The 115,351-nt window shown below is 37.5% G+C and overlaps 6 protein-coding genes across 6 annotated transcripts in view; 2 read left to right on the top strand and 4 right to left on the bottom strand.

The window, feature by feature from the left end:
- Nucleotides 1-26,757: 26,757 nt before the first annotated feature.
- Nucleotides 26,758-28,093, bottom strand: her11 (hairy-related 11). The gene is made up of 5 exons (XM_053505195.1): nucleotides 28,055-28,093; nucleotides 27,818-27,913; nucleotides 27,480-27,564; nucleotides 27,305-27,388; nucleotides 26,758-26,876 (listed from the first exon to the last, which is right to left on the bottom strand). The coding sequence occupies exons 1-5, from the start codon at nucleotides 28,079-28,081 to the stop codon at nucleotides 26,758-26,760; spliced, it is 411 nt and encodes a 136-aa protein (XP_053361170.1). The 5' UTR covers nucleotides 28,082-28,093.
- A 2,298-nt stretch (nucleotides 28,094-30,391) lies between these two features.
- On the top strand, nucleotides 30,392-31,518 carry her5 (hairy-related 5). The gene is made up of 3 exons (XM_053506592.1): nucleotides 30,392-30,466; nucleotides 30,685-30,780; nucleotides 30,898-31,518. Exons 1-3 carry the CDS (start codon nucleotides 30,416-30,418, stop codon nucleotides 31,396-31,398), a joined length of 648 nt encoding a protein of 215 aa, XP_053362567.1. The 5' UTR covers nucleotides 30,392-30,415; the 3' UTR covers nucleotides 31,399-31,518.
- A 3,773-nt stretch (nucleotides 31,519-35,291) lies between these two features.
- pfdn6 (prefoldin subunit 6) lies at nucleotides 35,292-37,096 on the bottom strand. Its single transcript, XM_053506260.1, has 4 exons — nucleotides 36,903-37,096; nucleotides 36,285-36,355; nucleotides 35,638-35,762; nucleotides 35,292-35,453 (listed from the first exon to the last, which is right to left on the bottom strand). The coding sequence occupies exons 1-4, from the start codon at nucleotides 36,964-36,966 to the stop codon at nucleotides 35,333-35,335; spliced, it is 381 nt and encodes a 126-aa protein (XP_053362235.1). The 5' UTR covers nucleotides 36,967-37,096; the 3' UTR covers nucleotides 35,292-35,332.
- An 875-nt stretch (nucleotides 37,097-37,971) lies between these two features.
- Nucleotides 37,972-97,583, top strand: mrpl11 (mitochondrial ribosomal protein L11). The gene is made up of 6 exons (XM_053505090.1): nucleotides 37,972-38,069; nucleotides 68,241-68,394; nucleotides 85,384-85,479; nucleotides 95,817-95,910; nucleotides 96,447-96,606; nucleotides 97,354-97,583. The coding sequence occupies exons 2-6, from the start codon at nucleotides 68,272-68,274 to the stop codon at nucleotides 97,454-97,456; spliced, it is 576 nt and encodes a 191-aa protein (XP_053361065.1). The 5' UTR covers nucleotides 37,972-38,069; nucleotides 68,241-68,271; the 3' UTR covers nucleotides 97,457-97,583.
- On the bottom strand, nucleotides 71,252-76,121 carry tmem265 (transmembrane protein 265). The gene is made up of 2 exons (XM_053505089.1): nucleotides 75,629-76,121; nucleotides 71,252-72,986 (listed from the first exon to the last, which is right to left on the bottom strand). Exon 2 carries the CDS (start codon nucleotides 72,982-72,984, stop codon nucleotides 71,968-71,970), a length of 1,017 nt encoding a protein of 338 aa, XP_053361064.1. The 5' UTR covers nucleotides 72,985-72,986; nucleotides 75,629-76,121; the 3' UTR covers nucleotides 71,252-71,967.
- Nucleotides 97,584-111,310: 13,727 nt separating the features above from the next.
- Nucleotides 111,311-115,351, bottom strand: part of npas4a (neuronal PAS domain protein 4a) — a 5,884-nt gene continuing 1,843 nt past the window's right edge. Inside the window, exons 5-8 of the mRNA XM_053506142.1 lie at nucleotides 115,301-115,351; nucleotides 114,947-115,082; nucleotides 113,082-114,844; nucleotides 111,311-112,974 (exon numbers count right to left, since the gene is read on the bottom strand). The exon at nucleotides 115,301-115,351 is cut by the window's right edge and continues 59 nt beyond it. Coding sequence (XP_053362117.1) covers nucleotides 112,946-112,974; nucleotides 113,082-114,844; nucleotides 114,947-115,082; nucleotides 115,301-115,351 — 1,979 coding nt within the window. The 3' untranslated portion in view covers nucleotides 111,311-112,945. The remainder of the gene's footprint in view (nucleotides 112,975-113,081; nucleotides 114,845-114,946; nucleotides 115,083-115,300) is intronic.

Raw genomic sequence — 115,351 nt, 5'->3', positions numbered from 1 at the left:
AATAACTGGTGTTTTACTGAAATATTAATCATGGAAGGTTGTTATTTAATTGGTCTTTTTTCATTATATCTATTTTTTTCTTACATTTTTTTTTAATTTAGATGTTATTGTCTAAAAGTGAGCTTAATTGTCTGTACCAGCATTTGCGATTAAACCAACTGTCACTTAAACAATATGAGATTTAGATACCTCAGGCTCACCTTTTTCTTTCTGACTGTGTTTGAATGGCTCAATGAGCAATTTCCACAACAACGAGCAAAAAAGCATATCAAGCTACAGTTTCCGTAATGCTTGGATGAATATTTGTGTCGAAGCATGAAAGCTGTGCTGTGTGATCTCAGCATCTCTGTGATGGTGAGCCAGAGGCTGTCATGACAGGGGAGTCGACATGGTGCCAACCTTTATGTGATACTGTGGGATTTTCCCATCTAAAAAACTTATAACAGAGAGCAGTGTATGGAGGCAAGTAAGAGACAGAATAGAAACAAAGAGGGGTTCAAACTATAGGGCCCTAAATGGGCAAACATTTCTTACATGTTTTACAGGTATTTAGAAAGACTTTACTGTAGCTACTGTCATGCTTTATAACTATTTTTGACAGCATCTTGAATTCGGATCCATAGGATAAACATGCATTTTGCACTATGCATGTTAATATTTAAAAGAGATAAATGGAAAAAGATTATCTTTTATTTTTTTTAAAACATTACCTGTACATAATGTAGCAATTTGGTGGTTTGTGTGTGTGTGTAACAGATAATATCACATTAAAAATTCAAATGCTGAGGTATTCGATTCCATTCGGCTTGTCAGATGGTAACTTTGCTCTAAATGTCCAGTAAAAGGTCCAGCTAGGCAAGAGCACAGCTAAAGCTGCGAGTAAATTTAACATGTTTGATACCTGATGCTATGAAATACTTTTTGGCACTTGTTAAACCGGTGTTTTGGAGTCTGTCTGGGATGAAAATGATGCCTTTGTCCCTGTAGCAGGTGGTCCAAGGCACTTTACAGCCAACACTTAAATCCTTCATCCATGCCCTCACTTAAGCCTACATCATGCACTTAATGGATGCACCCTTATTTTCATCACTTCAGATGTGGTCCAGAAGAGGTCTGAAGGAAATACAATCAGAGGTGTGTGTGCCTGCCTGTGTGTATGTGTTTGGGTATTTGTGTGTATGTGTGGGTGTTTGTAACCAAAAATCCCCTCACAGTTCTGGCTTAGTGAGGACATCCTGTTAAAACCTATTAAAGAATCTGCATTGTTCGTTTGTTTGTTTGCTTTTAAAACAGAAATTATTATTATTATTATTATTATTATTATTATCTATTTATAAAAAAAAAACAATCAAGGTTAAGACTGGTTTAAATTTAGGTTATTTAGGTTTTTACTTTGTGGAGACATGTCGCTGGTCAAAGTTGCTTGTTTTTAAGGATTTTGTTTTATTATGAACATCTAACTTTTTATTTAAAAAAAATTAAAACAAAGTAAAAGATTTATTTTGGATATGGAGGTTAAATTTATGTGTAGACATGGTCTCTCTCTCTCTCTCTCTCTTTCTCTCCCTCTCTCTCTCTCTCTCTCTCTCGTGCACGCTCTCTCGCTCTCTTGCTCTGTCTCTATCTCCCAGTTTTCTCTGTCTCAGCAGTTCAGTCACGGTGCAGGTGTTCCCTTAGCAGCTGTCAACGTCTCCTGTGTTCGTCAGCTGTGAATATGAGCAGGGTGTGCACGCAGCCAAATATAAATAACACATGGCTTAGTTGTCTGTCCGGATTATTATAAAGTATAATTCATATTTTTGCAGACTGACCAGGGAAGAGCCTAGAGATGGGACTAAGGCTCACCTGCTGATTTAAGCAGTAGATTCTACTAAGGATAGGGATCTGTTTGCCTAAGGGTGGTGTCTGACAATACGCACAGCAAGTATTTATTTAGAGCCCTTTAAGAGTAAGTTACCTCCTTAAAGCCAAAGTACAATGCAATTCTGTTTACATGGCTTAGCACTGAACAGTGTTGGTGTACTGATTTGGATAGAAAATTCACAACATATATTTAAAACAGTATCGGGCTTAATTAAATACAAAAATGATGATTCATCATCACGCTGAGGACATTAAATGTCAGATCTGTTTTTGATGTGTCATCCTTGCACTCCTCAGCTCCGTATGTATTTATGTATTTAAGCTTAGTATAAATATATATTTTTTTACTTTAAAGATGTCATCTGCAATGTTTCATATGTTATTTAGTTTGCTTTGGGGATTTCGGACGGATGTATAACATCTACTAATGGTTGCATGATTTGGAAATTCCTCAGGTCAGAATTGTCTTAAAATAATGAAGCCCTTGTTTCTTTGTTTAAAGTACATGTTTATCATTAAAATCACAGCATTAACACTGATTATCAATTATATACCAATGAACAGGATAATGGGCACACAATGCTTATTCATGCCCGTGGAAACCAAAGGTTAACTTGTCTGGTTCGATCCCACAGGGAAATTCATTTAGAACAAATTGCTAAAAAAAGTTGATGCTAAGTATGAAAATTCCAGATTCCCCAGATCTCTATAATCAATGCCTGCATTCGAAAAACACACAAGGGGAACCTACACAATATTGTTCATAATGTTAAAGGTTTCAATGTTATGACTGATCTGTGTATAAGTACATACACGTACATACAACTTGGAACCTCTAAAGTCTAACTAGGAACCGTGAAGGCTAGTGGTGACCGTTGTATTTATTCCCATTTTGTACAACTGTAGTAGGACTTTCAGTCAACATTCACATCCACATTCACAGGCTACGGGCAATTTGGGAACGCCATTTAGCCTAATCTGCATGTCTTTGGACTGTGGGAGGAAACCAGAGAAACGGGAAGAAACCCACCAAGCCCGGGGAGAACATGCAAACTCCATGCACACTGACTGACACGTGAATGGAACCCAGAACCTGGAGGTTCAAGGCGACAGTGCTAACCACTAAGCCACCAGGCCACCACATACATACATAACAACAAAACATTATTAATGACAGCCCTTCCTTTAACCTTTCTAAAATTGTTTAAAATTGCCCTGTCCTGGCTTTCTTAAACACAAAAAACTTTAGGCAGCTTGATTAATTTTTTAAAATTCATTACTTCACACAGACCACCCCACATCTGCTGAGCACCCCTCCCCCCACCCACCCCTTAATCTCACATTAGTCCAGCTCAAAGCATTTAGCTCATGCGTCCAAGGTGTAAAGCCACAAATTAGGTCTTGACATTTGGGCACAAATAATTGTGCCTAAAAGCATGAGGCATCAATTAGACTCTCAGCACCATGACAGGTTACCCCTACAGGACACAGTGATAAGAGCTAAAAATACATAAATCTGCCAAACATTGTTGTTTTTGTAATGGTTTATTATTTTTTCAGACCCTTTGCATAAGAATGTTTTGTGGTCATCATTTCAGATTTTTTTTGGTCAGTATTATAACCTTTTTGTATGCTTTTTTTATTTATTCATAGATTTGTATAATGTAGTGTCATTTTTCACATGTGGGAATTTTAGGTGAGATCGCCTGCAGGTCTGTGGACTCAAGGTTCTCTTTGATTTTTGCATTAGAGTGACTTTTCCCACAGGGTTCTCCTATTGAAGGGGTCAGAACAGAGGTCAATTGGGTAATTTCCATAGTTTTCACCTAAAACATTCTTCAGGCACTTGGGAGTAATTCAATCAGCAGCCAAAACATGGAATAACATCCCTGAACCACAAAAGAAATCATTAAAAAGTGATTGTACACCACAACAGAAAAATGACCTTTGGTAAGCCTATTCAAATAAGTCCATCCATGTCCAAGAACGTAGGCTGCTATGTTAAACTGCTATGTTTCTCATATTTCTGATGCATGAGTATTATTTATGGCTTTAATGATTGCATATATAAGTCACAGCTGACATTGATCAAAATGCCAGATATGATCACAATTGATTTAAAAGTTTAGTCCAGTTTGTTGGCATAGACCCTGCTGAACTGTTTGCCGAACCTGAGAAAGGTATGCACATGATACACTCACTGCTTCCAAGTGAAAGTGGAAATGTGCATTGTTGCCCATAAGTGAGGCGGAAAATTGCTAACCCATTTGTCATTGTGCATGTAGAGGTCAATCAATGGATTCTTTCATGACAAGCTTACAGAATAGAATGTTCTTCCACAGCCTCACCCCTTTCACACCTGGACTGTCAGGTAAAATAACAAAACAAGAGGTGAGGAAAAGAAAAGGGGGTTTAGTAGAGTTTGGCTTTACACAGGGAAAACCGATAGGTTAAAAGAATGTTCTGAGTAACTTAGCACTTTAACTGCCTCAGTTCAATTCAGAATACAAATTGGGTCCAGTCAGGGTTTATTTTTTCATGCAACTCAGTAACCTCATAAGCTTTGTGAGAGACACACATGGGCATCGCTTCTTGTGTGCTTAAAGTAGGAAGAAGATTAATGCATGAGCACATCTTGTATATATACAATGTATACAATGTTAAAATTGGGTAAAGAACTGTAAAACATTATTAAAACCTGGCAGGATAGTTGTGAAACACCATTGTGTGAAAGAACCATGGTTGAAAAACACATCTTGAATAACCGTGATGGGGAGATCACTTAAACACTTGGTGACATTAAATCATGAAAAAGTCGAATGCTATGTATAATAGCGAAAGCAGGAGCATTCCACATGCACAATGTGTAGAGAACTCAAAGGATCGGGGCTAAACAGCTGTGTAGCTGTAAGTCTACATTAATTGAAAATGGGTCATTTTCATTATTTTTTTTCTTCCCTGACAGCACAGATGACGTAGCCAAAATTCATCAGACTTAAATTGTGAAAGAGTGGTTCAGGGAGCATGAGACATCATTTTTACACATGAATTAGGCGTCAGTCTAAATGTAGTAAATCTTGTGACAAGTTTGTAAAAAAAAAAAAAATGCTTCATCAAAGCAAATTAATTATTTATCAAACTGGAATTAGATATAAAGATCCCAATTTCATTCAAAAAAGCTTTTCATTGGTATAACGGATTGTGTGTTGTCTAAATGCAAATATCTTCAATTGTTTTAAAATAACCTTTTTTAAAAGATTAAATAAGCTATTGATGTCTTAATGATAATGAAAACAGTTTTCACTGTCACCTCCACAGTATTTGCATCTTTTTGTCCTCCTGTATTACTGTAAAAAAAAAAAAAGTGCTAGTACTATTTGTTCAGAGGACATTAAACTAAGCTCCAGTCTTACAGTACATGCAGTGGACCTTTAGCCTTACAAATACATGCAAATGTACTGTTGTTTTTAAATGAATATATTTTTTATATATATTTTTAAGTTACATATATTCTGTATATATTTGTGCTCATGTCCACACAATAAATATCTTTCACCTACAGTATGTGTATTTTTACAATGTAGTCTTCAAATAGTGTGGGTCCATGTGATGGTTTTGATATGCATGAATATCAAACAGAGAGCCACCTGTCAGTACGTGCAGCAGTAACTATGGCTCTCATATTGTCCCTTTACAAGAAACAGCACTGAAGACCCAGTAGCAAGGAGAACTAATAGAGATTGAAGTGAACAAATTACACATAATTTACTAAATATGTTCTAGATAACAGAACACCTTGGTGATTTACAAGCCAGAAAAAAACAGTCATTTATTAGCATATAAATGTGACATAAAATTGTTTTGAAAATAAAGGAATCAGGTCAATAGATTTCAGTACTCAGTATTATTGATCAATGTATACAATATGGACAAAAGTTTGTGGAGACTTAACCATCACACTATTATATGGTCCTTCAGCAAATTGTGTGGAAAGTCATTGCTTGCTATAGCATTACAATTCCCATTCATTGGAACTAAAGTGGTCCAAACCTCTTCCAGTATGGCAATACCCCTGTGCACAAAATAAGGTCCTTATTGACTTGGTTTGTCATGGTTGCAGTAGAAGACTGTGAGTGTCCTGCACAGAGCTGTGACATCCACCCCACTGAACACTTTCGGGAGGACACTTTTTGTACATTCCTTTTTTTAAATAATAATAAAAAAAGTATGTACAAAACAACATATGTGAGTATAGTTTGGTGTCCACAAACTTTTGTTTCCCCATGTTTTTAAATCAGCTTTTTTTTTGCATGCAAGACTTACGCAAGACAATTTCAGAGATTGGGTTGGGTGTGGAATTTCATTGCTCACCTTTTTTGTATCAGATGTGTCCACCTGGAGTGAAAACCACACTTGAAGAGACCAACATCAGAAACGCACTTCAGCACAACACTAAACCACCTCTATAGCAATTTGGAAAGCTTCTGAGGAAAGGAAATCCCCGGGCAGAGACTTGATCAAGTGGCAATAAAAAGCTTGATGACATTACAAGGAAAAAAGCACCTGACATAGATATTAGTTTTTAAATCAGGATCAACAGTACTTTATTTCACTTTTGAATAAAAGTATTCTTATGGATGTTGCACGCAAAGAGGTTTAATAGTCAATAGATATTATTAAGAAAAAGAAGTAGCTGCATGTGTATGGTGTAGAAGCACACTTTACAAAACCAAAATGTCAGGAAATCACAAATTAAACTTGGTATGATATTACTTACACTTTTATAAACGTGGACTTAGGCCAATACACCACTACGAAAATTTAAGTCTGACAAATTTAAATAGCTTATGTGTACCAACACTTTATCAAAGGGGATCTTTTTATAAGTACTTGGTATGTTTTGCATGTATGTTCAAAAAAAGTAGTCTAGCCACAATGACAACTAAATGCTGGTATTATGTACGTTGTTTGCAAGTAATTAGACAGGGATTTGGCACTGTACTCAAGCAAACTGCGGTTAAATAACACCTTTAAATCATGCTATGCAGAAATCACAGTCTTTTTAACATACATCAGCTATTCAAGTCAAACCTGGACTTGTGATGTAATTTTTATTGAAAGAAGGCATGAAACAGATTTACAAAACTGAGCACAGTTTTACAAAATATGACTCCAAGCACAATGCAGTGATGATAATCAAAGTCACAGTAAAACAATTAAATGGTGCAAACATTTTAAAGAATATATCTGTGAATGACAATCCTGGGCAGGGAGCCCATTGCAGTCACTCCTGTTAACATTTAGGAATTGGAACACTGACGATTCAAAAACTAGCTTGATAACTAGACAGATAACTTGTGGCCAACTTGCAGAAAGACACATCTGTCCGAGAAACTCAATCATTCACGAACACCACTTGCACATTAGAGGAACTCAGCTGGGAGTTTTTGCCACATTCCTTGTAATGAGCTCACACCAAGTGATTTCCGCATGTTTGGCTCATTAAAGAATTTCCTCTGAGGTCAGCATTTCAGATGTAAAGCAAGCAGTTTGATCATAGCTCCAGTATACTGAGAAAGCTTTCTACTCCTTGAAGCACTAATGGAACGCTGGGATAAGTGCTTTAGTCTAGCAGGGAATATATATAGAGAAATAAAGATTTTTTTTTTCAATCATAACTGTGCTCTGTTATTCTGCACAATCACAAGTCCTGGTTTGACTTGATCGCCCCTTAGTTAATTAATTCCTCAATTCTTCAAAAACATATGAAAGTAGTTTTAGTTTCTTGTTGCTTAAACAGTCAGTTGTGTTTTATACTTAATGTTACATGGGACGGATGCATCTGGAATCTGCAGCTCTTTTCAATAGGCTGTATTTATGCGTAAGAATCTGAATAAATCAGTCAGCATCAGACACAAAAATAAAAGGCATGCAAAACAAGCAGCAAAAAGTGCAACTCATATAATAAATAAAGTCCTCAGAGGGTTCATCTCAAGATGCAAGCCAAGGATAAGAATAAACAGAAAGTCCATGTATCATATTGACAAAACATTTATGAAAAGCCTATACATTTGCCCAGGGAAATATTAACTAGAAGTAACAGGCAGTATAGTAGCCATTAGGTGTGGAGAATGTTTGCTATATCTTTAATATTTTACTTCACTAGAATTAAGCAGCCTATGCCAAACAAATTTAAGTATTATAATGACCCTGCACGTTGAGCAAGTTCGAGAAGACATGGTTTTCCAAGGTTGGTTTGGAAGAACTCGAGTAGGCTACACTAGGCCATGACCTCAACTTCACTAAGCACCTTTGGGATGAAATGGAATGCTGACCATGCACCAGGCCTTCTTGCACAACATTTATGCCTGGATTCGCTAATGTATGTCGTTAAGCAAAAGTAAGACTGTCTTAACTCACTTAATCAATCTTCAGTGAAAACCAGGTGGGATTAAAAATGAATATATTATAGCCCTCACACAGCATAATCATGAAAATGTCCATGTGTGACAGATTTCAGGCATCCAGAAGGTGTTAGAAATAGTAAGAACACTGATTTATTTCATATTATGTTACAGTTATAGGTCCCAAAAATAAAGAGTTATGCATAAATTATATGTTGTTCACTTGAAAGATATTAATACAGATAAATGGAAAAGTTAACATTTGGGCTTCACTATTCACATAGTAACTGCTTCATTCCAAGCTTGTTTAGAAGAACAGAACAATTTTCTAAAAAACTAAAAGTGCGTCATCATGATCATCATTTAATAACAGGAATGAACTGCTTAGCACTTTAGGTGTTTCATAAAATGCAACCTGTTCACTGTAAAAATAAAAACAAATCTTACAAATTTATGGTTGCATGTTGTATGAAGGAGGCTTTTTCATCTTATCAGACAGCTCATGTACAGAAGTTAATCAGTGGAGTACAAAGGGGCCTTTATTTAGGTGAAACCTCCATGCTCTCCAATATCAAAGGCAGCACAAGCTACCACAACAAGATGCTACACCAGGTGATAAGATATATGTCATGTGACATATGAAGGAATGTCTGCAGTGAGTAATGGTGAATTAGAAATTTGAGCTTAGTATCAGTTATTAAAGTCTTCAGATTTGTTTTTAATCTTCATGGTTATCAAAATAACTTGTTTTAACTTGAATTGAGAAAATAAACTCATATCAGATTTCAGATTTCTTCTTGGGTAAAACAGAATGACCTGAAGTGTATGAATTGTACTTGTCATCAGTCAATTTAAAGGTCTAGTCCTTGATTTTGAATTTGATTTTGCGATTTTAAAGTGATATCACTGTGACTATTGTAATAATTTGCGTTAATCATTGCCTGCACCAGTATTTTTACAAGTACAGACCATGACCTCAGCTAAATCAGATGAACAGGAGAACTGTACTAAAAACTCTTGCTTGTGAGTTTTTGAATAGTAGTGAAGAGACACAGGAATGTAGAAACTAGTGAAGAAAGTGAAAGATCTTTGAAGTGTTATTTCACCGAAATGTTAGTTTTGATACACTACGTAATATTGATAAAACTATGAAAATGATTCCTGAGTAATGTGTACATATCTCCACAGTGCCCTCTGTCTTAGATCCATTGCTGCACTTTCAATTCTGACATAATATGTACTTCAAATTATTCAGTAAAAGTGCTAGCTAATGGAAAGCACGGTGGCCTAATGATTAGCACTGTCGCCTGCAACCTCCAGGGTCTGGGTTCAATTACCAGCCAGGTTCAATTCCTGTCTCTGTATACATGTAGTTTGCATGTTCTCCCTGTGCTTAGTGTGTTCCCCCAGGGTAGGCCAATTGGCATTCCCGAATTGCGTGTGTGTGTGTGTGTGTGTGTGTGTGTGTGCCCTGCAATACATTTGCACCCTGTCCAGGGTGTACACTGCCCAGTGCCGTAAGTCTCCTGGGATAGGCTAAAGGCCCGTATGACCCTGAATACAAGATAAAAGGGTATAGACAGTGAGTGAGTGCTATTTGATGTCATTCAACATGTTCAAAAATATTTAAAGGTTTCAGATTCACCTAAACAAGAAACAGGTAATATTTTCATTAAATAATTAGGCAGCCTTCAAATGCCCTAATTTATTTGTCCAGAATTCATTGATTGCAAGGTGAGAGAATCATTACTTTGTACAGGAGGAAATTCTAGATCAGGGTTCCTTCAGAAAGTAAGGCTGCATTAAAATTACTCCTCTTGCAGGTGCTTGTTTAATTGCAGTCGTTCTAATCTAAGAGGGGTCAGAATGCCGCTGTCAGGCAGCCGGCCATCTTCCCACCACCTCGTCACAAGCTTGCAATAATAAAAATCTCATAACCCTGATGGACAGATTGGTTTTCGGTGGCAATAAGAAGAAAGGAAGAGATTGGATTTCCTAAAATGGATTCAAAGTGAGATTACCATCAAATATTTCAACAAAGTATTCAAGCACCAAAGAGCAGATTGGCATCTTGGCAGCTTTAGGTGGTCCAGGCTGACAGCTTCCTGGATATAAATAAAGTTACAGACAGATTTTATGTAAACAATAGTCTTGTGATCACACACTGAACTGCTCCATTTCATAACATAGAACTAAAAAATGGACCTGGTTTTGGAGTTGGATTTAATGTGATATGGCATTATAACAAGATTTACATCTGAAACCAATGTGAACAAAGGCATAAACTGTGACATAAGACTATTTTTCTGTCAGGTTTAATGAATCTTTATTACTTCTACCGAACAAAGGAATAGGAACAGAGTATTGCCACCTTTGTTTATTTCACAGTCCTCAAATTACAACATTCTAGCAACTGACACAGGCCCAAGCACAAAAAAAAAATCTATACTCACCTTTGTAAAGCTCATGGCAGATGTGTAAGACCAAGCAGATCAAAGTTGAGCTCAGAGCATATTAAGGGCCTTTTTTGAGGTTCTGAAGAGCTGAAGCCATGTTTATCCATGCATTCCCCCTGTCACTGTCAAACAAAAGCATTTCTCCTTTTTAAAATGCAGGGGGTACAAAATAATAACGATGAGCTTTACCTATGGTGATCGATCATAACAGTCAACAGAATTTGTAGCCTTCAGGCAAAAGAGTATGAGATGTATTTTGTCACATATTTGTGTTAAGATTCTAATAGAAAGTGATACTGAAAGAAAATACAAACAGGAAAAGAACACCCTTCACAAGTAGCTTCACTTGCAGCTTTATTCAAATTTATAGTGTTCTAAGCCATGTGGATAACATAATGTTTTGGGAAAGTCAACAAGGGATAAAAGATGTAGCAAGCACTTGCTTAGGAATCCTGCTCTGTCAACAGGAAACAGTTCTGCCATGTTCACGAGCACATATACTATTCCATCCTTTGCATACTTTGTGCACCTGAGAGCTTAACAATGTCTAAGTTACAACCAGAACAAAAGATTCCTTCATGGCAGCAGCACTCAGGGGGATGACAGCTATAATATTGGCTTCAGTACATATAGGTAACATACTAGGTAAGAGGAAATAACCTTTTAAGCTTGATGTTGATGTCCGCTGTCATTTCAAACTGATAACACAGGGTTAGTGTGTTTTTTCAAGACCAGGAGAGTATACAGGGTAACATTATAAGGTATTAGAGCTGTGTTATGCAGACAGTTAGGCAGGGTAGCCGTCTTATCTCACAAAATTCCCACGGAATATTTAACAGCTTTTAGACCTGGACTGATCATAATAAGTTATAAACTTAATATTTAACCATTTGTAAACTAAAAATGTCCAAATAAAAGACTCATAACATTTCTGCCCAGTAAAAGAGCTGAAGTGTGTAACTTTGTATGTTCGATTCAATTATGTGTTTTTGTTGTTGTCGTTGTTGTTGTTTTTTATCTACAAATATACTGTTTGATCCTCATACATAATAAAGTTTCTGGTAAAAAACAATTATTCTAAATTGTCTAAGTTGACAATTTCCTACATTGAAAGAAACAAGGATTTATGTGCTCTTCTACCTGGAGGTATACACTTATTGTAGAAAAATATTACAAAAAAGCAAATCAATGCTGGTATACTGAATATTCTCAAAGAAAAACTGTTAGCTTTTCTGTAGGTTTATTACCTTTTTTTTTTTTTAAATTATAGAATGCCATAAAATTCTTAAAATGATGTGTGCTTGTGAATATGAAATGTCTCTATAATACCCCTATCACATCCCACAAAAAAGATGAAACATTGTTTTAAATATATGATTTTATATACATGTTTAATATATATGTACTTGTAATGTACATGCATATACAGTACATGTAGTATAGACAGGTAATTTTGCATGACAATATTAACAAAATATTAATTGCACAGCAGTGTGGAAACTCATCAGTTTCACTTTTTACACTTGTGTCTCTGCCCTATAATTGGCAAAAACATGCCTGTCAAACAAACATGTCTATTTTTTCTGCAAACTCTTCAGTTCTTAACGTTCCTTTGTTAAGAGTATGGTGGTTGTGTGGGAAAAAAAAGGATATGAAAAAAAACATCAAGGATGAGGTTCTTTCATGATACTTATCACCATGTTCTATCACCCTATCTACCTGACACAAAGTGCCACAAGATCTTGGTTTGTCTCTTAGCTTTTGCCAAGGAAAGCTTGATCTTCTGTATCTTAACATAAAGAACTGGGCTCCTATCATTTTTGCCTGTATTCCTCTATGGCGACCTTTACTTGGTGGTCCACTCATTACGTCTGAATACTTCATGATGATCCTTGCCTTTATTCGTAGATAAAGAAGATCTTTCTGTTTTCACCTCAGTTAAAAAAGGAAGAACAAAGGGTTTGCCATAGATCATAAAAACCACACACACACACTGTCACGCTACCTTTAAAAGCCCCAAATATAAAAAATGGTTGCATTATTTTATTGACAGGATAGACAGAGTGGATGCCTGCTTTGCAGATAATTGATGATTTATCCTGTTGAAATATTTTGTCAAATCTATTTTAATTACAGGAGCTGTTTGTCTATTGCAATTTGTATATCTGTGTGCATGTGCTGGAAATGTAAAAAGAGACATCAATTCAGGTCAGCCACAAATGCATGGAAAGATTGTTACAAAGCTTTTCCTTCATTTGTTACTGCTTACTGTGTAACATCCAACTGAAACGACCATGTGAGTTAATAAAAAAAAGTTATGCCCACTTTTGCATTACGTTCAGTACAGCCCTTTAAAATAAATTAGTCTCACACATAAAATTAAAAGGCTTAAGTAAAAGAAAATACTTTAGACCTCTAAACTTCATAATCTAAAACATGTAATTCTAATGCAACTCACTTTGCACACTGCTAAAAAAAAATATTACAGTTTTTACACATAATTTAAATTAGAGCACATTACATATTACTACACAGTAATCATATGCTGCTTCCACAGAATTTAAGAAGTAAGTTGCAGCAAGGTGCTGCTAATCATCAACCCCTGATTAACTGATGATCAGCAGGTGTGCAGACCTCTATAAGAGCAGAAGTTTTGGCAGTTTGCTTGTCTGGAGCATTCAGGTGTGTGTTAACACATCGCCAATAGGAAAAGACATAAGAAATGGTGTTAGAGAAGCAATTTTGTTGCACAGCAATCTGGAAACTGTTATAAAACAATTTGCAAACAATTTGAAGTTCATTGTTCTAAAGTGAGAAAGGTTGTTCACAAGTCGAAAGCATTCAAGATAGTTGCCATTGGTAATGCTTCCCAGGAGTGGACGTCCCAGCGCATTTACCCCAAGATCAGACAGTCCACCCCTTCCGTTGGGACATGCAACAGGCAATGATTCGAAGTACATCAGAATGGCTTAAAAATTAAATAATTAAGATTTTTAAATGATCTAGTTGAAGTCCAGGCCTCAACCCAACTGAAATGCTATATTACGACCTCAAGAAAGTTGTGCAAAAGCCAATGTCCAACAATGATCAGAAGCAATGCTGTAAAGAAGAATGGGCCACAACTGCTCCACAATAATGTGAAAGACTCATAACGTCATAAGGGAAATGATTCATTCATGTTATTGCTCTTAAAGGTGTATCTCCAATCCATTGAATCATGGGGGTACTTAGTATTGCACACTTCTTATGGGCTTTATTTTTGTAAAATAAATAATGGCAAGGTAAAAAAATGTTGTTGTTTTCCGGAGGTTGTATTTGCCTAATACAGATTGACTCACTACAGGGGTAGGGGCAGGGGTACTAACTTTTGAACATGACTGTACAAGGGCATCGGAGCAATATAATATAAGTAATGTGTTTGGCTCATATACAACTAGCTCATTTAACACTTTTCTACTTTGCGAAACTCCTGTTTCATGTCAAGCCATGCACTTTACTTTCCTCCTCACTATCTAACTTTAGGTTTCAAATCAGAATCACTAGTTCATTCACTTCTTTTCTTTTCACTTCACTTAGAGTACAAACCATTTGGGTTAGTCCAGAATTCTTTATCAACGTACCACAAATTTCAGTACTTCCAGTAGAATCTTGAGTCATTTCCAAACCCTGCGATACTGTATGACCTTTCCAGTTGGCCCTGGGTCTATCCAGAAATCTCCTTATAAAGGAATTTGCCAGATACTTGAACTTGAAACTTCTCTCACCACTGGTGTCCACTATAGGACATACTATGTCAGTGATAGGTTTCTGGCCTTTTTGTTGTTCCTGCAAACACAGACACTGTATGACCCTGACCTTACTTGGTAAAGAGAAAAGTCCCTTTAGACTTAGAAGTTAAGTTAGTCTTGCACCAAAGCTTTTGGCAGATCCTCCCAAACAACACAGATGCTCTCCTGGGTTCATTAGGTAAATCTGGCCAGTGCCCTTTGGTACTTTAACTCACCACCAAAGTGATGATGAGTTAACAGCTCTGCCCAACCCTGCCATCACATTGGCATCACATCCCTTTCATGAATTTGTACCTTGTTGTGGTGATGGGGCTTGTGTAATCCTTTAAATTTCAGGGATTTGTTACTGGGAGTTTAATGCTACCTCTAGGTTACCAGGAGGGTTAACTGGGGTAATGTCTGCAGATATAAGTAAGAGGAGCATATCGTGACAGGGCCACCCACATAATCTGGTTGGGTTCAGCCCAAAATGGTGACACTGAGGCATATTGTCGTCTCACCTCCTGGGAACTTAGCAGTGAGTATCAGGTGTAATATTATTTATGTTTTAGAAAACACCAATCCTTTCAATATTGAACAGGGTAATATACAATAAATATACTTTCCACTGAACAAGTAAAAAGAAGCATAAAATGCACCCTCACACCCTCAAAAATAACTCCCCACCGGAAGAAATAACTGCTATCAGGTTTGTGTGTGTGTGTTTGTGTGTACGTGCGTGCGTGCGTGTGGAAATGTCAGCTTTTGACATGTTAAGTTTTTCCTGATCTTTGTGAAGGTTAGAGGAGGAGGGAGAGGGGTGTCACCTTCTAAGTGAAGCGAAGTGCATCCTGAAGGATTACAAGAGCGCGGTGCAGAGGTTTTTATGTAAGCATGGCTGCAGGCTAGCTGGGTCATAGCCCACCCATAGCAGGGGGAGCTGGGTCAGGCAAGGCAACAAGGTACCAATGATTCTAACCATGGGTGCTCATCTAACATGTAACCTTAAGGCATAACTTGTAAAATATATCTGAGAAAGTTTTTTGTTTAAGCCTAAGCATTAACACTCATTGGTCATTAACCAGATAATTCATATGCTGCCATTTAGTGAATTGTATGGTATACATATTCTCGATTCCCAAAGAAGAAAAATAAAAGCAGCGAATGTTATAAAAAGATTATTTCTGCACAACAATGAAATGTTTCATAACAATAGACTCTGAAAGTTAATATCACACAGTAGGCTATTGAAAGTTATGTTTCAACAGAATCAAAGTTCTAAAATAGTATCTTAATGCCACAATGCTGGCTCTTGAAAGCTATTGTTAAGTAATCTTTGTTATGACTATCAAGGACTAGAGGCAGATACAGTGTCTATTAACTATGGGTTATAGAACTGGGAGAGGACCCTGCATACATAATACTTAAATAACTTAAATAACTACTTTGACTATGAGCAGCTATTTTTGCATTTGCAAAGAGCTTTGATATAGCTAACATTCTCCTAAATGCCCTGACAGTAACCGTGCTATTTTAAAATGATTTTTTTTAAAGCTACATAGACTCCATGAAAAATGTAAGAAGACAATGAAGTAGGATTCATAAGCAAAAATGAAATATCAGTGAAGCCTTAGAAATGCTAAGATGCGTTTAAAAACTTTAGGTTAAAACAAGTATTCTTTTATATTATATTAAATGTGATTCGAGATTTGTAGACTAAAATGGGTATAATTTTTTGGCCTAGTCTCTGGTCAACTAGGCACCGCATTGTGGTGTGGTTACTTGTGTGGTAATACATGGACAGTGAAAATATGATCTGGGCCCACTAAGGCCCTCATGGCTCCCCAAATACAAGTCCAGTCATCCTGTCAGTCTGTCAGCACTACTGTCTCTTGTGGCCTGAGATTAAACGCTCCCAGCCGAGCTCCAAGGAAAAGTGGTTCCCCCGCCCCTCCAGACTTATGTAAAAAAAAAAAAAAATGCCCCAGACTCTGGGTAATTTTGCTTCAGTGCAGACTTCTGTGTTCACTTCAAAGCCCCCCTTTACAGCGAAAATAGAGAAATGAAAGAGGGGAAAATGGTGTTTAGTTGTGGGTAGTGATGGATCGACATTCTTGAATGTCTTCCTTCTCTCTGTCCATTTAGGCTGAATCCAAAAAAACATATCTTTGGTGAGTTATCTAGATACTAAAATATTGCATGGTGCTCTTAGTACCTTATATCATATTGCAGGGTTGGCAACAGTCTCAGTATTAGAAAAGATTAAGACTAGAGCTCTTTGTGGACGTTTTAGTTTTGTAAAAATCCAGATAGCTAACCACTTTTCTTCCTTAATATATTTAATAGGAATTATTGTACAGCTTACCTGTAGAATATTAGACATAGTTCTATTCTACTGTCTGAGGGTAGCACAACAAACACAAACATCATTACATGTATTACTGCAAGTTGAAATAAGTTGATTCAGCATCACCTAAGCTTAGTCTAACCACCCCTGTAATCTTGCAGCTCTTAATAATTAAATACTTTGAATCTGTAGAATGAGGAAATAAATATTACCACTTTTCTCTATTAACCTGGCTTACAAGGAAGTAAGAATCATTTATAACTAAAGGTCATACTTTACATTGCTGGGAAATAACATGTTTGAAAACTTCTTGTATTTATTAGACCAGACTGAAATTGCAGGTTAAAATATGCAAGGTTCTCAAATGTAAGTGCGTTCAGCCAACGACTCCTTAAATGCTATATCTCATTGCCTAAAGCATTTCCTGATTATTCTCAGGTAATCTGAAATTAATTATTATCTTGCAAAGAAATATGCACCACTGTACTGTACATTTCATTTTAAACCTTTATTTGGTTTTGATGTGGTCGCTGTTGTTAAAAGCATGATGGAGCTACAACCAATTTTGCCAACGTGTAGATTTAGAAAAAAAAATCCATCCAATGAAATGTTATTTGTGCATGCATTCAACATCCAACATGTACAAGTGTGTGCACGTGTGATGAAAATGTTTGACAGCAGCTCTGCCTCAACAAATTGCTTTCGAGATGTGCCAACACAATGTATTTAGCTCCAAGCTCAATAAACCGTGACAAAAAGCAATGGGCTGGTTCTCCAAAGTTGGTTCCTCCTTAATGTTTTCTTTATGTTACTCCCTGTTTGGCCCAAATCAGGAATGCATGGGCTACAGTCAGCATTAAAGTAGCTGTGACGAACAAGATTAGATGCAATCAGTGCATCCTGAGAAACCTGTGGGTATCTAAGCAATTGTTATGTACTTTTTTTTCTTAATGCAATTTCTATTTTTTAAACTCTCTTCATAATTATTATCATTGCAGAGGCATTCGTCTTCCCTGCCTGAGAGGATCTGTAATTTGTGCTGCCCTGCACTTGGAGTTGGCCATTGCAGTGATCACAACTATGAAAAGCAAACCTTGCCATGCTCTGCCTCCTTGCTAGCCTTACAATGAACAATAGCCACCTCAAAAGAAATGGCACTACTACAGAGAGACGCTTCTGAACATGAAGATGAGAGAAAAGGAGGTAGAAAGGCAGAAGAAAGAAATAACCATTATCCGAAGACATGTTCTATCATGTCATAGAGCCTGTTTTCTCCAGCTAAATCCCTTGGTGCCTTGTGCAGAAAATATTCAGACCTTGTAATAGAGATGTGAGCAGCAGATAAAGAACAGGGAGCACACTTATCCCCAGCTGAAAGAGTGCGAGAGAAATACTGTCATTAATAAAAGAGAGAAGTCTTGAGTCTTGGGCTTATTGCCAGAAGACCAGTCAGGACAGCAACAATGCTGAGCCATATGTTTTTGAGAGTACATTTCTCTGTGAAGTAATTCCCCTGCAGTCGGTTTAATTCATAGACTTTTTCTATGTGAGGTTGCCCTCTGCTGACCATAATGCCCTACTGGGCTAGTAGATAAAGGTTTTTTACAATACCATTCACAGATGATAGTGACATTTTTAGGATTGGAAAACTGATACAAGTATTACTAGTCAGCACAATACTGCTATATTAAAGAGTTCATTTATTATTTTAGGTTATGTTCCAGTCTTATCTATCCTTAAAATGGCTACAAACATGCATGTATTTTTTATTTGGTAATTATTGTAACTACTTATGAGATGTTTTAGTATATGCAGGCTCAAACTACTATATACAAATTACAATCTAATAAATTTTTCACACAAACTTATTAAACAATATTTTTTTTTCCTGACCACTAAATTTATTTTTTATTTTTTGGCCAAATCATCCTCTTGGATGTGGGTAAAACATACCGACAATTTAAAGCAAATTACTATAAACTGTATAGTGAAAAAATTAGCAAATTTTTTTGTTCACCCACCATTGATTCTTTTGATTGATTAATTGATTGATTGATTGATTGATTGATTGATTGTGAAATTTGTGTCCTGGAATATGACCATGCTGTCGGAGAAGAAAAAAAATCCATTAATGGCAAAACCTTTTTTTTTACTGCATTCAGATCATTGGCTGACTTTATTTTATTTCTACATAATGTTGCTGAGCCCAGAACTGGCCAACTAAACCAACCCCGAGTCATAACACTGCCTCTTGTGAGGCTTGTAGAGTTGGCATTGTGCATAACTTAATGCATTCCACATTAAATATGCCCATCGCTCTAGAACAGGTTAAATCTGTTCTCATCAGACCATGTGTCCTTTTTGTATTATTTTGGAATCAAATCATTATGCTCCATACCAAAGTACCCATTTCTCTGGTTAGCCTTACTAACAAGAGGTTTCTTATGACCACACAGCCAGCTAGTCATTGTGTAAAGATGCTAGTTTTTTTTTGTTTGTTTTTTGCTATTAACAGCTGTGATTTCTACTGTCAATTCTTTTATAGTGCAACTTTAGCAATATCTTCTTCTTTGTCTTTCGGCTGTTCCCTTTCAGGGGCCGCCACAGCGAATCATTTGCCTCCATCTAACCCTATCCTCTGCATGCTCTTCTCTCACACCAACTAACTTCATGTCCTCTCTCACTGCATCCATAAATCTCCTCTTTGGTCTTCCTCGAGACCTTCTGCCTGGCAGATCCAACCTCAGCATCTTCTACCGATATATTCACAATCTCTCCTCTGAACATGTCCAAACCACCTCAATCTGGCCTCTCTTATTTCATCTCCAAAACATCTAACGTGGGTTGTCCCTCTGATAAACTTATTCTTGATGCTATTTATCCTTGTCACACTCTCTGCAACTTTAGCAATATAAATGGTCCATTTATGTTTTTCCCAACTTTTCTTCCACAAAGTTGATGGTTCACCACTATCCTTCCAGTTTTAATCATGTTTTAAATTATTCTTTAAATTATTCCAGTATTTTCAATTTGTTCTGTTGTTTATTTGTTTGATGTAGGCCAATAATTTGACAAAAATAATTAATAATAATGAATAATTAATTTTATATCAATAATTACTAAGGGTTGTTTACATAAGTAAGGCCAAGCTGTTTACATAAGAGGGAAAGGGACATATAAAATTATACTGTATATTATACTGTATGGATTATACTGTATAATGCAAAAACAACAATCCAAGGAAATATGAAACTCAGAGTGTTCATGGGCTGTATGAGCTATAAGTTTAAACCCCACCATTAAGCTGTTTTAGATGCCAAAAAAATATATACATGTAACAGCAGTGAAAGTGTAAAGTAAGAGTTAAACTTAAATGTTGTAACTTTGGAGGAGAACGTGGCACTGTATATGGAGGATGTGAAGTAACAACAGAGCAGCAGAGGTTCAGACAATTAAAACCACCACCCCCACACCCCACCATGACCCTGTGTACAGGATAAGGCAGTACAGTATTGACGATAAGTGAGTGAGTGTGTGAGTTTGTAAGTGAGTATATTGTATGCAGCAGGAGGAAATGCACAGGGTAAAATCATATATTTATGGTGACCTCAATGCACGTAGCATATAGTGGGAAAGTAGCGTCACTGGTACAAATGGATTAGCTTGTGAGAACTTCATTGCTGATAAGGGTTTAGTCTGTATAAGTTATGGTAATAAAACTAAAAACAATACACAAACAGCGAGTACAATCGATCTTACTTTGGTTTCTAAAGTAATTGCTGCTATTTGCACTTGACATGTTAGAACCAGTCATTATTCTTTTATACCACAAAATGGTATGAGGATGCACCAGGAGGAGGAAAGTACAAAGGTGGATTTTAGAGAAAGAGGACTGAGAAAGGTTTAAAGCAACTTTTTTAATTATATGTGAGGCAGCATGGATTAAAAAAAAGTGTGTACCATGATGGAATCAAAACTGCACTGATACTATTAAAAATAGTAAAAATGTATATTTTTAAACAGCTTAAAGCACACTGTTCTTTAGAACAATTCAGCCAATATAAACGAGTTCAAGCAATCTCCTGGAACTTCCAGACATACATTCTGGACGCAGTACTGCAATACAATTGAAAGGGAAACACAGTTATCAAACATGTGGAGAATGTTTAGGAAGCTCAGTGGAATAAGAAGGAATTCAAATTCCTATACTGCACTAGGCAGATAGACGAAACCTTTATAATGATACATAGCTCAAACCATTTCCCAACAGCAGCCAGGCAGGATATGAGTAACAATTGTACAGCACACTCAAATACCAAGAAAACAAGCTACAACAAGGTGCTTTAGAGCTTTAATTTACATTATGCATATTAAGGAGCACTTTTGAAGGTACAACAAACATCAGGGAGAAATTGTGTTTGTTATAAAATGTTAGCATGTATGACAGAACGTCTCTTTGGGGAATTTTCTTTCTTTGTCATTAAACATGGATAACTGGCACCATTCCTGCAATGTGGAAACAAGCAACCATAGTACCAATATTTAAACTGGTAAAGATGCTTCTGACCCAGCGAGTTACAGATCAATTGCATTAACATCACAGCTAGGGAAGACTATTGAGCACATAGTGGTGAGAAGTTTTTTTTTAAGTCTAAGAACTGTTTAACTTCTTACCAAAAAAAGATTTCAAAAGGGAAGAAACACAATGGATGCAATTTTGTGTTTGGAATCAGAAATAATGAAATCTGACAAAATAGAACTTAGGGTTGGTGCAGAACATTCAAAGAAATAAGCAGCTGAAAATGGTACACCACAGAGTACTGTCTGCAGCCAGTTACTTTTTCATATTATTGTACATTATATCACTGAGTCAGTAGGAAAAAGCAGTGAGGAAATCACTGTATGCAGATGATAGAGCATTTTGGATTAAGAAAAGGAATATTGAGTATATAATGAATAAGACGCAGTGTGCAAAGGTTGAGAGTTGGCAAATAAATGAGAATTTTAATAATAGCAAAGACACAAATCATATGCTTTGCTAGATCTCACAAGAATGCATCCTTTAAGTTATATGGTTAAAAACTTAAACAAGTTAAATCAGATTCTAGATGTCTAATAAGAAGTTTACCTGGAAACAAAACACTGTAAAAACTAAAACCGAGTACAAAAAGCTTCACAATATGTATAGCAGGACAAGACGGGGCAAGTAGGGAGCACTCTAGACTATGGCCATATACTGTAGCTCACAGCTCTGCAGCAGAGTCAAGAATTAAACAGCTGAATATCCTATAAGCTCAAGCATCCCTGATTTCTTGTGAGGCTTTTAAAACCTCACTGGTCCCAGTTATTCAGGTTAAAGTGGAAGAAATACCACTAAGAATCAGTAGGTTCAAGGTAATATCATAATGAGTCATAATGAGTCACATTCAACAAAGGCCATCCTATATAAGTGTTGGGAGCACAATAAGCCTAACTTACAGCTTTTGATTGGTAGGGAATATCAAAGCAAAAAAAAACATGGACCTATGTAAACTACCCAACAGTCTCACAGATTCTAAACCTGCAATACTTTCTTGCCAGTTAATTTTGTCATTCAACCCTATGACAAAATTAAAGGCAATTATGCAGCATGGATGACAAAACCACATTAAAGAAATAGAAATGGGAAAACTAATCATATTTACAGACAGGGCATACATACAGCTCACAGCACAAGTTAGAACAACATATTAATTGTCTCTGTATATTCTGTTGAATTATTATACATATTATACAGTATGTTTAAAATATCATATACACTGGTAAAACTGTATAATAAGAACTGATTGTAAACCATTTCAGACCATGGCACACAGGATTAAATCAGAATCTTTAAGGATTAGGCAAACACCCAACCACCCACCCAATCACTTACTCACTCACTTATCATCTATACCGCTTTTCCTGTATACATGGTTGGTAGAAGCCTGGAGCCTATCCCAAGAGACTTAGGACTCCTGGCATCGCAGGGCACACACACTCTCTCGCTTATTCACACACTATGGGCAATATGAGAACACAATCAGCATGTCTTTGGACCGTGGGAGGAAACCGGAGCACCTGAAGGATATCAACCAAGCACAGTAAGCACATGCAAACTCTATGCACTCAGACTTAAGGCAGGACTTGACCCCGGACCCTTTTGGTGCAAGGCAACAGTGCTGACCATTATGGCAGTGTGCCGCCAACCCTGAAAAAGCTATTAAAAATGTATTAGGGAAAACAATTTGAATATTCTTTCCCCAATCAAACTACTAAAAAATTTAATAAAGGCGAAGAAAAAGAAAAAGAAGAAGAAGAAGAAGACGACGATTGATTAAAGAATTTGATTGAGTGTTTATGAGAGAAATGAAAGTTGTGTGATTGTAATGTACACAAGATGGCAGCAAAGGCAACGAAACCAATTTTAATATACTGTAATTATTTCATGTAATTGCTTGGTAGGAGGGGATTGGCAATCAAAAGGTTGTTCCTTTGGAAAGATTATCATAAGTTTGTAAGCATGCGCAATGGTTATAAGTTATAGGTAATTATAATGTTAAACCAGTCAGTTACCTGAGTGTCACATTTCCTATGAAGCAGTATGGACCAACCACTGTTTAAGCTCGAAGTTTGCTATAGGCTAACCCAGTTGCTAGTCACAGCTAGGTGGTTGTTAGGCTAACTGAGTTGGTTGCTGTGATATTCCAGTTGGTTGCTAGTATGTTGCTAGGTTGGTTGAGTCGGAGGAACAAAATGTTGATTTTATCAAACCAAAATAATTACCAGTTTACATTAACCTGTAAAAGCCAAATTGAACACTCTAAAGGTGTACTTCACAAAAGCAGAATATCTGTAGTATTCTTTGTACTATTACTGCAGTAAAATGTTGCAGTGTAACTACTATTAACTCTCTTGGTTGGAGATCTTATCACATGGATGCCCTAGGGTTAGTGTGTCTATATATGTGTGTCTCCTTGGGATGCGTCTGGGAATGGTTTCACTCAACCATGAAGACAGTTCCGGCCTTGACTGGTGTTGACAGCTGTTTCTCTGAGGACTTGACTTGGCTGCAGTTGCTCGATAGTTCAGGACTGGAATTTCCTACAAGTCTACCTGAGTCTCCAATAACTACCTGGACTCCATATTAACATCAATTAACATCAACTGTTATAGCTGAACTGGCTAACACACCTAACACTGTATAAATGCAGATCAATTCATGCTTTCTGTTTCACCCAAATAAGGATGGGTTTCCTGTTGAGTCTGGTTCCTCTCAAGGTTCCTTCCTTTTACCATCTCATGGAGTTTTCCCTTGCCACTGTCACCCTCGGCTTGCTCATTAGCGAAGCATCCGAAAGCAACAGTTTGCTTCAGATGGTAAAAAGTATGGAACTCCAAAGTGTTCAAAATTAAATAAATAAATAGGACATGATGAAATAAATCACTCTATGAATAAATAAGACACATATATGTAATATGAGAATGATATTGTGAAATAATGGAACATTTTTGAAAAAAAGCTTATTATTGTGAAATATATTGCACTCTGCAAATTATTTTTTCCCAATAACAGAGATTATTGCAGAGGCATTTTATTTAATTCATGCTGTTTTTATTTTTAAGAAACAGCACACATCTCACCATTAATTGTTCAAAGGAGATTTATGCATTTTTGGACGCCTTTAGCATTCCTTTACAATGTAGAAAGAAAGAAAAATCAGGAACGATCATGAAGTGAGAAAGTGACCCCAAACTTTTGAACAGTAGTGCATGTTCGGTGATACTTTAAATAATATACTTAAAAAGCATTTATTTCTGTATTGAGTTATATTTTTATTCTAGTAAGTTGTGTGCTAAGTCAAAGGCACGGAAGATGGCGGAGTTTATCTAGTTCTGCTAATTTTAGCAGATCAGATGGAGAGGGATAATTTACCAGTAGATACTGTACTGCCACCTACTGCATAGAATACGTATTGCACCATTAGACCTAAATCGATACTTTATTCCCTATTACTTACCTCTGAATAAAGAAGCAACCAATCACACCGCTGGCTCCGCCCTATTGCTTTTGATTGACAGACCGATTCATTCTGCTGAAAAGTCACATTATGAAATACATTTACATTTAGGTATTTGGCAGACTTTTTTTTTTTTTTTATCTCATTACACATCTGAGCAGTTGAGGGTTAAGGGCCTTGCTTCAGGGCCCAACAGTGGCAACTTGGTGGTTGTGGGGTTTGAACCTGGGATCTTCCGAACCATAGTCCAATGCCTTACCACTGAGCTACCCCTGAAAATAAATAGGCTTTCGTGAAAAACGGGATTTTGAAATAAAAACTGACATTGAAAAAATGAAATTTTAAAATAAAAACAGCATGAATTTAATAAAATGCCTCTGCAATAATCTCTGTTATTGGGGAAAATAATGACCATGAAATATTATTTAATAATAATAAGTAAATTTATATAGCAGAGTGCAAAATCTTTCACAATAATAAGCTTTTATTTAAAATATGTTCCATTATTTCACAATGTCATTCTCATAATACATCTCTGTGACTTATTTATTCATAGAGTGATTTATTTCATCATGTCCTATTTATTTATTTAATTTTTAACACTTTGGAGTTCCATAAAAAAGAGAATATTATCTCCAAACCGCAGGCATTGTTATTCTGGTCGCCATATTGGACATCTCACCGTTTTAAGTAAACAAGGCTCTATCTCATGAGAATTTATTGGAATATATACAGTATGTATAAACTATCAATTAATAACATCATTGAGGTTTACACTATAATGTTTAATGGCGAATAAAATATGTTTTGTTTATATTTTTACATGTATTCTGATATTAGAATCTCTAAGCCTTAGTTCCCAAACACTGAGCAGGAGATTTATTTGGTCGTCGTCGCGATTTATGTCTGCAGTTAAACTTTGAGTCACACGGGGGAGCCAGCCAGTAAGTTTTCTCCCACTGTTTGCGTGATAATTCCGCCTGCACTTTGAGAGTAGAGGAAATAAAGTCTTTGAATGCCTTAAAATACATTTATTTGGAATATTTTAAGTTAAAAGTGACATGATTTCAATAACACACGTATATGAAGTTGTTATTTATCATATGTAGCCTATCTCAGAAATAGGCTTTCAATAAAGTGTTGTGTAGACAGCAACAAAAATGATAAGTTCCGTTTATTTATGCACATATCACCATTTCTCATGATTTATATATAATCCATACTGTGAATGGGGTCATGATGTTTTGTCATTTAAAAAAAGAGTCCCAAAAAAAGGTGGGAAAATACTGATCTAAGTGAATTAGTAACGTTTTCACACAATATTTTTTTATAGCTGTTTTTTTTTTCCATGTGGAGCATAATGTAGCCATCTGACATGAAACTAGTTAATGCTCTTAGTATGACATTGGGCGGCTAATTTATTATTGTGACAGTGTAATATGTAATAATGTATTAATTTCCTGGAAATTAACCTGTTAACATTTGCATATGATTATAATTTTTGTATAGTTTTTTTTTTTGCCATGCCCAAACTAATTATTTATTAAATGTATAATGTTTGTTGCGTATGTTTCCATATACTGTACCTAAGCACTGTGTGATCAACAAGAAAATATATTACAGGAGACAGTATTAGAGTTATACATGTATTTGTCAAGTATTTTAATCATGAATAATCACTTGTGAGAATACAGTACATTGCTACTTACAATTTAAATATTTACAGTATACAAGTCGAATCAGTAAGGTGCCTAGAGGCATCCGCATTTGTCAATAAATAGATTATGTATGTACACTGTAATGTCTTTCAAAGGCTTTTGGACTTTATGTGTCAGTTGAATGAGCAAAAGTCTTCTCCCCTACAGATACTACTTGTGTCCACTAGATGTCTATAAGCGCCTTGTTTCCACTCGGTCTTGATACTTCCAGCACTTCGTACCATGTCAGCTCCAAGGTCTCCATGTTGTTTGGGCTGAAGGGAAGACTTCTCTTGTGTTCACCTTAAGAGATGGTGACGTAGGAAGAGCTCTGGACTCTGGATGCAGTTGTATTAGCTGAGGTAAACCTCCAGGACTGCACACAGGGAATGCTGTTGTAAAGTGTGGTGGGGAGGAGGAGGGAGAAGACACCAAGGAAGCAAAAGGTATGTAGAGAGGAGAGGGTGGAGGGGAGAGCTGTTCGGATGGGGTAAAAACAATAGGATTATGGTAGGCAGACTTTGAAGCAATTGTAGATGTCTCGTTGAAGATTAGATCTTGTGTATAAGAGTTAGACACTGGTGTAGATGAACAGAGTTTTGTAAGAAGACTGGATGATTTGGTGTCCGATTCTCTCCACGGTCCGGAAGAATGGCCCTGGTCGCAATCCAATCTGGAAAAATATTCCAGGCTAATTCTGGGATTTTCTCTTTCAAAGTGGTGCATCTGACCCATGAAGGAAGTAAAGTCTGGAACACATTGATGAGTGTGAGCAGCAGAAGCAGGTTTTGATGAGTTTGTTTGAGTGGGAGAGACTGTAAGGACAGGAGACAACGGTTAAAATTATGTTAAATGTGGTCACAACCAAATCATAAAATACCACATTGACTCATATAGCTTTCTTACCTGTTTTGTCACGTGTGTTCTTTCGAATATATTGAACAGTCAGGTCCAAAATTTCTGCTTTCTCTAGTTTGGGGTTTTGTAAACGCTGTGGAATGGAGGAGGGGGGAAAGCTAATTAATTCTCCTGTAGAAAAATAGATGCTACACGAGTAGAAAAACAAGGTAATTCAGGAATAATGATGCATAGTTACTAATGTTGCAGTAAAAAACAGGCTTTTATGATGTATGTATTGCAGACATTCTACCGACAAGAACTATACATGTATAATGATTATTATTATTATATAACAGCCTATAATAAAACAGTGAAATGAATTTCCTCAGGTTCAGTTCACTTACTGTATCTGCTGTGCTGTTGAAAAGCAGCGTTCTGAGCACAGCAAGGTTTTGATTGATTCGGTCTCTTCTTTTCTTTTCTATCACTGGCTTTAGTTTCTAAGATGAGACATTAAAACTTTATTTAACAGTTTGTATAAATGTACAGTTTAAAACAACACGAGATAAAATGCAAGTGGCTACATAATGAGTTCATTAGGCCTATTTGAATTAGGGCCTATTTGCAGAATTCATACTTACTCTTCTCATGCTTTCCGTTTTAGCCATGGCGGTAGAACGAAATAATCAATGTGTCTTTATGAAGTATGTCCAGGAAAGTTTTTTAGATCAATACTTGCGGCGAGCTGAGCCTGAAACTTATATGAAGCGCTACTCTCCGCTTTTTTGTGATTGGTGGATAGTATGCAATGACGTCAGTAACTCCACCCCATCCCAACCCCCTTCCCAAGCGCGGAAAATGTGAGGGAGCTAAATGTTTTCCCCCTATTTTAATTTGCTTGAAAATGTTTCGCCAAATTTACTGACTTTTTTTTTTTATTTGAAACCAAAACATATTAGTATGTGAGTTGGCTATCACGGAAAACAGCTTAATAACTATATAATACCACCACTGTAGAATACGCTTTGGGCATTGTCAGCCATAAGTTGTGAGGATGAAACATTCGCATATCTTAAAACTTTGGGACATGTAAACACTGCATGCTTATGCGTTTATAACGTATAATATAAGCCATTGTATTAGTGATCCGTGTTTATGTGGGATGGTGGTATAATGGCCAAACTTTTAGCACTATTCCGTTAAGTGTGCTTGTGTGTGAGTGAATTGCGTTAGGTGAGAAAGGCTTAGTGAGAGAGTCAACAGTTAACTTACTAACACACGTGACTTTTTTGAAAAGAAGTTCCATTTAACCATTTACTATTTTAATTATGATTATATTGGTGCGATCAATGATCGATTTAATATCGCCTGCTTCCATCAGTAAAATATTTTTGTCCCCCAAAAACGCAGAATCCAAGAATTTCGAGATAAATCTCGTCGTGAGAACCGAACAGAAGTGTCATATGAGGCACCAAGACCTTGTGCCCAACCATATCATGTCGGTTGTTAGGTGAGAATGTGGACTCTTGGTGAACTTATGGGACCAACTGCGCAGCAGTTTCAGAAGGTCAAAGGGTTACGGCGAAATAACAAACTTCAGACTATCCATATAGTGTTGTAGACCATGCATCATGCATCACCATGTAATGCATGAATGTTCCAGTGAACTCCAGTCTGACGGGGAATACGCGCTACAATCAAGAACTAACCCCAAGCTTTATAGGTTTTATGTGTATTCCTGACTCGTGACAGAAACGTTTGACTGGCAGTATTAATTGTGGCTTTTAACACGCCTGTGCAAGTCTTAGTTTCTTACAAATATTCCATAAAAATTACCACTTATACTACCACTCTTACACTTATACACTAAATTACAGGCTATTAAATACCTGTACATTTGCTTAAATGTTGTTTGCATTGTATGCTTTTATGTTAAAGTTTTTTTGTTAGACTATTGCATTCTTAAAGATCTGCTGTACATGCTTATTTTCAACACGGGCATTCATTTTACTGCGTATATTGTACAGCTGATTTTATTTTACATTTAATTATGCACGTGACTAAAAACCCTAAATGTGTGAGGTGAGAATTCCGCACGTGTCTGTGGAAGAGCGTGGGTCCGCAACAGAGTGTTGGTGTGTGGTTAAGTAGATGGGTATATGCCAGAGGTGTAATGGCCAAACGTTTAGCACCATTCCGTTAAGTGTGCATGAATGACCTAAGTGATAAATGTTGGAATTGGTGAGAAAAGTCAACAGTTAGCATGTAGATCCGCCCGAATCAGTGGTTGTAAACAAGTGATTTTTAAACTAAATCTACACTCTGTGAAATACAAATGAAATTACTGAGAATAATAAAAGGGTTCTATTACAGTTAAAATGCAGGGATTTAACAATAAAGTGAAACATTCTCATTCCAAACGCTTGTGTTCAGAAAATCTTGGCCCACGATTAAAGGTTATATAGAAATCTACAGTGTCTGGTAAACACAATAGGGTTCTACTGAGTTGTGGTGTAAAATTCAGTGCTAAATACAAAAAAAACTATCTTTCGAGTTTAAATATTTGTGTGATTTGCTTACAAATGTTATTCCGAGCTTTATTTGACGTTGTAAAATGTTCTAAAGTCTACATACTGAAGTTTCTCTTAATTATCCAATTAATTTTTTTGTGATCGGTTGGCAAAACCTTCATCTGAGCACTAAAAAACAAAACCGATTTTCCAGATGTTTGGTGGTTTTGCAGCTTAAAATTTTCTTTCCTTTTAACACCATGTCGTGTATTCTAATTGTTCTTATTCTAAACATTATTGTATTCAATTATTATAACAACTACTCTATAAATAATAAAGAAAGGGTGTGTTTTATGGGGACTCTGATCACTATTGGTCGGGTAAGCTCATGGGCGGGGATTGCATTTAGCGTTTAAGTATAACATGGGCCTAAACTCAAAATGGTCCCAGTATCTTATGTTGAAGTAAACTTGCCGACTGGAGGTACTAAATATGATGACAATGTCTAGTGATATACCAGACGAGAAAGATTTGGTAAAACGGGTAAGAAATTTTTATTGGTTATTGTAAACTGTGTTGTTTTTGTACACACTTCAATATCGTTTTATTATTTAATGCATATTAATAATTTTCTGTAAAAAAATAGTCTACGTCCTATCTTTGAACGAAGTATCAATCAAAAGAGAAGTTTCAAAGAACTGTTAACATTTTATTTACAAATTTTCTAGTAATTTGATGATGTACTATTCTTTACTTTTCAGGTTCCCAAACCCCTCATGGAGAAGAGGAGGAGAGACCGTATTAATCACAGTTTAGAAACATTAAGGCTTCTGTTGGTGGAGAACACATGTAATGAGGTAAGTTGTGAAATTTAATGCCAAATGCCTAAATAGTTTTTTTTGTCATGTTAAATGTCTTTGGCAAAACTTTGCAGTTGACTAAAAAACTTTTTTTTATCTGTTGTCCTTTTAAAGAAACTGAAGAATCCCAAAGTGGAAAAAGCAGAAATCCTGGAAAGCGTTGTAAATTTCCTGAAGGCAGAGCAGCAGCAATCCAGGCCTTACTCATATTCCATCAAAAGAGAAAAAAGAAAATATGAGGAAGAAGACGAGTACGGATCTCCTTGTAAACGTCAGCTAAACTACAATGATGGGATGAGAACATGTCTACGCAGAGTCAGCAATTTTATTGCAAGCAAGAGCCAAGAATTAGAGGGGAGTATGCCAGTGACCATGCAACAGGAACATTCCATTCAAGGACATCTCTCGCCAGCTCTGCACCTCAGATACCATGGCAGGTCCATACCAGGGCAGCAGGCATTTACTTATGTGGAGTCAACCAGCTCTTGCATGCCACTGGGTCATTCTTTGCTTTCTCACAGGACTGACATATATGAGCCTACAAAGAAGACAATGTCCAGCTCTAAACAGCCTTTGATGCCAAGTGATTCTGTGTGGAGGCCTTGGCCACAGTGACAACCCGACATAAAAAAAATCAAAAACTGACCAGAATCCTTAAAAGATTAAATTTATCAACAACTCATAATGCTTACAAATCATTTCTATGAAAAAGACTGAAATGTAAATGTACATCATGTGTAAATATGTGGAATTTGTACAGTAGATACTGAAATCTTTATTTTTATGATGTGCACAATGACAGTAAAGTGTGTGTCTTACATATATGTTTTGTACTTGATAGCATATATTTTTTGTATGAAAGAAGTGTTTCTAAGTTTTGGAGTTTGCAAACAATTTTGGAAAGAGTTTTCCACATCTTTTGTACTTCTATCTATGAATTGACACTTATACATGCATTGTCTGGAAACTTTTATTTTTTGTACAATTTTTTATTGTTACGTTTTTCTTGACGGCATTCAATTACACATGGTGTACAAGCGATTTGTGTATTAATGTGTTTATATTGAAAGAATAAATCTGTCGGGATATATTCTTCTACAAGCTTCTTTGATTATATTGTTCTGTTTTCTGCTATTTTCCATATATATCTCTTTTTATCAAATCACTACAAAAAAATCCCCTGAACGTTCAGCCTTATAAGCTGCAAACAGGCCAAACATTTCCAGACTTTCAGTTTTCCAATGTTCCACTTCAGTGCATTGTTATCTCTGTAATGTGTGCCTAAAGCTGCAATTGTCTGCCTAACCTAAGACATTCAGATGCAAATAACCGATTAGACTTCCTGCTCTCATCTTAACTGTTGTCTTTTGCACCCTTTTCCCCTACAATTTACAGTATATAGAACACTTTGGTTTTGGTCTTTTTCCATTAAAGACCAATCAGTTACACCTTTACACAGCCGAGCGGTAACTGTAGACAAATTGAATAGAAAACGATAAACGAACGATTGCATACTGTAATGCATAACAATTGATCACAAGGAATATTTCAAACTCTTATAAAGCTACGTGATCAACTACTGAACACCTTTTCACCAGCAGCCAAAAACATGAACTTAAATACATTTTCATGCTCTGATATATGCTTTGCAAATAGATTTTAATTGGCGTTTTTTCATTGATTTAGAAACGAACGTTTTTTTTTGCAATACTAAATTATCATACTATTATACCTTATATTATAGTATATATACTCTTTATTATATTGCAGTTGTGATGCAAACCGTATCGCTTTCATATACAGTAATAAAAAGAATAAAATAACAAATCATATTCATTTATCATTTTCTGTCATTGCACTACACTTAGCCTATAGTTTAAAAACATTTATTAATGGTAAATGCACAAACAGGAAATTCTACACTATGCACTTTATGTAATGATGTCAACGCCTTTTCGATGGTCAGTAAATTAACCTGAATGTAACAAAAAAACTAAGTTTTAAATCCAATGCGCCTATCTCGTTTTTTATTTCCTTTGGATCAAAGAAACTGGCTTAACCGAGCTAGGGAGAAGCATGAACAAACTCAGCTTTTCTGCGCTCCTCTGCTTCGCTTTGTTACGCTCTATAAACGAGTCTCAATGGGAATCACATCAGAGGATCAGCTTAGACGGTTTAGGTGGCCATTGGGCGATAATTCTTCCAAATGCAATTACTACTTTTGAGTGTAAATGAGATTAGATTTGCAGAGAAGCAGCGGATGTTTCTCCTTATGCTGCCAGTCCGAACAATAGTTATTTACTGACCGCTGCGACCAGCTTTATTAGTTGGAACCGAATTTATTGTTAAAATGAAGCTACATATCATAAAAAAACTAAGGAATCTAATAGTACTACTCTGTGTTGGCAATTCAATCATAAGTAATATTATCTGATTATATGCAATTAACCTTACATTCGTAAAACAAAAAATTACCCACAAAACAGACGAAAGTTAATGTCCAGAATATTAACCATTTATTTCAAATTGCGACGTACACAAAACTTTTCAAAAGAACATTGAAAATTGTTCTTGTGGAGGTGTAAATCCCTCACTCAGTTGCTGCGTTTGTGCCACGTGTTGCCGCGAGCTCTTAGGTGCGTTCAAAAAGACAGAGAGAGCACACTTGCCTTGTGCAACCTTGAAACTAAAAATAAGTGGTAACTTACTCCAAAATATTAATCACATTTTATCCGTTGTTTCCTAAAACAATATATGAGCCATTTCCCGATAATCTATATAATTATGGTGTGTCTATTGTTGAAATGCTAGCTGGGAGAACTGCCTACAATGCACAGAACAATAAACCTGAATGAGAAAGGCCTGCGCCTACCAACAAGTCCCCTGTCCATAAATAGTGATGGAGATATAAAGTGATTAAAAGATATTTTTTTGTATTGTAGAGTCTGATGTGCATTAATAAAATCATGTACAAAATGCTAAATCTGTAGCCTATTAGATTAGACAAAAACTTTCTAACCACATGGGCCAGGAGGTTGCACTAAAACCTTAAAACATTATGTGGCCATAATTTTATACAGAAATATTTATTCGAATGTAAGAATTGTATAATTGATCTTACAATTTCTGTAGTGAAATGTGTCAAGAATGTATGAGCACATAGGGGGCATTTTGCTACAAAGAACGCGAAATTGATGTTTATATCTCAAGTGGCTACTCATAAGGATTCTCTTTTTAAATCTGAATACTTCTACATGCGACATGTGGACCTTCAAGAGTAACACAACCACTAGCTAAAAGAGCAGCAGAAAGTAAAGGGATAGGCTAGACACCCAACTTCTCATCAATAGTTAATCCTTTTATAGGTTCCTCGCTACAGCTGAGGGCGCAGAGTTTGCGGTGGGTGAGATTACTTAAAAGCCAGCGCACCCTTTCCTTTGAAACAGCGCAGCTCTTTTAAATGTCTGTTATTCACGATCGTTAAGCCCCTGCGGGTGGGAAATGAAGAGGGACCAGCTTGACCTCGGTGGGATATTAATTGGAGGTGAGGATGCACAATGAAAGCGTACGCGCCTCGCCGCCTCTACATTCGGTGTTCACCGGCCTGTTGCGACGTGGGCGGGGTTGAAACTCCACTGATATGGCGTCATACCTGAGCGAACTGAATGACGTCGTCGGGAGAACAGCTGGCCTCGCCCGCCCCACGCCTGCCCACATAATTAAAGAAAACTCACTGGCTTCACCAGGCGAGCCCCAGCGTGCGTCCACTGTGCTCCAGGGTCACCCTCTGTAAACTAACAGGCCAACATTAAGGAGCTTTCGGATGGCTTATGGGTTTGGGCATTTCCTAAAATATGATTTATATATAATTAGTAAATACATCAGTATAAGACACAGTAATCCTAAATCCTCAAAGTGCAAATAATTCACATGAGTGAAAATGTACACCCACGTATTGGGTTGTGTGTGGGGTACTTTATATTTTATAATATTTTATAAAGGTAGGATCAAAGTAGACCACCATTAAACGTAAGCAAAATTGTACTTTTTTATTAATTGCAGTAGCAGCATAGCAAATAAAATAAAGAACATACAAATCAATCTGTGAACTTCCTACAATTCTATAAACACAGTAGAAGTAGCATACAGTATATATCTGCATACTACTTTTTGAAATTGATTGAATTATATGCTGCAGACTAACTTTATACATACTGTGTTGCAGCAGTGGTATGCATATGTACATAAAAATACGTATGTTAGTCATGACCCTTTACAGTTGTATGAAAAAAACTTGTTTGCTGTGTACCCTAACCCTTGTCACATCAGTTAAGATACTGCATGTCTAAGCTAGGCAAGAAACAAATGCTGATAATTTTAATTGTTCAAATTTACCAAAAGTTTACTCAGCTCTAAATTTTTCTTACTTTTATCTTTAGTTGATTGATAAATAATGAAAATAGTCATTCTAAAATAATAGGTGGATTGAAACAGTAAATGGCACCAAGGATGGTTAAATAATGGGGTTTATTTATAATCCATTCACAAATTAGGCTTTGCCAGCAGGAAGGCCCTGAGCACGTTGGAACTCTTGCTGCAGGCTAGTAAGGACCTCCCGATGCTGTTCAGACTTTCGCTCCATCTCCTTCAATAATGTCTCGTATCGTTTGCTGCACAGAAATGACACAGACACAGATTAAGTTTTCCATGAGCAAAACTGTACTGTTGTTAATTCTTGTAAGGAAACTGTTTTCATGCCAACCAATTAAATTATTGTAATTATGTTGTTTATTTAGATATTATATTATAGTTGCAGCAGCACGATACACTGCACACAACTTCTGATTAACTTACATTTCTCCATTAATGTACTCAAGCCTCTTGCCCACTGTTGCCTTTGCTTCATCTAAATCTTGTTTTACCAGGACAGGTCCAATTAACTTGTAAACTGTATTCTGGCTGTCCAACAAGTCTAGCTCCTAGGGACCACAAAATAAATAAAAAATTTAAAAATATTTATTTCACACATGACCACACACAGCAACTGGATGAAATTCAAACAGAAACATAAAATGTCTAAATGAAATATACAAGTTAAACAGAATGTGAATGTGCAAAATGTACAACATAGATATGGCATGTAGGTATAAGCAGCAATATAAGTGAAATATGAGAAATGCATGTTATTGTCCATGTTTTTCTTTGCTGTCGTCCTCGGCTTGCTCATCAGGGACAATCTTATCATTTTGAGTCATCCACATTCACATTTCATAAAAAAACTTTAATAATTCTTTTGATTGTGTAAAGTTGCTTTGTGAAAATGTCAATTGTTAAAAGCGCTATACAGATGAAATCTAATTGAAAAGGCTAGTTCAATCAGTTGAGTTTTATGTGGCATTGACCAATGAAGCATCCCACAACCTAGTATGTGCAATTACACACAGAATACAAAATAGGACTTTCTAAAAATTCAGGAAACAAGAATTTAACAATATTTTTACCTCTTTGACTATGTTATTCTCAGTAAGCTGTGCCTCAAGCTTCTGTCGGGCTGACATGCTTTTACTGACATCTGTAATGTGAGAAAAAAAGATTTAAGAACTTTATCACTCGCACATCATGCAATATAAAATATAAAGATAAATAACAACTAAATTAACAATGTTTAGAGATGTTAAACACTTTGGGACACGTTACATATTCAATAGTCAGTGTGCATTACAGCGCTAATAATAAAGCAAAAAAGCAACATGGCATAAACATACAACAGTAAGCCATTAAAAAAAATCGTTACGAAATCAGTAATAAACAGTGGCATGTTATGACTTAAATTTACTTATACTTTATAAAGACTAATTACAATGTATAAGTGGAATAAATTGTAAACACCACCACTTAAAAATGAAGGCTGTCGAGTCTATTATTAAAACGGTATTGCAGATATCTCCGTGGTTTAACTGCATCTCTAATAACTCGGCATTACAATACAATAAATCATGTGGGCTAACGTTTCCAGATTCACCGAACAAAAGCATTTGGACAACGAATTATAAAATCCTAAATTAGTTCATCCACAACACTCACACCCGGTTTGGTTATGACTCTTTTCGCACAGATACCTTTTTGGATCTGTTGGTATTTTTCCAACTCGGACTGTAGCTTCTTTTGTATTGCGTCCGCCATTCCGATAATTATTGTAAACTAATTAAACATCCACCAAGTATAGTAACAAAACGTGCTGAATTAGCTAGCTAACTGCTCTGTAGCCATGCAGATTGAAGAGAACGCAGCCCAAATGACGCAATTATTCTGCGACTGACTGAGAGCCTTCCAATGGTAATGCCGCCGCCTAACGTCCACATAGGGTAAGTGCAATATTTGTGGCCTGACCATGGAGGTCACAACGCACGCTTTATTCCGTGCATTATTTTCTATATCAAAAAACCTTCTTTGCAAATATTTGAATTTGGCCTATTTTGAACAATATAATAATAAATTGCAATAAAAATGATTTATTTACATGGAAACTAAATTGTCTCATGGATTTATACTAACTCGGAACAAAGTAGTGAAACTGGAACACTAACTGGAAAGGTTTTTTTTAAGGGTAAACTTAATTTTAATGATACAAAAATATATAACATGAGCAGTATCTAACCATATTCTAAAAATGTATAGAGGTGGCATGCTGGTGTAGTAGTATGCACTGTCGCGTTGCACCTCCAGGGTCTAGGGCCGATTCCGGCCTCGGGGTCTGTGTGCATGGAGTTTGCATGTTTTCGCCGTAGGTTCCTCTGGGTGCTCTGGTTTCCTCTCACAGTCCAAAGACATGCAGATTAGGCTATTTGGCCTTTTCAAATCGCCTGTAGTGCATATAAGTGTGTGTTTGCCCCGGAGATGTATTGGCCATGCATGCAGGATAAATGATAAGTGAGTGCGTATTTGGAAACATATATATTTTCCTTTGGTCATTGCTGCTCTCTATATGTATCAATGCTTGAAACTTCACATACATATAGGTACTTTTTAAACACCAAATGACAGATTTAACCTTCACTTATTAAATATAATAACTAGTCTTTAGAGAGTGGCTACTGTCTACTGTGTGGATTATCCTGCTCACAGCATGTCCAGGATAGGATACATGTAGTTCTTCCTCCTGAACGGTAGGAGGCAGTCTCACACACCTTTTGTAGTTCTTCTCCTGCAATATGGCCGCGTGCATGTTTCTGTGTTAATGTGAAGGTCTTGCTGGGTTTCTCTCAACACTGGTTTCAAGCTGCTAGGTGAGTGCAAATTATTTTATCATTAAATCATAAAATCGGAAGCTTATCTCATTGTATTCTCACTGGATCTCGTCTTTAATGTTGATAAATAAAAGAGTAAACAGCTATCATGTGCTGCTTCTGGATGTGTGTGATGTGTGTGACACACAGGCTGAACAAAATAAAGTCCTTTCCTGATTATACACAATTGTATCCTTAAAACTAGATCAGATAAAACATGTATGTTGTGGCACTACGTGAGTGAATTAAAAGCTTTTACCTGGTATAGGTAAAGACTTTATGCTCAAAGGTGTAACTGCAATGTGGATTAAGTATAATGCTTTTTAGTGTAAGTAACCATGTTCTGTAACATCTATGTAGTGCTGGTTATCCTCTATATTTAGACATGCTGAAAGAGCATTTATTAACGAAGAATTTAGCCTCTGAACTCCAACTAGGGAGGCCAGTGGTGATAATTTAATTTATTCTCATTTTACAACTGTGTTAAGACTCCCGGTCAACATTCACACGCGCGTTCACATATTACGGGTAATTTAGGATTGTCTAATCTGCACCAAGCACATGCAAACTCCATGCACACGGACCAAAGGCAAGAATCAAACCCTGGAGGTGCAAGCGAAAGTGCTAAACACAAAGCCAACATGCCTCAATCCACTCAATAATACTTAGTTAATATTATTTAATCATTAGATGTCGCTTATTTGGTAGCACAACTTCATTGGTCGCCGCAAGTCAGTGTTTGTGCTCCAAAGAACAGGATTCAATGGCTCAAATCATTGGATGATTAACTTTAACGAAGCTATTTTGTAAAGAAAATTAAGTCAAATATCATTTACTAAGACACTGGTATACAGTTTTTTTAGTATTGGTTGCTAGAACTCGCAATCATTTTAAAAGATGAGGACTTGGCTTACAAGTCTATAAATGTAATATGTTTGTAGTAATTGTAATCCTGTCCTATATACACTGTCTGGCAAAAAAACACAAAAAAAACAAACATTTTCATTGGGACAGCTTTCCCTGTGGCTTTGTCACCCTATGCAATGTCACAACGCTTATTTAAATGCATTATTTTGGCTGAGATTTTGTATTGATGACCAGCGAGTCTAACCGCTCCAGAAAGTCTTTTACAGCACACTTAATTCATGGCAAATTTATGGAACATGCCCGTGCTATCAGGAAGGAAAACAATTTTATTGATGGGATAATCTGGTCATTTAGTACATACAGGTAGTCAGATTACTTTATGTATGTCCTTTTACGAGCCTGATTTATGCTTCTGCGCGATGTTTGCGCAGGGCCGAAGCTGTATTCCACGCAACTAACCTCTTTGGTTCGTCTCTTCTCGATTTTGTCCATATTAGTTGGACTTTAAATTTTAACTTAATTCAAGCATGGAAGCTTAGAAGACAAATCTGAAAATATGATGGTACAAGAAAATTTTGGTTTGCATGACCACAATGTGTAGTTACATTCCTGGGGAGGCAAAACCATAGAGAGCATGGCTACCCGACTAGACTTGACGCAGAAGCATAAATCCTGATGCACCCATCCCTCTGAAAAAGGTTAAATCTTGACTTGTTTGTCCACTATTTAAAGTGCATTAGTATATTTTAAAACAAGATCATTATATCAATATGGTTTGATGTTGTTACATGACCCATTTTATCAAAAAAATCATCCCAGTGTTTGCACCTTTCCTTTCTCATGCTGTGTACAGCCCAAATTCTCAAACTGTATGTCCACACATAAACCCTGTGTTTGACTTGTGGTGCCTTGTTGAAATGTGCTACAGTGTTTACAGTATGTGACCCGATAGTGTTATGTTTATAGATGTGTGTCATGTAAAAAAAAAAAAAGGTAATTGAATGAAAAGCAATGGATAGGTGTTTGTGTGTGTGTAAAAAGTTTGGACACACATTCTTATTCTTTTTTTTATTATTGTTTTCAATGTTGTATATTAATACTGAAGACATTGAAATGATGACAAAATAAATATGGAATGATTCAGTCAACAAAAATGTGTTAAATATCCCAGGATTTGTTTTAGATTTTCGATTCTTCTAAGTAGCTACCTTTCGCTTTAAATGCCAGAAGTTGATGCTGTATTCTCTGTCAACCTCATAATGTAGTCACCTGGAATGGTTTTCCAACAATCTTGAAGGAGTTCCCAGAGGTGTTAAGTACACTTCAATTAAATTAAGATCAGTTGAGGTCACGTCATCTGATGCAGCACGCCATCACTCTTCTTCTTGGATTGCTGTTACATAACCTATAAGTGTGTTTGAAGTGTTTGTCCTGCTGACAAAAAGATGGTCCCAAACCAGCTAAACTGGCATGCAATCTAATATTTATTCCTTGTGTTTCTTTACCGCAAGTCTGTTCTGCTTGTTGTTTTTCAAAAGTGATGGTTTCTTTGCCGCAATTCGACCTTGAAGGCCTGACTCACACAGTGTCCTCTTAACAGTGGGTGTTGAAATATATCTGCCGCTTCTAAAAGCATTTATGTAGGCTCTAACTTTAGGTGCTGTAAATTGGTGATTACTGTGTCTGGTCATTCCAATTCACGTATCCTCTGCAGAACAGGTAGCTCTTGGCCTTCCCTTGGGCTGGTCCTCATGAAAGCCAGTTTCATCATAGCGTTTGATTTTTTTCGTGATTCATTCAAAGTTCTTATGATTTACAGATGACTGAACCTTGGATTGCGATCATAATTCGTTCCGGAAGCAGGCTTGTTTATAAAAGCATATCAAAGCGAATTTGCGTGTATCAAAGCGAATTTCATGATGGAAACTCAGACGATTTGTTTCACAGCCCAAAAATATTAGTATAAAAATATGAATACAAAATATAAAGTAAAAATATACATTTTTGTGGCGATTACCCACAGTGCTGCTCGTTTAGCGAGTTAAAATGTATTTAAAATCTTTGCTCGTATTGCAAAACACTCGCAGAGCAAGGTTCTCGCAATCCAAGGCTTCATTGTACTTACTTGAGTGGTTCTTGCCATAATATGGATTTGTATAGTATTTGCAGTAACACTGATAGGGCTATTGACTCTGTACCCACCCTTCCTCTGCACATTAAGAAGGCAAGAAACGGCTCAAATGAACTCTTGACAAATTAACTTTTCACATCATGAATCAGATGAGAGAATGCCATGAGCATGCCAAGCAAACATCAAAGCTAAATGTGGCTACTTTGGACAATCTAATATTTAAAACATACTCTATTTAAAACATGCACGCACACATTCACACACTTCTTAGATAATAATAAGTGAAAGACTCATATTTTATAGATTCATTACACATCATGTGATATATTTTAAGCCTTTTTGTTCTCATTTTAATGATTACTGCATACAGCTCATGAAAAAAAATGTAATTTCATTCAAAGCTTGCATAAAGTACTGTTTATGCAGTATAAATACAGTGTATTTCTCAGTCCAGTTCAGTACATGCATAAGGGAAGACTGCTGACTTGACAGCTGTCCAGAATACGATCAGGGTAAGCCACAGAAGGTGCTGTATTAAAGTACAAGTGGTGCAGGTTATACAAATCAGAATTTCGGCATTTATATAAACTTTTACGTTTAACTGTATTAGAAATATTTCATTTATAAAGATTTTATTCATAATACAGTGTAAGATGGACAAGAGCCATGTAAGGATTTCATTTTAATCAAGCTCTGGGAAATGTTTCTTCACAGTTTTCAAAAGAAAAGTTTTTGATTCTGTGTGATCTACCCAGAATTAGGTCACATCAAAAATGGCATTTCATTTGAAGCAGAAGCACATTTTTTTATATATATATAAAATGTTTTCGGTCAGCTTTCAGAAATGCCTCAGACCAAGCTGAGCTCTTTCATGTTGTCTATTTTATCATTCATATACAGTACTCTTTCCTGACCTACCTGGCTTGATATTTCTATCAAGCAATTTCAGATAATTTTATTGACTTGGTATTTAATGTAAATGAAATGCTTTGCTTCCTACTTGGATGCAGTGATGCTGGAGCATTTGTGTTCTGTATGCAATACCGATGTTTTCTAGATATAAAGAAATTGGGATCACACTGTATAATTTGAAGTTGCCTATTTGTGCTTTCATGACTTTTATGACTCTATTGTATATATGGTGAATGTAAGCCATTCATCAGTTTGCTGTCTCTATTTAAGACCTGCACCCTTTATCTCAATGAATAAATGTGTGTGAGATTTTATAGTCACACAAGATATGTGGCTGTTTTCTTTTTCATGGAACTTTCCACAGTATAGTGAATGTCCTAGCTATTCGAATTTCATATATAAATAGTTCTTTGTTTATTATTTATAAGTATTATTGCTTAAATGAAGGCAAGACAAATGGAGACAGATGCTGTCACTGAAAGTTCATTAAAGTTCAAGTGCAACCATGATCAAAATGTATCATGGGAATTTTTATAAAGATCTGTGTTGTGCACAGCATAATAATTTAGAGTCAGTTATTAGAAGAATGCTAAGATGGCTGTTTATCTGTCTGTGTGTGAGTGTTACCGAGGGAGCACAAGGGACACTCTGAATTGCTCCATATTAAAAGATGTTTTATATTTGGATACACGGACAGGAAGCATAATTATTTTTATTTATTGAATGCTGAATGCAATATTGCTCATCAGTCAATGTCCCATGTGAGCATGTGGTTATTGTTGCCATGCCATTTATAATACAAGCATTTCCATCACTGCAAAATGTCTAGACTACAATCTGTGTGATGAACGATCTATAATGATTTCTTTAGACAAGTACTACTCTTGGGGTTTATATATCTTGTTTTCTAATCTGAGAGTGTCGTCATATTCTTTACCACATGGGGGCGCAAGATACAGTTTATTTATAAACTTGGTTTAATTTGTAAAAGGGTCCTACTTCACATGTAGATCTAGATAAGCCTGTTTTATTAGACATTTTATTCCTGCAATTTATTAGCTACATTAGTAAACTGCTTCAAAATTAATTCATGTACAATTGCTCATTTTTAACTTAACAAAGGCTCTGTTCGGTTTATTGCGGAAGGTAAAAACAATCAAGCTCAAAACGGTCACTACAAATATTAACCTCACAGTTGTGCTTTGCATTTAAAATGAGCTGCTATTACAAGTATATAACAAAGGCTATTAAATTACATTTACTGCATTTTATAAAATAAGAAAGTTATTATTGGGCCAAAGGAGGGGGAAACAGTGATGTTTCTGAGTCACTGTGAGTTTTCCTTACAGTCTTATTAATTTAGTCAGAGATGTCAAGTCAGATTTGGCAGAACTTTTTGGATGCACAAATCATGCGTTTTCTTAGATGTCATACTTTATTACACTACAGTGCTTGAAATATATCTAGCTTTATATAGAGCTGATTGTAGAATGCCAGCTGGCTAACTTTAGCTTGTTAATTAAAAGACAAGCCTGAGAATAAATCTTGTCAGACTGCAAAATACAGAGATCAGATCTTGAATTACACAAGTCAAAATAGACAAAGAACACAGAATAGATGATCATAAGCTACCAGGCATGAGAGATTTATTTTTTCATTGGGCTTGTGCAATTAAATTTCTTACTTATTTTCCCCCCTTTCTGATTTCTAATAAAATTGTGCTAAACATTTGTATCGGTCAGAACCAAAAAAAGCGACAAAAACAATGATTTACATTTAAGAATTAATTATAGTAGAGTAGGGCGAACTACAGTAATCTTGCCGTAATTGTGAAAACATGGCAGAATGGTAGATTTTTTAATGTGAATATGTAGTGAAGCACAGTAAATTAAACAAAACATGTGACAGGACAGGTCAAAATAATCCTTTTAGGAATCCAGTATCTAATGTCCCCATAGCTGTTGTTTACTCTGTTGCTGCTGTTTATTGTTTAGGAGGAGAGTGCCAGGGGAAGCAATGTATTTAATCACTTTAAACGGATCATCACCATTAACATTATTTGTAAATGCTAGATTTGACACTTAATTATAAGCCAATTTTATTTTATTGCATCAGAAAAAAAATTAAGCAGTGAATGTAAAAAGGCTACACACCCTTATTAAAATTACAGCTTTGTGGTCCAAAAATAATCAAAAAAATTGTGGGATTCGGCCCAGACTAAAATAGGGAAACAATTGAGGGAGCAAATATTAGGGAGAAACACATACAGTACATTGACAAATTTGATTTCATATTGATAAACTTAAACTATTGTTCTTTTACCTTGAAAGCATCCTGTGTGAACGTCGCCGTTTGAGACAAGAGGGAGATTGGGGAAGGGGACACGGCTTCCCTCTACAGGTTTGCTTCATCGCAGATGTCAGAACATCTTAGACTCAAACAATGATTGGCTCATCTCTTGTTTTGCTTGGGTAACTTTTTTTCTCTGATGTTTCTGCAGAGCGCTTACACAAAGCAGATAATGGTTGGTAGGTTTTGTAATACAATTTAATTAGAATCAGAGATTTTCAGCTCTGCAGAGAATGAGGATGGTCTCATCTTATTCAGTGGGCTGAAAGATCTGAGATCTGAGAAAGATTTGATCCAGCAAAACAAGCGCATATACACCAGAGTGGTCTGCTATGCACAATTAGAGCACTGATCGTCCAGAGCATTTGCATTTTACTTTATATTCATTTACTGGTAATCACGTCACTGCACAATGAAATCCCTTTGTAATTCAGTCCGAAGTACATGTTCCCAAATTGCATACTGCAGTTGCCTACTGATTAGTATGTCAGTACATCCGCGGTGTCATTACTGTGTAGACGTTTGCAGTAATCCATATGGGAAAAGGGGCCACGGCATATCTTGCCTTATATAATAACTTTTTGCTTGCAATTACATGTATAGAAGGAAAGAAAGAAATACTTACCCTGAGTAGGTTAGGGATAAATTTTAGATTTAAGTTTTTAGATGGTGAGTGTCCGCAAATGTTAAATATTAGTATCTCGTATCAAGATCGTTAGGTGATTGATTGTTAAATGATTTTGGCTTTGCTTTTATTAGACATAGATGTTTAGTAAAAAAGAATTGACTGGCTTAACCTGCTTGGTAATTGGTTAGTTAATGTTTTAGATGAAAAGGCACAGGGTGCAAAGTGCTTATGTGCCCTATGACTTCTGTGCATTATAAATAATGTTTTAATTTTTTCTCTCTTTCTTTCTATCTGTTAAAGGGCGAGTTTTCCAAAGCAGTGCAATGTTAAGATAATCTTAAATGGATGAGAGTCTATTTGTTGTGATGCTCACTCTAGCATTTAACAGTGATCTTTCTGCTGGAAATTCACCACTCACTTCTATAAACATGACATTTTAACATTCAGTATGTCTGCCTCAGTCACTGGCTGTTTGTGAAAAGGGGAAAAGCATTTACGACATCAGCAGGTTTTTTACACTTTACTTGCAGGTGAGTAAGTGACCAGTGAGTCATGGCTTGCTCTGAAATTACTGAGCCTTAGTATGGCTGAAATGCCCTGTAATGCTGATTGTATGACCTGGGTGCTTTTTATCTACACTCCAGTCAGTGTATAAAGGATTTGGTATTATTTGGTCAACTTCATAGATCACCAGCTGATAGAAAAAACGCAATTTAAGGAGGTTTTCATTTTCACAGTGTAGATTGTGTTTGGATTTTGTGTGTACAACCCAGCAACAAGCTAAGGAGTGCAGAAAAAGAAGACATTGGATGGTACCCATTATCATGTCCTATCTAGGACATCATAATACATGATGTGTACAGAATGGGATGAAAATGTGTAAATGTTACATTTTCTTTTCGATCTTTTCAACACATAGACATATGACCTTTAAGGTAGGAATGAAACGTGTGCCATTGTAAAATAATCAACATGGAGGTTTTTGAGGCTCGGAAGTTGATTTTATCATCTGCCTCCAAAGCAGAGGCGACACATAGGGAATATTTGCTGTGTCTCGTGTTGGCCGTCATCTTCACACTTTTCTTTTATCCACAACTCTGACTAAACCATTCATGGGAGTTTGAGCAGATCGTCAAAGAGGACCGTTTATTATGGTATCTGCAACTCGTCCAAAACCAGGGGTCGGCAACGCGTGGTTCCAGAGCCGCATGTGGCTTTTTTATCCCTCTGCTACAGTTTTCTGGCAGTGGCTTTGGAAAATAAATAATGAGTATTTAATTGAAATTTATCATATTTTAGCTCGTTAGTTTTTACGTATGTAATTCTAAATTTGAAGATTATGGTGATTCTATAACATTAAAATAAATTGTGTTTAATTTTTGTGTCGGCATGCGATTTATTGATCTTTTTGATAAGTAAAAGTGTACTTCACATGGTGCTTCCTGCTCCTATTGGAGTAAATGTCGGTGGAGGGAACTTTCCTAGACAAAACTCCCCCATTCTGAACACTCTGCCAGACACTAACACTCAGCGCTGACGTCATTTCCTCTGTATTATTGATGATGATAATAATTAATGTACCGAGATTTTTTTTTTTTTACAGATTACTAGCCTATATAATATTAAAGATTTTTTTTATTTAAGTTTACATTATTGTCTCATATTAATATAATGTCGCCGTCGATAATAAATGATTTATAAATATATATATATCTTTTTTTCAAGCTCCATTTTTTTTATTTTGTATTTTTTTTTACACGTGATAAAAGGATGATGTCACACAGAAGCAGACAGCATTTTTGAGTTTGCTGCAGGTATATGATTTAATTTTGGCTTTTTATTTCATAACTACGAGGAGGAGAGTATTTTATTTGAAAGTAACCTTCAACACAGCTTTTTTTGTGTTGCATGCAGAAATAAGATTTCGTTTTCTCTGTAGCAGTTCATTGATTTCATAATTCAAAACACTTATTTTTTTATACATTGCATAAAGCTAAAAAACGATATATGCAGTGTTATCTTTATTTTAGATGTCAAAATGTTTTTGCGTTTTCTTTTCTGAGGGAAGCGCGTCCAAATGGCTCTTTGAGTGTTTAGGGTTGCCAACCCCTGTCCTAAAACATTTATAGAACCTTGAACAAACTTGTATTTAAACTCTTTTTATCAAATACTTTCCAATGCAGTCCCTAACTTTCGAACACTCGAGGTATGAATTTCCGCTGATATGAACGGGCCACGGTTCTACTTCCGGTTCAATCATGAAACTAGCTCACATGTATTGTACAAAAAATATACACTGCGAGAGTCGGCCTCACTGGTTTAAAAGAATCAGTCCAGAAGCACGATGATACAAAATGACTGTCCTGTAAAGCCATCCTGTTGGTGAATAATCCTTATTTCAGAGTCCAATAGATTGGAAAACAGCTTTGAGACAAAATAGAGTCTGGGATTTCCTTCGTGGTTCAAAACTTTTTCATTTACAACTGAGATTCATATATGCTTAGGCGCAATTATGGTTTTTGACCACATGATGGCTGTGTGGGGAAAGGGGACAGATTTAATCATGTGGATTGGTACGCTTTACATTGTATATTTGTGTCAAAGGCATATAAGACTTACTTTGTCAGACTTAAGAACAAATCAGACTTACATACGTGCTGCAGGAACGGTGCTTGTTCGTAAGTCGGGAACTACCTGTATACTGTAATAGTCGGAGGTTTAGTAATTAGGCTACACAGTAATACCTAATAACTTCACAATGCAGTTCCTTTTTGTTGTGGTAGACCAGAGCTGAATTTGTGGTCAGAGGAAAAAATGTTGCTACAGTGCCAGACTGATTAGATTCTTGGCTAACTTTTGTCTAACTTTCTTCTCCGAGCAATGCAGGGTATGGTTGCTATATCCTACAGTTCATGTATAATGAATGTAGTGTCACAGATAACTGGATTGTAAAGTCGATGTTTAATACTGTAGATATGAGCTGGTTATTTCATTGTGTCCCCTGACTTTAAAGCATAGACAACAGATAGGAATCACTGTCCTCATATTGGCGTCATCAGCAGCCGGCATCTGCCGTTTTTACTCTTTTCCTGTATCAGCAACTCCAACTAAACTATTCACGGGAATTTGGCAAAACCTTCACAGGTCATCAGGAAGCATAGATGTGAACTAGCTATTTCAGTTTTAAAAATAATACGTTCAAGTGGACAGGCAATACATGTCTTCCATGGAAGTCTCATAAGTTTTTATTTAATAATAAAAATATGTCCTGACATATTTTACAACTTCAATTTGCCAACAGTAGCATTTTTCTTATTAATAAACGAATAACATGTCATGCATTTTATACTTTTCTTGTAAAATTTTATGTTGTAGAACATCCACTACACAAGCTGTTAGTTCCTGTTATCACTTATTTGATATGAGCTATGAACGGATGTTCTCTCACCAGCCTCCAGCATCTCTTGAAGTTTATAAATAAAAATGCAGCTTGTCATGTTGACAAGAAACTACAAAGCGTTTTTTTTTCTAAGGACTTTCAGCTGTACTTTCTGACTGTTTCTCCTTTCGAACATGCTAAAGAAATGTGTAATTACAGAGAACCTTCACATATGAGCAGTTACAAATATTAATCTGTTTATGTGGAGCGTCTGGCATACAAGTCCCAATGTTGCCGCTATAGAAATGAAGTATTAGAACAAGTATGTTAAATCGTTATGACCTTAGGCACTTATTATTATAATTGAAGGTTGTAATGTAAATGTTATGGAAGGGCATTGCCCAAATCCCAGCCACTGGATGCAGTGCCTGTCCCAAGCCCGGATAAAATGCGAGGGTTGCGTCAGGAAGGGCATCCAGGCGGTAAACCAAAAGACTATCAACATATCGGACTATTATTATGATTATGATTATTATTATTATTATTATTATTATTATTATTATTAAAACCCACAAATTAGGCATTGGTGGCTAAGTGATAAGATTTTTCGCCTGCCATGCAAAAGGCCCGGATTTCAGGAAGGGCATCTGGGCGTAAAACCTGTGCCAAGTTGTTAATCGGATTGAATGATCCGCTGTGGCGACCCCTTGATGAGTGGGCAGCCGAAAGCACTCAGTGAGTACAGCCTCATTGCACTGTCTGCAGTCATAGATGGTGGCACTGACACGAGAGTCAGTGCCACTGCTTGGCAGCACACACTCCCTGCAGCCCCTTCTCTTTTGAAAAAGTTTCTCGCAGCCATGCTCAGATATGTCTCTCTCAGGAACTGTTGGTTGAGGAGCACTAAACCCTTAGCCATTTTTTGTATTATAAATAAGTTATAAATAAGTCATACACACATATATATGTGTGTGTGTGTATATACACTCAACAAAAATATAAACGGAACACCTTTGTTTCTGCTCTGATTTTTCATGAGATGGACTTAAAGATCTAAAATTAATTCCAGATACACAATATTACCATTTCTCTCAAACATTGTTCACAAATCAGTCTAAATGTGTGATAGTGAGCACTTCTGCATTGCTGAGATAATCCATCCCACCTCACAGGTGTGCCACATCAAGATGCTGATCTGACATCATGAGTAGTGCACATGTGTACCTTATACTGCCCACAATAAAAGGCCACCCTGGAATGTGCAGTTTTGTCTCACAGCAAAATGCCACAGATGCCACAAGCATTGAGGGAGCGTGCAATTGGCATGCTGACAGCAGGAATGTCAACCAGATCTGTTGCTCGTGCATTGAATGTTCATTTCTCCACCATAAGCCGCCTCCAAAGGCGTTTCAGAGAATATGGCAGTACATCCAACCGGCCTTACAACCGCAGACCGTGTGGGCGTCGTGTGGGTGAGCGCTTTGCTGATGTCAATGTTGTGGATCGAGTGGCCCATGGTGGTCGTGGGGTTATTGTATGGGCAGGCATCTGTTATGGACGAAGAACACAGGTACATTTTATTAATGGCATTTTGAATGCACAGAGATACCGTGATGAGATCCTGAGGCCCATTACTGTGCCATACATCCATGAACATCACCTCATGTTTCAGCAAGATAACGCACGGCCCCATGTTGCAAGGATCTGTACACAGTTCTTGGAAGCTGAAAATGTCCTAGTTCTTGCATGGCCAGCATACTCACCGGACATGTCACCCGTTGAGCATGTTTGGGATGTGCTTGACCGGCGTATACGACAGCGTGTACCAGTTCCCACTAATATCCAACAACTTCGCACAGCCATTGAAGAGGAGTGGACCAACATTCCACAGGCCACAATTGACAATCTGATAAACTCTATGCAAAGAAGATGTGTTGCATGAGGCAAATAGTGGTCACACCAGATACTGACAGGTTTTGAGTCCCCAGACACCCAATAAAGCAAAAAACTGCACATTCCAGGGTGGCCTTTTATTGTGGGCAGTATAAGGTACACCTGTGCACTACTCATGATGTCAGATCAGCATCTTGATGTGGCACACCGGTGAGGTGGGATGGATTATCTCAGCAATGCAGAAGTGCTCACTATCACACATTTAGACTGATTTGTGAACAATGTTTGAGAGAAATGGTAATATTGTGTATCTGGAATGAATTTTAGATCTTTAAGTCCATCTCATGAAAAATCGGAGCAGAAACAAAGGTGTTGCGTTTATATTTTTGTTGAGTGTATATATATACACACACCTTAACCAAGTATATATAATTTGGTTAAGGTGTGTGTGTACAGTTGGGCCAAAGGTTTTGAGAATTACTTAAATATTATAAATTGGGAAAGTTGCTGCTTAAGTTTTTATAATAGCAATTTGCATTTTCTCCAGAATGTTTCTGAAGACTGTTCGGATGAATTGCATAGTCCTTCTTTGCCATTTCATTGCCATCATTAAAGGACCTGCTTAGATCATTTCAGTAATCGTCTTGTTAACTCAGGTGAGAATGTTGACGAGCACAAGGCTGGAGGTCATTATGTCAGGCTGATTGGGTTAGAATGGCAGACTTGACATGTTGAAAGGAGGGTGATACCTGAAATCATTGTTCTTCCATTGCTAACCATGGTGACCTGCAAAGAAACTCATGCAGCCATCTTCGCATTGCATAAAAATGGCTTCACAGGCAAGGATATTGTGGCTAATAAGATTGCACCTAAATCAACAATTTATAGAATCATCAAGAACTTTAAGGAAAGAGGTTCAATTCTTGTTAAAAAGGCTTGGGACGTCCAAGAAAGTCCAGCAAGCGCCAGGATCGTCTCCTAAAGAGGATTCAGCTGCGGGATCGGAGTCCCACCAGTGCAGAGCTTGCTCAGGAATGGCAGCAGGCAGGTGTGAGCGCATCTGCACGCACAGTAAGGCGAAGACTTTTGGAAGATGGCCTGGCATCAAGAAGGGCAGCAAAGAAGCCACTTCTCTCCAAAAAAAACATCAGGGACAGATTGATCTTCTGCAGAAAGTATGGTGAATGGACTGCTGAGGACTGGGTCAAAGTCATATTCTCCGATGACTCCTCTTTCCGATTGTTTGGGGCATCTGGAAAAAGGCTTGTCCGGAGAAGAAAAGATGAGCACTACCATCAGTCCTGTGTCATGCCAACAGTAAAGCATCCTGAGACCATTCATGTGTGGGGCTGCTTCTCATCCAAGGGAGTGGGCTCACTCACAATTTTGCCCCAAAACACAGCCATGAATAAAGAATGGTACCAAAACACCCTCCAACAGCAACTTCTTCCAACAATCCAACAACAGTTTGCTGAAGAACAATGCATTTTCCAGCACAATGGAGCACCGTGCAATAAGGCAAAAGTGATAACTAAGTGGCTCGGGGACCAAAACACGGAAATTTTGGGTCTATGGTCTGGAAACTCCACAGAACTTAATCCCATTGAGAACTTTTGGTCAATCCTCAAGAGGCAGTTGGACAAACAAAAACCCACTAATTCTGACAAACTCCAAGAAGTGATTATGAAAGAATGGGTTGCCATCAGTCAGGATTTGGCCCAGAAGTTGATTGAGAGCATGCCCAGTCGAATTGCAGGGGTCCTTAAAAAGAAGGGCCAACACTGCAAATACTGACACTTTGCATAAATGTCATGTAATTGTCGATAAAAGCCTTTGAAACGTATGAAGTGCTTGTAATTATATTTCAGAACATCACAAAAACAACTGAAACAAAGATCTAAAAGCAGTTTAGCAGCAAACTTTGTAAAAACTAATATTTGTGTCATTCTCAAAACTTTTGGCCATGTGGAGTGACGTAATTTTAGCCAACTATATAAAGAGACTGATAAAATTAAAAAAATTGTAGCCACTCTTGTAATTGATTATAAATTACTTTAAAACACCTGTGTTTCTTCTATAACATTACAGACATGGCGTGCCGCCATGCCATCAAAGCCCCCCTGCCATTCCCACGCGACAGACCATTTTTAAAAATCTAATACCATTCAATATATAGTGCTGTTCACAATTATTGGCACCCCTGGTTAAGATGTGTTCATAGGCTTCTAATACATTGTTTTTATTGCAAAAGCATTATCTCACACTGAAAATTGTAGAAAAATCTAACCTTTAACTTAAGTAAATAAAAAAAATGCTCTTCTAACAATTCCGATAAAATAAATGTAATTAAAGCATTTTTTTTTATTTTTACTGTAATTTTTAAAGTTGGTCAGAGTATCTAATAATTCATACCTTCCTGTTTCTCTGTGGTATAAATATGACGTGACACAGGCCTATTTCTCTTAACTTCAATAAAGGAAAGACGAGAACATTCAAGTAAGGCAGATGTGTGTCGACCTAGAAAATATCCAGTCGCTTAAACTTGCTCATATCTACAGTAAGAGGAATCATTAAGATCTTTAGAACAACTGGAACTTTGACAAACTAGGCTGGACGAGGACCCAAGTTTATCTTGCCACCATGCACAGCTCATTCACAATTTATATATGTAATGTAAAAACGTAATATCATTGCTTGTTTTAAAGTACAGAAAGAAAGGTACAGAAATCCTCGTTTGATTAGAACACATGCAGTCTTGTACAAGAGAAGTGAATCGATGTGTCGCCTGTTGGCATATCAAAATTAAAGCTAGCAATTAATTATAAGCAGCAAATATATTTAGCTCTAGGTAACTTGATTGGTTTATATTATACATTAGTAGTTTAAAATGATTTTTTTGTGTAAATATTAGAATATAAAAGTGTCTACTCAGAGTAATTGTAATATAATATTATGTATTATAATATTATATGTGTACTAAGCGCTGCTGAAAAAAAACAATCATTGAATGCATGGTTTGGCCTCTCAAAATCAGCACGACTCTGTAGTGCACTCATGGAAATTTCCAATTAAGAGCCTTGTGTTCTATAAGAAATAAATAACCAAATATGTTATCATGTGCATGCAAAATGTTCAAATGGGGGACACTGCCTTCCAGCAATGTATGCATTGTAATATCTGCCAAGAAGAAGAAGAAGAGCCTTCTTATTGGGTTCTTTACTAAATCCTGAAACTGATAATATGCACTTGATCCAGGAAGTCCATACGTTTGGTAGTCAGAAAGAAAAGACATACTGGCACTGCACCCTGGGTTTGGTTGCACTCTTGCCTTCTTCTCTTCACCTCTTACTGTGGGATCAAGGTAATTAAATAGTATCGTGACAGTCTTGATGTCCTGCCAAACACAGAAAGTGAGGTCATCCTTTTAATTCTGTATAAAGTCAGGTTTGTCCAAGGAAGCTTTTTTTTGCCACAGCTGTCCAGTTTATGGCTCATCATGACCTCATCTCAGCCTATGAGTAAAAGTTGTCCGTAAAAATGGAAATTTGAGATCCATTGTGGGATCTGGCTAAATCCATGATAGGATAATGGTCTGAATGATTGTCTTATGTTTCCTCACAGGCTGTGTAGACTTGGAAGATTAACATATCCAGTGGCTTTCTCCGCCATGACCCACACCTTGATACTCCAATTTTTTTGTTTGAGGGGGAGATACTGATGGAAAGAGAGTTTTCCCCAGAATGCTGTCATCTACTTCCACAAAGCCATTCACCTCACAGACTGACTAAAATTGACTGAAGAGGCATATTTAGTTTTCACAGATTGTCAGAGCAGTCCATGTAATGTGCTTCATTATCTAATAGGTGGAGATACTTGAAATTGCTTATTATTATTATTATTATTATTATTATTATTACCTACAGATGACTGAAGTCTGTCCCTTGCCTTGGGCTTTGGAAAACTAGACTGGAAAAGCCATTTCCATCATTGCCAATAATCTCTTTTTGCTGGCAGCTGCAACATGTCCATGGTAAATGGGCTAAATAAAGTCTTTACAGTCTTTACTCCGAGCTTGCAGTGATACTGTCTCTTACAGCAGGAGTGATAGTTCCCCGTTGTCCAGTCATCTTTGATTTTAGCAAACCCATTAAAATCCTCCTGCAAAAGCATGTCTCTCAACCATTGAGCTTTAGCTAGCAGGTCAGCAGACACATCAAACTCAGCAGTTGTCTTCACCAAAGTGTGGTTCCTCTTTCTCAGGGCCTCAGTCATTGTTTGTACTATTTCCTTAACAAGTGTGTTAAGCATGTCTGTTAATGTTCCAGCTGAAAGACAGCTAAGATAATGCATTTCCTTTTATACCTCAGCCTCCCTCTGTTTCACTTCTCTTCCGAATCCGTGACGTTTCAGTGTCTGTGTAAATAAGCAACTGAGCCATAGTCAGGTCACGTTTTGGGAGAAAATGTAATTGCCATTTTAAAGCCTTGACCAGTACTAAAATGATATAAGGACAGAAAGCAAACAATCTTTTTGGATTTTTTTTTTCACACATTCTTGTTACTACATGCACACTGAAGAGGCATCTGTATGTCTGTGAATGATTACAAATGTTTTTTGCATATTTCCTAACAAAATGTTTTACGGTCCAAAAGCCCTAAAAAAAAAATGCATTTCACCTTCCCAACATAGAATTTTTGACGAATCTGGCTCCTCAAAAAAATATGGCTCCTCAATCTCCATCTTCAAACCTCTGTAGTTCAGCTAGGGACCGCGGAGGCCAATGATGATCATTGTATTTATTTCCTATTCCAACCATTGTAGGATCTCCGGTCAACATTCGCAATATTCACACGCATTTACTCACTATGGGCAATTTAAAACACCAGTTAGCTTATTCTGCATGTTTTTGGACTGTGGGATTGTGTTTTTGGAGGAAGCCCACCAAGCGAGGGAAGAACATAAAAAAAAGACCAGGACGCTGTTGGTGCAAGGTAGCACCGTACCACCAATGTTGTGGCTAATTGGTGTAAAACATGTTGTCACATTTAGTCTTAGCCTACTTTCCACACTAGACATAATTGATTGGTACTGTGCCCGGGTACAATTGCACCCCCATCCCTCTCCACCACTGGCCAGCTTTTGGCATTATGCACCTAGCTGGTTTGTGTGTTTTTGTTTTTTTATATTTGATTGAAACTGTGCCCAAGTACACTGTACCATGTTTTTTTTAAAGTGGTACGTTTATCCACTGCCAGGCACAATATGGAGTGTTAATGACATTCAAATATACCGTACCTAAAGGTATATGCACACATTGCATCTGGAATAATTGGGTGAATATAAACCTAAAATCAACAAAAATTTCCTAACCAAACAGAATCGAGTATTAGACAGTCTTACAGTATAATTTTATTTACTGGTGTAGTTCTAAAACATCTCTCTATCAAAACGTGAAATGGTTTGAATATTAATGAAATCAATCAAAAGTGACTTTGGGAAAAAATGCTTTATTTATTTATTTATTTATTTATTTATTTTAGAAAGAGGTAATAGCCTATACTAAGTTTGGCTTTAGTTGAAGATGGAAAATTGGTGCAGTGGGGCTTGGGAAAGGAAAATTGATGTAGAGGTGATTAGTCTTGTTAAAAAGTTCTCGCAAACTTCACCCGAGAGGAGGAGTTCTGCTTTGGGGCACCTCACTGACCCTCCCACAGTACTGCCACTATCAATATGCAACTCCTGGAACAGTGGACAGAATACTAATATACTGCTGTGCTCTATGAATGGTGATGTGAACTCGGCAGCTTATTATAGCTAGCTGCTGTATGAAGCACTGTGCTTATTATAATTATCCTTATAGGTGGTGGCACATGTAGGCATCACAGCAGCTTTTGAGATGCACATATTATAGCCAGTCATGAAATAAAGGTCACATGCAGGATATAGGGCTGGTCCACCTTTCCTTTCATAAATATTAAAACGTTAATTGAGTTATCAGTCCTGGATGTTGTTGCTCCAGGGTAGTTATATAGAAACTACTACAGCTGTGTTAAAAGGTTGATTCAGTCCTTGAAGCTCAGCACACACACACACACACACACACGCAAAAAAAAAAAAAAAATAAATAAATATATATATACTACCGTTTAATTTTAGAACACGTGCAAATTTCTTTTTTTTTTTTTGTTTAGTTATTTATTCTACAACAATACTGGGGATTTCAAAACTATAAAATAACACATATGGAATTAGGTAATTACGTAACAACAAGAAAAACAACAGTTAGTTGTTATTTTAAGACACAGAGGTCAGCCTTTCTGTAATAGTTCTTGCAAGAACAGTATTGTTAAGTGCATTTGCAAAAATCCTTCAAGCACCATAATGAAACTGGCTCTCATGAAGACCATCCTAGGAGGCGAGACCAAAACCTACCTCTGCCGCAGAGGAGAAGTTCATTTAGAGTTATCAGCCTGAAAAATGACCAACTAACAGCACCTCAGATTACTCAGATTAGAGGTGTTATGAAGTCTTTACAGAGCACAAATAGCAGAAACATCTCAATATCAACTGTTCAAAGGAGATTAATGCATTTTTTGGACGCCTTCAGCATTCCTTTACAATGTAGAAAGAAATAAAAATCAGGAACCATCATGGAGTTAGAAAGTGTTCTAAAACTTTTGAACGGTAGTGTGTGTGTGTGTGTGTGTGTGTATATATATATATATATATATGTATATATATATATATATATATATATAAAATATCTATGCAGATCTGCCTGTCACAGTCTTTTCTATGCCCATGCGGTGGCTTCATTTGGGTAGTTTATGATCCCAAATAGTAATCAAGGTTACATAACAAAATTTGGATTATTGTTTTTGTTTAAAGTTATAATTGAATTTGTTCTTATGAATGTTTTACATTTCAAACCTGTTTTTATGGTACTCAAGTTATTATATTAAGTTGTGTTGATGAAGCCTTAAAATGGAGTTTTAAATTTGGATACGGTACTTAAAAATGCAGAAAAGATAAACATAAAACTTATATTTCTATATTTATCTTTCACAACCTACTTAAGCATTGATTAGCCATGATTATGGTGCTCATTGTGGTGTCCAATTCACGAGCGAAAATAATTCCTCATGCTCCCAGAACCACTCTTTCACAGTGTGAGTCCTGGTACATGTCTGGCAACCCCAGATAATAACATCTCCCCAAGCAGCTTATACAGTGGCTATTATACAGTATATGGTGAGTGCATCGCTTCATGTGCATCTCTTCTTACCCTGATGCACCCATCACTCTGGAATAGGGTCAAGACATTTTTCCGTTGCCCTTAAGTTTAAACGTTTACACTCCCTAGCAAACTGAAAACTTTTTTCTCTGATTAGCCTCACTACAAGTCACACAGCTGTTTAGTTCCAATCCTGTGAGTCCCTGTTGCATTGTGTGTGTGTGTGTGTGTGTGTGTGTACGAGAAAATGCTTTTACTTTCAAAAAGCAACTTCTCCAAACATTGGTGATGTCCATTCATTTTATTTCCAATCTTCCACATAGTTGAGGGTTCGCAACTATCCCTCCAGGTTTTAACAGTGTATTGGACAGTTCAAATTTCTATTTGTTTTTTATGCTTGCTGTAGGCCAATTTAGGCCAGTTTGACCCTTTTTCACCAGACAGTGTATGTATTTTTTTACAGTAATGTTCACTTACTCATTGTCTATACCGCTTTATCCTGTGCAGGGTCATGGGGGGACCTGGAGCCTATCCCATTAGACTTAGGGCATAAGCCGGTTACACCCTGGAAGGGGTGCCACTCTATAGCAGGGTGCACACATAAACACATTTACACACTCATTCACACACTATGGGCAATTTGGGAACAAAAGTTAGCCTAATCTGCATGTCTTCACGCAGAGGAAACCCACCAAGCACAGGGAGGACATGCAAACTCCATGTGGACAAACCCGAGGCAGAAATCGAACCTGGACTACAAGACTGTTTTCTTGCAAAAATCGTTAGCTACCTCATCTTCAAAAAGAATACATTTACATTTAGCAGACGCCCTTATCCAGAGCGACTTACATTTTATCTCATTATACATTTCAGCAGTTGAGGGTTAAGGGCCTTGCTCAAGGGCCAACAGGGGAACCTTGGTGGTCGTGGGGTTTGAACCTGCGACCTTCTGAACCATAGTCCAATTCCTTAACACTTCATAAAACCAATTCCTGAACTGATAGGTAACTGTTTTAGGTAAATAGTGTAGCTAAATATACTGCATTGGATGCAAAATAAATTAATATTTAAAAACTAATGAATGCATAAAAAAAGAAAGTTTTATATTACGTTTACATTTTTTGTACAGATTTTAACATTTAAAGTGGAATCGTTCTGCATCTCATCACTCAGGAAGTGCAGTTTTCAGCACTATGAACACAGCTAGTGCGTATCAGCAGATAATAGAATGTACTTACCCTTTTGCAATACCAGCAGATACATACAATTATATAAATTTGATGTGTTGTAAGGACTGAAATTCCACTGTCAACAAAAAAAAAAGAAATTATTTGCATTTTTACTACTGAAGCAAAAGTATGAGAGACAAGCAATCAGATTGTGATGGCAGTAAATTCTATGCATCATTTGGTTTTTACATTTACCATTAATATAAACTGATCACTTGGTAATTTACTGCATGAAAGCTTTCTGTGATAAATAAGTGGCCAATTTTAGTAGCCTATCCTTTTCTATACTATTTACTGGAACAAATCCAGCCTATTTTGTAAACTAAAAAGGGAGGAACAGGGTACAGATGCCTTGCTCAGCAGGTTTTACAAATTGGTTATTCTTGGGTCTGAACAAAGCAGTGTTCCCATGTGTGCAAGTTCAATTTGTTTCAACCTGAAAATAAATATAGCAATAGCGGGAGAACCCTGATGAACTGGTGGGCTTTCAAAATGCCAGGCTGTAAATCTATATATGCAAATGCTGCATCAAGCACTTTGTGAGAAGAGTCACGTCTTTCTTTGTCATTTTCGGTCTCTGGGCTATAAATCAAACGTCAAGGGCTGCCGTTCTCGCTCGTACTGTTGTGATTTGGATATTACCTTTTGTGTCCAGGCTTCATTATTTTCATCTGAGAATTGAATTAAACAGCTGATTAGGCTGCTTATTGGCTTACATTTAACCTTCACAGTTTTCCAGTAGTGGGTGATAAAATGGTTGCATCAGTGTTAGAGATTTAGTTAGGTTTCACAGTTATTTTGTGTGGCAAATCATCTATGGCCACAATGACTTAAAAAATTAGCTTTTCCATTTTATTTTAAATATATATACAGTAACAGTCACAGTTTTTGATACACCAGTTTAAAGTTTGTACACAAATTCAGATGGGTTTTAAAATAAACCATATGGCATTAGACAATTTAGTTTCAACGATGGCAACAGTCAGTTGTTATTTTTTAGATACAGAGGTCAGCTGTTCTGGAATAGTTTGTGCAAGAACAGTATTATCAAGTGCGTTTGCAAAACCCATCGAGCACCATGATGAAGCTGGCTCTTCATCAAAACCTTCCCAGAAAGGCAGCTGCAGTGCAGAGAAAAAGTTCCTTTAGAGTAACCAGCCTCAGAAATCACCAATTAACAAACAGCACCTCAGATTAAAGCCGTTACGACGTCTTTACCGATCATACTGTAAGTAGCAGACACATCTCATAATCGAGTGTTCTAAGGAGATTGTTGCATATTTTGGATGTCTTCAGTATTGTTTTATAGTGAAGAAACAATCAGGAAAGACCATGGAATTAGAATGTGTCCAAACATTTGACTTGTTCAGTAAGTTTGAACAAAAAAAAAGCATTTGAGGAGGTAAAATATTGGGATTCCTCTATAAGCCTACATCTAGCACATTTTTGCAGCATCCTGTGTGGTAGGAGAGAATTATTTGGCAAATTTGTTTAGGATTGTAACAAAATCTGAAAAAAAGAAGAAATTTTTGGATGTTTATAAAATTGTAATACAGAGGTATTGTATCAGGTGATCCCTGGTTATTCCCATCCCTAATCAGCAGATTTTAAGTCCTTAGATATCGTAAAGTTTCCCCTTAATAGGTTTAATGCAAGGAAGCTCAATCTATTACTACTGCTTAGCGTACACTGGCATGACATACATGCAGTGTACCCTCAACAAGAGTCTAATGTTCTTATATGTTCAGTATATTATTTTTTTTCAAAACGTTTTGAGACCGTGTATGACCTCTAGATATGATGGATAAGACTTGCTGTGGACTGTAATTATGTCAGCTACCTTCTATCTCAGTAGATAATTTACCCGTAGTAGATTCGCCCTCCTTCACCCTCATACTCTGAAGGGTGAGAGAGAGAGAAAAAGATCCTGACTCTCATCTCCCTCCCTCTCTCACCTCTCACCCGCACACACTCTGGTCTCTCTCTCTTTCTCTTTATCACCTCTACATGCTCATCCCACTCTCACTTCATCACATACTTATCTATGTCATTACGTCTATCTTTCTCTCGCTCTCTCTCTCTTTCTTTTTCATGCTCACTCCATACTCCTATCTCTCTCACCCCCTACACTATCAGCTCTTTCTCAGCTGATTCACCTATCCAGGGACATTGTTCTTCATCTTCAGTTATTTAACAAAAGGCCAGCAGGCTTTGTGTCAATATAGATGGCACGAAGATGTTGAAAGTATTTGGGGCTATTCATAGTCTCTTTCGCACAGCATGTTCAAGTTGGAGCAGTTGTGCCTTGTTTGTTCTTCACCATTCTGTGCATTCTGTGTAAAAGGCAGAGAGATGGATCGGCGGTCATTGTCCGGTGGCAGAGATAATCACAGAGATGAAACCAAATCTCTGTAAAAATGAGAGCTGTCATTGAGGAGCAGAGGCATGACAGTGAGATGTGTGAAGTGTGTGAAGAGACCCACCAACATAAGGTTTAAAAAAAAAAAAAAAAAACAGTGATCAGTTAGCAACTAACCACAAAGCACTCGGTTTACATGCCGTAATTGTTTTGCAAGCAATTACATGCTTGGTATTTTTATAGCAGATATACCATTATGGACCATCTTATGCAAAACGCACTTTTTAGTATTTTTTTTAAATACATTTAGATGAGTCTAATGAGAATGTGAGCATATAAACAAAAACCATGAAAAAAAAACTTTCCCAGCTTTTTGTAATTTTTGTATTGTTTAGTACTTAACCAAGCCAATTATTTTCCCCCTATTGTGACCTCATATACAGAGATGCATCTCCCCCGGTTTGTTCCTCAGCTCTGCTCTTCTCTGTCAGGGAGTGGCTCAGCATTAGCTCATTTACATAGATACTGAAACTGAGGAGTGACATGCAGGGAGTTTGAGGTATGAAAAATGCATTATCTGAGGGCTATTTCAGCTGGAGCATGAACAGACACACTTTGGGGGAGCTCCAAGACCTGTGTCAACTTGTTAAGGAAATAGTGATATATTGGGACTTTAAAAGCACATGCTGTGAAAGGGCTCTATGGCGGATTGGTTGTTTTAGTGTAAATTCCCAAACGCAAGTAAAAACTGCATGTTGTGGAGGTCTTCTTAGCAGCTATGTAACATTACTCTGTAAATGTTCTGTTTTTCTTTCCCGGCTCCGGTGAAACAGTCCTAATATGATGCTGCCACCACCATGCTACACTTTTGTTTTGGTGCCGACTAAGTGATAATTCTTGCCACAATGCAAGAAAATTTTGGCCAAAATCATCTATCCTAGTCTCATCAGGCCACAACACAGTTTTCTATGTAAGCAAACCTTTAGGGCTTTCTTCTAATCTAAAAGTGCCATGTTACTCCTTAACCCAGACATGTAAAAAATACAAAAGAATGTTGTCACATGCAGGGCATGACCATCACTTTCCAGATATTTCTACAGTTCTTTAGTGTAGGTCTCTTGGCAGCCTTGCTGTTACACCTCCTTGCTGTCAATTTTTTCAATGTTGGAGAGACATCCGGTTCGGAGTAATGTCACTCTGGTGCCCCATTTTTTTTCACTTGTTGATGGTGGGCTTCATAATGTTCCATGATGCATTTAATGTTTTGGAATTTCTTTTATATGCCCTAAACTGAGATCCTGTACCTGCTCTTAAAGCTCTTCGTGGATGATGGCGTCAGCAGTCAGATGAAATCAAGAGGATTTGAGAAAAAGCTTACAGAAACAGCAATGAAAGTAGCAGATAAGTGCTGGTTTTATGCCTTAAGCTCCCATGAACGGAAGAGCAAGTTGTGTGGTAAAATGCTATTGTTAAGTATTGTGAGGAGGGAGGCTGAAAGGTTGTGTAAGGTGATTTTATGAAATTGGTTAATTATATGGTGCAGGTAACAGAGCAGTGCTTCATATAGCGGTTGAAACTGTCGCCAGTGGGCCCTCGAGTGTTGCAGTAGTAAAGTGCTGGCCCTATCATCCGGAGATTGCTAATTCAATTCCCAGATGATGCTGTAGACTCTCGCAGCCGAGGGCCAAGAGAGTGCTTTCACATTAGTCACGACTCTACAGCCAGTCAGGGGTGTCAGAGAGCTCACGCCAGCCGGCGCGGATAGCGCTGTCCTCCTAGTGTTGTATGAACGAGCAGTTTGGAAAGATGCCCTAAGCTAGCGTCACGTGTTCTTCGGCTCTCCTTGATTGACTATTAGTAGTAGCCTTATTGTGGGAGTCCCCTACATGGGGGAATTGGATATACTAAAATAAGGAGAAAATCTGGGAAACCGCAGATTATGTTATCAAATACTGGTTACATTTTTGCCTCTTAAAAAGTTGATTCGGTTCTTAAATATTTTCGGTTTCTCAAGATTTACATATTCTCGGCCAGGCGCGATTCCCGTCTCTGTGTGCATGGAGTTTAGATGTTCTCCCCGTGCTTGGTAGGTTTCCTCCGGGTACTCCGTTTTCTTCCCACAGTCCAAAAATATGCAGGATAGGCTAATTGGCATTCTCAAATTTGCTCATGGTGTGTAAATGAGTGTGTATGTTTGTATGTATCATTGCCCTGCGATGGATTGGCACCCAGTCCAGGGTGTACCCTGCCTCGTGCCCTAAGCCTCCTGGGATAGGCTCCAGGTCCGTGCAACCCTGAATACAGTAAAAAGCAGTATGGACAGTGAGTGAGTGAGTGAGTAAGTAAAGATTTATGTTTTTCCTGAGCCCTGCATAGTATCAGCTAATTAACAGTTTGTCATTAGGGTGTAATGACTCGATGCATACATGGAACAAGGTTCATCACCAGAATGTGCATTTCACATGCAAAGTCATCATTCACTAGCAGCCAAACTGTTTTTGACCCAATCTGTGCATCTGATGGAGATAAACTTTACAGAGAACATGCAAGTCATGCAATCTCATTCTTTCATGGAGAACCTGCATCGTAAAAGACAATCATCAGATTATTAGCCTTCAAATATATATATATATATATATTTTAATATACAGTGGTGTGAAAAACTATTTGCCCCCTTCCTGATTTCTTATTCTTTTGCATGTTTGTCACACAAAATGTTTCTGATCATCAAACACATTTAACTATTAGTCAAAGATAACACAAGTAAACACAAAATGCAGTTTTTAAATAATGGTTTTTATTATTTAGGGATAAAAAAAAATCCAAACCTACATGGCCCTGTGTGAAAAAGTAATTGCCCCCTGAACCTAATAACTGGTTGGGCCACCCTTAGCAGCAATAACTGCAATCAAGCGTTTGCGATAACTTGCAACGAGTCTTTTACAGCACTCTGGAGGAATTTTGGCCCACTCATCTTTGCGAAATTGTTGTAATTCAGCTTTATTTGAGGGTTTTCTAGCATGAACCGCCTTTTTAAGGTCATGCCACAACATCTCAATAGGATTCAGGTCAGGACTTTGACTAGGCCACTCCAAAGTCTTCATTTTGTTTTTCTTCAGCCATTCACAGGTGGATTTGCTGGTGTGTTTGGGTCATTGTCCTGCTGCAGCACCCAAGATCGCTTCAGCTTAAGTTGAAGAACAGATGGCCGGACATTCTCCTTCAGGATTTTTTTGGTAGACAGTAGAATTCATGGTTCCATCTATCACAGCAAGCCTTCCAGGTCCTGAAGCAGCAAAACAACCCCAGACCATCACACTACCACCACCATATTTTACTGTTGGTATGATGTTCTTTTTCTGAAATGCTGTGTTACTTTTACGCCAGATGTAACGGGACACGCACGTTCCAAAAAGTTAAACTTTTGTCTCGTCGGTCCACAAGGTATTTTCCCAAAAGTCTTGGCAATCATTGAGATGTTTTTTAGCAAAATTGAGACGAGTCTTAATGTTCTTTTTGCTCAAAAGTGGTTTGCGCTTTGGAAATCTGCCATGCAGGCCATTTTTGTCCAGTCTCTTTCTTATGGTGGTGTCGTGAACACGGACCTTAATTGAGGCAAGTGAGGCCTGCAGTTCTTTAAATGTTGTCCTGGGGTCCTTTGTGGCCTCTCGGATGAGTTGTCTCTGCGCTCTTGGGGTAATTTTGGTCGGCCGGCCACTCCTGGGAAGGTTCACCACTGTTACATGTTTTTGCCATTTGTGGATAATGGCTCTCACTGTGGTCCGCTGGAGTCCCAAAGCTTTAGAAATGGCTTTATAACCTTTACCAGACTGATAGATCTCAATTACTTTTCTTCTCATTTGTTCCTGAATTTCTTTGGATTTTGGCATGATGTCTAGCTTTTGAGGTGCTTTTGGTCTACTTCTCTGTGTCAGGTAGCTCCTATTTAAGTGATTTCTTGATTGAAACAAGTGTGGCAGTAATCAGGCCTGGGGGTGACTACAGAAATTGAACTCAAGTGTGATAAACCACAGTTAAGTTATTTTTCAACAAGGGGGGCAATCACTTTTTCACACAGGGTCATGTAGATTTGGAGTTTTTTTTCTCCCTTAATAACGTAAACCTTCATTTAAAAACTGCATTTTGTGTTATCTTTGACTAATAGTTACCGGTTTTTGATGAGCAGAAACATTTAAGTGTGACAAACATGCAAAAGAATAAGAAATCAGGAAGGGGGCAAATAGTTTTTCAGACCACTGTATGTATATATATATATATATATATATATATAAGGATGTCGGGCATTTCAGCCGACTCTACTGCAAGTTAAAATCGTGTCTTAGGTCCTGCTACAGAGCTAATTCTATCTTAAAAGATTTCCACTGCTCTGATGCTTTTGTTTGTTTAATTTTTGGAAAAATTATTATTATAAAAAGGAAGACTTCATTCAAATTATGTTCAAAATATTTCGAGATAAATCCAGTATCGTGCATCAAATCAAATCCTGACTGAAGAGTATCATTACACCCCTAGTTTGTTGGCTTTTTTACGATTTCAAGTTATTAGCTTGCAATCCAACAAACAGGATAATTAATGCTTCAGCGTTAACAGTAAAGGCGAATGTTTTATCAGCTCCATCTGCCGTTTTCTCTCATTAGTTTGTTACTGCCACTCTGCTCCTCCCCTTCTTTGCTCTTTTTCTCCCTCCATTCCTGCCACAGCCAAATAAAAATCAAGGCACTGTGATTAAATTTAAATATTGAACTTATTTTTCAGTGGGACAAAATATAACAGGTTTGTTCGCCTATATATGGGCAATACTGATACATGTAATATGCATCTAAAAAATACTCAGTTTAGGAATAAAAATGTGTACATGAATAACAACATTTTAAAAATTTACTATTCTTTAATTTCTTTACATTGCATAAAAAAGATCCATTAAGGCGCCTGAAATCAAAAGGGTTTTTCAGAGCTCTTTTAAGTCCAACGTTCGTACGTAACATAAAATGAGGAAATGTTCTTGTTTCATTTTTATACTTCATCACTTCTGGGGATTTATTAAAATATTGTTTGGTCAGTCATATCTAGTTGACTTTGTCAGGGCTTCTTCACCAGAAAGTGAAGGTAAAATCCTCTTGTTAATCTCTGTGCTGTTGTCTATATTTAGTTACTGTAGGTTCTGTAAGATTTCTTTAGATTCCGCTGTGTGGTATTTTGTAGTAAGTTGTGCAAATTATTTAATTATATATCATAAAGAATCAAATCAGAACTAAGAAGCCATTTCATAGGGACTTTGCGTTCAAAGTGCCTTTAAAAGGCCTATGTGTGCTTTATAAAGAGTGTACGCTTTTATAAACACCAACATCCTGAAATTGGTCGGCTGACATTCAAACTGGCTGTCACTCCACTGCAAGGAGTGTCGGGGTGAAAAAACAATCATTTCATTATTTATTCTTCTGTCAGAAATGATTCCAAGACCAGAGAAGTGTTGGGATGCAACAACCAAGCATCGACTAAACAAAACACGAAACAATGGCATTTACTGATCGAAAAGCAGTTTTTCAGTAACTAGCGCCTCTTGGCCTGCTTGCAGACTCCTCAGATTCTGAATGGTACATAGAGGTTGCCAGGCGTTCCCTCTCTGACTGACTAATAAATTGATCCATCCTGCAACATGCTTCATAAAGAGTGTAAATGCGTTAGAGCAGCAGCGTAAAGAGGTTGGAAATAAAGGGCTTGACGTGCTTGGCATTTCTAAAGCAAATCAAGTGCGGGTATTTTCACTGAACCTTCCTCTGCACTATACTGTGCACACATTAAAAAGTACAGGGTCTGGTCACACTTGTTCTATTTCAATGCTCTTCAAAGGCTTCCTTTTGCTTTTGTCCCTTTGTGTGCTTAGATCTGTGATCTGTGGCAACAAAGCTCAAAGCAGGTCCCCTGTGGCTGTTTCTACCAAGTGAGTTTTCCTCTTACTGGGTGTACTATCTCATGGATTCTATTAATCACTTTGCATTGCATTAATGTGACTATACCGTGACTGATTAAACAGCATTTAAGACATGCTGTGGGGTTTGTATGCCGTTAGCCTATTTGCAAAGCCATTCTTCCATACTGATTTCACAAAATTTGTAGCCCATTAATCTGCGTGTAAGGAGCTTAAAGAGAATATTGGGGGGGGGGGGGGGGGGTGTTTAAAATAACCTCTGCACAAACAAAAGTTGAGGCCGTTGCATCACTCAAGTAATTGATCGATTCTGTCAATTGAATTCGGTCTTGAATGAATCCTCAGGCGTTACCCTAGCTACGCTCTAGCACCCTTGTGTGGAGCGCAATATAAGCCTATAGGGATTACTGTGCCTTATAGAGCCTGAGCTGTGCTCATAATGGATCAGTAGTGTTTGTGCACGTGCGTGTGTGTGAGCCCCCACGTTTCAGGCTATTCTGTTATAGTCCATCTTCCAGTTTTGATGTGTCCACATGATGTGCTCAAGCTCACTGGAAAAAGGGCAGGTTGCTCAGCCACATCCACACTTTTTTGGTACACATCTCTGTTTTTGTTTTGTTTTTTCAATTTTGCTTTTGTGCTTTTAACTTTCCTTTGGCATTGCAGCCATGTTCTCAGATCTCTGCATTCAGGCAGTGTGGTTGTGATATTTTCCTTGTTATTTTGCTTGTACAACACCGTTTTCCCAGATGTTGATGATGTCTATTTCCTCACTATCCCACCCCAAAAATTCTTCCTCACTATTATTCTCCTTCACTATTATTTAGCATTTCAAAGTGCATAAAAATATGATAAATGTTGAGTTGGATTGACATTAAAATCACATAACTACCATCTGAGTCTTCAGACAGAGGTCACATTGCTACGTATTGCATATATTTTGGCTTCTTGTACCACGTATAAAAGAGGCCCAGATCTGAATTACGGATGTGCCTTTGAATTTGGGATTGTGCCTTTGTTTTTTGTTTTTTTTTGTTGTTGTTCACTAAGTCCATTTAATTAACATATATATGTCACATTTAGGCCGCATTTGCCCACTGTATGAACATGGTCTAAGACTATGAAGCGCATCTGAGAGGTGGTGTGCAACACATTATTTTGCCTCTGGCCATGTATCGATTGTAGAGCGCTGAATTTTTAATGCCTTAAATTAGAACTTGGCAATTACTTTTGTGAACAGGGAGGCCAAGGTCCAGGAAAACACACAAGAGATGTCCAAAATATCCAAGGCAGCAAAAGCAGTGAAGAAGGTGGAAGTGGGTGGTGTGATCAGAGCTATTGTTCGATCGGGACAGGCAGCTCCAGGACCTCCACTGGGCCCCATCCTGGGACAGGTAAGCAGTTTTTTTTTTTTTTCTTTTTTACTTTTAATCCTTTTTCTTTGTTCTGTCTATCAAAGAGAATGATGTTTCATAAAGCAGTTACTGACACTGCTGTATAGCTGTTTACACATAAAACACCCAGTTAAGTAAGAATGTAATTGAAACTCTAATGATGCCATTAAGCTTCTGTCTGTCCTAATGACAATAACCCAGCCCGGTGTTTCTCTCTATAAAGGCACTTTTGTCTGGCCACCAGAGTGTACTTACTAGCATACAGGAATCTGTTCAGCCTTGGAAATGAGATAAAATGAGTTGCAGTCGAGCGAGGCAATGCCATGTGTTTATTCACTGTGTGTTTCAAAACACGGTCATCAGCTTTGCTTGAGCCCATTCTTTGATGCACTTTGTGTGTGTGTGTGTCTGTGTGTGTGTGTCTGTGAAAGAGAGAGAGATTGTGTGTATGGGGTTGTAGTAAACTGTAAATAAATTGTGCACAGCATCCTTTTAGCTTTAGGCACTGGCCCTTTAATCTCCCCCTCTTGCTTTTTCAGTTATCCTCTTTTCTGTCTAACCAACCCTGACAGAGTAAAGATATAGAGGTAGGGTGCATATCGGCTGGGGAGCGAACTTAAACAAATGAGATAAATAAAAGAAGAAGAACAAGTATGGAAGAAGGAGCTGACAATTTCAGCAGAGGTGAATAAATTATGATTCAGGAAAAAAAACTGCTATTTTGTACATTTTTAAATAAAAATAAGGAATTTTGCTGCAGGATTTTTGTTGTAATAATTAGTGTGATTGCTCAAGCAGTCACACTGTTGTTCTACTTAAATTTTCTCTTGATCTTTTGATCCACTCAATTTTTTTCGCCCCGCTTCTTCTCCTAATACTTTTGGCATATCAACACTGTTGCAAAGCTGGCAAGCTCGTTTAGATCACATGTAGTGTTGGTGTAAAAAAAAAAAAAAACAGTTTCTGTCCCCCATGTCATTCTTTTGTAATTGTCATTTGTCATCCTGCTTAAGCAGTGCTGGTCATGACGTCATAATGAATAGCCCCACTTCCTCAATTTTGTCAGCCTGTTCTGTGTTATTTCAATTGTTCACCCATAAATCACATGAGCTTATGTATGAAGTTGAATGTAAGCACTGAGGCCTTAGAGAAACAAGTCCCTTTTTAATGAATTAGGTTAATAAGTGTTTTAGTGGAGAGGCAGGAAAGCGCAGAGTGCGTTAGAAATGACTGATGGAGCTAGAATGAAATCTCTGTCAGTTCTCCAGGCCATGACATTCTGTGTCACCACCTCCTAAGGCTTGTTGTTCTTGGCATTTCAGTCAGATGTGTGTAAGATTCGTTCCATAATTACACAAGCAATCACTTCACTCTCTTTGTACTGAACATAATTATGATAATAGCAGTCATAAATGTGGGATTTGAAGTGAATCAGCTTTCACTATAATACCCCTCCTCCCACCTTATATTTGTTTCACATGCCATTTCGCATTTAAATAATCTAAAGATGTCGATGATGATGATGATGATGATGTATAGGGATATGTTGGCAGTGTTTTCACTACAGTAAAACTTGATTTACCCAAATAGAGATGACACATCTGTCTTTATAAATGAGCAAAATTATCAATGCAAATCCTTCCTCAGACAGCATTCTGAGCGTCGCTGTAGATCTTTAAAATATGAGATCAGAGAGTAGTTCAGATATCGAGCTGTTTTGTCATTCTTTATCCAGACTAATGTGGAATTGGTTGTTGTCAAACAAACATAACAGTGAAGAATAATGCTTTAATGCTGTGGTTCAGACAATATAGTGTAAAAAAATAAAAAGATGTGGTGAACAAAATCAATAAACTTAGATTTAATTGTTGCCCATAAGAAGGCACTTTATTAATTTGCTCCATTTTTCCAATGTGTCCTATTTTTCTCTTTGATCATTTCTTATGTGTGCGTGCATGCACTTGTGTGGGTGCGTGTGTGCATGTGTGTGTGCGCGTGCATGGTACATTTTTGTCAGAAAATGCTTTAAAAAACTGTGATCAGCTTTTTTTTATTTGTGTGTAAAATCATGTACATTCCTGAGGTTTGTATCAGACTTACCAGGTTTTGCAATTTTACAAATGTAATAAAAAGATGTGTATAATATATAAAATAGATAAGCACCAAAATAAACATCTTTGGTGTAATTTCCCAATATGGCATCCGACCCCCACCCCTTGCTTTATTTGGCACATTATAAAATAGCACTTTTTTGTTTAATTTGTTCAATTTAATTATTTTTAGATATTATATCCATGCTATCGTATATATCCATTACATCGTTTTTCATGCACCTTACTTAGGCTATAAAATCATAGTGTGTGCACAGGATTAAGTCTACGTAAAATAAGTAATTTTGTTAATTTTGTAAGATTTTTTGTTAATTGCTTTAGTAATTAATAATTTTTTTTACTCATTACTATGCCCACTTTAAGAATTTCATTTATAAAAAAAAGTGTTTTCTATTCATTGAATTATACCCTTTTGTGAACATGTCAATAACTTTACATAAGTCAACAACTTTAATGAGTCAATGAATTATTTTCATGCATTTTCATCTATTACATAATCAGTAACCTGTAAAACTCAGTAAAATGACTACCCAATAACAGTTTTATTTTAACAATCTTTTAAAAACAGTTTTTGTTTTAACAATGTGTAGAAGGTCAGCATACATATATTAGCTCAAGACAAAAACATGTTTATGTAAACTTTATTGAATAAAACAAAAGTGTATGAAAAACATAATTTGTATTAAACATGTAATAAACATTTTAAAACATTTAATGTGATTTACTGTAAATTAATTTAAACTGCATCTTATGTGTATATTCCTCACTGTTACGAAGCACAGATCTAACAGGACTAAAATACGAAGACAAGATTGGCTATGGCGTAAATGTAAGATTAGTCATCGTGGTAGCTTAATGGTTTAATAGTTATATCTCACCTAATTAAAATGCTGAAATATAATTGATTCTGTGTAATTTTGCCTATGAGAAAAGGAAGTGTATAGCAACTTGCAGACTGCCATGATAAAACTAATATTAAAAATGAAGAGGACGGTTAATACTTAACTAGCACAAAAACTTTAAACTCCCACTGAAGGTAATGCTTATTTATGCAACTGATGTTAAAGATCAAGAGAAGCACTATGTAATAAAATGGTGAAAAGTAATTTTGGGAACATACAAATGCATTGTGTATAATCCATCAGGAAAATACTAATGGTAAAAAAAAAAGTAATAATGGTATTTTTTACCAATGGTAAACACGGAACAGGGACTAAATGATTCTTTGCCTTTAAATGAAATACTGTATTTTAGGCCCAGAAAGGCAATGGATAAAAGAAATGACTCTCTCCATACAATAAAAAACAAAGCAAAATCAGAATAGAACTCGCACTAGTAGAATGCGTGCTCAAAAAGATGAGTTATTACTTGTTTCTGGCCAAAACCCAGACAGGAAGGACAACTGGTGACCAAAAAGTTAAGTCTTTTATTGTTGCTTATTCACAGTGGCTGATCTGTCCATCTAGAGCTCCTGTGAAATGTAGGCAGACCCCAGGGAGCTCTCAGCATGATCCAGCCGTATATGGCTTTGGCCATGAGTCCGCAAGAGTGTGTGGTCCCGGGTGGATGGAGTTGTGCCACTCTGTCCTTGCTCCACTTGCTCCGCATCTATCCCCAAGCGCTGGTTTCTCCCTCCACCATCACCCCCTTCTCCCTGTCCCTCGCCGCTACTGTTTCTGTGCATATCCCAAGCTGATCTAAGCTTAACAACCAGTGCCAGTACATTCTTCCCTACGAACACTGTGGATATCCTTGGGTCCCTGTACCAGAGTACACCCACAGCCCTGAGCGCCAGTGTCATCACATTAATGGCAAACAGACTGAGCCATGGGTATACAGCTTCCCTGCGTGCCCGCCTCAGTCCTGGAAGTGCTAGCTCAGTGAGTGAGACACAGGGCAAGAGAAGCAGTAGCACATAGCAATAGAAGAAGATAACACCATCAACCCATAGTGGGACTAAAGCACTACTTTGTGCTTCTTCCCACAGGCCAGCCTGCAAGTCCAGCACATCTAGCAGGTCAAGGGCCACCCAAAGGAGCCTGGCACGAACTTCCTGCTTCCGGTGAGCCGGAGTTACGTGCTCAGCTCCAGTCAGTACTAGAAAAAGCGAGGGAAGCCCCACAGAGAGCAGAAGCGTGAGTGTTTTGCGTGCCAGTGGGTCAGCTGGCCGCCGTTCATGCCTGTAGTTCTGGCACACAAAGAAAAGCTTGAGCTCCAGCAAGGATAGAAACAGGAACCAGAGAGCGCTGGCAAAGGCACGCCGTGGCGAGCGTGCCTCCGATGCAACGCCAGCCGACACAAAGCGAAGTGCCAGCAGGAAACCCAGGTCACCAAGGGCCACAGCGGTGCATGCCCATGTAGCTGGCCAAGACCTACTCCCACGGCCAAGCATGCTCTGTTCCAGGAGATAGAGGTCAAGCACAGCCATCGTGCTGACCGTAACCAGGGTGGACAAACACACCTGGGGTGAAGGTAACATGCCTGGAATAAAAAGAAACAAGACACTTTTAGAATACAATGTTGTGTAGAGTATCAGGGGATACTCTTATAGGTTATAGTGTTTATACTTTTTAGTATGGGTTGATGTACTAATAAGCATGAAATTAGAATATGCTAAAGGAAGAGAATATTTATTTATGTTTGACTTCCCAAGCTCTTACTATAAAAAAATATTTATTTAAGTCCAAGTAATAAGAAAAAATAGAATAGATACGCTGTATTAAATATGTATCCAATATCAGCCTTTAGTAATTGTGCGGTAGGTATTTCAGTAATTATTGTCTAGAATAGGCAGTAGTCTTATTCTCCCTGTGTCTATGTTCATTATTTCAGCTAAATTTAAACAGGAGCACAGTGGTTTTGATGCACAGAATAAAAAAGCAAACTGGACTCTCTTTTTGAATGGTGGGGGTTATGTTGAGGTTCCACATTATTTGAGGGCAAGCTATGTCTAGCTGAGAACTAGTTGCTTACTTTTATTTACATTTCTTAAAATTTGTCAGTACATGAATGTAACCTTTATCATCCCAGTACATTTTTGCAGTTTGCATCATCTCATCCTATTTTTCTTTTTCTTAAGTCATGAAAGTTTTTCCTTTCTATCTGCAAATACTCCAAAATGTCTGCATCGGGTGTACACTAATCAGTGTTACTGCCTTATTTCTCACTAATTAATTGTGTTCAAATTAAGGTCAGGCATGCTGACAAAGCAAGTTTTCTCTGTGGCTGGACTGCCAGTATGTTATAAAAGATAGCAGTAGGAAAAATGCTGTTTTTCGCATGATCATTTTTTTAGATAAATAGTATTTGTCTGTTGTGGACACATGCATTCCACAACACAACTCTGCACAGCTCTATAAACCTATAACACAAAGTGTTATTACATGATGGTATATGCAGTATAAATTCTTATTTAAAGCTATATTTCTACCAAGGACACTGCTAATTGTCTTATTGACTTTTGTGGAGAAAAAAATATAATCTTTATTGTCAAATTGAATGTATGCATCCTTGGCCAATTGCACTCTGTGACCAGTTGTCTTTGAAAAATCTACCAGGCAGCTTCGGGTATTAGGAGCTGCCAATGATCAATGGCATCCTAATATGAAAATCATTAGCATTTAAGAAATGTGGTAATGGCATCGTTGTGAATACATTATCCATAGTGGAGATGAATTAAATCTGTCCTAATGAGGAGACTTGCACTGGGTTACAATTTTACATGCAACTAGATATGATGTTTTAGAATATTCAGGTTGGAGGGAAAGTTTGTGCATCCGCAAATATTTACATGCAAATGTGTGTTTTTTTAAAAGAAATGGAAAGAGCTAAAACCTTAACAGTGAGAGTCCTGTTGGGTAGGGAAGGAGAAAAAGGACTGATTAATTCCATTGGCTTTTACAGGCCTAATAAAATGTTAGTGCATGATGGTGATAGTTCATAAATAAGTCTGGGGAAATGACTGAGGTCCTTAGTGACATGGCGAGGAATAAGAGACAAAAGGCACAGGCGACTGCTGAGGGTAAAACATGAAATATCAATGCACAAGACAAATTTATTTAGTCCTGAAAAACTGTAGAAATTACATGTGTTAATAAATTGAAAGGATGAGGTGGAGGAAATATTTGTTAAGTGACCTAGGGTTATTAGTCTACTTGGTCTGTGTAATGAAAAGGGTGTCTGCATTGCTGATATCTGATTAGAACTATAGACTTCCAGCACTGAATTGAAGCACTGGGTTTCAAAATGCCTGTCTGTGGAGTTAAATCTTTAAAATAGTATGTCTGATAATCATTCTTTTTATCAAATCTAAGCCCTGCATGTCTGTTTGATAGGGTTTTTACCCTCCCAGACACAAATTTGAACCTTTAATTTACTTTGATATAAGTAAACACATTTAGTTAAAAATCCTCCAGGTACATCAGTAGTGACTAGGCTTCCAGTGTTCCAGCAGACAATGTGTCCTGTTTTATCATGAGTATGAGTAATAGCTTGGAATGTACACAGGTGTGTGTGTGGGTCAGAAAGCGTGAGCGTGCATGCATTATTTAAGCACAGATTCCCTGTTGGCCCTTCAATACCAAATACATGTCTCAGAGGGGCTCGGAAACTGAGGTGCCTCCAGAGTTGTTGCACAGACCTACTGTAGGTATCTATTCCAGTTACATTAAGACAAATCAAATGTTCCATGCTGTCCATGTTGTCAAGTGTGTGTGTGTGTGTGTGTGTGTGTGTGTCAGATACACTGAATCAAGTCACATTCTCAAGGCTTAAAAAAATCTTGATCTGTGGAGCATTACAAATATAACCAGATGTGGATAAATATTTATGGAATTTCATTGTCATGGTCCACCGCAGAGAGCAATGATGCTTTACATGGTTGTTATTTTTTTATTTTAATTTTTGAAACTCAAACACTGTTAGATTGTTGTTGTTTTTCTGCAGTGTACTTAAGTGTTATTAATCATTCCAGCCATGTCAGTGTGAAATGCAATTGTTAAAGTTCATTAAAGCGTGGATAATGAAGCAGCGGTTCAGCTGAAGTTTGTTGCATTATTGTGAGGAGAGACAATGTAGCAGATTAAGCGGTCTCGGTGACTGTGTATGAGTATATTTGTATTTACCTTAAATTGGTGTAAATAGAGGTCGTGTTTTCTGTCGGATTTGTCCAAAATAGTTCAATTGTTCGGTTAAAATGTCGCGGTCGCTGCGCCTCAATCTCACCACATACCGGTAAATCCAAAGAAGCCATTTAGGCTATGCGAAAGAGCTCAATAGCTACATTGTCAAACCTCGGATCACCTGCTATTCCGGTAGGGCTTTGTAAAAAAAAAAAAAAAAAAAACAAATTCTCCTTTACTCGCTTCGCCGTTCCTCCACTGACAGCCCGCGAAGCTTCTCCATGAAACCGTTTCCGCTCAAACCTCGCGCGACCGCCTGCCGACTCTCAGCTGTCGCGCGCGGGCTCGCTCACCAGCTTCACGCGCTCTGTTCACGGCTCGGTGTGCAGAAAAAGTCGCCGAGTTGTAGTGCACGAGAATCAAAATCTGCCACCAGCTCAGATGTTAAAAGTTTAATTCCGACGAGATGTGCTTACTACTGCCGTGTGGGGGGGAATAACATAACGGAGCGAGCGAGCGCATGGCTCGAGTTTATGATTGCAGAGTGTGATTTGTAGGCAGCCTACGTGCACGCGCCCTCCCCTTCTCGAGCCCCCCTTTATTCCGTCTCTTGCGTTTTCACTTATAGCCAAACCACTCGAGATAGCAGGCGGGTATGTTTGAATTGTCTGTGTATTAGGAGAGAGATATCAGTCAGCAGTCTTCGTTTGTATAGTCTAATTACATCTATACTTCTTCAGTCCTAGATACAGTAACTGCAACTGCGTAAGAGAGAAGAGAATCCCAGATTACTGTGTCGTCACTCATAAATTATTGCATATCCTAATTATTTTCGTCCCCGAGATGTTGCCAAGCTCTTTATTTATTTTTACTTCCATAGCTTAATCTTTCTCTTTAGGCTCCTGGCAATTTTAGGTCATCACGTGAAAAATGATTTCTTCCTTTAAACCATACTGTATGGCGGTGACTTTTAGGACAAAAAAAATTAATTAGCAACAGCTAAAGAAATAAACGGATGATCAAACGTGCTGCCTTTTGAGAATTTATGTCAGGAGTTGATTTATTTTCCGATCTAATTCGGACAACATCATAGAAGGAAATCGAGCCTGATCATGTCATCCGCTCCCTGCCCTCTTTAAGTGCTCTAGTATGCTAGATTTCTTTTGGTATTAACATATAAAATCAAAATAACCATCTTGCACAATCTCTCTCTCTTTTCTCTCTTTCTGTCTGTGCGCACCATTTTCTTTACAACCTTCCACCTCATCTTTTGGTTGCAGGGTCATTTGAGTGTGTGGTTTAATCAGACCCATGGAGAGAAAAGGGAGAGGCCAAGTCATCTTTCTTGTCACAATCATCTGTGTGCTTCACTGATTTTCACGGAGAGATTTTCTATTACCCAACTTCATATATATATATTTTTTTGGTCTGCCCCCCACTGTTGCACTCTTAAGCTTTCTGTCTTTAGTCCCAATGGGTGTCTTTGAAGGTCAGTGAGCTCTGCCTCTGCCTGTTTCTATCTCTCTCAGCATAGAGAGAGAGAGAAAACAAGGGCATGGAGAAGTAGGATGGAGGGAGTTGCAAATGTCCAGCATTGCACGGTCATCACTTTCCCCCTGACGGGAGCAGCGAAGTTTGGAAGGACGTGAAGGATAACTCTGGAGTACTGAGGACCTGATTGCTGCCCAAATGTCCTCTAGCGCAAACAAGTCTCAATCCAACAGCATACTCACATACCCCATGGCCATCTGTCACACACAGGAGCAGTAAGCTGTCACCACACACACCTCATTTAAACACAGATGGTCTACCTGTGAAAATAAGAAAAGCCCAACAAGATTGCAGCTTTGATGTGTTGAGCCATGTTTCTGAGTTAAAGCCCATGCCTTGTCCAAATAATTTTGTTTCAGCAGTTGCTCCAAAACATTTTTTTCCGGAGTTGATTAGTCACTAGCCTGATCAGAGAAATCTTTTTATGCCCAGTGCGTTATTATTTTTATCAAGGACCTCAATCATCTAAATGTTTTTTTAATTCTTTCTTGCATCATGCGCTAGCTTATGTACTGTACCTTTAATTTCGGTTGCATGAACTATATTTGCTGAGCACCCAGTCAAGTCTTGTGCTGGAGTCGGGGAATTTAATAGTCCAAAGTAATCAACTGCATGTCACCGAGATAGGGAGGATTGTGATAATAATACAAGGAATACTGCAACAAATGAAATTAGGAAAACAGCAATCGGGGTAATTAATGAAAGTGCACTATATAGTTTAATGAACCCTGTCCCTGATTGGCGATGGATTGCACATATTCACATAAATAGAGTAATGAACTCTTTCCTGCCACAAGTCCTATATCATGCTAATGTATATGTCTTGTTCCACACACGGTTCTTTCTTTTTTTTTTTAAATGTTGTTTATGTTAAATGTTCATGCAACTTACACGGCTTTACTCTTGTGGTTTCGCGCATTACTTAACTGCCATGCTGGTCATTTGACCATTAATCCCATCATTTTCTTTACTAATATTAAGGCTCTAAATAATGCTCTGTGCTTTAAACAAATTCTAAAAAGTATTAATTAAGCCTATTATTCTCTCATTCAGAGACTTAATTATTTGTGTTTCCTGAAAGTGCAAGTCACGTTGCTTTTCAGCTGTAGAACTTCACAGAAGTACTCTTATGGCACAAGTTAATACTGGCACAAAAAGTTAATACTGGTTATGCGAAGAAATTGTTAGAACATGGATAGTATCAGAGCTTGCTACATATAGGACTACATTGCAAAGACGGTTCAGAGTTACCATGCTGACTCCTGTTCCCACTGAAAGTGCTTACAGTGTTCGCCTAAGGAAGAGATGTCACTATGGGAAGAAGGCAAGTCAGCAGAAGCATTGTGATAAGCAATGTTTTCTTGGAAATCTTCGGTCAGCCATGGCAGCAATGGGAGAGTCAAAAACCACTGCTGACCACCAAGAACACCAAGCCTTATTTCACATTTGCCTAGAAACATCTAGATTATCCCCAATACCTTTGGGCAGATATTCTGTGGACTGATGAGGCAAAAGTAGAACTTTTTGGAAGGTATGCGTCCTCTTACATCTGGCGTAAATTAACACAGGATTTTATAAAAAGATCATCATACCAACAGTCAAACATAATGGCAATAGTGGAATGGTCTGGTGATGCTTTGAAACATGGACAACTTGTCATAATTGATGGAACCATGAATTCTGCGCAGAAAATCCTGAAGAAGAATGTCTGGATACCAGATCGTGACCTTAAGCTCAAGTGTGTGTAACAATATTATTTGCAATATTATTATATAATAATATCATAGGGGTGCAAATTCTTTTTACAGCTTTTTATGTATAGCATGTGTGTTTGTATCTTTCATTATGTTACTTTGTTAAAATTATGTATTATTGCAATGAAGGTTACACCAGTTTAAAACAACAATAAAAGACTGCAAAGGTATATTGCATTTAATATACTGAACCTAGTTACACTACCATTCTTCTGTGTTTTCCTTTGTTAAAGTCGTGACCCATTAATATAGCTTCATGGCTTACTGAAGGTGCAGGCATTGAAAACTAACAAAGCTGTTTTTTTCTATAGCTATATGCTCTGTCCTAGAATGTGTATTTCACACACTAAAAATACACTTTTTGCATTTTATATAAAATTATCAAAAGCTAGTCTCAAATAGTTTTTTTTTCTATTTTTTGCTTTAAAAAACAAATATAGAAGCAGATTGAGGTACTCATTTTATAATTGATTTGGGAAGGGACTACCTAATTTATTTATATTTCTTATGTAATTGGCCTCTTTACTATAGAGATGCTAAACTAATTTGCATTGTGATTACCTTAAAATGACAGTGAATAAACATTTTCATGACAACTTGATCATTTTCTATTAAGCTATTTAAATGATATTATTGGTCTTTAAGTGCCAATTTTGAAATCAATATCAAGTGCTGGCATTGAAGATTGCAGTGATGCTACCATTTCTAGAAAAAAAAACATATTTAGAGCCATAAAGTACAGCTTTCTTTGCAACTGAATCTTTTGATCAAATGAAAAAGACACAAAGACAGAATCTGATTACCTTTGTTGATTTGAGTATTCCAATCATACTGATCTAATGCTAGAGAATCAAATGAAACATTTATTTTATAGAATGAAACCCTGGGCAAATTTGCTTTAAAATATTCACATGTACTTGTCAGTATATTCATTTTAGTCAGCTCTGTGTGAAATCTTCAGCTTTTTCAAAATTCAGCTATAAGGATCAGTCCCTGTACTCATGGGACAGAGCTCATTAATTCAGGGTTTATGCTTCACTGAACTGCTCTTTGTTGAGTTTGGCTGGGATCTTAAATGTGTTCAGGGAGAAAATTTGTTTGCACTTTCTTTATATATAACCACTGTTGCTCATGTATATACTGTACACATATCATACATGCAAACATACAGCCTTGGAATATCTGTTTATCAATATTGAAAACATCCCATGTATAGAATATGTCCAGTAGACACCAGTCAGCTTAAGAATTATTAACATTCTCTTTATAGTGATTGGTGAAAAGGTTAATAAACTATATTTGTATTTAGGTGACTTAATCTTACAATGGAACTATGAATAAAATCTAACCTAACCCCCAAAAAGGTCAAAACCGCATTTAGTAATTTGTACAACCTCTTTTTGCAAACAAAACTGTACTTATACCTACACAGTCTTATATTATATGTTGAAATTTTGGAATATGAAGCAAAGTTATGAAATAACGTTTTTGTGCATTTGGATTGATTTTGAATAATTGTATTACTAAACAAGAGCTAACTACTGTATGGCCCAGATATAGCTTCTTGGCAGAGATGGAGATTAATCCTTCTGAGAACTTAGTTGTGCCCATTATGCCCAGGTAACACAGTTCTCTTTTTTGTATTTTTGTATTCTCAGACCATAGAACCCAGTTCCATTAAAATCTCTGTTTTGCAATGTGTCTAGTTGAGGATTTGGTGCCTTGAGGGCACCAAGTCACCAAATCCTCAACTAGATAGATTCCAAAATCAAGTTTTTATTTTATTTTATTTAATGCTACTACTGTATGTTCTGTAAAACAGTGGATACAGGCATTCTTGAATTGCAAAACTTTTACAGCAATTGTCTGTTAAATGAACCTTAAATTATGTTTATCTTATTTCATGTACCAATTAAATTTTTCTCATAATCTGTGTGAGATTAAGACAAGTAACCAATTTTTAAACTCTTTTGTTTTTGCCTCTTTTAGTTCAGCAAGACAAACTGTCAAAATTATCTTGCTTCGAAAGATCTTGTAGCATATACCAGTCTCCTTTACAGAATAACCCTGTTATTAGAATCTGTAAGATTTTAAATAGGAAGAACTATGTATTTTGAGATAATAGCTATAACACTTGTAGACTTGTTGCCTTTGGTGCCTTGTAGTTCAATAAAGAATCGCAAAGGTTTAAAAAACCAAATTGCGTTTTGGTTGGTTGTTTAGTAATAACAGGAACAGGGAGCGTCAACTTGATGATTACTTTGTATTCAATGTATTTATTTTTTTACAGTGATTTTATAACAGAAATAAAAGAAATTGCACCAAAACAAATAAGATATATGTAAAAATCTACTTGTAAATAAACCTGTATCTACTGTATCCTATTTTTTTATTTAAAAACATAATCACTGAGTTGGTTCGAAAAGTGGACCATAAATTAAAGCTAAATTATTTTATCCAATAAGGAGACCTTGTTGACTAAGAAACAACTATTTATAAGAACACTTCACCGTTTTTAAGGTCAGTTTGAAAGGTTTTAATGAAATTGAATGTTTATATCAGTGGTTCTCTTTCTGCGACAGCAGCTACTTACAAATTTCATCAGGCATGGCTGTGGAGGACCTTCTTTTCTTTAAGCCCCCCCATCATAAAGGATACATTATGGGAGAATGAAAATGATAAAGAACTTTAATATTCCTCTGAAGTATTGAATAGGTTGTCTAGGGGGAGCTAAATGCCCCCATCAAGGTGATGTAGAGCAACCATTTTGTTCACGACTACTTTTCTTTTATCAGTCACGGCAGGGAAAAGAAAGGATTTAATTGGACTGCTTGACATCAGGATGATTAGATCCCCAGGCCTTAGCAGCCTGGACTGTCAATTTGGCCAGAACTTCAAAGTGAAAACCTTGTGCCCTTTGTATTAAACACTTGGCATCTCTATGAACCACCACCATGTTGTAGAAAGAGTGCCAAGGAGATTGACTCTCCTTTACACTCAAAGACAGTTTTCCAATCTTATAGTGGCCACACTTATGATAATGAAACCTCTAGACATGCATTATGGCCGCCACTGCTCGATTCAGTTTGACGGTCTTGTACTTCAGTATGCTCATGCTGATATCAATCATGTACAATTCTCATAAACTTAACTGCAGTTTGTCCAGCAGATCACCCATTTTATGTTTAGAACATCTTTCAAATTGTTGTGGTGTTCCTTGATTTACAGGTAAAATGCAGACATAAAGATGTTTGAAGTTTGACTCTTTACTATAGGCTGATTTGATGAGCCTGTCTGAGTAACAATAAATGAATATTAAAAATATATATATTTAATTATGAACCCCCATCCTTCCCTCTTGTTTACTCAGCTCTGTTGTTTTTTAGCTAAATCAGACTTAGCCTAGAGTCTAAGACGGTTTACATGAGATTGCTCTTAATAAGCAAGTCAGCAGGGAGACTGGATTCGGGTGCTTTTGTTTTGCATTTTATTAGCACAAGTTGTTTTTCTTCTTTTTTTTTTCTAATTCAAATGCAACACACTAGCTCCATAGTAATGCCATCTGCCATGAGGAAGATTACTTGGTGCCTGCATCCAAAAGCATTTAACTCATCCAGACCAGTATTTCCTGGTGTTGACATGGCAACGACATCAGTTTAGTCATTGGAAAAAAGGTGCTCAAATAAATCCTGCTTTGAAAATAGTTCTCCTTCACTGCATTATTGTGGTCCAGGCCAAGGCTGTTTGTTGTTATCTGCTTGGTAGAGGTTTTATTACTGTCCTGTTACAAGATGGGGATAGCATTTTAAACAAAGAACTTTTTTGTCCCATATTGGGACACCATTAAACTCATGGATGTTTATTATGATATTCATGAATCTACACGGTCGGGTCCATAAGTATTTGTGCCACTGTCTGGATACCACAGCAATGATTTAAAATAAAGCAATCAAGATATGGTTGAAGTGTAGGCTTTTGGCTTTAATTTAAAAAGGTCTAAGAAAAATATTCCATGAAACATTTAGGAATCGCAAAGTCCCTACAGTTTCACAGACTCAAGTGTAATTGAATAATTTACAGATAAGCAGCCTCACACCCAGTGTGACCTGTTTCCTCATTATTTCATGACAAATTTAGAAAATTAAAGATCTGTAGATGATTCCAAATATTTTATGTGCTTTTCGTAGCTGTTCATGGGTTCTTTTAATATGTAATCCAGAGCAATGTTATTGCAACTGTAGAAGATCATTTATTACACTAAACAGACAAAACAGACCTATAAGAGAAATGGTAGAAACTTTGGGAAAGCAAAATCACCATTGTTTAATTCTTCATGCTGGTAAGCCAGCTCAAGAATAATCTGGAGCAAGCAGGTATGTCATTGTCAAAGTCTCCTTCCAAAGATGTCTTTATGAATTTAAATATTAACAGTTGACTTCAAGATGAAAACTACTGGTAACACTGGTAATAGGATGGGAAGCGAAAAATAGGAGAATTAAAGAAAGGGTTCATCGTCTAAGGCATACCTCATCATCCGTCACACACAGTTGGAGGATGTGTTATGGTATGGGCATAAATGACTGCCAACATAACTGGGTCACTGGTGTTATTATGATGTGACTGCTGATAGACATAACAGGATGAATTCTGAGGTATATAGAGTTATATTTTCTGCTCACATTCTGTCAAATGCCACACAACCGATAAGAAGGTACATCACAGTACATGACACAATGATGGATAATGACCCATGGCTCACAGGAAAAGCAACACAAAGCTTCTTAAGGCGAATTGGAATATTGTTGCATGGCTGAGTCAATCACATGACCTCAACCCAATTGAAAATGCTTTTCACATACTGAAGACATAATTGAAGGCAGAAAGTCTCACATCAAGCAGCGACTGAATGTGGTGGAAGTAAAGGCCTGGCAAAGTATTTCAAGGGAGGGAACTCTGCATTTGGTGATGTTCATGGGTTCCAGATTTCAGGCAGTTATTGACAATGGATTTGCATCCAAGTATTAAAAAAATAGTCCTTATATGTTTCAGTAAAACTTACAAGTTTGGATTTATTTTCTACATCCTAAAATAATACTGGATTTTTTTTAACACTATGAAATAACATATATGGCATTAGGTAATTATGTGACAACAACAATAGTCGGTTGTTATTTTAAGACATAAAGGTCAGCCTTTCTGGAATAATTCTTGCAAGAACATTATTGTCAAGTGCATTGCAAAACCCATCAAGCACCATGATGCAATGAAGACCATCACAGGAAAGCAAGAGCAAAACTTACTTCTACTGCCAAGAAAAAAATGATAATTTAGAGTTACCAGCCTCAAAATAACAATTCACAGCACCTTAGATTTGAGCCGTTATGTAGGCTTTACAGAGCATAAGTAGCAGACACATCTTAATATCAACTGGTAAAATGAGATCATTGCATATTTTAGATGCCTTCCGCATAGTTTTACAACGTCTGTATATATATAAAATATTTAAAGACAGATATAATTAAAGTAAGTTTTTAATTTGAATGTAAAAAAATGTGCAAAGTGCAAAAATAATACAAAAGATAAACTAAACACTGCATGGGAATGACCTTGTAATGACCTTGTGCAGCAAAGATGATTTAGGGTGGCTTAGGTCTTGAATTTCTGTAATGATTTTTTGATTGAAAACCATTTGCCTTGCTCAGTTTTTCTCAACAATTGGCTGACTTTTTTCTGACATGTCAGGCTGACAGTAAATGATTTGGTTCAGGAATTCAGAGTTTACCTTTATTGTAAATCTTACAGCAATGTAAAAAAAAAATAGTCACATGGTCAGAGTGACTCTTTTTTTTCTGTACTGTAATTAAATTGTTGATTAGTTGTGGCCTGTGAACTAGAGTCACTAAAAATCCACCCACGTTGAAGTGAAGGAACAGCCAGTGCTCACTTTATGTCAGCTGTACATTTAGTTTCTATTTGGCAAGGAGCAGTAACAAGGATCTCATTTATCATGTCTCACAGGCATGATGACTGCCATATTCTAAACACACAGAAACACACACACTCACTCTCACTCACACTTTCTGTCTTTCTCTCCCTCACTCTTGGCTAAATGGACTTCTCCATTCTCCCACTCCTGTGCTAACATAGGCAGCCAAGCATGCACAGGCACTTGCAGTGCACCAATAAGTTATTGAATGATTGACACTCACTATGCCGCCTTTCTAACAGGTAATTGATATTCCTTAAATGAAAGTCACCTCAAGTCGGCCATCTACAATGTTCTAGGTACCAATTCAGATGTAAGGATAACTGATGCCTGTGATATCTCAAGAGAGTGAATTAAACATAGTTTACCACAATACCATTATCATATTATTGTATTTTCTGCCCCTTTTAGACTTGAAAATTTGTTTACAAAGTCTTCTTTCCTGTTTTTCTATTTTGTCATTCTAGCGAGGCATCCCAATAGGCGCATTCTGTAAAGACTTCAATGAGAAAACCAAAGACCTCAAAGAAGGCATCCCTCTTCCCATCAAGATCAATGTCAAGGTAAAATGTGAACAATTTATTTAAATTAGCTTTCATTTGATTTTGCATTGTAAATTCAATCACATTGTTCAGTAGGCTCTCCCACAAGGACCTGGTGTTGTGGCAAATTATCATTGTCTGCCTTGGCCCATGTTCATTTATTCCATTTATATGAGTCCTTGGAGATGCTCATATATGGTTCTAACCCACTTGTTATAAGTAGCCACTGATGCAGTATGAATGTTAAAGTGTAGATTGAAGCTTGCATGGATATTATGTTCAAATGGAATCATCGATTTGACTGAAATCGACTGCAGTGCACAGACTTTGAAATTAGTAGCCGCCGTAATGCAGAGCACATAGGTTTCACCTGGCGTGAACTTGTCTTTATTATAGTGTATTTGCCAAAGACACTGTTATCATTTCAGCTCCTGGAGTTAATACTAGTAATGTACTTACTTCAGTGCTTTGTAGAGTAATGGAAGCAGCTTGAATGATTTGTGTCTTAGGTGCATTAGGAGAGCCTTACCTGACACCACTTATTTTTCTGTCTCTCCCCATGCAATCGTTTCTCTCTCTTTCTCTTCACTTCTGCTTATTTTTCACCAACCAGGTAAAATAGTTTAATGGACAAAGTCACAGCCTGTCTCAATCTCTTATGTAAAGGTGCATTCTTGCGCACTGTGCTGCATGTGGAATCAATGCCAGTGTATCAGGCTGAGAGGTTTTATACTGAAGGTGTTCAGGAATACTGTTTATTTCATAAGTGTTGCTCATTTTAAACTTTAGGGCTTGCTTGACTAACGAGAAGTTCCTAAAGCATGTTCTTTTTTTCATTTATTTCATTTAGCACTTCTCCGGTTTACCGCTCTGTCTGAGAGCCTCAGGGGAAGCTCTTGCGTTGCCCATTTCTGTATTTTTTGCATCTCTTGAAGGCATTTCATGGTCTTTGAGATGTAGGCATGTATTATCATTAAGTAAATTGTGTTTTTTACACTGTGTCATTGTCACCTAATTCAACCTGCATATCTGGAGGGAAGTAAAAAAAATAATAATAATTTGCTGTAAATAAGCAGGTGTTATTGATCTTGTTTTGCTGTAATATCAATCTAGGGCTTCACATGGCAGATACTGAAGGTTTGACATTTTTGTTTTAACTTCAATGCCCCAGAGTGATGGTTGCTGTAAATGCCAAAAGCAGGAAAAAGTCAGGATCTGTTGTTCCTGTGCTGTTCAAAGCATATTAGTAATGTTCTGACAGAGCAATGTAATATTTTCTAAGGGAAGGAGTGTCTACGATTTCTTTTTCTCATCAACTATCTCATGCTAGTTTGAAAGATACACTGATTTTACTATAAAGGTAAAGAATGGAATTGGTGGGAGACTACTTAGAAATGATCCACTCGTTTTTCTGGGTTAATGATAATATTATATTAAATAAAACTTTTTGCATGCTGGTGTTAGAGTTCCTGATATTTGTCCAAGGGCTTTATTATTGTGCAAACCATTTTTCTCCCGTTTGTGCAGTCAGAAATTGACAAGACTGAGGATGGGACAGTTCATTCACTGGTGTGACCTTCAAAATCCACCATACAGTGATATTTTTAAACCGACATTTTTTTTTACTGGCTCTCAAAATCCTGGCCATTTTTTGATAGTGTGGTTTTTTGATAGTGTGGTGCTGTTTGCCACAGAAGGTCAACCAAAATAGGCTCCATTAAATAAAATCCACTTGTATCTGGAAGTCTGTCATGCCAAGCAATTTTCAGCATGTAAATGTGCAAGAGATTATATTTGTTAGTAGCAGAAGAATTATTTATTCTTGTAAAAATAGCATCTGTACTAAGGTTATTCCATCATGTGGCAGCAGCACAATTTATAAAATCTTGCAGATACAGGGGAAGAGCTTCAGTTAATGTGCACATCAAACATGAGAATAGGGGAAATTTGATCTCTAGGACTTTAAAATCTCTCTGGGGTATTTAGTGTTTTCCAGAGGTGTGAAATTTTTCTTGCAGTGGTAGCCAGTGGAACGAGCCAGCATCACCTCCAGTACAAAAGTGCTTTACTACATATAACAAACAGTAAATACATATTACCTATACAATATTTTGATTTATTTGATATTTATATTAATTTCACATTTTAGAGATCCAACCTGCAAACCTTTCCCTCTAATCATATGTGAAGAGTAAGATGGAGTAAAAACATTAAGAACTGTTTTGTATATAAAGATGGCACTGTATGTCAGAGCATGTAGCCCCTAAAACCCAGAGCATTTTAGCCATTTTTTGCATTTCTATGTTTTAATAAATATATACGGTATATGACATATGAGCAAATATGTTCTGCATTTTTGTGACGTCATTACCATTTTCTGTTGTAAGACTTACAAGTTTTAAAAGTAAAGATACCTTTTGTTCTGCATGACATGTCAGAAAGCCTAAATGCACGGGGTGATGGGACTTTCCGCAGGTCTAGGTCCCTATAAGCGGTTTGTTTAATCGGTCATTGATTAGTGCTGTTTTGCTGCACGGGTTTATGCTGCTTGAGTTGTGTTAATCTTGCTGGGTTTTAATAAAAAACAAAAGAATTTTATCTGCTGAGTATGCGTAATCGTCAGGACGCCTTGCTTATCCTTTTTAATATCCACAATCGTTCCATTATTAGCAGGCATTACACTGCCCGAGTACCTACCTGTTTATTCTGTTAGCTCGAGAGCAGTGTTACGGAAGCGCATTGAATTCACAAAAGAAAAAAAACGCAGGAATTATGTCATATCTAATTATGACTTACTATCTTATAATTATGTCATATAATAATTATGAGATAGTAAGTCATAATTATGAGATAATAAGTCATAATTATGAGATCATATCTCAGATCATATCTCATAATTATGAGATAGTAAGTCATATTATGAGTTAGTAAGTCATAATTATGAGATCAGGATCTTATAATTATGAGATAGTAAGTCATAATTATGAGATAATATCTTATAATTATGAGATATCATCTGTTCCCATATCATATCTTGCTGTATCATAGAAAAATGTATACAAATGTTCACAAAGTGATATTGATGCACTATTTTATGTGTCATTTTATGTACTCCAAAAACTTTGGCAGGGAACTATATAAGGCGGATATAAGGTGGATCATTTAATCGCTTCATGCTATTTGGCTCACATATAATAATATAATAAAAATTATATAATATTTATTTCATTATTATTAATTATTAATTATTATTAATATGAATTACATTTCTATGAATTACATGAATAACATTTATTTTTTAATAAATATTATAGATAAGCATATTCTGTTGGGCTAACATATAAATCATTAATTTCTGTAAAATCATTTAACATCACATGGCGATAATTGATTAACACAATAAAACTTATTATCCTTACGTTTGCGGGCCCAGTTTATGAGGCCTTAACCAATGACTTTTCTCACAATGCAATGTTTTTTTTCCGTATTTGTGAATAATATACCTGGGCGACCCACCCAAGTACACTCACTCACTCACTCACTTATTGTCTGCCCGCTTTATCCTGTATTCAGGGTCTATTCCAGGACTTGGGGCACGAGGCGGGGTACAACCTGGACAGGGTGCCAATCCATCGCAGGGCAAACACACACACATTTACACACTACAGGCAATTAGCCAATTAACAACAGGAATGCCAATTAGCCTAATCTGCAGGTCTTTGGACTGTGGGACAAAACCGGAGTACCCGGAGGAAACCCACAAACTCCACGCATATAAAGACCGGAATCGAATCTGGCCAGAAATCAAACCTGGACCCTGGAGGTGCAAGGCGACGGTGCTAACCACTACACCAGCATGCCGCCCCAAGTATACTCTAAGTGTGGGGAAACACTGGTATTTTTTGGATTTTTGTACACAACAATGTCTAGAATTTATACAGGATGGTGTAGAAAAACCAAAAAAATCCTGCAAATGGAGAATCTGAAGGTTGAAACACCTTATTTATGAGGGAGATAAAAAGAGGAATGCCTGTTCTAAGCTGACAGGAAGTGTATAGTAACTCAAATAAGCTCTCTTTATGGCTTTATAAGCAGAAAAACATCTCGGAACACTCAACACATCAAACCTTGAGGTGGAAGGGCCACAACAACCGAAGATCACATCAGAATTCGCTTTTTCAGGCAAGAACAAGAAACTGGGTATCATGGCACAAAATAAAAAAGTTGTTCAGTCTGACTGAAAAAAAAAGACTTCTTCCTTATCCTCAACTGTCTAATTTCTAAAAGCCCACATACAGACACACAACCACACAACCACACACACACACACACACACACACGTACACAAGGTAGTCCAAAAGTCTGGGTTTATAGGAAATCTTTTTTTTTTTTTTTTTTTTTTAAATTATAAATTAGAGCAGATCCTCAACCTGACTGCCTCTGACTTTACAGCTCCTGTGTATAAGATGAATACAAGAACATTAAACATTTCTCACTGTATCAGAACTGATGTAGCTACATGTAGACATGATTTCCTCCTTGAGTTCATTGGTTGTATCGGATGGATTCTGATAGACTACAAACTTGAGATGATGCCAAAGAAAAAAAGTTGAGTGCTGTTATGTAGGTCTGGTTCTATTCGACTTGCTTATGTATTTTCACAGCAACCTTGGGTTTGAAATAAAAATATATAAATAAATAAAAATCGTGTGCAAGAACATTTCATATTAGGAGACTTGCATATATATACTCTGGTCCATAAATATTTAAACAGTAACACATTTTTTTTTGGGGGGGGGGGGGGGGTTGGTAGATGTTTTTGCACCACAATGGATTTGAAATGAAGCAATCAATATGTGATTAAATGACCACTTCATATCAGAATCCATCTGTGCTGTGAAGCAACACCCTATCAGTTTTGCATGATTTGACTGAATTGAAGCAGAGAGTATAATGCAGAGTATAGAGCATAGCTCTATGCACTTCAGAATTCATCCTGATACTTGCATGAGTAGTCACTTCATCAGGAAACAATATTGATGGGACAATGATTGATTAGAATCAATTATACTGATAATTTATGTAAAATGGCAATTGAATTTTAATTGTTAAAAATTTCACACCATTTCCAGTTGTCCATTGTCCATTATTTTACACAACCCATGTTGTAAGCATGTGCTCACATGCCCATGCCATAACACTTCCTCCATTATCTTTTTGACAGATGACGTGGGGAGCTTTTGATCTTGATCCCTTTCTTTCCTTTTCCCATATTCTTCTCTTCGAATAATTCTATTACAAGTTAGTCTTGTATTAGAACTGAGCAGACTTTTTTTAAAGCAAATATAATCTGGCATTTCTGTTCTTGCATGTTACTAATATATGTTCATTCATTTACATAGTCTTGACTGTAAACTTTCTCAATGTTGCGGCGGTTTCCTCCAGAGTGTTCTAGGCTTGTTTTGAAGGGCCATTTCTTCACTAAGGAAAGAATTCTGCTGATCATCCAGCAGATCCTCCATTTTAGTCATTTAATCTTCTGTGGACTTCAAGGCCTTTTGGTGTTGCTGAGCTTGCCAGGGTGTTCCTTCTCCTTTCCCTTCCTCTATTTTCTCCCTAATTAAATTGTATCTGATTCCCACCTATCTTCAGGCACCTTCAAGGTGACATCTACCAACCATGGAGGGTGAATGCTATAACATGCTTCTTCCAAGAAAGTGGAGGATAGAAGCCAACCATATCTTTTCAAATTGATGTTCATCCACAGTTAGGGGGCAGCAAAATGGCCTTTTTTTAAGGAAAATACTTTCCACCTTCTTCTACTTGCATGAGCTCACAGATGCCCATGATTGTGCTATCCTACGATTGATTTGCGAGTGAAAGTATGCCATACTTTCCCCTAAAAGCAGGGCCAATCTGCTTCCTATTTTGTTTGTTCAGTCTAATGAAATGCCTTCTTTACTTACATCTTCACCCCTTTACACTGGATATTAAGAGTTTCTATGTGCAGCTTCCGAATGTGAATTCAACACTTGGAATGAATGCCAGACCTTTTATCTAGTTGCTATGAGATCATTAAGAAACATCCCACAACTGGCTATGAAGACTCTCATCAGTCAGTTGTTTTACCAGTCAGTCATCGCCAGGGTACTTTTCTGTGCGCTAGTGTGCTGGGGAGGTAGCCTTAAAAGCAGGGATGCAACGCGTTTGAACAAGGTGGTTAGGAGAGCTGATTCTGTGGTTGGTTTGGACTCCCTTGAGGAAAAAGTGGAGAAGACGACATAAAAAAAAACCTGTCCGTCATGGCCAAGCCCGACCACCCACTGCACATAGTATTTTAACAGAAGAGTGTGTTCAGTAGAAGACCTCTGTTGCAAAGCATCAATGGGCAGACTCCGGAAATTCTTTGTCCCCAGAACCATTTGCCACCTCTATACCGTGGCATGGCAATGTGGACTGGGTGATCTACTGTAGACTTAAGGCTCTTCTACCATATACATCACAGTGCTGCCCACATAACTCGCTCATCATCTAGTTTCATGGTCTGCTCAATACTGTCAATATTATCTACTGTGCCAATATGCATGGACTCAGTCAGTGTCACTTTTATGTTGTTCTTTGCGCATGTGTCATTATTACTATTTGCACTATTGTCACTTTGTCTTCTTCTGCTTCTTCTTTTCTTCTTTTAGTTGTCGCTTAGTCATAAATACAATTGTACATCAAGGTTGCACTGCATTTTACTTCATTTCACTTATTAGTATTATTCATTTATGCTCTTTTTATTATTATTAATTGTGACTTATTTCCTTAAATCTATATTCTTTATATATCTTGTAGTTTTGTGTTTTTACCATTGCACTAACTTTGTTCAGCTTTCACATTATCTCATATCTACTGACTATATAGGATGTATACTATGTAGGACTATATACTACATAGTATGTGCAATTAATTCCACAAACCTACAGTCTCCATTGCCGCTGGATGTCTGGAATTTTCCTCGGGATTAATTTAGTGTCTGTCTGTCTATCCATCTAGTTGTTTTTCATGTTAAAATGGTTAGACTGCTGAAAACCCATCGCACGTGAAATAACACTTTCATTTGTCTTTGGGTTAAAATAAGACTAACACTCTGAATAAGTAGATTAAATAAATAATTAAACAGCAATATTCCTGAGATGATTTATAACTATCGTTCAATACGTTCATCCTACATTGCTCTTCCTCCCACATTCAGAATGCAGTTCCCTGTAGCACAATCACTTTTACATCTGTGCAGCGCTTGTGCGTTTAAGCAAAGGCTACTCCATTCCTATGTTCAATTACTTTTATCACCAAATATTTGGTATAAATATGTTTAACTAAGTAAAGAAAATTGCCAGTCCTTTTAAGCAACCTTTTATTTTACAACAGATATCAGCAAGAATATAGCCACTTAATTAACCTTGGGGAGGTAACTTTGGCATAGTTGTGATAAATAAAAAGACGTTTTTGACTGAAAAGAACCATTTAACCATTTATCTCAGGGATAATATGCAAGATCCGTATGAAATGACAGCTCCCTTCACCATCTCCCTCCATCTGCCAGTCCATTTTATGCACAAACACAATGGCAGCCTTCCAGGCTTGCAGATAGGGTGGAGAGAGAGCAAGAGAGAATTCATTATGTAAGAGAAATATACAGCTTATATATAAATTAAACAGCACACAAAGAGAGAATGGTATCCAATTATCTATTTTACATAATATTTCCATGTTTTCCGAATTTTACTGTGGAAATTGCAGGAGGTTTATGTCTATGTACTGTAAATATGCAAGTGATGTTTTTTGAATTATTGAGATTCTGGTGTTGGTATTACCTGGTAAAAAAGAAAAAAAAAAAAAAAGAATTACTCCTCAAACTCACAATATGCACCTGCTCTCCAGTGTACACAATTTCCAGGAATTAAACTTGTGTCTTCGCATTACTTTGCTTGTGGTCTTATTTTCCTTTCTTTGTTTAGCATGCCCGCAAAGCATATACAGTAGATCACTGTCTGTCATATGCCGTCAGCATTGTTCGACTGCATCACACGTTTCTAAATCCTGTCTTAAACTATTTATGGGAATTTAACCAAACTTCTACAGAACCTTTATTAGTAAGCATAGATGTGCACTGCATTTAAAGAAGTAGCACGTTTAGGGTGCAGGCGACACAAGTCTTCCTAAATTATTTGGTTATGGGTTTTATCTTGTTGATGTGTTTGCTGAAATCATGAGTTGTGAATTCACTGATAAAAAAGCCTGTACAAAATGCAGTATACTGTAGGTTGGCAACCAATTGATGTATACAATGATGCCTAAAGGCTCAATCTAGATTTAAGTCTTGTATTTGAGTTTTGGTGTTGGGGTAGTTTTTCTCAGAATACATTTTGCAGATACACCAACTCTATTCACAAACTATGTGACTCTAGTCACAAACTATGCTTTGCAACCACATGAAAATATCAGGCATGTGTGCGTATCTGTCTGAGCTGTCTACTGAACACATGAACAGGAGAGTCTCAGGCCCTGCATGAAGAATCCATTACCAACAATTGTGAAAGACCAATGGAGCTCAAGACCATTTCCAATAAAAATTTATCTTTTTTTTTTTTTCATTATTTTTGAAAATTCATTTATATATATATGAAAAATAATAATAATAGTAATAAATTACTGCTGCTGTATAGTGATGTCTTGTCGAGAAAGGATGACATTTCAAACACCACAAACATGCGGCAGGGGTAGCTCAGTGGGTAAGGCATTACCGCACTACTGTTCAAAAGGTCCCAGGTTCAAACCCAAGCACCACTGAGTTGCCACTGTTGGGCTCTTAAGCAAGGCCCTTAATCCGCAGCTGTTCAGATGTATAATGAAATAAAATGTAAGTTGCTCTGGGTAAGGTCTGAAAATGCTGTTAATGAACTAAATGATTTGGTCCATGGTACATGCCTCTTATGCAAAGCCTGGAGCACTGTGGCACAGTAGTTCTTTTTTGTTGTTGCTGCATGAGTAATTTCACTGCTGGACCAAATTTCTTCCTTTCAAACATTATGACCCTGACCATGGTTCACTGAAGCCTGGGGAAGCTGGTGAATGGCCATGTTTCTCTGTGTGCGGCGCGGCGTGGTGATCATAAACAACATTTATTTCAACATTGATAAACTTTCTCTGGGTCTTGCTTCCAGAAGCCGAGTGTTCTGGCAGCTCCTCTCTGCCAGTGTGGGATAAGCCATGTTTAATGTTGGACTGAAATGTTTTTATAGCACAATACTTATTCTTAACTAGGGCATTCTACCTGCTGACCTTAATTGTCAAATTTGAATTGTCATGATGGAAGGAATTTTTACAAATTATCAAGCCTCTATTTATATCTGTTGCAAATTTGAAAAATGGATATAACACAGGGTGATAGCCTGGAATAAAAGATGAAATACCCTGAGCATTTCTTTGTGTTCCTTGGTCTCATTGGAGAAGACTTTTATATTTATTAATGCACCACTTAACATGCATGTTTCATGCTACCCGCAGCATAGTTTCACATATTTTGTTGCTTTCCATTCGTCTTCAGTGATTCTGCCTTTATGCAAATGGCTAGTGAAGAAATGTCCTGGCATTCAAAACAAAAGAGGAAATAACAATAATGATTAACAGCCAAATGCAAAGCAGGCCCTGGAGCAATTCTGTTTTTCTTTTGCAGTCGGATGGATTAGGGGAGACAAAAGTGAAAGATTAGCTGGCCTCAGCTAACTACGGTGTTTAATTGACGTTTTTGGCTTTAGAGTTTAGCTGGATGGCTGCAGTCGATTCAGGCTGGGCCACACGGCCGTGTCGGACTTGTGAATTCCCAGCTGCCCCATTAGGCTGTCTGCTCCACGCTCATTGTCTTTGATCCACTCTGTGATGCTTAATCCGTGCCTTAAAGCTTTAGTAGCAGCAGCCTAGACTTGTGTGTGCGTGCGTGTAAGATGTGCCTACATGATCAGGACACATCAAGGAGCCTGCAAAAGACGATGTTTTAGGCTGTGAATAGCAATTAGATTTTTGCAAGGTTCACCTGTAGAGTTTGAGGCCAAAGTGTCAGTAATAGACAGATGTTTACATGGAGAGACCTTGGTTCTCTCCATGTAACGAAAGGCAAATCTATGTAAAACAGGAGCAACAAGGTTGTTGTGTGTTTTGATAGTTTGTCAAATAGAAAAATCATGCGCGCTACTAAGATGAAACTCTGCAGCGGTAGTGCAGACTGTGTTTTTAGCATATTGTAAATTTGTTATTTGCTGATTTTAATTGATGAGATAGCATTAAACCATCTCTCTTTTTTCTCCCCACAGCCTGATAGGACGTATGATTTAAAGATCGGGCAACCCACAGTTTCTTACTTTTTGAAACAAGCTGCAGGCATCGAGAAAGGAGCAGGAAAAACCGGTGAGTTTAGCCCCATTGTTACTAACGCTGTGGTCGTCAAACATTGTCATGGCCTTCTTGCAGCTCCTGGCTGCCCATTTGTATGCCTCAGTCCCAGCTTATGTTTTACGAATGGACAGGCTGACTTCAGATTGAATTTTTTTGATTGATGATATATTTATGCTGAGCCATGCCAGAAAAGGCAGCAAATTTATTCCGAGAAAATCCATGGCAAAAAGGTGCTGCATGAAGGAAAGAGAATTGTAAATGTTGCTTCATTTTCTTATGTTCAAGTCTGCTTCAATTACACCCTCTCTTAACAGCTGCTCTTTTAATATCCACTCTTCTTTCCTTCTGACAGCTCGGAAGATTCCTCTTTTTTTTTCTCACCGCACCCCTCCTTCACAGTCCTCCAGTACTGTTCTCACTCTCACACAGTTACACTTTTATGCTTTTGCTTTTGTGCTCTAGGGTTTTTTCTCTCTCTTTTTTTTTCCCCATGTCTGACTCTATCTTTCCACTCCTAACCAGCTCTGTGCCTCTGCTGTTCTCACCAGGGCATGAGACGGCGGGTATGGTGTCTGTTAGGGCGGTGTATGAGATAGCACAGGTCAAGGCACAGGACGAGTGCTTCAAGCTGCAGGACGCCTCCATGCAGAACGTGGTCAAGAGCATCATCGGTTCAGCCAGATCACTTGGCATCAAAGTTGTCGATGAGTAAGAAACTCTTATTAGTTCTACTACAGGTATATACAGTGTTACACACATGCATGACTTAACTAACTAAACTAGCATTTTGATAATATTAGCTACAGGGGATTTTAATCAATGTAGATCCATCAAAATGTGATTATTTAAACCTCTTCACATTTGTATTTTATCTCCTTAATAAATTATTTGTGCTCCCTAGGATTCAACTCAATATGCGCCCTGATTTTAGTTTAAAATGCATTTTTATAGTTTGCATATTTAACAGTTAAATAAAGATGAGGAATCTTATTGAGAGCTACGTAATACATTTATGCACATATTTATAGCCACAGTTTTTTTTTAACCTTCTGGCAAAGCAGTTTTGTGTTAACTGATGTACAAACAACAGTTTGGAATGGCATTGTGCCAGTGTGATTTATTAGCATTTGGAAGGGGTATGAGATCGGGACCTCATTACATTAGTTAACTAGGTCTCAGATGTCTCAAAGATGACATTCTTGCTCCTGGCTGAATGAACCTTGTCACTAAAGCACAACTACCCTGACTTATCAAGCATGCATAAAAGACATTTGTTCTGTTTTTCAATGAACTGAAAAGAATTTTGAAATTCTAATCTAATGCTGATGTATCTCTCAATCCCCCACCACCTCCCCTCTTCTCTCATTCTCCACCTCCTCTCTCGATACCCTCCTCTCCTCTTGCGCTATGACTTTCGCTTGCTCCCTCACTCTCCTCTTGTCATCGCTCTATCAGCCTGTCACCCGGAGACTATGGCGAATTTCTTCGACAGCGTGAAGAGAGACTGAAGGAGGAAGCGGCAGCTAACATGGAGGCAGCCACAGGAAAAAAGAAATAAAAATAATCCCACTGTATCTGCCTGTTGTTTATATTCCGTGTCAATACACCGCTGCATTGTGCAGACACCATTAGGAAAACCTGAATTTACACAAGGCCCCGTTTGGTAATAAAATACATTTATATTACCTCAGCTGTATTCCTTGTGCTTACTGGACCTCTAGTTCTCATAACAGCCTTTCCATTTCCCCTGCTCTCTTTCTCTCTTTTTATTTCTCACTTTGTATTCCTTTTCTGTTTATTTTTTCTGTTCATCTCTAAGTCCCACTCTTTTGTCCAGTCCAACAGTTAAGAGTGGGACAGTATGAAAAATTTAAGTAAAACTACATCACTGGCCACTTTATTAGGCACATCATACTAATACAGCATAAAAATTCTCCTCGCTTTCAGGACAGCCACAATTTTTCATGGCATGAATCTCACAAATGACACATTTCTTAGATTATGGTCAATGTCATGATGCACCAATCAGCCATAACATTAACACCACCACCAGGTGAACTGAACAATATTGATCACCAACTCTACACCAGTAAACTGCTGACCGGATAATGGGTACCCAAGGCTCACCCATACCTCAGTAAAAGAAAGTGCAGCAGTCCAAATCCACCCTGCTCTGGTGACATAATAGGGGAACCCAAAGCCTATGTAGTTTTAATGTTACGCATGATCAGTGTAAATCCTTGTGTATCAGATATGCCAGCCACCCATTCATGGTGCAAATTTCCCATCCTGCCACATCTCCAAGGCACTCTTAGATTCAGACTGGTGACTTTAGAGACAGTTAAAGTGCACTAAACCCGTTGTGATGTGGAAAAAACCAGTTTGAGACAACTTAGTTGTGTGACATGGTGCAGTATTGTGCTGGACATATTGATTTTTAATTGAGTAAATTGTGGCCAAATAGTGACACTTATGGTTAGCAACAATACCTAAATAGGCTGTGGCATTCGAATGATGTTTAATCGGTATTTATGCGACCTCAAGTTTGCCAAGAAAATCTCCCCCACATTATTATACCACCACTAAACTGTTGACTGAGGTAGGTTAGTTTACCCTGTTATTGCTTAATTCTTTCTCTATCACTTGCATATTGCAGTGGAGATTGTTCAGATCTATCAAGTTTCCAATTTGTGTGAGTCTGTGTCTACTGTAGCCTCAGATTCCTGCTGTGGGCTGACGGACCTGGCACTCAATATGGTCTTCTGCTGTTGTAGCTGTCATGTTTTGAGATGCTTTTCTGGTGTTACATTGACTGGATCAACTTTAACTCAAGTTTTTGGTTTCTTTCTTGTCATGTTTTGAGATTCTTTTCTGGTGTTACATTGACTGGATCAACTTTAACTCAAGTTTTTGGTTTCTTTCTTGCATCTTGATTCTTAATCTATAGGGTTTCATATGATGTTGGCCCACCCTTTGCAGCTATAACAGCTCAACTCTCCCGGGAAGGCTTTCCACAACATTTAGAAATGTGTTTATGGAATTTTATGGCCATTCTTCCAGTAGTGCATTTGTGAGGTCAGACACTGATGTTGGACAAGAAGGCCTAGCTTGCAGTCTCTGCTCTAATTTATTCCAAAGGTGTTCTATCGGGCTAAGGTGAGGATTCTGTGGAGGCCCTTGCTTTGTGTGCTGGTGCGCAGTCATGTGGGAACTGGTGTGGGGTTGTTTTTTTGGGAGTTGAGCTCAGCGATATACTTCCAGTGAAAGGAACTCTTAATGCTTCACATACCAAGACAATTTGGACAATTTCATGCTCCCAACTTGGTGGGAACAGTTTGGGGATGCTGCCTTCCTTTCCAACATGACTGCGTACCAGAGCACAAAGCAAGGTCCATAAAGACAAAGTCCAATGAGAACCACCTGCGCATCTTCTTGTGCACATAGACATATAGGGCAAGACCTTCAACACGTATACAAAATGACTATGTACATAATTGGTCTTACACTCTTTCTTACATTGTATTACACTGAATTAGAGCAGATGAATTAGAGCAGATGTGCAGGTTTAGTGTGGAAGAACTTGATTGGCCTGCACAGAATTCTGACCTTAACCCGATAGAACACCTTTGGGCTGAATTAGAGCAGAGATTGCAAGGCCTTCTCATCCAACATCAGTGTCTGACCTCACAAATGCGCTTTGAGTAGTGATAAAAATTCCCATAAACAGTGTCCTAAACCTTATAGAAAGCCTTCCAAGTTGAAGCTGTTATGTATAGCTACACATCATATTAAACCCTATGGATTAAGAATTGGATGTTACTCAAGTTCATATGCATGTGAAGGCAGGCGAGGGAATATTTTTGGCCATATAGTGTATGTACTTGTGTTTATTTCATTACATTGTTACATTTTATTACATAATGTTAATGCTTTCAATATACTTTGAAAAGAGGGTCAGCAAAAGGCTGGCATCCTCAAGCACATTTTTCCAGGTAGAGTAGTGGTAAAAATAAAAGTGATCATGTATGTCGGTGCGTGAAATCTCATTTATTGGTTATTCCAGCTGTTTCTTGGATATGATCCAGCTAAACTATTTTTCTGCCTGGGGTTAAGCAAAAATTACTTAAAATTATAGTATAATTGACACATTTTGTGTCATAATTGTGGTCTTTTTTCTTTTGCCAACATTAACCAACACATAGTGCTAAAAGCACAGTGTAATCAGTCACACACAAAAAAATCCTTTTAGAAACCTGCCTGGGACTGAGTAGGTAGTCAGGCCACAAGAATCAATAAGCTCATAAAATTGTTCTATCACTTTCCACAGTGAAGCAGTGCAAGACTATGTGTCTATCAGAAATAAGTGACGGTCAGGAATTATTCTCTGCCTGGGAGTACAGAATGGTTTTCTCCATGTGACACCAAAAAGATTGAGGCTTCTCTATTCACACAAGTTCCTCCATTCTTCAGTGGAAAGACCGTAAACAAATGTAGTCAATATCCCCTGCCTTCATGTGATGATGGGTAAAAGCTGCTTGGTGGGTTAAAACAGCTAGGAAGCCAGTTGTTGTTCTAAGCTTTTGTCATATTTCTTACATGTATTTAAAGAAGATGGTCACCACTAATGCATCACGCCCATTATCAAATAATAATGATACACACTTACTGTATGATTAACCTTCTTACTGCTTTAGCTGTAAGTATTCCTCTATGACTAATTTCCTGAGTTGGAGAAACATATCATACCTGGATATGGTGCAAACTTACACATCCTAAAAATCATGCAGCAATGAAATCCTGGCTCCCATCAGGAGTGTGAAATGTTACTAACATGCAATACCCTGCATCTATTGAACTCCCTTTGGGCAGCTTCAATTTCACCAGAAAAAGGAAATCAAATTAATCACAGAGGTAAGAACTGTCTTGGGACTTGCAAGCGGAATTGCCACAAGGTGGCACTGTACAGACCATGCACAAGCATTTTTTGCTCTTAATTTATTTATTTTTTTTTGGTTCGTCTAACACCTACAGCATATACATGCATTTTATAAACATAATATAAAATGTCTGATTTAATGTGTTGTTTTAATCAGATGAAATTTAGCTAATCTTTGCTAGTTATTAACTCCATGCGAAAGAGCTGATATTTTACAACACATGTACAGTATATGGTTGTACAAGGCACATTTGCCCAAGTGCTAGGAGGGATTTAATATGAAAATGGATTTTAATAAAAATTTCAATTCAATTTTATTTAGATAGCGCTTTTAACAATGGTCATTGTCTCAACGCAGTTTCACAAAAATGAAATGAAAATTTATGGAAGTTTTAGTGTCCTCATTCCGTGAATGTTTCTAATATCGATATTTAAGGATTTTATCATAATTTTTAATTAATATAGGTATTTAAGTAATCATAGGCATAATGGAATCTTTCTTATAGTATATAAAAATGTTACATATAAATGTACCCTATAAAAGATGTGCTTCATCAATAAAAAAAAAAAGAAAGAAACTACCTGTTGATCTAGGATGATGTAATACAGTACAGTCTGTTAGATTGAGTGCAGTATATGTAATGAGAAACTGTCACCTTCTTGGCCAAAATCTATATACTGTACAGTATAAGCTTGACTTATTCAGACTAAGTGATCCAATTACGAGTTTGTCTTTGTGCATCTGCGTGTACTGATTGTACATCAAGTAATTGTGGCTGACCTGTAGGACAGGCATATCAGATATTTCATTAGTCCTAACCACAAAGTCCAATGAGAACCACCTGCGCATCTTCTTGTGCACATAGACATATAGGGCAAGACCTTCAACACGTATACAAAATGACTATGTACATAATTGGTCTTACACTCTTTCTTACATTGTATTACACTGCCTTTATTAGAGTGTTCTTGAGATGCAGCAATGCAGCCTTGTTACCTCAACCTCTATCAGAGGCATATGGCTAGTGCTATAGTTGGACAACTGGCTACTTTATGCAGGCCGCCTGAGACTAGTCTATCCACCACATCCACATTGGGCCTTGCAGTAAAATGTGGCAACATTTTTTCTCATATGCCAAGGCAAGCCATCCGTATAAAACACACACATGAATCTAGATGTTTGGGTGTTGTTACATACCTACCCTGTCACCTAAATGTGTGAGAGTTATTACTGCTTGCCGATTGGATTTATGCAGATTGCTGTGTGCAGTACCAGCTCCTTATGACAACACTGGGATTGTTAACATTTCGACAGTATTCCTCCTGGGGCTTGTTAGGAATAACAAAGTAGGTTATTAGCCTGTAGCTAAATACCATGAATGTAAGCCTTTTCTCATAAAAGGTCATTCTGGGAGAACGAAAGCGTGTATATATTTGCTGTTATGAACCATTATATTCAATTCTAATTTTTAATGTAATAGGCTTTGTGGCAGTCTACATAAATTTCCTCTCTTTCCTTTTTGGATTTTTTTGTAGGACCAGGTGCAGCAGCACCAACAATGGCTGTAACACGGACACACGGTTTGGTATGAAGAAGTAATGCTGGACTGATTCTGTCTAGCCTATAGAGTAGATTAATGCAGCCTGTCAGTAAAAGTTATGGCATGTGATTGCACAGGGGGGAACAGCTCCTAGATTTCATGTACATTGGGCCTGATAGTTTTTACCCCAAGTCACTGAGTTGCATGTCATCACCAGCACCTGGCATATGCGAATTATTATATATTTAATATAATATTTTAAATACAAACAAGTTTGATTTATTTACCTTTGGAGGAAAAAACAAAAATAGATAGACTAATCACACTCAGTCCAGTCCATTTGTCCAAATGACAAATTAAGCAACAGTTGACAGAATTGTAAGATTTTCTTTGGGTTTAAACAGAAGAAGGGTTACTACTTTCCTGTTTGCAGTATTTGGTATTCAAATGGACCACAGCATAAAACCAATACAGCGTGAAACGATTTAAAATAATAAATGCAGCTGCCTATGTGCCTTTAAGTGTGTGTGTGTGTGTGTGTGTGTGTGTGTGTGTGTGCAGTATAGTTAATTCGTCAGCTCCTGGAATCGGCCTATTAACTTTTAGCCCTCCCTTCTAAATGGTGCATGCAAATGAATTATCAAGTTCATTTTAAAGATTATTTTGTCCACCTTTTTATCTATTCTAAAGAGAAACAGAGAAAGCACTGTGAATGTGATGTTTCAGGTTCACTTAATTTCCTCATCTGGCTTTGTGACTACCCATTCTCAGACCACTGTAAGTGGCTTTACTTTGATGGGTCTGCCATCCACTGTCGCATACTTCAAAAGAGACCTTTGCCTAATGTAGACTTAAAATGCTTTTGTCTTTTTCAGGGATACACTGAGCTACTTATCTCATCAAACGCATAGGGATTTTCATCAAAACAACACTGTTGCTTTATTGGTTGAATCACTAATAACACCCAATGCAAGTAAATAGATGTCATGGTGAATTCATGTTAATAAGCAAAACATTTCCATACATAATAAGTGGGTGTGCATCTAAGCTTTAAATTGACTGATATGCACAATCAGTAATGAATCTGTGATGGCTGTGAGTTGTAGTCCATGGAGGCTATGTTTGTAGACCACCCTGTACTCTGGTGAAATGTAGCTAATGTCTGCAAGCCATTAATTCAATGCATGCTTATATTCAAAATAATTACATTTTTTTAAAAATATAAGGTATTATGAAATTAATATGTAAATGGCTCAATCATAAAGCTATCTTAAATTGATATTTACAGATATTGTCATTATTTATTTAAATAGTTAAAGACCACTCAATTGAAATTTCAATGAAGTCATTGTGAAAGCACTGTATAAATACATGTTTGAACAATAAAAAAATGGAAACCATTTATTTATGCATGGTGATGTTATAGTCTTTTAGAGTGTGTTCTCTATTTCTAATAAGATGCTTTTTCTTTAGCTCTCAGAAATGCTTTCATTAAAACACCATTAGGGGATTTACTATATTAGTTGAATCACTAATAGAACAGAATGCATGTGTATACAACTTGTAGTGAATCCATGTAAATAAGAGTAACATCCCTGCACATGAATGTGCTACGACACTCAAGATTAATTTAAGTGAAACCACCTTTTTCCACCTTATTTAATATAAATGTATGTATTTTCACCAGGGACAACATTCTATTCAGAATGTACATAGTTATTCTGTCTGGATAGAAAGGAAAGGTATGGTGTATGCACACAAAATTCTCGTCAACTTAATTGCCATCCATGTGTTTTAATATATATTTTCAAAATAAATCAAACTATAACCATTTTTATCTGTTTACCATAAGGATGTTTAAAATCATACAACAAAACAGTAAAGAATGTACACTTTCCTTATAATCAGTTGGAGTGTGGATGTTAGAATCTTGAATCTTCTCGCTTCTTTGGTATATTTCTTCACTCTTCAAAAAGAGTTGTTAGCCAAAAGTAGAATTCATTTTTAGAAAATTGTTTTAGTTATTTAATATCAGCAATCATTTCTGGCCTTTTTTTTTTTTTACAGGTAATTTTCTCTTTTTTAATCATTGTTTTTGATGTTGGATAAGTGTTTACTGTCATTGTCTTGCTGGAAACCTCAAGATCTTCAGCACAGTTTTGTGTGTTGTGCATTTCTTGCCCAGATAATCATCTTATTTCATTATTTCTTGGTCAAGGCCTGCAATACTATAGGCAACAAAGCAGTCTTTCTTTATTTTATGTTAGATAGAAAGTTCTCTTCCTTATAGGAGTCATTTATCACCTAAGCAAATTGCCAGTGAGCGTTTTTATGATTGTATTTTAATATTAGGGTCTCTTTGGATATTTATCATATATATTTTTTCAACAGCTTTTTTTTCTGCCTTTTGATCTTTTTTCTATTCTCATCATGTCACAGAAGGTCAGCCACAGTTTCATGAGCCAGATACTTCTTAATAACTAAGGAAGCGTGGACAAAAGGTAAGTTACACGGAGAAAAAGTTACACAAGGGGAGAGACAGAATTTACAATTTTGGTAGTGTCAAAATAGGAAAGAGGTGTGGGGAGTCTGGGTGGCATGGAGTTGTGCAGATTTGTGCAGATTTGTGCAGGTGTATGATGTCTTGTGCAGGTGTGTTTATTAGGCAGCTGCCTGGTCAGCATGACACTTCCTGGAGAGTCAGACTTAGTGAGGTATAGCACATGAGTTGCTTGCACATACCACATTCTACTCACACACTCGACTTTCTGGTGGTTTTTTAGACCCGGTCACGTCTGCAAGACGGTGAGGTGAATTAGGCTGTCAGCCGAGAAGAGTTTCTGAGGCCGGCCCTTTCTTTGCTCTTTGGTGCTGGCCGTGGTGCTGAATGCGTGTAGTGTTTTAACTATTTTTGATTAATAAGGAGCATGTGTGTGTGTCTGTGTGTGTCTGTGTGTGGGTGTGTGTGCGTGTGTGTCTGTATCTGTATGTCTGTCTCTGTGTGTGTCTGTGTCTCTGTGTGTGTCTCTGTCTCTGTCTCTCCTTGTCTGTGTCTAAGCCCGCTGTCACAAAGCACTTCTTAATTTATGTTTGTTGGTCATTTGGACTTAAATGATGACTACAAAAATGCTGTGTGCTTTTTACACTATAAACTTTCTGCATTATTAAGATCTACCTCTTTGACCATGATTCATTTTAATTTTGTTGGTATAGCAATTTAATATAGGTAACCCATCCTCATTTAGGAGATACCAGGAAGTGCAACCATAAATAAATCCCTAATTCATCTGTGTGATATATGTTAAAAACATAAATGCAGTTGTGTAATTTTTTGTGTAAATTTTAGTTCAAAAAGTATCAGAGCAACAGCAGTCCTCAGCCAGATAGCAAAATCTATTGTATTAAATGCAGTCCAAAGAATCTTTATTATTGCTAATTGGAAATGGCTTCAGCAATCACATCTACCTTTTAGTAGACCATAAGTTCCCTGGGACATAACCCAGCCAGTCACTCCACTGTCAACATACCTGAATGAATGTGTGAGAGTGGACAAGACAGCATCCAAACATGCCTGTTTCCTAAAACTTTAACTATACTCACCCTACTGTCCACATGAGGTAAAGGAACAGCCAAACCCACTTTCTTTTATTGTCAATAGGCTAGTTTTACAGGGTGGATGAAAAGTAACTAGGCAATATTCATATGATATAGGGCTAGGATAACATTATTAATTTTATCTGCGTGCAGGATAGTTTACCACCACGTTTTGCTTTAACTTTTTTTTAATAGATATTTTCTAGGACATTGGCTAGGACAATGGGGACCTCATGAATGGCCTCCAAGAAATCCAGATCTCGCTCCATGTTATTTTTTCTGTGGGGCTACCAAAGGAGGAGGTTTTCTCCAGCTTTACATGCTGGAGAACTTGGTGACATAGATTCAGTAGGTTCTCAACAATATCCCAAATTACTTCCTTCAGAAGACTGTGCATTCCATCTCCAGCTGTTTAAGGAAACTGATTGACACCAGTGCCTACATTTAAAAATTTGCTTTCATTTTTTAATGTAATAAAGTTCATGTGATTTGTTTCAATACATTTATATTAGAAATATGGACTTTATTACCAGTTTTTAATGCCTAGTTACTTTTCACCCATCCTGTATTGCCTGCATACCAATTGTGAGCACTTTCAGTGAAAGACAAGGTCCAGCATTGGCACTCTAACCGGTGTGGAGCTATTTAGTGATGTGCTGTGTGTTTTGAGACCTTTCTATTAAAGCAAGCATTAACCATTTAAATAATTTGTGCGGCGGTAGCTCTTTTGTGGGGTCAGGCTACCCTTTAATCCCAATACACATCAACATAGCTTACCTCTGTGTGCCCATCACCTTGTCACAAGTTCACTGGTTGTGCGGTTGTGGACCACTTTTGTTAACCACTGGATACTGGGCTCATCCCACAAAAAAAATTGTTTTTAGTGAGAAATTTTGCTGCTGCATTCTGGAATAATCAGAGCTTGTTTATGTTCCTACTTAAATAATCAAGGGAGTAAAAAATTACAATAATCCATCCAAGAGGTAACAAAAGCATGATGTATTACTGCATGGCTTTATGACAATTTATTTTTTGTTGTAGCAATATTTCTGAGGTAAACAAAAAGGCCATACTAGTGCAACTTTGCTTATAAGCATTCGGTTGTCTGGTCAAATTCTGTTGGATCAGACAATGATCCAATCATAGGTGAGAAACTTTGTGTGTGTTGTCTTTTTAAATGACCTGAGGCAATCTGAGAGAAATTAAAATTGTGGAAATATGAATATACTTTTTATGTTTAATCTGAATGTTATTATTAATCAACTGTATGCAAAACAATGAGTGGCTTATATAATGTTCTAATTAACCCCTACTGTGTCCAGGAAGATTAGCTTCATTTACTGAAACATACTTATTTAATTTAATCTACATATCTTTAAACACAGCAAGTTAAATTCCTATCCAGTAATAGATTCATTAACAATAAGCACTTTCAGTGCCCTAATAATTAACAGTCCTTACTTCACACCAAAGATGCTGGCTTGATATGGTCTTATGTTTTGTTGATTAGGTTACTAAAACAAACTCGAGAATTTAACACTTGTTATGGACATTCAACAGTGATCATAACTTTCTGTAAGTTGCAACACCAAGCTACATTGAGATGGAACCAGAACATGCTACTGCTTTGGACATTGTCTTCACTAAGACAATTACACACCTCTGACTGACGACAAAAGTGTACATCATTAGCTCATACATGAGGAATTGTCTCTGAAAATATATGTTTGCCTAATACACTAAGATTTCCCTGCTGAGTCAATATAAAGTGCCTTTGTTGTTGTTTTCATCACTCTGTTATCATAGACATACAGCATTGCAATATATTAAAAATAAGAGGTTTTATTATAAATAACCAGACATATACAGGTATGTCAACATAAATGACAAATACAGTATCATTTATGTAGTATTATTGTCAAACTTGTCATTGTGAAATATTAATAAATACAAAAAACTTTTCAGAAATTCAAAATATATGTAATAAACAGTATACTGTCACCTTCAACAAGTAAATCAATTTTGCAAACTGAAGGTCCACTATGTGCTCTTTAAAATGCTAATTTTAGCAAAAAAACAGTCATCAATCCTTTTGGGTTGATATTTTTAATTGATGTTATTATTATCCGCATTATATCTTTCTTAAAATGTACATTTTATAATGACCTTGCAATGAACATTTAATTACTCTACTTGTCCATTATTGTGTCCATGACCAGGTAGAACTATTTTGTGATTTTCTCTTATATTGTACCAATAGAAATTTTGAAGCCTCGACTGCACTTTATAGTGATATTGACCCTCTAGATCCCTACCTGACTAAAGCTGCCGATGCCCCTAAAGGCCTGAATTATTTTAATGTGTCTATGGATAATGTTTCCTATAACCAGTGCTTTTACAGGTTTCTCAGTGGGCGCTTCACTGAGGAGAGAAGACCTGATGCACACATCAAGCAGAGGGGAGTCAAGTTGTGACATTTCCCGGCCAACTGTGTTTTCTTCAAATGTCCACTAGAGCCCTCTTGTGGTAAAAAGTGTGTGTTTTGTCTATCCATGTCTACCAATCTGATCGAAGGTTAACGTGAGTCATTAAAAAAAATTGTCTTATCATTTTATCACAACCAGCAAATTGTTATATACTTCTGCCCTATAGACCTGTCTGACACATCCTGCTACCCTGCTTCTGGTTACTCACCGCATGAATGTATCAGGGAATGCTCTCTGCTCAGGAGGGTCCTGTGTGGTCTGCTTGGAAATAGGTGTGGTGACCAGAGATGTGACTGGGATTAAACAGCTGTGTTGTTGGTTGTTGTTGTTGGTGGTGGTCTTTCAGCTGCTCCCGGCAAGGGGTCGCCACAGCGGAATATCCAGTCCGCACTACAACTTGGCACAGGTTTTACGCCGGATGCTCTTCCTGACGCAACCCTCCTATTTTATCCGGGCTTGGGACTGACACTGCATCCAGTGGCTGGGAATTGAACCCCCCGGGCCTTCCGCATGGCAGACGAAACACCTACCACTGAGCCACCAGTGCCCTGGTGGACTAAACAGCTGTGTAGCCTTAAGAAAACCATCTATCAGTGACGATAATCAGAAAAAAAAGCTCTCAATTCGTTAGTGAACATATAAAATGGACTGTGGAGCACTGGAAAAATTTTACATGGTCTTGTTAATGAGAGAGGTCAACAGAGAGTGGGCAGTCTGGTTAGAGAAACATTAGAATTTGGGGTTAATTGCAGCAAAGGATCGCATAAGGTTTTATTTCTGTCCACCAAAAATGATGAGGCTGCAGTGGTTACAGTTGAAGCCTGGTTTGACAAGTGTGTATTTCTTCTGAGGCACACAGGTGGTGGGATCAGAACTAGACATAAATCCAAGGACCCAATCTGTCAGAAGTCCAGGCTGGTGGAGGTTGTATAATGGTGTGGAGAATGTTTTCTTGACACACTCTGAACTAGTTAATATCAGTCGGTAAGCCTTGTTGAGTATTGTTGTTGATCTTAGACAGTACATCCTTTGACACAATTTGCCCATCTTCTAATGGCTACCTTGAGTATAACAATACACCGTCACAATGCTCTGCTATCCAAGTCTCAAACTGATTTCATGTACATGGCAATAAGTTCAGTGTTCTTCAGTAACATTCCCAGTCACCTGATCTGAATCCTATAGAACACCTTTGGGGTGTGGTAAGAGGAAAGATTAACATCATGAAAGTGCCAACATGTCAACATGAACAAGAATCTCATGGGAATGGTTTAAAAACCAAGGGAGCTTAGAAGCAAAGATTTAAAGGTTAGGAACACTGATTTAAAGGTCCCATATTTTACTATTGCTTCAACAATTTACTGTTGGTCTTGGGGTTTTCAATTTGTTCATTTGTGTGTTTCAATTGAATTGGTGTTCATTTTTCATTTTACTATCTGGCAACCCTCTCAAATCACCAAACTATTATATTCATTTTTTTCTAAGCCTCTTTCAGCTATTGTTTTGGGGCTTTGGTGATTTAAAGTCCAAAACCTTCTATTTTTTAGCACAGAAAAGTGGCCGTGTGGATTGTGTTATGATCTTGCTGAATAATGAAGTTCCTCCCAAGTATACTGGATGCTTTTTTCTGGAAACAGGCAGACAGAATTTTTCTGTATAATTTCATGTGTGTATACACAGATCAGCTATAACATCAACACATTAACATTAATTATCTATTATATACCAGTAAAATAGTGACAGGATCATGGGCACCCATGCTTACCCATGCCCATGGATGGTGGATGCCAGAGGTTAAAGTCCTTAATAGTGTAACTACAGCAGTGATCACTGACATGAAGTCTTACATTGATGCACCCAGCCATTGTTTATCAAGGTTGGTTTGAATAGCTAGGTGGATAAATAAAATGAACAAATATTGTACATAAAGCAAAGATTTTAAACCAGGAGATATATTTTATCTTGTACTGATGATGCTGTTTGTATCTTATTATGATACAAAGAAAGTGCACTACATCTGCCACAGTGTGGCATAGGAGAGCCAGTATAGGTTTCAGTCACATTGTGCTTGGTCTTTTTGCATATATGTCTGCATATATGATTCTTGCTGGTTTAAGATGTTAAATTTTCTTTGTCTAAAACGTATAGCTGAATTATGGCTGCAGTACATGTCTGCAAAGCATAGAGAGAAAAACTAAAAGGAAGAGGAGTAAAAATCTGATAAATATTATAAGACAGAGAAGAATAATTATGAGAAATTTTCTTATTGTGATCTTGGCCTAAATTAATATTAAATGTCTAAACTCACCTACCAGTACCAATCTGCATATGTGAGCATACCAGTGTTCTGTTTCTCTCCCTCATGATCTCTCTCTCTCTCTCTCCATATTGGGAAGGATGCTGTGAGAAAGGGGAGGAGGGAGCTAAAATTGGTACCCCAAAGCAGGAAAGCCCATATATGGAATCTGACAGCGCTGTTGTGTGACGTATGCATAGCAGGTACATTGTACTCTGCCAGGGAAGGAGGAGAGGGAAGGGATTTTGATCGCCATTCAGTGCACGTGTGCGTCAAAGTGGGAAGTGGCTCTCTATGTGCGAGAGCCTCTGTGTCAAGCATGTGCGTCACATTGAGTCAGATAGTGTCTCATCATGAGTGTGCGTCAGTGCTGTTGCTGAGCAGTCCATGCTCCTCGGTAGGAAAAAAGAAAGGGATCATACAGAAAGGAGGGGATGTAATGGAATGGTAGAGTAAATGGGAGCAATGGACAGATGACAGTAGGCATGCGTAGAGAAGAGCCATGAAATTAAAAGCTCAAATAAGCAAAGACTAAAGACAATGATATGAAAGATACGGGCAGGTTTAAGTGCACTTTAATATAAATGCATTTGAGTTTGACAGCCAAATACACTTATCAGCGACACATAAAGAACACTGATCCACAATGTCCATTCTTCATATATAGCATATGTCAAGTATTTTTTTTTATCATATACAATACAAAGGTCTCTGATATGTACAGATCTGTTGTTTGTACAAATTTACAAATGTATACACCCTATTACCATACTGAAACCTCAGCACATGCCTCTCTAGAGGCATGTACACCAAACATTCATTCTGTATAACAGCACACATACAGTATAATACTTTTTAACTTAGCATGTAAATAGGTAGAACGTAGGAATCAATCCTTTACTTGACCGTAGACAACGCTACGTTAGCATGTCGACACCATGGGAATTGAACCATTCTAAACCCATGTCGACTAGTAACTGAATAGAAATAGTACCCCATCCCTATTGTCCATTTAATTTTTAAAACAAAAGTTCACTTTTTTTTTTCAAACACCTCTCAAAAAAGAAGAATTTGTCATTCACACGGTCATGTTCACCACTCTACACCGCACACAGTAAAGTTACGATGTTACTGTGGTATTAACTGTATAAATATGCTGCCAGGCTGGGTTCAGCAAGCCTTGGTTGTGCAAAGCATACAATAGCAACAACAGAATGCAAGCATTACAAATATTGATGCTGCAAAAGTCCAGTGCATTTGCATCTAGCCTTGCCCATGAACATGGCTGACCAAGGAGCCATTTACCACTAGCCAAAGTATGAGTCCAGTAAAGTGCTCTTCTTAATGTCAGCTGGTAGCTTCTTCTCCAGAAGGTGTCCGCTGGATTGGTCAAAGCATGCTGGAAACCTGACCTTTGTTGCACACTGGCTTATATATGTTCACAGATCAAAGTAACATTTGTACACCACACTGATACATAGATTTGTAAAAAAGGACATGGCAGCCACAAACCCAAAGCTCAGTGTTGCCTGAATTTCTCATTTAGTAGTGCAGTTGGCATTGTTGTTTTCAGATGAGAACAGAATAATTAAGCTAAATAAAGCCTGATAAAATCTAAATGTTAAAGATTTCTATAGAAATTGCTTGTTATGATTAGGTACAGTGTCTATACATTGAGCTTTGTGCATGTGATACTGCCATTTCAGGAGTTGAGCTTTAAACTGGTTGTTGTTGTTTTTTTCATCTCAGATATGAAGGTAGGATTTTATGTCCATATCTTCATTGCTAACAACTTCAGAGAATTTTCACTACGAGTGAATACAAATGCAAGTCTGTAAGTTGAGCTGCGCTTGCAAAGTAAGAGATCTTAGTCTCTGATAAAAGCTCATGTTACAGTAAAGCAGAGACAAAAACTGACTTCCAAGTGTTTTCACAGCTTGGTCAACACAGCTAGTGTATTGCATCATTGTAGAGATAGTGCACCATTCCTGACATATAAATTCATGGAGAAATACATGAACAAAATATGACTGACTCTTTTCTTTTCTCATATGAGCAATATGAGGAAGTCCTTTTATCCTTATATACATTATGTATATAATTATACAGTTAAATAATCTTCACTTTTTAGTAAAAGTAGCTCCATGAAATATGACAATATGCCATACTTAATGAAGTAAGTCACAGACTTATTTTAGAACGGAGGATCACTTCCACTCCCATCTGAAAGACAATGAGAGAAGAAAACAAAAAAATTATATTTCAATGTTCAAGCATTATTTTAAGTTGAAACTTGCAGACAATTGTTAACAAAAATTAATTGTTCTTACCTTTGTGGAAGCATTGTTGTGGCAGGTGACTTTGGAGTTGATACAACTCAGGTTGTTGCCCCAGGCCAGGAGCGATCGAGGCACCTGCCCCAAACATGGGTTCCAAGGCGGCCAGCTCCTCGAGGAGGGACTGGGCGCAGGGCAGACCAGGCGATGCGGGGCTGACGGGAGAGGAGACAGGCACCGGCATGACAGGCGAGGCTGTCAGCTGTAGTGGTGGAGATGCCGGAATACTGGTTGACAGTGGTGATGGAGCAACCTCTGTCTCCATGGCAACTTCGCCTGCCGCCTTCCCATCTACTATGTCACCCTTGTTGACTGGTGACAGCGTAACCCCGCACCCGGTCGCTTGGTTAGAGTGCGCCGATTGGACGCTACAGAAGTGGCTGGCACTCATAGCAGAGACCCTGTCAAAGTGCAGGGGTGGATGCCAGCACTCAGGAGTTGGTGGGGAAGATGGAGGACTGGAGGGAGATGAAGGGGTGGAAGAGACTGATGGAGATGAGAGATCTTGAAAGATGGTCTCTAAGACACTCTCTTCAAACAGAGAGTCATCATCTGGGAAGATGGGCAGGTCCAGACCTCTCCAGGATTTGACAGGATAAAGTTCACCCAGAAGTGAAATGGTCTCAGGTCCTTCTGTGTCAAGCGAGGGAGATATAGGTCGAGGAGAAACAGGAGACGGTAACAGCTTAGAGAGGAGAGGATCCAGGTAGAAGCCCTCAGCTAGTGTGCTTATGTGATGGGCTAAAAGTGAGATCTCAGTTCTTTCTTTTTCTCTCTCCTGCTCAATTGAGAAGAAAGATAGGCTTGGTTGTTTTCCAGGTGAGGTTTCAGGTGTAAGCAGGCCTTCTGGTGGGTAAGGGAGTGGTCCATATGGGACATCAACATACAATGGACCACGGACCTCAGGCAGACTCATAACAGTGCAGTCCCCATCACCCGGACTGTCTGGGGTTGGAGGAAGTTTCTCATAGAGTGAACCACTGCAAGGATCTGAAGGGAAGAGAATTTCTGTAGGCAAAGCTGGCAAGGTGAGTGGCACTAGGATGGAAAGTGTGGTGGTTGGAGGAGCAGGGCTGCCCTGAGGGTTTGAGGGAGCAGATGGAGATAGAGTGGGAGCTACTGTAGTTGTGACTGTTGCAGTAGATGGAAGGGGTGGAGGTGTGGTGGCACCAGTAGGATCAAAACTGAAAAGAGGCTCTCCAAAGGGAAAGCTGCTGCTGCCTAGCTGAGGTGTATATGGAGGGGTACACACAAATTCCTTAGTCTGCTGGGCCTGAGAGGTAGGCACAGGGGGTAAAGGAAGAGGGAGAGCAGGTAATGGAGGATCTACCTGAAAAGCAGGGGGCAGTAGAATGTTCTGTGTAAGGAAGTCCAAATCTGACACAGTGGCAACAGTATCAGGTGATGAAGCTGCTGAAGGCCTGTCCAGTGATTCACTGGCTGGCTGCTGAAACAAGGTTTCTTCCTCCAGAGAGGAAAGACTGGAGCGTGGACCACTTTCCAATGGCATTGGTTCAATAGAAGAGCTTGTACCTTGTTCCTCTGTAGAGCCTGTGCTGCACACAGTCATGCTGAAGTCAAATGACTGGCCCGAGAGACCACTGCTCCCAGGAGTGAACACTTGGTCAGGACTGGAGAGTGTATCAGGACTCTGCAAGCTGATGATATCTTGCTGTGATGTGCTGGTGCTCAGCACCACAGAGAGCTGGCTCTCTTCAGAACTTAGTTGTTGCCTCACTGCCCAGGCTTCTGGCTCACTATGGCATGGAAAATAAAATAAAATATTAGTGAGGTTCACACTCATTTGAAATTTAGTAGACATTGTAGGTTTGTATATATCTATCAGGTATAAATTTTACCTTATGACATAATTGTTGCTGCTGATAGGGTTCTCTCCAGTCTCCAGCTGCAGGACCATGTAAAGCCAGACCCATGAATGATCCCCAGCCTCCACACGAACCACCATTTCTGCTCTGCCTTCGCCTCCTTCTCTCACTGTGAAAAAAATAGGAGAAAATTGATTAGTCAAGACTAGTTCCATCTTGCATGAAATCTTAAGTCATGCATCATCTTAGTAGGTGCTCAAAAGCGCTTTTCTACTACACTGATGAACTGTGGATATTTTTTTATTATTTAAATGCACTGATGGCTGGTGGTATGATTGAAATACTTTATAATATCCTGAATGTGTGATTACTCAATCTGATACTTACGAAGGCTGCGATGCTGAGCTGAAGCATGTGTAAGGTCCTGTGGATGCAGCA

Source organism: Clarias gariepinus, chromosome 10 (assembly GCF_024256425.1).
Source record: "Clarias gariepinus isolate MV-2021 ecotype Netherlands chromosome 10, CGAR_prim_01v2, whole genome shotgun sequence".
Classification (NCBI taxonomy): domain Eukaryota; kingdom Metazoa; phylum Chordata; class Actinopteri; order Siluriformes; family Clariidae; genus Clarias; species Clarias gariepinus.
The sequence above is the reverse complement of the archived record's forward strand: the minus strand, read 5'-3'. Positions and strand labels throughout refer to the sequence as shown.

Bases quoted from the DNA above. Each gene is read 5' to 3' on its own strand.
- her11 (XM_053505195.1), bottom strand. From the start codon at position 28,081: ATGGCTAAAACGGAAAGCATGAGAAGA. The intron at 27,914-28,054 runs GTAAGTATGAAT...GTCTCATCTTAG, and splicing joins AAACGGAAAGCATGAGAAGA to AAACTAAAGCCAGTGATAGA. The intron at 26,877-27,304 runs GTCAGATGCACC...CCATCTCTTAAG, and splicing joins AGACTTTACTTCCTTCATGG to GTGAACACAAGAGAAGTCTT.
- her5 (XM_053506592.1), top strand. From the start codon at position 30,416: ATGATGACAATGTCTAGTGATATACCAGACGAGAAAGATTTGGTAAAA. The intron at 30,467-30,684 runs GTAAGAAATTTT...TTTACTTTTCAG, and splicing joins AGAAAGATTTGGTAAAACGG to GTTCCCAAACCCCTCATGGA. The intron at 30,781-30,897 runs GTAAGTTGTGAA...GTCCTTTTAAAG, and splicing joins TGGAGAACACATGTAATGAG to AAACTGAAGAATCCCAAAGT.
- pfdn6 (XM_053506260.1), bottom strand. From the start codon at position 36,966: ATGGCGGACGCAATACAAAAGAAGCTACAGTCCGAGTTGGAAAAATAC. The intron at 35,763-36,284 runs GTAAAAATATTG...TGTGGTCCCTAG, and splicing joins AGAATAACATAGTCAAAGAG to GAGCTAGACTTGTTGGACAG. The intron at 35,454-35,637 runs GTAAGTTAATCA...ATTTCTGTGCAG, and splicing joins GAGTACATTAATGGAGAAAT to CAAACGATACGAGACATTAT.
- mrpl11 (XM_053505090.1), top strand. From the start codon at position 68,272: ATGTCCAAAATATCCAAGGCAGCAAAAGCAGTGAAGAAGGTGGAAGTG. The intron at 68,395-85,383 runs GTAAGCAGTTTT...TTGTCATTCTAG, and splicing joins TGGGCCCCATCCTGGGACAG to CGAGGCATCCCAATAGGCGC. The intron at 85,480-95,816 runs GTAAAATGTGAA...TTCTCCCCACAG, and splicing joins CCATCAAGATCAATGTCAAG to CCTGATAGGACGTATGATTT.
- tmem265 (XM_053505089.1), bottom strand. From the start codon at position 72,984: ATGTTACCTTCACCCCAGGTGTGTTTGTCCACCCTGGTTACGGTCAGC.